Source organism: Ammospiza nelsoni, chromosome 10 (genome assembly GCF_027579445.1).
Source record: "Ammospiza nelsoni isolate bAmmNel1 chromosome 10, bAmmNel1.pri, whole genome shotgun sequence".
In the NCBI taxonomy this organism is placed as follows: Eukaryota; Metazoa; Chordata; class Aves; order Passeriformes; family Passerellidae; genus Ammospiza; species Ammospiza nelsoni.
Window position 1 is genome coordinate 18895500 of NC_080642.1, and position 142093 is coordinate 19037592.

General features: G+C 43.6%; 6 protein-coding genes and 2 non-coding genes across 20 annotated transcripts in view; 1 reads left to right on the forward strand and 7 right to left on the reverse strand.

Moving 5' to 3' along the window:
- Positions 1-244: 244 nt before the first annotated feature.
- Positions 245-16091, forward strand: IWS1 (interacts with SUPT6H, CTD assembly factor 1). 4 transcript variants are annotated; one of them, XM_059479248.1, is made up of 15 exons: positions 245-375; positions 687-802; positions 6773-7484; positions 8007-8199; positions 8448-8505; positions 8811-8911; positions 9174-9324; positions 10760-10842; positions 11127-11256; positions 11919-12036; positions 12758-12869; positions 13067-13123; positions 13312-13423; positions 13958-14115; positions 15660-16091. In XM_059479248.1, exons 1-14 carry the CDS (start codon positions 342-344, stop codon positions 14084-14086), a joined length of 2106 nt encoding a protein of 701 aa, XP_059335231.1. In that variant the 5' UTR covers positions 245-341; the 3' UTR covers positions 14087-14115; positions 15660-16091. The 4 variants fall into 4 exon arrangements, with proteins under 4 accessions (XP_059335231.1, XP_059335230.1, XP_059335232.1 ...); XM_059479250.1 differs by lacking the exon at positions 13958-14115 and adding an exon at positions 2802-2856 and having other exon boundaries at positions 255-375; XM_059479247.1 differs by lacking the exon at positions 13958-14115.
- A 5074-nt stretch (positions 16092-21165) lies between these two features.
- On the reverse strand, positions 21166-29526 carry PROC (protein C, inactivator of coagulation factors Va and VIIIa). The gene is made up of 9 exons (XM_059479301.1): positions 29475-29526; positions 29030-29113; positions 28494-28654; positions 27550-27574; positions 26922-27032; positions 26090-26230; positions 25628-25737; positions 24626-24743; positions 21166-21828 (listed from the first exon to the last, which is right to left on the reverse strand). The coding sequence occupies exons 2-9, from the start codon at positions 29094-29096 to the stop codon at positions 21266-21268; spliced, it is 1296 nt and encodes a 431-aa protein (XP_059335284.1). The 5' UTR covers positions 29097-29113; positions 29475-29526; the 3' UTR covers positions 21166-21265.
- Positions 29527-31447: 1921 nt separating this feature from the next.
- Positions 31448-91151, reverse strand: DGKD (diacylglycerol kinase delta). Of its 4 annotated transcripts, none has more exons than XM_059479104.1 (30): positions 90993-91151; positions 74077-74187; positions 73321-73401; positions 58856-58960; positions 57919-58051; positions 57256-57362; positions 56610-56735; positions 55457-55559; positions 54781-54943; positions 52647-52755; positions 51768-51907; positions 50929-51013; positions 50281-50375; positions 50093-50192; positions 49667-49940; positions 47685-47846; positions 47040-47168; positions 45984-46080; positions 45577-45687; positions 44768-44864; positions 43906-44013; positions 43204-43317; positions 42714-42848; positions 40181-40332; positions 39309-39420; positions 39054-39146; positions 38597-38716; positions 38153-38270; positions 36782-36912; positions 31448-35665 (listed from the first exon to the last, which is right to left on the reverse strand). In XM_059479104.1, the coding sequence occupies exons 2-30, from the start codon at positions 74167-74169 to the stop codon at positions 35576-35578; spliced, it is 3483 nt and encodes a 1160-aa protein (XP_059335087.1). In that variant the 5' UTR covers positions 74170-74187; positions 90993-91151; the 3' UTR covers positions 31448-35575. The 4 variants fall into 4 exon arrangements, with proteins under 4 accessions (XP_059335087.1, XP_059335084.1, XP_059335085.1 ...); XM_059479101.1 differs by lacking the exon at positions 90993-91151 and adding an exon at positions 89445-89592; XM_059479102.1 differs by lacking the exon at positions 90993-91151 and adding an exon at positions 77113-77333.
- Positions 91152-92690: 1539 nt separating this feature from the next.
- On the reverse strand, positions 92691-107925 carry SAG (S-antigen visual arrestin). Its single transcript, XM_059479144.1, has 16 exons — positions 107805-107925; positions 106451-106618; positions 105830-105890; positions 105699-105743; positions 105231-105424; positions 104469-104528; positions 103311-103378; positions 102991-103126; positions 102594-102678; positions 101670-101742; positions 100510-100647; positions 100142-100219; positions 99206-99229; positions 98723-98787; positions 93428-93437; positions 92691-92784 (listed from the first exon to the last, which is right to left on the reverse strand). Exons 2-16 carry the CDS (start codon positions 106547-106549, stop codon positions 92691-92693), a joined length of 1230 nt encoding a protein of 409 aa, XP_059335127.1. The 5' UTR covers positions 106550-106618; positions 107805-107925.
- Positions 107926-110436: 2511 nt separating this feature from the next.
- ATG16L1 (autophagy related 16 like 1) lies at positions 110437-131497 on the reverse strand. Of its 7 annotated transcripts, none has more exons than XM_059479327.1 (19): positions 131259-131497; positions 130145-130238; positions 127861-127966; positions 126376-126449; positions 125935-126186; positions 124987-125052; positions 122696-122782; positions 121874-121930; positions 121628-121675; positions 120827-120929; positions 118743-118848; positions 118553-118623; positions 116975-117046; positions 114942-115062; positions 114004-114109; positions 113239-113388; positions 112796-112843; positions 112328-112429; positions 110437-111925 (listed from the first exon to the last, which is right to left on the reverse strand). In XM_059479327.1, exons 1-19 carry the CDS (start codon positions 131371-131373, stop codon positions 111832-111834), a joined length of 1872 nt encoding a protein of 623 aa, XP_059335310.1. In that variant the 5' UTR covers positions 131374-131497; the 3' UTR covers positions 110437-111831. The 7 variants fall into 7 exon arrangements, with proteins under 7 accessions (XP_059335310.1, XP_059335309.1, XP_059335312.1 ...); XM_059479326.1 differs by having other exon boundaries at positions 122696-122785; XM_059479329.1 differs by lacking the exon at positions 121628-121675.
- On the reverse strand, positions 117909-118171 carry LOC132077898 (small Cajal body-specific RNA 6). Its single transcript, XR_009419159.1, has one exon. It is a non-coding gene; the product is annotated as a small Cajal body-specific RNA 6 (non-coding RNA).
- LOC132077899 (small Cajal body-specific RNA 6) lies at positions 120346-120615 on the reverse strand. Its single transcript, XR_009419160.1, has one exon. It is a non-coding gene; the product is annotated as a small Cajal body-specific RNA 6 (non-coding RNA).
- Positions 131498-139755: 8258 nt separating the features above from the next.
- Positions 139756-142093, reverse strand: part of INPP5D (inositol polyphosphate-5-phosphatase D) — a 49782-nt gene continuing 47444 nt past the window's right edge. The window contains exons 27-28 of the mRNA XM_059479579.1: positions 141461-142031; positions 139756-140762 (exon numbers count right to left, since the gene is read on the reverse strand). Coding sequence (XP_059335562.1) covers positions 140760-140762; positions 141461-142031 — 574 coding nt within the window. The 3' untranslated portion in view covers positions 139756-140759. The remainder of the gene's footprint in view (positions 140763-141460; positions 142032-142093) is intronic.

Consider the following 142093-nt stretch of genomic DNA (forward strand, 5'->3'; position numbering starts at 1 on the left):
CTCCTTCAGTTTCCCCAGGGTTTCAGCTGTCAAGCTGAAACCAATCTATATTCGCAGGATGGGGCTGTGGGGCGGGAGGGAAGCGAAGCGGAGAGGCCGAAACGTTCCCGGTTTGTTGCGGCCGAGCCCGAGCCCACCGGGCGGGGCCGGCCGGAGCGGCCAGCGCCCCCTGGCGGCCGCTGCCCCGGCGTTCTCGCGAGACCCAGCGCGCCGTGCGCGCGGGGCGGGGGCGCTGCTGGGCGGGGAGGCGCCATCTTGTTCCTGTGCGAGGCGGCGGGGCCGGGCCGGGCCGCGCTGAGGGAGCGCCCGGGGCAGCGCCCGCCGCCACCGCGGGGCGCGGCATGGACTCCCACTACTACGGCGGGGAGCAGTCAGGTAGCGGCGCGGCGCGCAGCACCCTCCGGGGAGGGCGTCGGGCACGGCAGGGCCCGCGGGTTCGGGGGCACAGCGGCGGGGCCCTGGCCCGAGGGCAACGCTGAGGGCGTTATTTGCAACAGTCCGGTGTCCGGGCATCGCAGCGGTCGCTCCCCGCTTGGTGCGGGAGGTTTTGTGCGCTCCCGGGGGTGGCCGGGGTGCTTTGTTCGGACACCCCCGATTCCATGCCCCGTTAGAGCGGGGGCCCGCCTGGTTCCCGTGCGGTTCCTTTAAACGCTGAGTTTTACTTTCTTTTTTAAATCTCGGTATAGATGATGGAGGAGCTACTCCAGTGCAAGACGAGCGAGACTCAGGATCTGATGTGGAAGATGAAGGAAACGAACAACATTCTGGATCGGAGAATGGGAGTGTAGGGCACCATTCAGAGGTACTAAGGGAACTTTATCTAGACAAAGTTTATTCTTTGAATTCTTTTTTGTTGTTGTTTAAAGCGGCATTCTCTCGTAACCGAGACACACCTGTTTATTGAGTTCCTCTTAAGAGTTCCATCGGGCAAAACTTTATTTCCATAAAAAAGCGTTGGACAGTCTCTTGACAAGTGCGTTGGCTAGGGTTTGTTTGGTTTTTTTCTTGTTGTGGTAGCACACATTGTTCTGAACTTTAGTAAGTTGTACTCGGTTAGCCTCGATTTCACAGAGATAAAATGTCGGGGTTATGAGGAATTTGTACCTGAAATTCTGCACAGTGCTGTAAAACCACGCGCTATGGAGGTAGTGATTTCCTTAACAGAGAATAAATGCTCTCCCAGTTTTCATGTCAGATGGGGACAGTGACTCTTGAGTCTGCCTTGTGCTGGTTTCCACCTTGTCATTCACAAAGGAGCAGGTTAAGGTGGGACGTGTTTTTCCTCTGAAGTGGTTCCCCCTTGGAGAAGTGTTCGGCACGGAAAGGTTTTGGTCCAGGGTGTTTTCTGGGGCAGAGTCACTTCATTTGTGGATTGACTGGTCTGAGAAGAGATTCTGGTAAAAGAGAAGGCTCCCTTTAGATTTCTAGGGCAGTTTGGGAAGTTGAGATTTAATTTTTAAGAATTGTTTGTGACTCACAATAGAGCTACGTCAGGTCTTTGTCGGAAGGAATAATTTTAGCCTGTGAATTCAGATCTTCTGCCAGCCAAGTTACAGAGAACTTTTTGATACTTATAAAAACTGTAGTCAAAGCCATTTCAGAGCATTCTGCTACTCTACTGTATTGAATGGAAAGATCAGGATTTACTGTGACTGGGTTTTCAGTGTTACACATGTTAAAAATTGCTTAAAATGCAACAAAGGCTGATGTGAGAGAAGGCTTGACTAAACTGGCATAATTTACAATCCTTTTTTTTAAATTATTTTTTCTTTTTTTTTGCCCTGCCTTAATTGAATTCATACTTCCCTCAGTGTTAGAAAGTAGATGAAAATTGTATTTTATAAAATGAAAGTTCTTCTCGTGTATTTGAACTTAATTGTAAAGCACATTTGGAATTTACTTTTTTTGATAGGTGTTGATATTTCCAAGGGAAGAGGCAGATTTGGTATGAGGCAGCATCTGCCACTGTGACAACTACAATTGCAGTGGCAGGAAACACATTTCTCAGGCTGGGAAAATAACTGTCTGTCTGGAGGAATTTAGTACTTCTGTTTTATGAAAGAAAAGTGTGATGAGTGTGTGAAAAGTCTCACTGCTGCTACAATGATATTAATCTTTTTCTTCTTTGTCATTGGTTTATGTTTGATTATTGGTTCTTACTTTTCTGAGCACTTCTCTGAGATTTTAATTTTAGTTACTGTGGCAAGGTAGCTGACTGTTGTTTACATCTGCAGCATGTCTTTTTCAGATTTAGGTGAGCAGAAGGTACCAGTTATCACTGTTAACTGGGCCTCTTCATGTGCTGAGGTGTCTGTATTTTAAAGACTTTGTTCTATGATGGTGATTGAATATTCCTCTGTAGGTAAAATACTTCACAAAGCCAATTAAAATAAAAGAGCCAAGCTAAGCCACCTTTTTGAGCAATGCTAAATTAGAGTTGTCAAGCCTTCATGCTTTATTTGATTCAGCTCAAATTAAAACTCAAATATTTTGTTTTGCTATGAAGTCTTAATTTTTCTTTCCCTCCGTTGAGTTCTCTTTGCACTCAAAAAGCAATAATGTGGAGCAGCCATCTCTGAAAGGAGTAGCTCTCAGTCATTTGTCATATTATTTACTCTAAATATTCTCTCATCCTCTTATATTCTTCATTTTTAGGAGTGTGTGGGAGAAGTGACACTCAAAGGTAATAAAATCTTTTTAGGCAGACTAATCAGTTAAGTCTATTTAATTACTTTTTTGCCTCTAATTTAGAACTCAGATGTAAAGAACTGAAGTTTTAAAATTTCAAACTTTTCTTTCAGGTTTTTAACTTTAAAGAAAAGGGGAATCCTGAGGAATTACTTATGTAGGTCTCAGGTATGTGGGTTTTTCTTTTCCACAATTCTTTTCTGGCTTTCCTTCCCCCAATCCCACTTTATCTATAAATGTTCTCCTTGATGTCCTTACTGATTCTGCTTTAGACAATTAGAATTAGTTTTAGTACAGTAATGAATCTGAAATCACGTTTACAGTGTTTGTCCAAGTTAGGCTCATACAGAAATCTGTAATAACTTCGTTTTTACACTTCCACCAAGTTGCTGCTGTTTCATGAACTAAGTTGTGGTTAGACTGTGACTGTTAACAAACACAAATATGTGATACCTGAAAATAAGGAGGAACTTGCTGATATGCCCATGATGCTTGTGTAGGTCTTAGTTTAATGCTCATCTCTCATGAAATTGTAGTGGATGGCTTCCATTTTGTTGAAGTTACTGAATTATCAAAGAAGTAGCTCTTAAAAGTGGCTGCATGTTGATCCAGTAAACTGCTTGGTAGCTGTAATTTTTATGTAGAAGTGTAACACTGTAAATTTGATTTTGATATATTCCTTATTTTATACTGTACTAAAGCCTCATGTTATAGAACTCTCATTAAACAAAAATCAAGGACATCTCAATTAAAATGTTTATAGATAAAGAGGAGGAAGAAAAGAAAGCAAAGGAATTAGAGAAAAATGCAGTAGCAATTACCTGAGACCTACTCTTGTTTGAGGATGTCTGATCTTTCAGTCAGTCATTTGAAAATGAAAACTAGAAAACTCAAAAATTACATACTTCATTTCTTTGAAAACAGTTTGTAGAGATGAACAAATAAAAAAGGGAAAGTGAAGACTATCAAGCATACCCAGCAGCATTTTGTCATTTTATTGGGAAGTTGGTCACTTTTTATATCAATTATATTCCAAAGCATGCGGATTCCTGAATTGTGTGCAGCAGCCTCTTGCAGTGTGGGCAGTGGGCAGGTCCTGCCCTGGGCAGGGTCTCAGCTGTGCTGCTGCTGGGGGCTCTGGGGCAGCACTGCCCTCACTGACAGTGCTGCTGCCTGGCCCAGCTCTCCTCAGCGGGCTCCAGGGCTGGTGCCCATGTGCCCCGAGTGAGCGTGCAGGGACAGCTGTGTGCCCCGAGTGAGCGTGCAGGGACAGCTGTGTGCCCCGAGTGAGCGTGCAGGGACAGCTGTGTGCCCCGAGCGTGCAGGGACAGCTGTGTGCCCAGAGTGAGCGTGCAGGGACAGGTGTGTTCCCGAGCGTGCAGGGACAGCTGTGTGCCCCGAGTGAGCGTGCAGGGACAGCCGTGTGCCCAGAGTGAGCGTGCAGGGACAGCTGTGTGCCCAGAGTGAGCGTGCAGGGACAGCCGAGTGTGCAGGGACACCCCTGTGCCCTGAGTGTGCAGGGACACCCACCCGTGTCACCTTGGGTGCTCACACTGCAGCAGCTGAGCTGCTCTGACCACTGGCTGAGTCTGACTGCTGGGTGTCTGCTCTCCCCCACCAAACATCTTCATTCTCAGCAGGGATTGTCACTTTGCAGTAACAGGTTAAAGATTCGGGATCCTGTGATAATCTCCAGTAATAAAGCTCTGTAATTACAGTGTCTTCTCCCCAAGGTTTTGCATGAGAAGTTCTTTGTAATTTAGTGATTAATTTTGAACAGGTGCATGTATAACCTGCAGCTACACTTCTGACCTTAGAAATATGAAGAATCATTGCTGATTCTTGTTGGTTCTTAATTTTGTTTATTTGCTCACCAAAGAATTCCTAAACTGGAAGCTGGGAATGTGATGGTCCTAATATCTTAAAGAGTACTATTTTTATTAATTTCCTTGGGTTTGTTTAGCAAAATCCTTTATTACCGCTGACATACTTATCAGTACTATTCAGCATTCACCATCTGACTTTGAGAGAAGACAGGCAAGCCCACACAAAATACAGTAACAAAAATTATTTAATTCTTGTTTTTCTACCATTTTAGATACCAGTTTGATTTCAGTGTTTCTCAATGACCTTACCTGTAACTGCTGTGCAATCTGCTTTCTGTTCTGTTCCAGCTGCAGTTTTCTTTAGTCTAAAGTAATACAGTCAGGGAAGATCTGTCACATACACCTGTGATAGGTTTATATGGGATATACTAGGCAGGAGAAGGGCAATCAAAGTGATTTTTTGGTAAGGGAATAAAATATTAACAAGCAGAGGGCAGGTGAGTGCATCCTAGATTCTGTCACTTCCTAATATTAATATTTCCTTAAAATTCCAGACACAGGTTTTAACGGAACCATGTTTCCTTTCTGTGACGAGAAATGAGAATTTCTGAATATGAAAGATACCAAAGATGCAGTGCTGTAGAGACAGGAACAAGCAGCAGAGAGAAAACAACTTTGATTGTCACAGCAGCTGTTTGTAGTTAGCATTAAATAACATGGAATTAGTGAAGTCGTATTTGTAGTGCATGTTTTAAAATTTCATGGTCCTGGGGTTTTTTTTTTTCATTGTTCAGTAACACTGTTATTCGTTCTGCAGTAATTTAGATGATCTTTATCAAGTGCTAGCCAAAGAAATAAGTATATGAAGTCCAAAGTCTTAAAAAGCAATGCTCTTTGCCACTTAACATAATTATGGAGGAAGTAGTTCCTAAAAGCAGTTGAAATTAATTTTATTTAAAATTCTTCCTGCATCATGCATTTTAAAGATCAGTAGTATTCTTTGTTGTAGGTGTAGGGCAGCTACACCTACATTTTTTTATGGGTCTGAATGTGGGAGTAGAACAACTGGAGAAAATAAAAATAGAAAGTCTGTTTCCAAAGAAATTGAATTGCAGGAAAAAAAGATTTGGAAACTTCAGGACATGTAGGTGTTAAAGCATCTCCTGTCACAATAAATACTCAGTTTGCAAGTAGAAAAAGTTTATAGCTGAGACAAAATGACTGAGGAAAGCCTGATTGAGGCTTTGAGTTGAGTATGCTAAAGAGAAGTTCCTTGTACAATGCTGTTGTTTTCAGCTGAAAACAGGATTATGGTGACAGTAGCTGTGGGAGCTGAATTAATGGAATGAGTTTTCAAGTCTAATTTCATATTCTCGGGTAAATGCAATTGAGATTTTTTTCCCAAGTAGATTTTGGATGTTGGAGGTAAACAATGATGCTGTAAGTAATTATACTTAGTAAGGTGGTTTCTGAGATGTTCTCTTAAAAATTGAGCACGTGCCTCAATATTTCTTGGTGTGTAGAAAAGTCAAAGGATTGTTTCAGTTCTGAAGTTGCCAGGTGGGTGTGTTTGTGTATGGATTATCTTGGGTGTCTGGATAAGCATGGGAGCTGTCAGCACAGGGGAGAGAGCTGTTGAATCAAACACAAAGACTGTTAACAGTTATACTCTGAAAGGTCTGACTAAAACTTTATTCTTGTCTTTTGCTAGGCTTTTGCTCTGAGTTGTTCTTAAATAGGTTTCCTCGACAAAGAAGGAACAGGCGTTAGCTTCATTTGGAGCATAATGCCTGTGCTGTTTCAGTAAGGTGTACTTCACACAGGAAACATCTGTTTGAGATCTTCAGGAAAATAAAATGACAAATGCAAGATACTCTTTCTTGCTTTGTTACTGGGAATTTCAACTAAACCACTTTGAAGGCCTGACCTATTAAAATAAAAGTACTAAGCCTTTACCCTTGAGCAGCTGGACCCTTCTTAGAAATGCTTATTTAAGTGTTCTGTGAATTCCGTTACCACTTTCAAAATACCATGGAGCTGCAGGATGGACATACTTCCACTGATAATACTTTTTTGATGTGAAGTATTTGATAGTATTTTGATGCAAATTGTCTAATTATTTTTACATAGACACTATTTCAGTTTGCAGCACCTTGGGTAATCACATTGGAGGAAGGACAAGCAAAAATACAGAACATTTTTTCTTTACTTTTTAAGGTGTTTTTGCTTAGTTGTCTGAGATTATTTTTCTGTTTCAGAATGAACACAGTGATGGAGAAGATGATGGGCAAGGCGGAGAGCCTCATATGACAGACTCTGAAAATGAAGATAACCCAAGGCAAAAAGAAAGTGACTCAGATAATGAGGAGCCCCCAAATCACAATGTGAGTGATTCAGAAAATGAAGCAGCTCATGGAGAGAAGGACAGTGACTCTGATACTGAGGACCGTCCAAACCGGCATTTAAGTGACTCTGAAAATGAAGAGACCTTAAATCATCGAGCGAGTGACTCTGACAATGGAGACCCTCCAAGGGATCACAGCAGTGATTTTGAAAATGAGGAATCACACAAGCAGGCAGCCAGCGACTCTGAGAGTGAGGAGCTCCAGAAGCAGGCAGCCAGCGACTCTGAGAGTGAGGAGCTCCTGAAGCAGCCAGCCAGTGACTCCGAGAGTGAAGAGCCTCAGAAGCAGCCAGCCAGCGACTCGGAGAGCGAGGATGTGTCCAGACACAAGCAGATAGAGTCTGAAGATAGCGATGGGGAGGACAGGAAGGAAAAGGTGCAGAATGACTCTCATCATTCAGATAATGAACATGTAAGGAAAGTATTTCAGGGCTCTGACAGTGAAGACGAAGCTCCTAAGAGACGTAAGATATCAGACAGTGATGAAGATGAAAAAGAGGAAGAAAAGACAGTGAAGAGGAAAACAGCCATCCTTTCTGATAGTGAGGATGACAATGAGAAAACATGTAAGAAACTATACTGTGCTGTGACAGGTAGTGATGTGAAAGTTAAATCATTGCTTTTGTGTGAATAAAGCATCTTAAGTTGAGAAACCATAAATCAGATTTAGTTTTGGAGCAGAACTGCATTAGCAGAGGCTGTTGTTCTGACTGCTTTGCTGTGTGAATGTGTATCTAACACTTCTGAGTAATAAGTAGGTCTAACAAAAGACCGTAAGGATCTAACTGGCATCTGGTGACATGATAATTTGTTATTTATTTACTTCATTGCTGGTTCTCTAGTAATTTTTTCCTGTGTGTTTTTTTCATATACTGGAGGTGAGAGATTTGAAATTGCAATTTTTTTTAATGAATAGATGTGGTGTATGGAAGCTCCATTTGCTGATTTAATAAAACACTTCAGAATTGATAAGCTTTTTAGGAAATGGCAATGGTCTGGTGTTGGAAGACTAGTCAGAGATTAATTTGAGAGTAACAGTTGTCCCCTCTGTTACTGGGACATGTAGTAATGCTCCTTTCTGCTGGCAGCTGCAAAAAAGGTACGAATCCTTTCTGATGCTGAAGAATCGGACAGTGACGCTGCTTCAGAGAAATCTGACAAAAGGAAGAAAAATGCTGTATCCGATAGTGAGGAGGAGGAAGAAGAAGGAAAAGAGGATGCTGGGAAGAAAAAAGGGAAAGATCTGTTTGGCAGTGACAGTGAATCTGGAAATGAACAAGAGTAAGTGGAAAAGAATATGAATTCTATTGGGGTTTTAGACAGGGGGAGTGATGGGGAATGGAAAACCATGGTAAATGGATAAATCCCAACCAGAGAATGACTGTTCACCTTCATTGGTGGCATGAAGAGAAAGGTCAGTAGAAGGAGATAGAACAAAAGGGAGATCTTCATACAGTCATTAGAGATTTTGCAGAAAAGGCACATCTTGTTGTAGTTGAAATAGATAAATGTGGCTGTTACCTTCACAGGAACCTGATTGCAGATATATTTGGAGAATCTGGTGATGAGGAAGAGGAGGAATTTACGGTAAGTGTTACTGTGGATGTCTCCTGTTGACTTGCTAGATCTGAAGAGAATGTATATGCTGCATCAGGTCAGTTTTGTATCTACCAGACTCACTGGGGTACTCTTTGGGTTAAATAACATTTACAGCTCATCTTCTCATCTTTTGGGAGAATTGTTGGTGTGACAGTAGTCACAGGGGGAATCAAAAAGACTGTTCATCTTTCTGGATCCTCTGAAGACTTACCTGAAGATTTTTTAGTGTCAGGTACCTGACTAGATGCTCAATACTGATCCATACACTGATTTGCACTCTCTGTACTCATCAGGGTTTTAACCAGGAGGATTTGGAGGAAGAGAAAGGTGATGGAGATATGAAGGAGACAGCAGATGAATCAGACTCTGATGATAACATCAAAAGAGGGAAGCAGTAAGTCATTGTGTTACATATTCCTTTGTTAATGCCAGATTTTGGTGAAAGGGCGTTATGGACCCTGGATATTGCAGGTGTGCACATGTTGGGTATTACAGCAAGGTCTGGAGCCATTGGAGCCCTTTGCTAGTTTTGCATTTTGCATACTGAGGATAATTAATTATCTCACTGGGACCTTGAGACACAGTGTTTGTGCACGAGAGAAACACAAAATTATTTCCTGCCAAGGCCCATCATTAACACTGTGGTTGTGTTTCAGCATGGACTTCATGTCAGATTTTGACATGATGCTGCAGAGGAAGAAGAGCATGAGCGGCAAGCGCAGGCGGAACCGTGACGGGGGCACTTTCATCAGTGATGCAGATGATGTGGTCAGTGCCATGATTGTGAAGATGAATGAAGCTGCTGAGGTCAGTTTTCCAGGCTCCAAACACACCTTGAAATTCAGTTCCCTTCTATGGGAAAACTGTGTGATTAATAAGATAGAAAAATCTGGCTTGTATTCAGCAGGAGTAATCTGTACACTATGGAAAGCTTCTAATATCTGTATAAGCCTAAATGTTATTTTGCTGTTCTAAATGAAAACACTGTTGAAATTTTGATAGAGTGCTAATTTTTAAATATTAAAATTAGGTAAATTGCTAAACTTCCATCCGCTGAGATCAACTTCTTTAAAAAGGGATATATAGGTGCTCTGTAAACCACCTGGTAGTATGTTAAATACTGAGAAAGGGACTATGCTTTAATTTCATTATGATGTTACTGGCATGTGTCATACTTGGGTATTTGTTTCTGAGAAGAGTCCTTTTCCAAATTGCTTGAATGACAGTGGTGTGGTAATGACATCAGAGTAAAGATTCATGGGACCTTCTGCCTTTTTCTAGGAGAAATGTTTAGTATCTTCCTGTGGAAGGTTATTTGGGATCTTGCTTTTTGTCAAGTGTCTTCTGTTTTGTTGGAGTAGCAATCAAATTAATAAACAGCAAAACACATTAAAACCAATTGAGAGATATACATGACTTTAGAAACTAGAGGAGCTTTACAAATAGCAACAACAAAAGCATCTGTCTGAGAACAAGATCTGGATAATGAGTTCAGAAAGATGGGAAGAGTAAGAAAGCAATCTGGAAGGCAACTGAAACTTCTTGGGCTTGACAGGAAAGCCTTTCTCAGACAAGATGACAGCCAGATGTTTCAAATGAGGTGTCAAAGTTGGAAGTACAGGGGCAGGAAGAGGGAAGGAGATGCATTAGGAGAATCTTCTCCCTTGAAATAAAACAAACATTGCACAGAGAGCCTTCAGTGGATTAGGACAAATAAAAAGGAATTACCAGAGCTGGACAGAAATCTGTTGATTGCTTTGGATGGTTTTGGTATGGGTTACAAGTTTTGAATAGATAGTGATAGTCAGGCCTTGGATGGAAGTAGTTTTGAAAAGACACAGGTGAAAATACATGTTCTCCCTTCCCATTGTTCTGCTTAGCTATTTTTCTGTTTTTCAGGTGAGGCTTTACTAAGAAAGTGTTATCTGTGCACAGTATAGAGAACCTCCAGTTATTGTAGTCAGTCTAAGTCATGAAGTGGAAAAAAAAAGTAAATTTAGGAGCACTTTCCTAATGTGATGCTTTATTGGGAAATACTGACTAAAGTGATGACCCTTTTTTCAGAGAAGTTGTTGCATAATTGTTGGTGAGCTGTGGAGCAGGGGACAAAATTAGTGTAATCCCTCCAAAGTTGCACTTCTAGTTTAATAGACTAGTCTTTTTCTTTGTAAGTGTTGCAAAGAATGGGAGTTGCTGATTTCTTTCTTTGATTAACTTGTGCTGATTCTTCAACTCTCTACAGGAGGATCGTCAGCTGAATACGCAAAAGAAACCAGCACTAAAGAAATTAACTTTGCTACCAACTGTAGTTATGCATCTTAAAAAGTGAGTTGTCATTCTAGTTAACTGCAACCCTGGGCAATAGTCAGAATTTGTAAGATTCCATGGAGTTATACTACAGCTATACTGAATATGCAGAAAAACACTATTTTTATTCCAAGTAAATGCTGAAGCTAGGTGACCTCAAAAACATAAAATTATACATAATTTTCCCTCTTAAATTTAACATGAAAGAAACTCAATTATGCTATTTTCCTGAGGGGACATCACAACTTGAGATGTTGCTATATTACATGACTTATGGGCTTCTCTTAATTTAAACCTGTTAGGCAGGATCTCAAAGAAACTTTCATCGATAGTGGTGTTATGTCTGCCATCAAAGAGTGGCTTTCTCCTCTACCAGACCGAAGTCTGCCAGCACTAAAGATAAGAGAGGAGCTTCTGAAGATCCTGCAAGAGGTTTGGACCTGACTTTCCACATTTGATTTGGAGTTTGTCCACAGTTTTACAGTCATGTGCTTTAAGGAAATGTGAGGTGATAAATGAACTGCAGCTCTGCCGATGGGCTGTGCAGTGAAACACGCAAGGAAGCAACCTGCACAACAGGTGTGCTTGTGCAAAAGAGTGTAGGTGATTTGGCCCTGCCTTCCTGTTTCAGGTTTATATCCAAATTTAGGTGAAGAGTTGCTTGCTATGCATCCCTGAATTTTTTCCCCTTCTGATCCCTTCTCTTTTCTGCTCTGTTACAGTGTGCAGTGCACACACTCAGTGTAGACTTTCAGTGTCTTTGGCTAAGCTGATTGCTTGAGTGTCTTTGCCATGTAAGTTTTTATTTATAGAATTAATGATTTGAAGGCAGTAGCATAGTTTTGGGGTAATTTAAACTAGAGAGCATTTCTAGAAAATTTCTAGAAAGCTACCTAATTTTGTGTATAAACCAAGAATGGTATGGCAGATTGCTAGATTTAGGTGTTTGATACTTTAAACAATTCCCAGTGGGACAACGAAAACCTTAAATTTTCTAAGCTGGTTGAAGTGAAAGGTATTTCTGCAAAGTTCAATGACCATTAATGTTCAGACATAATTTATTGCTGTTATCTGACTTTTCCTTTTGTCTGCAGCTGCCCAGTGTGAGCCAGGAGACTCTGAAGCACAGTGGCATTGGACGGGCTGTGATGTACCTGTACAAACACCCCAAGGAGTCGAGAACGAACAAGGACATGGCTGGGAAGTTGATCAGTATGTAAACCTGCCTGTGATCTCTGAGATCCCTCTGGTGATGAATGGAACTTCTGCTTTGGTTTCTGATGCACTGCTGTTGTCTGTAGAAAAGATTCTGCAGTGTAGGAACCTCACTGATGTGTTTCATAACTCTGTACAGCTCTTAAAAGTACTATTACATTGGCTTCTGCATGTGCCTGTTCCATTGTCTTAAACCAGAGGATGGCGTTTGTTTTGCTGGGTTCTCTCTTGGCTCGTGGTCCAGATCGTTTGTATATGCTGAAAAGGCAGGAAGGTGCTGCCAGAGGGCTGTTTATTCCATGGACTTCAGAGAGAACTGAGCTGACTGACATTTGTTTACTACTCAGTTGTACTCCATGTGGAGTGCATTCCATCCAGAATGGCTGCAGACTGATGATAAACTTACATTCTTTAGGACCTTTTCTGCATATTTCTAAAACAGCATTCCTGAGTTGTGCAGGAGGTCCTGACACTGAGTATTCTTTCTGAGAGCTTGGAGATGTTCTAGACGAGCAGGCAACAAAGAGACTTTGGGGATGAAAGCTCTTGTTTTCTGTTCACAAGGCTGGTTTTCCATTAAATACTAAGGGCTCAAAAATCATTTGGTTGAAAGGAAGCATAAATACTTGGCACAAACTTTCAAAGCTGTACTTGATCACCAGAGTGGTTTAAGAGAAACAAAAGCCTGGTCTTTGTTAACTAATAATTTTTTTAATAGATGAATGGTCTCGACCCATTTTTGGCCTTACCTCAAACTACAAAGGCATGACCAGAGAAGAGAGAGAACAGAGAGATTTGGAACAGATGCCTCATCGAAGGAAAATGAGCAGGTAGGAATAGCAGGCAGAAACATGGAATTCTTTAAGGCTCCCTCAAGAGAAACCAAGTGGTGTGTAAATACTAAAGGAAATAAAAAGGGTAAAAGGGTAGTCAGTTAAAGTCTCTCTTATCTTCTAACATACTTTATTGTCTTTTAAAATTTCTTTCTCTGTGTATAGATGCCTATAAATATTTATTTTTCTTGCAGCTCTGGTGGTCAGACTCCCCGTAGGGACCTGGAGAAAGTATTAACAGGAGAAGAAAAGTAAGTTGGATATATAGTTTGTTGGGGTTTTTTTAAGTGAAGTATTGTGGTGGCACTACTACTGTGGAATTTCTGTAGAGGTTTTAGAGGCAGTGGTATATAGTGTGTTTCAGAGGACAGCACACTGGGTGGCTTTACTTCTTTCTGGATAAGATTTGTCCATAACAGTCACATCCTTTTTTCCACAGGGCTCTCAGGCCCGGGGACCCTGGGTTCTGTGCCCGTGCCAGGGTCCCAATGCCCTCCAACAAAGACTACGTCGTCAGGCCCAAGTGGAACGTGGAGATGGAGTCCTCCAGGGTAAGCACTGCCAGTGGCCTGGTGACTGTTCCTAGGCCTGGGCATCTGTCACCATATCACCATGGTTACTGTACAGGAGGGTAGTTCTTTCAAGGGCCTCTTGTAGTGAGTATGGACAGTAAGCTCATCACGTGTTTTCACAGGAAAATATCTCTGACCAAAAAGAGATTTTTGAGTTAACTTTTCTAGAATTTCTCTCTCAGGTGAGAATGTGATTGCAGGCCTCTTGCTTTAAAGCATTTTGAGCTAAAGCTGTAGTTCAGTATCTGTGTCACTGCACTGATGTTTTTATACCTCTCCCAGCTTTTGTATCATGTTCTAATAATATTCGAGTTTGGAAAACTTTTGAGGTTTTGGTAAACATGAACAGCTTCGGTGGAGGCCTTTGTGTTGCTTTGTCTTCATCCATCTACTCATACAGTTTCATTTAAAGGGGTTTATGTGGTAGAATGTGTGTAAGTGGGAGAAGTAACAATTGCTGTGCTGTCTGCTGTTCTTTCTCCTTCTGTCCATTAATTGAGATGTTGTTTCTAGCCCGGGACTATTAAGAGAGGTATTAGTCGCTTGGAAAAGCACAAGAGACGGTTTGCTGAACAGAAACGACTCAGCAAAGTGCATCGGGCCATCAAGTTCAGCATTGAAGGCAACAGGATGCCCCTGTAGCCATACCACTGCCTTCCCAAGTTGGAGAGGTATCCCTCGAGGGAGGTGTGAACAGTGCATGTGCTCCAGCTGTTGGCAGTTTGCACATGCAGGACAGGAGTGTGTACACCCTAACTTTAACCTGGAAAAGTCTCCTTGAATTCTCTCATGTCTGTACTGTGACCTACAAGGGAACTTGTACAGGAGAAAACAGGCTCTAGCACATAACCTCTGCCATGGCTCCTGCCTGCACAGCTTCAGGGTACCCAAATGACAGGAGTTCAGCGAAAATACCTGTGCTCAAAACCAGCTTTGCACCACCTGTGGTTTTGAATGCTGCTCTGACACAATTAGGTTTTCCAGATTCACCTGAAGCAACACATGGGCATTCTTAGCCCTTGGTACAGGAGCTCGTGTCACTGCATGCAGTGTCTGTGGCTGACCTCTGACTGGGGCACAGTGAGGTGTTTTTCACACCTGCTCCTGAAAGGAAGTAGAATGATGGGAGCTACAGAATGAGACCAGGGGGAGAAGAATCCTCTGCTGTGAGTGTGGGTTAGGAGAACATGCATCAATGGGAATTGCTTTGACAGTTCCTGGTCTGCATTTCGGTGCTGTAAGCAGGGCTGCCACAAGCGAACAGTGACAGGAAGAGGTGAGCACAAGCCATAGATAACTGTTGACTTCATATTAAGCTTCATATTTATTTGTTTTTAAAAGGATATTTTCTTAAACATCACTGTGAAATTTTAGGTATAATTTCAATGAATAGTGAACAGATTTATGAGTAAACCTTATTTAAAATCAGCATGTCAGGAGCACCTTCCTTAGCCATGGGAACAAGTTTCTAATGGATGTGTTTTTCAGATCCTAAGTAGCATGTTTTGGATATCACTGTTTCTCCCAAACTTAAAAGTGTCACGTTTCCATCACTTCCTGTTTCTGTTGTCTAGTTAAGGAAAATTGCCTTCTGGGAAGCACTGGCTATGGCTTGGAAGGTCCTTGCTGTTTGTCTTCAGTGGTGTTTCAGCACACCATCACTGAATTAATCTGTGCAGAATAACTGTTACGCCACCTGGTTTTCATTTGCAGTTCAAACACAGAGATGAAATGCAGTGCTTGTATGGTCAGTTTAGGCATTTCTTTTTGCTACCCCCTACACTGCCTTTGTTCAGTAATCCCTTGCTTTCTCAATACTAATCCCTGACCTTTAAAATAAACGGCAGCCTGAAATTGATGTGTCAGCCTTAGTCACAGTGTATCTGTGTCTAACCCTCCTGCAAGAAGTCCAGAGTGGTGACACTGGTGCCCTGTGGTTCTGACAGCTGCAGCCAATAGATACAAAATTTCCACATGGTACCCAGCTCCGCAGTGACTGACCCTGCACTGTGATGGCCGTGAGTGCCACTGCCTCCAGCCGAGCCCTGCAGACACTGGGGGGCATTTTCCCCTTCTGGGAGGAGAACAGACAGAGCAGCTGGGCCCAGTGGCTCCCCCAGCTCCTTGCCAGGCGCAGCCTCGCATGTGCCACTTGCCTTGGACCTCTGGGGCCTCTGCTTTTTTTCAGTGGTAATTATTAGTTTTATTTTTTAAGTTCCAGGGGACCTCTAAGAAAGGGGTGAGTCGACTGGACAAACAGATGCGGAAATTCACAGATATCAGGAAAAAAAGCAGAACGGCCCATGCAGTGAAAATCAGCATTGAGGGCAATAAGATGCCATTGTGACCCTTCACAGAATGCCCCATGAGCTCTGCTGTAAGACAATACACCCACAGACTCTTTGGAGACCTTTAAATTTTTTAACTTGTTTGGGGTGGGTTTGGTTTTTTAGTTTGTTTTTTAAGTGAACCCTTAAAAATGTTGGTTCAGGTTCTGGTAGAAGATGTTGTCTGAGGACTGTGAATATGGGGACTCCTTTCTCCTGATTGTATTTAAACTGGCCCTGTTGTGTCCTTTGTACAGATCATGTATTTGTTGTATTGCAACACTTGAAAAAATAAAACATCTTCTGGGTTTTTTTTGGGAGGGGACTGCCTGTTCATTGCTCAGATGAAGGTATACACAGACCACCTGGGATGTGGAAAAACTGAGGGGTTATTTTTTTGTTCAACTTTGTCCATTTTCTTTTTATTCACTGCTTTATTAATCAGTTGTTATGTCTTTGGAGACCTGCATCTATTGCTTTTGATTTAGAAGTATTGATTGTGTTCCATGCAAAGGATTTTCTTTTCATGAAGACTAATGTAAAAAGAAAGCAAACAGATTGAGCACTAAAAATTCCAGCAGCTTCCAGCTAAAATGTCACTGTGGCTTACCAGTGAGTTTGCAAAAGTCTGTTTTACCAGTGGGAAGGAGAACATTCTTATGTTAGAGAGATTTATGCTGTTTCTTTGTTCCTGCTGCTACAGACTGACAGTAGAATAACATCTGGTACTCTGTGGCTTCTTTGCCTCTATCTCTGAAAATGGCTGTCTCTGCTGAGCTTCCCTCCAATAAGAGGAGTCTTGCACAGGTAATTGGCATTTGTCATTTTTTCATTAAGAAAAGTCACCTTTGTGCTGCAGGAGCAGAGTTTTGTAATGAGTAGTCTGTAATTCTGGGGATCCTGGCGTTGGCTGACTTACTGCTGGCACTGGTCATGGAGAGTTTGCAAGTTTGTGTCGGGGTCACATGTTGAATTTGCCCCTGTGAGAGTGGAGGGAATGACAGTAACAGAGCTGTGCTGGCTGGGGCACTAAGACCTCTGCTCCTGCTTTCTCCAGGTATGTGTATAATGCAGTAACCACCTCAGCTGTGTTTAGCATGCTGAGCCCTTCAGGGGCTTAGGGTTTGGGGGTTTTTTAGTTTTAATTAATTTCTGGATAGCCAGGACATTCTTTACTGCCATAGTGGCAGATGAAACACTGTGAAAAATAATTGAACTGTGTTGAGCCAGAGTCTGTTTGGCCTGGGAGGTTCAGGGGTTAAAAGTGATTCTTTTTTTCATCCCCCAGTTTTTTTGTAGCTCTGGTGCTACAGTCCAGTCCTACTGTTTATGAGGGTTACTTCTACATCCTAAGAGGGGTAAAACAGACTGAGGGTAACATGAGGGTTTTTTAGATGAGAATTTCTATGCACAATCCCCCACACAGCACTAGGACACTGACCAGCTACAACAGAGTAAAAATTAGTAACAAATACAGACATGCACAAAAAGTGCCCCAAACCACAATTTTAAAATCCAAAACAAGACAATGGAAACAAACACTTCAGTTGTCCTTGCTTGCCACATGCTCTTGCCTTCACCTTTGAGCCCTCAGTTTTACCTCCCTTACCTCAGTATTCTAAGGAACCTCAGGTGGCCCTGGAACTTGCCTTGTAAAAATTACCAGCCTTCCAAAAGGAGGCAAAGCCTGGCTTTCCCAGGGACGTGCAGACACAACCTGAAAGCACAGATGATCTGACAGACTTATTAACATTCCAATCCAAAAGCAAGATACGGGATGACTGATAAAGGTATTTAAGGTCCCTATTATCAAAAAGCCTGGCAGAAGACTGAGCAATACATGTGGTTCTATTGCTCCTGACCTGAAAAAATAACTTTATAATGGCTTGATGAACTCTGCTCCTCCTGACAGACCCAGTGATGATAAAGTAAGAAAGCATTCAGGTGTGTTTATGGTGAGACTGGAACTATTACCTGCCAGGGGCAATGTCCACAATGACACAGTGCTCCTCCTGTTACCCTGGAGTCACAGTGCTCCAAAGCAGAGCTGATGCTTGTCTGGGTGGCTTGAGGGGTGGGCTGAGGTGTGTCTAAACCACCTCCCCAGTCCCAGGTTGAACAGCCCCTGTTCCCTTCCGGCCAGAGCCCTCCCGTCACTGGTTTTCCCTGTTACATTTCCCCCATTTCCTTCCTGCCTGGCTGCAGGTGCTGTGGTCTCGTTCTGTCCTGCAGGGCCCTTGCCCTGCTCACCTTGGGCCTGCCAGGCCTGGTGTCTCCTCCATGGCCTCGGGGTGCTCGGGGACAGCCAGTTCTTGTCCTGCAGTGTTGTCATCTTATGGCAGGGGTTCCATACTGCTGTCTCCTATCACAAAGGTTTCATACCTTCTTGGTGTTTCTCATGGGCATCTCTTCAGAGCTCTGACTCTTTCTTCTTCACAAAGCAGCCACTGACTCCAGCTCCCTTCTCACCCAGCCACCCCACTCTTTTATAGCATCTTCTTCTCATTGCTTACAGCTGTGGCCTGTAAAAGCCAGGCCTGCTCCTAATCTTTGATAATTGGCCCAGCTGCAACTCCTTAGGGGTAAGATTACTTTCTACACCATCTTTGTTTTCTTATATTCTATCTCCCTACACTGCAGCACTGTCCCACAGTGGTTTCTGGGTCACAGAGCCCACCTGAGTTTTGTTCCAGCTGAAACCATCTCCTGCCATCCCCATTTGTCCAACTATCAACCTTTGTGCTCACACTCTGTCCAAAAGCATCCTTTAAAGTCTCCTTTTCCCCAGCATCACCAGGTTCCAGCTCTGTCTGTCTAACTGTGCCCTCTGTGCTCCCAATCCACTTGGGCACAACATCCCTGTGCTCCCATTGGCCTCTGCAGAGCCATTCCAGCCCCAGCTGCTGTTCATCCAGAGCCCACCTGCTTTGATCAGGCCACAGGGAAACGGTGCTGGAGGGAAGAATGACAGAAACAAAGACCTGAGCTTAGGATATGTGGTGTCACGTTGAACTCAACAGTGCTGTTCCTGTCCAAGGGTGGTATTGAACTTTCCAGTAAGAGCTCAGGAACAGCTCTGACATCGTGATGTTCAACATCAGGCTGTGGTGCAGGTCCTGAGCCAGAGTCCCTGTGGAAAAGCCAGGGGAGCACAGGAGTGCAGGGGCCAGACTCCAGGGGAGCAGGTGCCACTCCCAGCCACAGCCCAGTCACAGCTGTGCTGGCTCTTGTGCCAGGGGCAGATGCACAACCAGCCAGGAGCTCCAGCAGTCCCAGCAGGCACTGTGCAATTCCTGATGGTCTTGGCAAGTAAAATCATCCACACCAGGCACCAACCACCACGTACTTGGGAGTGACAGGCACAGAGAGAAGTTGGGATTTCTTGGCATTACCTTCCCACGCTGAATGATTTACCAGGATTCAGCAGCACGTACCCCTCTGCTTACTGCAGCATGTTTTCAAAAAAACAGGATCCAGAGTGAGTTCACCTACACAGAACCATGCAATTATACTCACTTTTTTTCTTTAGTTTTTTAGAGGAAGACAGAAAAGAGATTTGGATGCACAGCAGGAACAGCCATGAGGTCAAGAGCTTGATCATTAACCCATCACAAATATTGACAGAGGAGAGAGAACCTGGATTCTATGAAACACATTGGAAAATCAAAACCAGAAGAAAATTGCATGTGTGTTTCCACACATATACACAGGTGCATTAAAAAGAGAATCAAAAGGTCTTTAGAAATATCCTTCAGTAATAAAAGCCACCTTTTACAACAAATTTATTCAGGAAAATATGGAAATTTTGAGAGCATATTTCTGACATTCCATCACCTTCCAGCAAGTAAGACCAATCCATTTGGAAAATACACAAGCTGCTCTGTAAACCTCTGCTGAAATATGCAGATCTGGGAGTGTGCAGGAGGATTCGCAGCAATCACCTGCAGGCAGGCAAATATGGCCCTGTCACAGCCACTGCCACTCCAACATTACAATTTCTGCTGTTACTCAGATCTGTGTTTTACTGGCTTTGAACACATTTGTGCAAGTCAGTGTTACAGGTTCCCACTTCCCAGTGCAGGCCTGCTGGGAAGGCTGCTGTTTAAAGCATTATTCTTTAACATTTGTCCATCCCTAAATCGTGTCTCAAGGCAAAAAGAGGAGGAGAGGAGAGAGACAGAGCCAGCGACACAGAAGCCCTTGGCTAGACTGCTACTTCTTCAGTGCATGATTCAAAATCCTCACTTGGGTAATTAATACAGAGGCAGCTTCTGAAGGAACAAATTTAAGAGGTATTAAGCCTCCTTGCTGATATCATATTAAATTTCTTACAAAGTCTAACAAAATTTCATTATACCCGGGGGTTTTTGGTTTAACAATCTTGTCACAAGAGCAGACTGAAGTTCTTCACTGATCCAAACATGCATCCACGCCCATCGAGATGCTGGAAACACATCACTACAGCAGAGACAGTTTTCCTTTTTCTTTCTACAAGACTAATTATGTTTAACAAGTCTCAAGTACTAAGATTACAAACAAGTAGAAATTGTGATATTAAACCTCCTTGGACTATTGCTACTTCCTATGGACTAACTGGATACACACACAGAGGCACAAACAAACATGGATTTTTCAGTAAAAGCATCAGCAATGCTAACACAGCCTGCAGCCCATTGCATCCACCAGAAAAGGAATGAACAGAAGTGTTTGCTTACTTGTTAATTAGAAGAGAATTACAGACTTCATGATAAATAGAGCCTGCAAAAGCTTGGAATTAAAGTGGGGTTTGTTTTGTTTTGGGTTTTGTTTGTTTTTGTTTTGGTGTTTGTTTGGTGTTTTGGGAATAACACTAAAGAGAGTTCCCATTCTCTTTTAAAGAAGTTTGGGAGGGTAAAATCTGGCATCAAGTGTGAAAAGAATGGAAAACACAGGTAAGTTCCAGCTACCTGCTGACTCAACAATCTGTGAACACTGGAGTAAGGTGTGAAGAACTGGAGGATGTAATGATGTAATAAAAATTTCACTGGGTTGAAAGAAAAATCATACAAATACCAAGCAAACCAAAAGAGTTACTGTGGGTAATCCCTGCAGTACAGCTGAAATGACAGAACTGCATCTCTAGGGTTATTTGCAAAACACTTTTCTGTGTTCCCTCCTGTCTTCACCCCAACCACTTCAGACATTTTACACAGCTGATATTATGGAGTTGTCTGACCATGGACAACCTTATTTTCTACAATGTAGATGCTGTATGGACAGCATCTCGGCTAACAGAGCATATTTTCTTGCCTGTAAGGCTAAAGTAGGACCATGCCACAAATAAACAACACAACCTGCAACAAACCAATGTAAATGAGAAAAAAAAATAGATACCAAGGAAGACAGCACACAAGGTTAACACATACTCAATATTTAATACTGAAGATCTGACAGTACATTATAGTGTATACTGTCACTAGCACAGAGTCACAACATTCCAGACTCTGGATCAGAATTAACCCTTCAAAGGAGCTGACTTATCTATGTGGTGCTGGATCCACTCAAGGTACTGACTAACTTTGGTGTAGACTCCAAATTTCCCCTTTCTTCCACAGCCTTCACCCCAGCTGACCAGCCCTACCAAAAACCAAGTATCCTTGTACCTAGTGAACATGGGGCCGCCACTGTCCCCATGGCAGGAGTCCTTCCTGTCCCCCAGGCTCCCAGCACACAGCATGTTGTCAGAGAGCTGGGAGTGCATGGCCTGGGCGCACTCATTGCGGGGCACGATGGGGATCTGGATGTACCTGAGGAAAGTGGCGTAGGTGTGGTTAGGCTCGCTCATGGCGCCCCAGCCCGTCACCACCGCCTGCTTCCCGCTCCTCATCAGCTCCTGTTCCGCCAGGTTGCGGGTGGGAAGGCAGATGGGGAGGGCGTATTTGTAATACATCACGTGCTCAGCCAAGTGCAGCATGGCTATGTCATTATCTGAGGTCGTCTTGGTGTAATTTTCGTGGGTCACCCATTTATCAACCCAAATGGTTTGCTCATCTGCCTCAGGACGGAAACGGAATTTACCTGGAAGAGCAAACAAGATGGCAGATGCTGTCAAAGCTTCCTTTACTGTGAAGACCAAAGCATCTGGAATACACCGGGTATTAGGACTGCACTCCATGTTTTTACTTCTCTTGTAATACAACTATTTGTGTACTAAGTTAACAGTGTTCTTAACAGGTGGACAAATCTCTAAACTTTTCATATTTACAGAAATCATGAATACCTCTACAGCACTAAAGCTCTGGTCATCAGCTGAAAAACCAAATTGCCCTGTGGTGTTCATATTTCAGTACACTTGTGCAGTGTGAGTCAGGAGGAACACAACCACCTTGGAGCCTGCATTCAAAGCTGGGAGAGCAAGCACACCACAAAACAGGACATTAACAACAGGATATGAGCTTTACACCGCATAGCCAGGGCCTGAATGGCTGAATGTCAGCATTTGTAAGATAAAGTTGACTGACAGGAAAGATTATTCCTTTCTGAAATCTTACATCTGTATTTTAAGGAATTTTTCAGTGCTGAAGATTCCTCAGTTGCTATTTGTGCTACATGATCATGGCTACTTCATGGGCCAAGCAGTTATGGAACAGCAAGCAACAATCTACATTGAAAAGGGCCAGAAATGAAGGCATTTGTGATACACTGCAATAGGAAAGGCAGGGCTAGGTTTTCTGGCAGGCTGTCAAGGAGATCTTGCAAGTTTTTTACTGTAAGGAGAGTCTCCAACCACAGGGACTTACAAACCACAGTAGTTACAGAAATATATTCTCAAAAGATCTCTTAATCCCAGTTTTGGATCTTGGTCTTCCCGACCATTTATTTCTGAGTCTCTCTCCTTGCTCCTCTGCAGACAGACAATGGACAGTTCACATGTGGCCAGAGCAGACAGCTGAACCTGCTCTGATGTCTTGTGCTGAGTGGCACCAGCCCCTGATGGATTTGCTAGTACTGAGCAACAATCACAAATCAGTTTTTCTCTCCCATCACAATCTCTTTGCAGTGACAGTGTCCACGGCACCCTGAGGCAGCCTGAAGCCAGTGTGGCTGGGGGCTGGCTGGCAGGGCTTTATTCCTGCCTTCACAGATACAAACTCTGCTTTAGGCCTCAGAAATACCTCTGGACTCAAGCACTATCAGACCATCTCCTCTGAGGGAGGCAGAGTGGCTGTGCAGGAACACGCCTGCTGTGGGGCCACACACTCTGTACACCAGCACAGCCACCAGCTGTCTCCATCCTGAGGCACCCACCAACCACTGGGTGACACCTTCTGCCCTGCAGTGACAGACTCCCTCACCCCCAGGGGGACACTCTGACTTCTGGTCAGTTATCCACCCCCAGAGTTTTAAATTCCAAAAATCCTGGATGTACACCTGGAGGTACTGAACCCAGAGGCTGTGGAAATGCATCAAGTTCCTTCTACACAATAAGGACCATCATAATCTTGCTGCTGGCACAAAAGTATTAACTGTGAAGGCAGAAACATGATTTTGAATTTAATCATTACATCCACCTAACTGTTCAATCTTCTTGGAGTTCTGAACACACTTCTGGATGCTCTTAGGCTGGTGATGCAGGAACAAGAGTCACAAACAGGAACATTGTGTTACACTCAAATCCATCTTCCAAAACTTCAGCTACTCTGAGAACTAACTTTCTATTTCAGACACGAAAAAGCCACATGAGTGCTGCTACAAGACTTCTCCTCAAGCTAAGTGTAAACTCAGATGCAAGTTTCCCCTGCAGTTGCCCCTGTGGATGGCAAGCTGCAGTGAGACAAGTCCAGAAGGATGTGCAGTATCCCAGCCTGACAGACACAGGTTGAGTAGCACCTGTGCAGGCTCAGTACCAACACTTTCCTGGCTGTCCACATGCACAGGGCAATGTTTTCACCCAGAACTCTCCTCCTCATCGCTCACAGATGTCTCCAGAGTTTTCTGATGATAACTGTTTTTGTGGTGACAGATGTGTTTCTGTGAAAAGGTGAATATTCTGGCACTAAGAGGACCCAAGGCTACATCACACACTTTTCAATTCATTCTTTATGCTGGATGTACATAAACTTATTGTCTCTGCTCTCTAGCATCTGGCACATCCACAGTGTGTATGGAACATGCACACAGATACTAATTTTTAAGGCTATATACACAGACAATATATTGGCAGGACTCCACAAATACTGGGAATAATCTATCCTTTCACTAATGGAAAGCAAGCAGTTGAACTGTTATGCATCAGCACCAATGCTAGATAGAAAAAAATGTCAAAAAAATCTAAGTGTGAATGAAACACTAATTACCTTTGTTAATTCAGGAGAAGTGCTTACTTGACATAGTGACACTGTGTCATGCTCCAGGGCAGCAGAGCAGGTAAAGGCAGTGTTGTCATTCTGCAGCACCTCTCCAGTGAAACATTCTTAAGTAACAGTGTTTAAATACATTAAAAGGCAGGAAGAGACCCTGTGACATTCTCCTTCTGGGATCAAGACTTTTTTTCAATATTGGGATGGTCTTAAATATTTTCATCATCAGAAAAACACAGGTAGAAGAGACCAAGACTTTCTACTTTACAGACCAGCAGCAGTGCTCAGTAGACATCAGCTCGCTTCCAGAGTAAGGCTCAAATAGCTCAAATGAAATCAGATTTTTACTAAACTTTGTTTTAAGCTAAGGTGCATATTAAATAGTGCATAGACAGACCACTCCTACAGCCAAGGACTTTTGTCTTCAGAACTTGCCAGTCTTTTCCCTGAGATGACAAATGTTAAGAAATAAACAGTTATATTTAAAAAACACAGGGACAGGTGATTTTCCATACCAAGTTTAACTTTGAACCCCTTGTGTTCCTCAAGGCAGTGTGCTGCTGTTAGGACCCAAGATGGATGGATGAGAACACCCCCACACAGAAACATCCCTTTGGTATTTTGCAGCATAATCTGAAACAAGACAAGGGAAGTGTGACACTGCATGGAGCACAGCTCACAGTACTCATTCTTCTTGGGTGCTGCCAAATACCCAGACTTAGCAAGCACCAAAGCATGTCATATTCACTGAAGCCAAAGCTCTACAGGGGGACAAAAGCCCTATAAATAGAGTCTTTGTGAAATACCTACAAAAAAGTTCTGAATGTCCTTCCTGAATGAGGGCTGGCTTCATCCAAATCAGCATGGGGTGATGCTGGTCACTGCAAAGAAGCACTTTGTACCCAAAGCTTTAAAATACAGAGCACAAATGAGGGGTGTGTCCCACACCAGATACCATGCATCATCTCAGGCTGCAGCTCACATGGTGTAAAAGGCCCTTTAATACCAAAGGGAACCAGGCCCTAATTATTTGCATTCATTAGTTCCATGGTAAGATCTGTGAGGTCTCCCTTTTCTTTGTGACAAGCCAACCTGTCATGGCGTATTTTGCTGATTAAGCCTGCTAACTTGAATTTATGACAGACAAGGCTTATAAGAAAAGGCAGGAAGATCACCTCCCACTGGAAGGCTGTTGCACATATCACACACCATGAGTTCCCCAGGATGGAGCAACAGAGCAGTTGCTGTGAGTGCCATCGCCATCCTCTCTCTTGACGGTGTTGGCACAGTAAGGTCAAAAATTTAGCAACAGGAACAAGGTCAAGAATCCTCACAGATACTAAATTATTTTTTCCTGCTACTCCAACCTTTGGGATGCTTTTGAAAAAGCAAAGGGAATCTTAACTTCATACGACACCATCAGTAACAAGGCAAGAGCCCTTCTGGAGCAGAGAGGGAGGCAGAGCAGTTCAGGAAGAGCCTGAGCTATTTGTGGCAAAGAATCCCTTTCTCTTTACCTGCCAAGGGCTGCCTCCCCTTCTTCCAACTGTTCCATCAATGAGCCGAATATTGAAGTCTGCTTTGGCTTCAATGTAGTCTGACTTCACTCTTCCACAGGGGAACTCCACTGCAGGAGAGGCAGAGAATTCACTAGCAAAGTCCAGGTCACCCAATCCTCTTTTTAGAGGACTTCTTCTGTCTAACCTAGGCAATATTGTTCAGAGGCTTCATGGAAGTCCCTCAGTGCTTGGCAGAGGAGGCAGTCTCCTGATTCCCTTTTATGTCTCCCTGAGACACACATGGATAAATGGCCATAAAGTGGGTATGGAGCTGGGAAATGCAGGCAGAGTTACTCTTCAGGGAACAGATGTTTTGAAAATGAGTACAAAGTGCCCTGCAGACAAATCTCCCCTAAAACTCTTTTACATCAGTCTGAATAATCCTCTGCCAAAGCTGCACTACAAACACCCTGCTCTTACCTACAGGCTCACACGTGGTGTGGTCATCCTTGAGCTGATACCCCGATGCACAGCTGCACAAGCGATGCTGCTCAGCAGGGTCCTCCCTGCAGAAATGTTCACAGCCCCCGTTGTCCATGGAACAGTTGCTGTATTTGACCTCTGTGGGAAAACAAACAGCAAGAGAGAGATGGAGCTGGGAAGTCAGAGTCACAGAAAGGTAAGGTGGCAAAGTGACATCGTGCTTCAAGTGGGTAACAGCTGTCAATGGATTTGGAATGACAGTTGTGGGCTTCAATGACACACAGGGCTCTAGACAGCAAACAGACCTAGATCCAGAGTTAGGGAGAGGGGAGATGGAGGAAACAGATTACTGTAGACTGGAGAACAGAAAATGCCCTGTCACTATGTGCCAAGTCCCACAGTGAAAGCTGTTGATGATATGTGACATACAAAGCTCATCCCTAAATATGGTATCCAGCTTTTGTTCAAGGAAGGAACTGTCACAGTAATAAAATATTTGCAGTGGATTGGGTTTTCCCCTGTATTTAAAAACCCCACCATGATTCTCAATTCTAAAGCAAACCCCTGCTTCACAGAGTTATTTCCAATATTGTCCAAAATTTAGATATCTCATACCTTTAAAATTATCCTATGGCAATACAAAGTTAATTTTGCTTTAGATAAGCACAGATAAACTTCTTACCTCATCAAGAAGCAAGAGAGAAACCACTTTAGTAAAGAAAGTATAAAGAAAGAATATGCCATGCAATAACTGAAGTGTCCATCCCTATCACACAGAAATCCCTGTCACAAAGGATGTTATTTTATAGTGGATTAAATGCAGTGTTACCATAACTGCACAAAACCCCCTCCCAGCCTTTGTTACAGATGCAGGAAAATTTTCCAATACTGTCCTTGCAGGTCCCATTGGAACAAGGATTTGGTTTACACTGATCTCCATCTGAAACAGAGGTAGGAAAACTCAGTTGCTGAACCATACAGAGCTCACAGATCAAACAACAACATGAACAGACCCTCCCAAGACTTCCAAGTATCAGCCATGTTTCTGGCACTTAATGGTGACACCTCTGTGGCACTTGGCCAGAGGCAGGGCCATCTGTTTGGGTTCTCAATTACATCTGCAGAGTGAGTGGAGTGGGCAGAAGGGGAGCAAAGAGTAAAGCCTGAAGCAGGCAGGATAGCAGCAGGTTACTGCTGGACCACATCAGGCATGGTTAGAGCATCAAAGCAATTCACCAATTCCTTAACTCTGGGAAGATGACTGATGATAGGTACAGGTGCACCTCAAGTGTTTTAGGAAGGTTGCTTGTATGATAGAACAGGAAAACATCCTCTGCACATCCCTTATGAGAGAGAATGAGAATTTGAATCAGTATATGACACATGGCAGGAGGAAGGCTGAGTACTAGTAACTCCTGAGGAAGCATGGAGAAGTGATTAGCAAAGTCTTTACTTACCTACATACTTGCTCCAAAAATTTAGCTGTGGAGAAATAAAACTTGTATTACAGCAAGAAAACCATTTTTCACAAGTGAGGGATTTTAAGTGTTTTGTGGTCTTGGCCAACAGGACACAGCACTTGGGTCAGTAACATCGGTCTCATTCTTCTTGGCAGTGCAGTGACTGGCACTATAAACCAAGAAAACCAGCCAGTGATTCCCCTGTACTGTCTGTACTAAGCACAGGCTCCCCTGCTCTGCTTGCAGGCTATTTTCTTGGCACTTTCTACCAGGTAGGTCACCTGAGCTCACTTGAGCCCAGTTAGACAAAACATGGGCATTCCAAGGACAGCCCCTCTCTCCTCTGGGATCTGAGGGACAGCAAGGACTGGGTAATCCTATGCTTTGAGCCTACTCTGCTAAAAACAGCAACAGGGAGTACAACCCCACACAACAACGGAGTGTAGAAAGGGGCAGGAATCAGCAGACAGTAAATATAGTGTCCAACTCAAAATAGGAGTTTGGAGAAGGAGAGAAAGAACGTAGTGATAAGAGAAATGTTTGTCACGCATAACTGGGAGACCTGGGAGATACACTGAAAAGCAGCCAGGACTGATGAATGGACAACAAAGGGGAAAGACTGGAAAGACTGGGAAAAACTTAGTAGCAGCAAGAATAGGCAGTGGCGTCAAAGCAAGGATTGGAATTAACGGTCTAGGACCCAAACCTCACCAGGTGAGTCAGGTGGGACATGCTTGAGTAGCCAAACTTTGTGGCCCAGAGAGGGGTAACCTGACAATCACTGTAACACAGGGACACTCTAAACCTTGCCTACACCTGAGGAGTCAGGAAAGATCCGTGTTCAGAACTGACAGCATGATCTCCTGTGCCCTGGATTGCAATATTTTAAGAAAATCATTGATTGGCTAAGTTATCTTATCTTTAAAAACAAACCAACTTACTGTTTCTTCCTTGGTTTCAAATATCTCACTGGCCTCCTCAAAGTCACAGCGCTCTTCAACACACTCACGCTCCACAGAGCCTGCCTTGAGCTCCTCCAGGAAAGCGTTTGACCTCTTCTGGATTCTCAGGACTTGGTTTGCATCTTTACTGCTGTAAAATACTGCAAGCAAAAAGGTGAGAGCAGAAGCAGAGAAAAGAGCTGGCTGAAAACTCCTAGTGGTGCTTCCCAAAGGACACTTAGGAGAGCAAGAGCCTCTCCCCAGTACAGCAAGAGAGGCTGCCCTAGACACCATGGGCTGTCTGTGCTGTGCTGCAAGCTCCAGCCTCTGCCCTGTGGTATCTGACATCTCATGGGGCTCAGCAGGGCTCTGACCAGGCAGCTGCCATGGCCCCAGCACTGTCAACCTCTGCTAAAGGAAGTCAAACCCTCCTAACAGGAATGATTCCAGCTACTCCCTCTGACTAACAGAGGAGCAGGAAATGAAACTGCAGTGACTAGGAAAGGTTGAAGGACATCTCTGAAAAGAATGCTTACTTGAGGTGCAGCAGCCCCAGGAAGAGCAGGCAGCCAGCAGCAGCCCCACAGTGAGGAGCTTCCACATCCTGCAGTAGGAGTCACCTGAGGAGGAGAGGGCAGGCGTGAAGAAGAGCACATTGCTGAGTGACACAAGACCCTGCTGCAAATAGTTCCCACCCAGTCAGCTCAGCCAGCTCACTCACTGGCTCTTCAGAAAGCCACTTCTCTGCTGAATGCTCTGCTGTGCCCTGTCTCTGACTCCAGCTCTGGAGTGGCTGTTCACTAGGGTCCCTCCAGACTGCTTTGTTCGTTCCCTTTAATACATCAGCAGCTCTCCCAGAAAACTTCTGGCCTGTCCTGACACCCTCCCCTTGTCACTGGACATTTTTTACAAGTTTCATGCTCCATTAAAGCAAGCTGTACTTAGAAATCTCAAAGGATACAATACTTTTGAAGCACTTACTGCTTTATTCAGTGGGAATCAGTGTGATCTGTTCTTCCTCCATGAGCTCTGCTGGAACTTAGTTAATCCATAACTTCAGATATTTACTCTTTGGAGTGTCATGAAATGCTTTCTTTTTAGTTGTTAAACAAACAGTGCTCAGGGAGAGCTTGACCATTTACCGGCATACAGGGGAAAAGTAAAACAGCTGAGGCACCCACTCAGCCTTTCTCAAACCATTTTCTCCTTTTGATTCTCTGGTGAGTAAAAATGGTTATATATAATGTGCAAGTGTACATACCCAGTGCTGCAGTCTCTTGAGAGATCCTGCCCTCTTCTCACAGCACACAATCACCCAAAAGAGACACATATTGCAATTTATAAGAGTCCTCTCATTTCGCTTTCTCATCAAAGCTTCCACCACAAAATAGCAAAGGGAACTAAACCCACTGACAGCCCCAAGCAGATACCAGATGCTTGTACCAGCAAATTGCAGCTTATGGTGTCCTGGGTTAGCTCTCATCAGAACAAAGTATTCTATTGAATTCTGAACACTAAGCATTTAGAGAAAACCCCCAATCCTTTTCGGAAATTTTCTTGCATCGGAGGTGGTAGGAACCAGCATCTCCAAGTTCTCTGCAAACAGTGTCTGCAGTGGCACCTCTGTGAGCTGGGCAGAATTCCAGAATCACTGAGGTTGGAAAAAACCTCCAAGACCATTGAGTCTAACCTGTGACCAAATCCCCACCTTGTCACCCAGAGCACTGAGTGCCACATCCAGTCATTCCTTGAACACCTCCAGTAAGGGGAACTCCATATCTCTCTGGGCAGCCCCTTCCAATGCCTAATGACCCTCTGCAGGGTTGAAGATGTTGAAGATGATGTTGAAGATATGGCATCTTCATGCAAATTACCTGTGCACCCAGGAGTCCTCAGGGACACACTGAGTGGGGCAGACAGTTTTTTGCTATTAGCTTCTGCCACATTAATAAAAAAAAGACCAAAATTAATTCACCTGTATCAGAGGAATAAGAGTATCTTCTGTCTCTGCTGTTGCCTTCTTTCCATTTTTTCTGTAGTGCCACTTAAAGCAGAGCCTGACAGGGAATGATGCATGTGTGAATATACACAGTAGTTCTTATTTTCTCCTTATTCTGGCTCCAGGTAACCAATGAAAAATAGTAAAATGAAAATTTTACCACTTTCATCATGCAAGAGTATGTAACATCAGAATGATGTTCCTGTTCCATACACTACTCTCTCCATACTTCTGTTTAATTATCACATACAAAGACGTTTTTCACACAGAAAATATTCATGACCATTGTAACTTACTTTGCACCTACTTTGTGACAGTACTGTGGAACTCTACAACCATCCTGCCAATTTAAATAAATCTGCTGGAAGTTTCCTATCAGCATCTTATGAACACACCAATCTGCACAGACAGAAGAGAAAGCTTGTCACAATCCACTCTATGAACTGCTCACCCAAACACACCAAATTTTTTTGTTTCAAGTTTACAGGTGTCATTTATAACACTCAGTTCCTACATTTCACAAGAAAATTCACTTCTCCCACATTTCTGTAAATTATTCCAGTCACTGTACATACCACCTGCAATAAATGGAATACACAGCTGGAGGAGAGAACAACTGCTCCCATCTCATCCTGGCACTGCACCATGGCCAGGAACAGCACCTGAGGAGGGGTAACCAACACAGCCCTGCTGAGTCTGACAGTGTTCCCATTGAGCTGTGGGTTTGCTGTCAGCACAGCTTTGATCAGATGAGCACCAGTAGAAGCATCACATTTAAAATATCATTTGTTCACTACAAGACATAGCTAAAAAAATTAAACTGATGTCTTCTACTCCATGCCAATTAAAGCAACCCAAAAAACACTACAAAATTAGCCTACAACACTTACATTTACCATTTCATTCCTCTCTAAGGAAAAGCTCTGAACTTCTGATGCAAGCCAGGATAAAACCATTTGATCACAGCACAGGTTTTTATTAGCTGGTTCCCACTTGATGGGCACAGCAGCCCTCTCACAACAAAATCAGCAACAGAGAATCTTTACTGGAAGCTCGGAAACGTTTACTTTATATACAAGAAAAACATATTTACAACAAGTAAACTATGTACAAAAAACCCCAAGAGACATTTCCATGGTAATCACTGTATAAATTAACAAAATAAATAGGAGGGAAGCAGGTCCCATTGTTAAGGCACAAAACCTTCTTCCCAAGACTGTACAAGGATTCACTCGCTTCCCGATGCTTTCGACAGGATCACAGGAATGGTGGGGAGACCCCTGAGGAACAACGGTCGGTGGACAATGATACAGACATGCAGTCACTGCTGACAGTTGTAGAAAAACATAATTTTTCATACTTTCCTTTTTTTTTTTTTTACAGTACACACATCTTAAGATAGAAAATATGTCTTGTAAACAGTCTGTTTTATAAATCACATCGCTATTATGCACATTTTTAAATAACACTAAAACAATGATCGAAGCTTTCCATATGATATGGGGGCAGAAGCAGATTTAGCACTGACACAGAAGGCCTCAGCAGAGCTGGAGGTGCCAAGCCAGCACCTCCAGGCACCCAGCAGCACAGCTCCCCTTGGCCACTGTGCTGGCTCCTGCTGACATCCCACAAGGTACAGAAGAGAGGCTGTACCAGCCCTCCCGAGGGCAGCCAGGGCAGGGCACTGCCAAGAGCCAAACCTCCCTCCAGTCTCCACTGCACACAATCTCACTTAGCCCCAACCATCATTCCACAGAATCTGCCATTAAATATCCAGGATGGTGCCAGAATGTGAGAGAACAGACTGAGGCCTCTTCCAAGCAGAAGAAACCCTGTGCCCAGCTCACTGCAGCCACTGCCAGGGTGAGGGATGTGAACAGAAGGTGCTGTATGGCTTTCACAGGAGCTGTGTTTCTTCAGGGACTAAACACCTGTGTGATATGTGCAGTTCTACCTTCTCTCAGGCTGGTGCTCCTGAGACTGCTGGACAGTCTCTTTTTGGCAAAGCAGCATATTTTTTACTAACTGTTGCTCCTGAGTTTTTCTCCCACAAAAAATCATCAGATGTCAGAAGAGAAACTCAGAATAGGCAGTAGCCAGGAGTTCTGCCTGGCTCTCCACTTTGCAGATAGAGCTCACTGATATGCAACACAAATTGTCTTCATCTATTCACAAAAATCTTGCCAACAGAAATCTGCATTGTTCCCAGTGAGACATACAGAACTACAACCCTTTGGGGTTTCTTAGATCTAAACCTTAATAAATATCCAAAGGCACTCAGGTTAAATGTGGATCCCATTTTCTAGGTCTTAGAAGAAGGAAGAACTCCCTTCCTGCCTCTGATAAGTAAGACAGGAATATAGTGGCTGTTAACCCATTGACAGATGTGCATGTGCACAAAAAGGATCTGAAGGCATTGACACACAGATCAAAAAAGCAACAGAAATGAAGATGCATCTGTGCAGGCCTCATCACTCATGTAAATGACTAATGGCCATCAGGTCCTGATGGATATGGCATGGATTAAGGAATGCACCTGAATGTAAAAACTCTTTGGATTCCTCTGTTGCTCTGGGCAGGAAGAGTAGAGAGGAGCTGTTTCTATGGAAGCAAGAATTTAATCCCTCAAGGATTATGCAAGGCAAGAGCTTATTGTTTATGCATCTTTAACTATGAGGCTGCTGGGGAAAGTTCACAGAACAGCTCCTTCACTGCAGATAGGAACAAACAGAGATCTCACCTCTTCTCTGGGGTTATCATCTGCCTCAGCCCCTGCTACACTCTCCTGGAAGGCACATGGATGTCCCAGAAACAAACAGTTCTGGGATAGACAGTGGGATGCTCACACTGTGAGGTCACTGCACACCACCACTGGGGATGGCTGCATCCTGGGGCTCTCCTGAGACTTCTCCTCATTTCCATTCAGATGCTGCTCTGTGCCTCAACAAGCAAGTGGGGCAATACAGTATGCTTGCAATTCTTACCTACCTGATACCTCAGGAATTCAATATAGTTAGAGGGAGTCTGTACTGATAAATAACAAATACAGCTGTGGAAGCAATTGCCAACATATACATAGGAGAAATACATTCAGGGCAAGGCTGGACATATTTCCTGCTCAGGCCCCACAGTATTTATACTGTAAATGTCTCTAGCATGTTTAGTCTTCTTTTACCTTCTCATGAGTTTTAACACAAGCCCTGTCACTCACCAGGCTGTGAGGAGACACATGGGTGAATGTGTCTGGTTACAACAGACAGGCAGAGTCACAATAACCCTTGGTGAAATACTAGGGAATTCAATGGAGTTTGCCCAGCCAAAATAAAATCAGCCCAGAGCCTTTATAAACTGACAAATCATTACATAAATTGACTTGACTGATTGTTATTAGACTAGAGAAGTGATATCAATTTGATAAAAATCTTTACTTTAAAATCCTTTACTTAAAAAGTAAAAAAAAGAATTATGTCCTCAGCAAATTATCTTTTATGCCACTGTGCATGTGGACTTTTCTGTCTGCAGACACAGTCAGACAAATGCCACTCTGTAATAATAAAAAAAAAATACACAGAAAATGACTGAGTAATTAAAAATTTCTGCTGTCTCTCAATTTCACAGCACTGACTGTCGCCAAATTCCCTATGCAGTGATAAAGATGGTGATGTAACTATGCATGCTGGTCTTGGGCTTTAACAGCCACCCAACTGAGGTCAGCCATCTAGAAACTCTGATTCAGAGGCACTAATTTTTCCATGCTCCACTGTTGCTGGTACCAAAGGCAATTTATCTACATGTTCTAGTTTTCATTATAATGCTCATTTGCTTGGTAATAATCCTCCTCCTCTTAGTGCTCTTACAGAAGCCCCAATGTTTGACAGCATATGGAATCTTTTAGGGGTACAGCCCAGGAGAATTGAGCTACTCTAATCTTTTGTATCGCCCTGGAGTGAAAGAGCAAGGCAGCAAGAAACAGAAGCAAGGTGGAAAAGCTACTGAGACCTAGACAGGTGAAAAGATACAAGTACTAGACTTAAATCACATCTTTTGTGACAGAAATAGTTTTCTACACTGCAAGCTGAAGTAAAGAAACAGCTCTCATGTCTGTGGCCACAGAAGTGGTACTGAACAGGCAGGAAGCTACACCTGGCCATTGCCAGTCATGCTGCTCCATCCCTCAGGATGAAGCAAGCTGTCCTAAACCTCCCTTCTTGTGCAGGACAAACAGCTCATTAGCTCTACTCTCTTTTTTACCTGGTCCCCCAAAGATGAAATCAGAAGAAGGAATGTCAGAACTGATCTCCTGTAACTATTCTGCTCTCTGGAATTTTCTTTTCTTACTGCCACAAATTGTCTGTGATGACTCAGCAGCACATTTTTGGTGAAAACCTAAAGGTTGTCCCATTGCCCCTGGCTGGTAGAGGAGAGCAGGCCCAGCAGAAGGCCCTGCCAGCTGGTGCAAATCCTGTCTGAAGCACATGCACTGTTTGTTGCAAAAGCATGAGTGAATGAGAATCACTTGATATTCACTGGAAGAGGTCTGCACTGGCTTCGAATTTCAGATGCAAATTACACACAACTACAGATGCATTTAAAAGGGAATAGTAAGATGAAAGGAGAGGCTTTGTCCCACTTAAATATGCTAAATACAGGTGTGACACAGAGATGAGCAGGAAAGTTTTGGATCTGAAAGGACTGTCAGATGCTCCTGAATTAAGACTGGCCGATACATCTTTTGCCCTGAATGATTCTACTGTGATGAAGTTATCCAGTAAAGGTATCTGTGTTGCAGTTCTCAGGAGTCCTGCACTGTCCCTGGAACCAGAACTTCCCACGACACAGGACATGGCTCTTCAAACAGTGAGTGAGTTCTCTCCAGGAGGCTCTGCCAACCACAGAGGAAGTGCCTCTCAAATGGATGCAGCCATAACCCCACAGGAAAAAAGTAGCACCATGCTTGGTTGATATGAGCTCTGAACAGCTAAAATCTGGCTGTTCAGCAGAGATAGTTGTGAGCATATCTGCTTTGTGAGGTGACTGCTGTGCAGTTAGTGAGAATGGTAGACACAGGCTGTGAAAACAGAGGCTAAGCCTCGCTGGCAGGAGTACTCCGGCTCAGCTCCTTGATCCCGTGCAGTATCCTCTTCATGTGACCCACTTTGGTCACTCCCAGGTCCTGGAAGAAAAAAGAAAACCTTACACTAAGAGAAAGGCAGAAGGAAACTCCAGAAGGTGACCAAGCAACAGTTACAAACTAGCCAGCCAGTTACAAAGAGAGGAGGAAACCAACCAGAAAAATTCCAAACCTGAGGGTTATATACAGAGCCTCAAACCAACACGTCAAAAAGCTATTAAGGAATGCAGAGTGGGCACAGAGCAATGCAGAGACACAACTCTGGACTGTTAGCCAGAAACATAAATTGTTTGGGCTGTCAAAGGCTGTGAGAACAGGAAGAGCACATAGATGTCAAGGACCAAATCTAGAAGCCAAAACATGCAGGAGGAACTAACCAGTCACATGTGATAGCTGGGTACCATGCAACAAACACAGGCTGTAGGTGGATGACATGCAGAGGGGTCAGTTACACAGGTTACAGCAAACATCACCATGGGAAGATGGTAAAAATGATAAATAAAGGTTCAAGGGGCATTGAACAAATGCCACACACTACTTCAAAAAAACTGTTTTCCTGCTCTATGCAAGTCACCAGAATGAGACACGAGTCTCTTGCACATGCAAACCACCACTTCCAATTTCTCTCAGTAGAAACAATGTCTCCTGGTGAGGAGATGAAAAGCTGTGCAATGTGGCTACTAAGCCCTCTTAAAAAAGATTCTCTCCATCCATAAGGCTCATCAAAGTGCACAATCACTTCTTCTTGTAATAAAGAAGTATGATGATCCATTTGTCCAGTCACTGCATGGTAAGAACCAAATCTTCCCAATTACAGCACCTTTTGCAAAGATGGTACAGCAGTTGAGACAAACTTCCCTCATTAAAATCAGACACTCTCAAGAACACTATTGGCAATCTGTGTGCTGGACTGTATCACATCTCCAGGAAGCTGTGGCAGAACTGGACAGCTGGTCCCTCAACCAGCTCCTCTACCTCCCTGCCATTAAAAACCAGGTGACCCAAAACGGTGAGAAAATAAAACGAGGCTGTAGTGAACCTGTTCATCTTGCCAAGGCACCTGGAATGAACAGCAGGCAGACCACTTCCAAGCACATTCAGCACAGGAGGTCATGCAGATGCAGCTGGCTATTTCTCATGAGCCGACCGTGAAAGTACCTTGAGGTCCCTCCGTTCAAGGTGCAGGAGCTCAGAGCCCCGGACGTCATGGCGGATGAAGATATCCTTATACTCACAAAGACTGAGGTGCTCAAGCCACGCCGCAACCTCCTCCGTCCCCCAGAGGTGAACTGTTAGAGATGGAAAAGCAGGAGTGCATTGAGTACCCAGAATCCCAGGAGACAGGGAGAGATGAGGACACCACAGCACTCAGTGCCAGAGGAGGAGGGCAAGCAGGATCACAGCCTCTAAATAAGGGGAGGGCAGCACAACCTTTGATCTCAAATGAAGGAGGTAGGGCAAAAAAAGGTAAGAGATGTTCTCTTAAGAAGAGGCCTGCTGCAATACAGCCAGGAGGAAGTGCATATTTGTTTTGATGAGATGGCATATCTTTTGATAGGGATAACTTTCTTCAAGTTTACCCCCGTGTTTAAGAACAGTAAATTAATTGTCTAAATTCTGTGTACAAAACAACAGATTCATAAAATATATGATGGAGAATCACAGTGCATATTAATTTGCACATTACTATGTGCAACCACTTGCACTCAGTAAACAAAATGGCAACCTCTCTCCCCCTTGTCTGAGGGAGAGAGGAAGAGTTTCGACTTCCACCTTCTTGCAGTCTCTAAATAAGAGAATAATAGAATTTCCAAGTTTTGGGAGGCAGTGAATGAACATCAGCCTGTCAGACAGGAGATTGTATCCACAACTCCATGGCAGAGGACAGGACCCAGAGCCAACAGAACAGGTCATACTTCTGAATTTTGGAAGAAAGCCTTCATAAGGAGAGCATAAACCAAAAATCAACTAGACCAATTTAGAGAGAAAGTGTCTTGAATGGCAATTTGTTGATTCGTGGCCAGTTTTTATCTACTGACCAATAGGATTAAAGGTCAGGGAACACCTGTGGTGATGCTGATCCCCAGCCAATTAGACATGAAACTTGATTAAAGCCTGAAGGTGAATCAATGAGAAAAATATCATTTACTGTATCATAGAGAACAAGCAGTGAAAAGACTGGAGTTTTGCGGACTTGGGCCCCACAGTCATTTTTATACTTAAAATGCCGAAATCCTCAAATTCACTTCCCTAAGCACCCTCTGAAATATCCATGAAAATCTGCACAGTGTAGGGGAGAGTTCTTCAGAGGGCACCTCCTGTTCCTGCTCAGGAATGTTGGCATGGTACAGGTGGACCATGACTCAGAAGGGAGCAATAGGCTGTTTGCCACATGAAAAAGATTGACTAGACCTGCAAGAAGAGGCAGATGCAGGTGAAACAGAAGGAGAGGATGTGTGACAGAGAACAGGAAGTGGTGTGACCACACTGATGTGACAAAAAGACACAATGAATGAGCAGACTTGGTACCCGGCAATCCCATGCTACTGAGAGTCTCCTTATTTTTGTTGTTCTTCTCCTTTTTAAACTTGGTCACCAGGCGGAATTTGCCACTGCGGCTGCGTTTAGAATAATCCAGCATCTGGTTCTGCAAGAACAGAAGGGGAAAATCAAGCACACATAAACTGACTGGAATGGACTAAGAACAACAAGCTCAGCTCCATGATCTTGTAAAGAAAGGAAAAGAAAATCCTGAACTCATTCTGATCAAGACAGAAAAGGAAGCAGAGAAAGTTGATCCCATGTTACGCAAAGGATCTTGGCAGGAAATTACTTTCTTTAGCCCTAGGGAGTCAAGTTTCTTTCTTAATAATTTCTTCTCATATCAGTCATACAGTAACAGGAAGTCAAACACACAGAGGCAAATAGGGAAAAAGAGAACAGCTAGGGAAAAACAGCCTTGGTCCTCCTCACCTCCTCATCACAGGGCTCCATAAGCTGCCACAGCCAAGGGATGTCTGCCAGTTTCCTCAGCTGGAGATCCATGTCTGCCAGGGCTGCCTGGAGCTGCTCCTTCTGTGGAGGATCTAATTGCTGGATCAGGAATAGAAGAAAGGCAGAGTTAAAAGCTTCATGGTAAAACACACAGCCAGACCCTCGCCTTGAAATTCCCAGCTAACAAAGCAGTTCCTCTGAAAGGAAGTGCAGAGCAAGTACTCTGCCCAGACCAAGTTAACAATTCTTATATTTTCTGAGCTCCAAGCTCCACAGCACACCCATGTAACAAAATTTTCTGTAGCAAATGATTCCTGGATGATAACATCTAAACTGACTTACAGAGTCCAAGACCAGCAAAATGCTAGGGTAAGGCAATAGGAGGAAAGGAAAGGAAGTGAGAGGCTGCTTTTTCCTCCTGCTTTGTGCTCCTTACCAGTGCCATCTTGCCTGCCAGCAGCAGCTCTGTCTCATTGTGCAGGGCTTTGACATTATTCACCATCTCTACAACAAGGCTGCAGTTCAGACCCTGCAGGGAAGCAATTAATGTACAAGTTAAGCTTGGAAGTGCACAGGTCTGAGCAGTCAAAAGGAAGAAGTCTTAGACTAACAAAGCCTACTCTTGGTCAGAATGGAAAACCAAGAGCTCTGGAGCAAGGACAAAATGGGAGATGCCAAGTGAGTGCAGTACCTCTGTAGACTTGGATTTAGCGTAGACTTTGTCCATAGACTTGGAGCTGGCATTGACAGCATGGGCAAGCTCCTGTTCCATGTCCTGATAGGACTGAGCTATTTCCCGAATGCTAAAGAGAGAATTACAGACTGGATCAGCACATCAGACTGCATACGTTCAAATCAGGAGATCTCTCCTGACTGGGTATCCCATTTAAACACCACCCAAGTGATGAGCTGAGCTGGGATCACAGCAGGGGCACAGCCTGTGGCAAAGCAGGGCAGCTCTCCTGCCACACTGAGCATGCACAGGCAAGGAAATGAAGCTCTCTCACAGGCACAACATGTTCAGTTCTGCAGACAAACTGGGATCAGTTTGAAATACAACCCAGACATTTCAGTATGACCAGAGTGATGTGAAAGGCAGCTGCACTTACAGCAACCTTCTCTAATGACTCTGGGAGCTTTCTCTCAGAAGCCCAATGGAATGCCTGACTAAAGGATGAATAGGTAAGCATACATTCTGGGCATTGTACAAAAATTTCTGCTAGGCATAAAGGTTACAACAACCCAGCTGTCACCCGAGCTTCTTGAGAGGCTTTTGTTTCTCTTCTGAAAAAACTACTTTATATTCAAAGCCAACAGGTTCTTTCAGGATTAAAGGATCTGTGTTTGCTCATGAAAGTAAAATTTTTTGTTCAAAATGGCCTAAGAAAGTTTATCCAGCTTTAGTCCTTGTTTAGCTGGGACAGTGAACAATGAATGATGCTACTTCTCAGTAACATGAACCAGCAATGTAGCTGAACAGGAGCCTCTCCAGAAACAGGAAGCAGGACAAGAACTCCAGGCCCTAAAGGAGGCTCTATTCACCAACAGCAAGTTGAGTCACACCTGTGGATCAGAGCACCTGCAGCTTGACCAAACTGGATGATCTGGGTGGATTCTTCTTCAGACATGATCTCTGGTTGCAGAGAGAAAGAGGAGGGTCGTGACAACTCACACTTCTGTTTGTCCTCCCAAGACTTCAGGGTGCTCTCAAATGCCTAAAAACACAGCAAGCAAAATATAAGGTACCCTGTCAACTTCTATGAAAAACCCAGTGACTGTGCCTATGCCTGTAAAATATGTAGATCTGGTACAGGCACTTTTCACTGCAGAGCCCAGCAGTTAAGTTGCTTATAACTTTGCTAAGTAGCTGGCTGGGATGAAGTTTTCCATGCCATATGCTTGCCTTAGCTGAATTTCTGCTTACACGTAGTTTTTGTCAAAATTACTAGGCAGTTCTAAGGGCCAGACTAAAAAATCCAACAATTCTCTACTGGTGGCAGTCTTTTCTTTGAGCTGCTGTATCACCTCTACACCTCAGTATTACTGTGACACTTCAGGGCATGAAATTAAAAATGTTCAAGGCTCCTCCTTATCTGGAAGTAAACTGGGCTTCCCTAGGAACTGGTGAGCCAAGCATCTGAACTCAGAGCTAGGACCTGACACATCTGAAACCTTACTGATATTCCTGTGGGCAGCAGATAGTGGTGTGGGAAGAAGCAAAACAGATCCAGTGTAGAAGGATTGATATTGAATGTGGTGAGAATGAAAACTATGGAGCCCTGTGGTAAAGCAATCCCTTCCCCTACTGCCTCTGATCTCTGTCAGCTCAGAGCTACCTGCTGATCTCACTCTTGCTGATGGACTCTTTAGGGGGCCAGGTGAGGCCAAATAAAGGAATTTGAGTGTTTCCATCTTCAGTTTAGGAAACTATATATCACATTTGAAAAATGTTACCAAAGGTACAGGGTCACATGCATGAAATCCACTTCAACTGAACAGGACAGGTTTGCTCTGTGAAAGAAGGGATATGCAGTGACCTTTATAAGGACAGCAGGAAAAACAAGAGTAAGTTGAGACAAAGTTGAGTGTGCAACTGCAAAACTGGAACCTCTTCCTCAGTGGCGATCCCATGACTGCAAGACCAAGCTGGTAGGCAATTAGGCATGGGCTGGCACAATCACAGCTGTGGTTTCTGATGGCCCAACACATAGCACACTCACAAGGGACTACCCTGTCCTCTCTATCTCTTGTGCTTCATGTCACCTTTCCCACCATGCCCACACATAGGTTGCCTCTCCTTTTTCCTTCCCTTTACCTTTACAGCAGCAATCCTGTTCTCTCTTGCTCTCTGTGCTATCTCCTTCAGTCACTCTCCCTCCAAGTGTCAGTGTGTTGCTGCAGAAGCTCTCTTGCCCTTCACAAAAGATTGTGTGCACTATTCCTGTCTCTCCACCACAACATTCACATCAGAGCTGACAGGACATTCTTTGAACTCAAAAGAGGACAGATTCAGCTAGATACAAGGAAGGATTTCATACAATGAGGGGGATGAAACACTGGCACAGGTTGCCCAGACAAGTGGTGGATGCCCCATCTCTGGCAACATTTAGACCACAGACTGGATGGGGCTTTAAGCAACCTGGTGTAGTGGAAGGTGTCCCTCCCCAAGGCAGGGGCCTGGACTAGATGACCTTTGAAGTCCCTTTCAACCCAAACCAATCTGTGGTTCTATGATCAATACCCACTGCTCTCCCAGTTAAGAGGTCTCTGGTGCCCTGTCCTACCATGACAGGGGCTTTGTATGCCCACCTTTGCTTTCTTTTCATACTGTCATCTTTGTAACTCCCTTGTCAGGCAATGTGCCTCAGACCTGTGTCAGGCTGCTTTCCCTTTTCCCCTTTGTTGTACTCCTTCTTGTGATTCAGCAGGTGACTCCCTCTGCAGAGGACTTTGATTTGCTCTGGAAGCTGGGTAAAGGGGTGTTATGCTGGAAAGTATGAAGAGCTGCTCTCAACTGAACTGTTTATGCATAGACAGTCACAGAGCTGGGAGGACTCAAAGTGTGCCTGTGCCACAGCAGGGTCTTTATCCTTTCCTTTGTCTGACCACTGCTCAATCATACAGCAAAAGAGCAAGGAGGCTTCCTTATCTGCTGGTACTCATCAGATATATTTGAAAATGATGACACACACTTCTGAAGAAGGCATAAGACACTGTTTTACATGGTCAATGAAGCCAGACACTGAACAATAACGAAAAATTAAAACATTGACCGTCTGAATCTAGACAATCCACAGCACGTGGCACGTCAGGTATCCTGTGGAAAAAACAGTATGCAAGCATGTTAAGAAACACTGTCACAAGGCATCTAGAAAAGGAAGTAAAATAAGCTTGCATAAAAACCTTATTTATGACATTTCCCAAGTGGTGAATGCAAGTTTAATCACATTCTTTCCCAAAAGGTTTCTGGTGTGTAGTAAAATAGGCTTCTTGCATTCACAAAGATAATGTTCACATGTGGCCCTTTCCATGCTCTCCAGAAACATGGGACATCAAAACACATGTGTACTGCACAGGCAATTCAGGATGCTCTTACCCTGTCTCGGGTGAGGGTCTGTGCCCTGTTCTTATGAACAATCCAAATGTAACCTGGAGGCTGGATCCAGGCTTCTCCATCCACTTGCACGGGAACTCCCTCTTCTCCAAGGATTGCTATCTTTACTGTCCGGCACTGCAAGGAGTGATTGGGTCAGAAAAGCTCTAAAATGCTGATTTTCCAAAAGCATAAGCCATTCTCTGTCCTTCCAAAGCCCCTCCCCAGGTGCTGTAGCTTTGGTGCTACTTGAGGCACATAGGGCAGCAGGACACACCTGCTTTGTCTTTGGACTAATCTGTATTTGTTGGTCTGACTCCTACTAAAATGAACGCTAGCAAACAATTCCATACTCAAACTGCCCCAGAGCATGTCCATTTCCAGCCCTGGTGGATGCTCTTTCCATGGACCAGAGCAAGCAGAAAGAAGGGCTTTACAAAATCACCAGCTGGAGAGGGGGCAGGCAGGAAGAGCTTACAAAAGCAGCTGATACCTGTGCAATCCGGTGATGCTGCAGGTTTATCACACGTGACACTGCCATCTGCATGCTCCCAAACACGGCTACCACCTCCAAAATCTTGTCATCAAAGGAAGGGGCTGTAAATGTCTGCCACATACAAGGGAGAGAGAATTCAGCTGAGGCACAGCTCTCTTGGAGAGGTTTCCTTTAACCCCTATTGGTCCCAGCCTGGGGGTTGGCTTTTAATTGTGCTCTTTAATCTGTACAAAATTAAGAACAAGGCTAGAAGGTGAAGATCTGGAATGAGCTAGAAGAAAGAAAAACGAGGCATCCAATGGCTACAGAATAATTCAGACATGAAGGCTGTAGGCCACAAGGCAATAATTATTCTTTTGAGAGTAGGCACTCAAAAAAATTTCTAAAGAATACAATGTTTCTGAGTGAATCCAGCTGCCTTTGCTGTCAAGGGGCTTTATTTCTCTGTGGGGACAAGGTCAGCCTAACGAGCTTTCTGCAGATCCAAATGCTCTGGTGGTATTTCTTCTGAATCCTTAGAGACTGCCTGGGTATGAAAGCTGCTCAAGGCTGGATTTCAGTATCTCAGCCACATCCAACAGAAAGTGCATGCAGACAGGCCCCCATGCTCTATTCTTCCAAGCACTATTTTCAGAGGCTGTGACCTCAAAAGTAACAGTAAGTAGAAACATTTCCTGTATGGTCTTAGAGAATACTCACATCATCCTCCTTGGTTCCCCCCCAGAAGTTGGTGCCTCCTGCATAGCTGGGAATGTTGAGTACAGCAATCCCCTGGAGACTGGGCAGAGGGATTGGCCTCCCATCACACTGCACAGAAATGAAGCAACACTATCTCAGCCCAGCAGGAGAGAGACCCTCCTGCCAGAGCACATGCTCTGTAAACAGAAAACAGCCAGCACCATCTTAGTAATACATTAATTCAGGCTTCTTCCTGTTTTTAATTGGCCTACAAGAGTAGAAGGTATCCACTCAAGCCTCATGAGCCACACATCTTATGGCAGACATGGCTTTTAGAGAGATACTCTTGCTTCTTTTCCTCTAACAGGAACAGGGCACACCTGAGAGGCTTGGCAAAGCATCTTGATTTATTTCTCAAGAAAGCAGAATAAAACTCCTGAAACATCCATGTGAGGAGGGTCTTCTCCTGCAAGTCACCTGTTTATGCTGTACATGACCTATACAAAAATATTTCTTTTCCAGTTGGATGCACATTATAGCAGAGTTAAATTCAGAGCTTTCCACGCACCCATCATCTAAAATGATGAGTTCACGTGTACCACATGGAACATAACAATCTTATCCATGATGAACACTGCATTGGGAACAGCAAATACTTTCCAGCAGGATGATACTTCTTCCCTTATGGGCTTAGAATACAAGTTATGCTCCAGAACCAGGAAAAGCCACTTTTTGTTACCTCAGGGTGACACATAGCCAAGTACATTGTTTCAGGCAGGCAAATATCACCAAGCCAAATCACCATGCCAAAAATCACTGTGCCTAAAGGAGATGGAATTAGGCATCCCAATCTTAGGAACAGAAGAACATGCTAATTCCTTACCTCCAGCAAGACCTTCTGCTCCAGGTTTTTATATGTTCTGTGCAGCAGCTCCTTGGTCCCCAATACTCCATACCACATCATGTTCTTAGTACGACTTCTAAGGGGGCAAACAAAATGACAAAAAGTCAGCATAGACATTTACCCTTTCACTAAGAATAAAAACTTCACACTGAAATGGTACCTGCTACATCCTAAACAACAAAGGTGCTCTGCTTCCAAAAGGGCCAATTGCTCCAAATGTGCTAGGAAACTACTTCCCTTTAAATAAATGTCAGGTAGGAATCAAGCATGAGTAACAGACACTACCAGAAACACACACAGACTGCCCTGGCACAGAACTTGTCCATCTCACACACCAGGACTTCAACAGTGCTCAGCTGTATTACCTCATATACAGCATATATAGCCAATCCAAAGCTACACAAAGCATCCTGCAGTTGCTCAGGTATTCAAAAGGCCAAAGCTGTGGATTGTATTGAGGCAGGATCAAAACCAGCCTCTGGTGCATTTAGAATTGAGATGTGCTTCTCTCACAGCTAAATAGCAAGCCCAGGAGAAAAATCTGTGAGATGACATAAATAGAACCAACATGCTAAATCTGCACCAATGTAGCAACTTAAATACCTTATAGCATAATGAATGAGTAATAAATCAGTAACTTATCTCTTCCATCATGATTTCAAGCCTTGAAGGAGCATTATATAGACAACACACCTATTCAGCAGTGTACACAATCAGCTTCACCACAGAGAAGCATGAAGTGGTTCAGTCACTTTTGGCATCAATCCAAAGGTTTGATCCAAACCCACCTGCATTTCTCTGGGTGCTCATCACGTTTGTTGTTGAAGTCCAAAGAAATCTTTGCATCCAGTCCAATTCCAAAGTAATTATTCATGACACACTTCTCAGTGTAATATTCACTGCCAAAGAGAAGAACAAAACTTCCACTCATAAGTTTCAGTACCATTTGGTGCATATCTCACACAGAATCATTTAGATTGCAAAAGACCACCAAGCTCAGTTGTGTCAGTTGTGTGTCAGGGCATGTGTAACTCCATAAGCTGATCTTTAAGTTCTAGAATCCAGCATATGGATCCATTTATGTAACTCCAGGCTGCTGCAGTCCATTACTCTGGTCCATAAAGGAATCCCCCTCTCTGCTGAGGTCTGCTTGCAAACACCCACTCCCTCCCTTTCAGCTCCTGAGCATACTCACAGATTTTCAGGCTCAGAGTTAAAGGGATCAGCATGGATCAACAATCGGCTGATGACGGAGCTCCCAGGCAAAGAACCTGACATGCCAGCACGGATATCTGTAGGAAAATTGACCATGGAGAAGAGCATGACTAATAATAAGCAGAAAACAGCTAACTTCAATCTCAAAGACAAGATAATAAGAGTTGATATATTCTTCCCTGTCATTAATGAAGAAAGCAAATAGCATTAGTGCTTTCTGTCACTCTAGAGGTTAGTTCTTTTGACAAGGAGAAGGGTTTCTGGGGCTGCCTGGAGTGTTTCTGACTGACAGTCTACTGCCTAAGGCTAGCAGCACAGCTGTATAGAAACATGGAAAAGAGAAATAGGAGTTCATGGAAAAATAGCTTTTTTGTTCCAGGGTGAGACAAGAGATATCCCTGATACAGTGAACAGAGAGAAAGGAGCAGGACTGAAGCTATGATCCAATAATTACTGTCTCCTGCTTTTTAAATTATTAACTGGTGACCCACAACAGTAGGTTTGTCAGAGAGAAAGGACAATACCTGCTTCCAGAAGGAGTAATTTGAACAGGTAATTTGGGTGAGGAGATAAGAAAGATACTGCTACAGATGACAGAGTTGCTGCTCATCATGTGGGAGGTGGGAATTCTGCTGGGTCTGTGCATGTCCAGTCACTTCAGCCTTCACATAAAGGAACTGCTGCTCCCAACCCATGGCTGCCATTCTTCAGAAACCTTTCTCAACAGCATAATTTCTCCCTTCTCATGCTTACTTTGAGATAAGTATCTCCTTGCAACTGGCATCTAAATTCCGCCCCTTCATGGCATTAATAAAAAATCTGTGTCTAAGTCTTAGCTACAAACTGGAAACTACTACAGCTCATTCCAAGCCTTCACTTGCAGTTATCCACAAAGGGATTTCTCTCATGGTTGACCTTGCACAAAAGGGCATCTGGCAGGACAATTTCATGTTTTCACATGGAGACTGCAGCCTGTGCTGCAGTCACCCATGCTCCAGTTGGCTGCCTGGTGGGAAGTGGTGGGTGTTACACTTACTTGGGTAGAGGATTTTTGTGTTCAGCATTGGCAAGTTGTCCCGGCTTCCTGTCTGGGGAGGAAGAGATGCAGAGCTGCCCACTGACAAACTTCCTTTGTTTATTAGTCTTTCACAAGGAGACTTGGAGGCTGTAAAACACAACACAAACTTGGCTATTGACAAACATAGCACTGTGACTCAGACTGATGCAGGCCAAGCAGCAAGACTGGGTTAGGTAGTTCCAAATGTATCAGCAGTGATCAGGGACCTCTGACAAATTACTCACTTAACACAGTTATTAAAGCAAACTGGCTGCTGTTCTCTGCCATCTGCAAAGGATGACATGAAAAGTGCTCAAGACTATCCTTGTTCAAGCACTGAAAGCCAAGAGAACCCAGATTACTGGCTAAGGTGCAAGAAAATTTCTGAATCCCAGGCTTTCATATGCTAACATCATGGACCAGCCATGAGAGACGCAGCAAAAAATGGGGTGTATATAATGCATAGGCTAGAACACAGAAACGTGCAAGGCCTGAAGAGCAATCATGCAAAAATTTGAAAAGAACAGAACACAGAAAGTCATACACATAACATTCCCCTTTTTATAACTAACAGAATTGTAATACACAGGCAAGACCTGCATGGTGGCAGCCCCAGAGCAGTACCTTTCCTCTGGCTCCTCCCCTTGGACACTCCATAGCTGCTGCTGTGTGATGACTGCACAGAGATCTTATCCTCATTCCTCAGCTCCTTGCCCTCCTCAGAGGCAGAAAGACTAAGGAGGAAGCCCTCTTGCTCCTGGGTCTGGGCATTCTGCTCATCTACAGCTGTATGAAGAGATAAAGCAGGTGAGTGCCTCACAGCTCTTCTGGCAAGAAATATCTCCCACTCATGTAAATAGCAACAGGATGGGACTCTAAATGTCCTGATTCCTTAAAGGAAAGAACAGGAATAACACAAAGCTCTCCTTTATAATTTGTCTCAGCTCTGCTCTGGAGAGCTTTTGGATCCCGGTTGGTTTAGCCTCTTTGTTTACTTTGCTGAGCTCTTTAGCAGTGAGGCTCTAAATATAAGTGTCTATTTTTAATGCCACAGGTACTCAGACATCCTGAGATGTAAACTGTGCTAGAGGTGATAGGCTTCCATTTATTTGCACTTAGCTGTTGCCAGGAATTCTAACCAGACAGACATGAAATGATTAAAGAATTTCCTGTTTGTTTAATCTGTAGTGGTGCAATAACATAAGGCACTTGAAAAGGGGACTAGATAAATATAATCAAAAAGGAAGAAAAGAGCAGTCAGTGAAAACCAATATAATCAGAGGAAAGAATCAGATTGCACACTCTGGAAGAAGAAAAACAGTTTGGAAAAGCTGAACAAACACATCTGAAATGTAACTGGAGTTTGCTTGAGAGCTTGTAACGTTTAAACGCTAGCATGCTGCCTAAAGAAATCAAAAATTCCTCTGCAAGCAACCAACAGGTCTTTTCCTCCCCAGCAGCCCCTGCCAGGGCCCAGCTCTGAATGCCCTCAGCTGCTCTACCAGCTCCCTGCCTGCACAGCTCACCCCCTTCTTCCAGTCCCTCCCTTGTGCTGACCCTGTAGCTCACCGAACTGCCCATGAAGCAATCCAACTCACTTGTGCAGCAGAAACAGGAACACTTGTGGCTGAATTAAGCAAATTGCCTGGGCTCCAACAGAACTTCACAAACATCAAATTGCTGGTAAGCAGCAGCAAAGTGAGGGAGCTGTGAGGTCAAGGCCTCCTACTTCACCAGAAGCAGGCTGTTTGCTGGATTTTCACTATTCACTCAGCAAATGTTGTACACAATGCTGCAGTGCTGGAAATCCAAGCAACATTGCAATGACTTGTAACCACACAGTAGTTCAGAGTGTGCCCCTGGGTGTGCATGGATGTTACACCTGCAACTTCAATGCTTTTATCTCCAGTAACAATCTGTTAAGGACTTCCTTTGGTCTCAGTTAACCCCTGACTTTATGACTAACACTTGGAGTCTGATGCCTTTCAAAGGAAAAGAAACTTGGAGCATTGGGGGTGTGTGCCTGGAGACAGACAAGGGTCAAGACTTGGAGAAGAGGGTCACCTGCTTAAGAAGTTAACATCAGAACAGAACTGCCTTGCACCAAAGTACAGTACTGTAAGCTTTTCCCAGGGACAAAGCTCACTTAAGAAGTTCCTGCTCTCTCCTGCAGTTGTACTAGAGCAATATTTTCCTGGGCCCTGCTATAAAGAAATTAAAACAATGCTAAAATACTTAAAATCCCTTCTTCCTAAGTATTTTCAGATCTGTTTAACAGCAAGGCACACAAAGAGCTGCACTGACACAAATGTGGTATGGGTGGGGACAGGCAGGAAATGCAAATTAGCAGTGTGGGAGGGTAGGAACTTCCTAAATCAGCCCGCTGGAGAGAACATACCTTGAACTTCAGACTCATTTACCAAGCAATGTTTCCAGAAGGTGGGCTTGGCAGAGATAACACTGAAACTAAATGGCCAGAGTTACTGAACAGCTTCTCTAGCTCAGGAAAGCTGCTTTCAATGAAGAAGCCTGCTGCCCCAGAATAAAGGAAATTTATACTTGTTAATAGGCTGTAGGAAGTGACAAGCAGGACTCCTGACTGTTACCTTTCTCTGCATGCTCTATTATCTGGCGAATGGCTTTTTTCAGGCTGTTGGCTCTCAGCATGAGCTGCTCTCGGGGACGGAATATCTGGGGCCGTGCAGTGCAGGCCGAGCCCACCGAGAGCTCACTTGAAGAGTCACCAGCACTGCCCGACCCATCCCCATCCTCTGTCTCCTCTGCAATGGTGGGAGGAGGGTTGGGCAGAGAGGAAGATGCTTGAGATTCATCATTCAGTGTCTTCAGCAATGAGTCCAGCTTCTCCTTCAGGACAGAGCACTACGTGAAGAAGAACAACATTTCAGTAGAACTAACAGTTGCCTGGGTAGCTCATTTTTTAGTGCTAACTGAACTGCTGCTATCCCAGTACTCTGGAAACAGACCAATTTTACATTCAGAAGTAGAACCCCAAACATATTTTCAAATTTTACCTTCCTGGCCATAACCTCTGACTCCTCTGAGCTTTCTGTTGCCTTCTCATAGGCTTTCCCTACTCGAGCCACAAAATCCTTCACTGTCTCACAAAGCACTCTAGACAAAGGAGGAAAACAAAATCACACAAGGGTTGTTGCAGGATTTTCAGAATGTAATTTAGTGCAGTTGTCCTCTAAGTACTCACTTGGCTGAGGAGATCACCACTGAGTGTTGGTCAGAAGTCAAAATTTTGGACAAATGAGCAGCCACAGAATCTTCATAGCAGAGAATCTTCTGCACCTGTTGACCACGAGAAAGAAACACTGGGGTGCTGCTTCCCAATATTACAACACATGCTGTGAAATCCTGGCTCCTCTAAGAGTACCTGTAACTCTCTACAGATTCTTTTTGCCCTGAAAAAGTTCCACAGTCCAGTGCTCTGTTACTCACTGAAGACCTGAATTTGATGAAGAAACTAATTCTGAACCTGCAAATCATCAGCATTTCTCAGAGTCTCTGATGAACTGCAAATCTAAAAGCACCAGGGACGTTCATGACTGCTACGCAGTTTGCCACTATTTCAACAATTTGACATCATGAAGCAAATAAAAGCCAGTAATTTCCTTTCCATCCCATTCCAAAGTATCTTCTCCTCATCCCTCATGATGGTTGTTGACCCCGGTAACCCAACCTCCATCTTTCTCCATAATACTTCACTAACTTAAAGCCCCAGATCTTTGCAGCTCTGGCTACACCCATGGCTCAGCTCTGCTGCACTGGAACTCAGCCACTGCCTCCTATCTCGTGTGCTCCAAGTCTGGTGCTCCAGTCCCCTGCCCCTCCTGAGAGGTACCTCGGAATTCTCACTGCAATCTTCAGTGACTGTGGAAGTGGAAGCCTGGCGAGGGAGTTTGGTTTCATACACCATGATGCTCCACCTGTTGAAAATCATACTTGTCACTACAATGCAGATCATTTCCTCTGTTTTCCAAATGTAACAGGTTAGAACCCCAAAGCAGAACAAACTGCACTTTGTGGAGCCATCATTGATATAAAGAAACCAGAGGGTGGCAGGAGAAATATAGAAAGGCTGAACTGGGGAAGAAGGAAGGATGACATTATGAACAAGCACAGGGAACATCTCTACTTCTTCCCTCTCCACAAAAATTCCATTGGTATTACTTGATTCAACATAAGAGATGCCAAGATACAACTCTAAAGATATGAGACAGTCTTATGTATCATGTACAAAGATATATACAGCAGGTATCAATACCAAGGGTTGACATCCACTTCTGCATTTGGCTTTCATTTCTAAGCCAAGCTCAAGATAAATTGGTTTAGATTTACAAAGAAGAAATTGCTTAAAAAAAATTCATGACTTTAAGGCTGTCTTAGGTTACAACGTAAGTTTGTTTTCAAACTAGTACAAAGGCTGACAAATTCAATTGATGAGGACTCTGGGACAGAAGAGAGGACACTGGAACCCAGATAATTTAACCTGTTACTTTTCTGCAGCAGAGCATGGAAAGCCAGACCCTTTTCTCCTGTGAGAGAGTATCAATGACAAAATGTTATCTGGCATTAGTAAGATGTCCAGAAGCTTGGCAGAGTCAGGACTACCCTGTTCTCCTGGAAGGATATCTTCACACAACTCTTGAAGAGCAGATGATGTTAGTGATGGTTACTCACCTGTCCAGCATTTTGGTGCTGGCCCTCTCCAGCTTCTCCAGGATCTGCGGGAGCTGGGTATCATCATCACAAGCAGAACCCCAGCCTAAAACACGAGCAAGGTCATTCCCTGTTCCCAAGGGCAGCACTCCCAGCTGGCACTGCATCAGAGAAAAGTAAAACAAAAGCAATATTTAAATGGGGAAACACAAGTCAGGAACAGCCATGAGTAACATGACCGATTCCTTAACACACCAGTCACTAGGAAATAGCTAATCCCAGTGTGGGAGAAAGTAACTGGATGGGGAAAACAGCCAGAAGAGAATACAATTAAGGAAAACTTTCCTCTACTTTTGGTTGTGAATTGAGAGAGGAGCATTTTACAGCTACCAACTCAAGGAGAACCTTGCTATATAGTAAACCTCCTAGAGGTTTATATTTAGCCATCAGGTGGTGCCATTGTGTTTCTGTAAAATTAGCACAGACAGTTCCCAGGCAAAACACTGTATGATATCTCTACCCCAGTGAAGTTTCAGCCAATCCCTAAGACTCAGCTACTACACCACGAGAATTAAAGGGAACAGAGCATAACCCATGTGAAACTCCCAAGTTTCCTAACCACAGCCCTTTCAGAGCATGTTTCTGCTGGCAATAGAGCAGGAGTACTCAGAGCAACTCCAAAAGCTGGATCTTGTGGAGGAACACTGCAGACAGGCATAAAGAATTAATCCATTATGGATTCATTTCTTGAACAAAACTAGTGCAAGAGCACTGCTATGGTAAGCTTTCAGCAGCTTCAGTCCTGGGGCAAATGATGTCTGCATGACCAAGGAAAGTCTTCTTCAGCCCATGCTGTTGTTACTTCATTCCTTCTTCCAACCAAGCTCTTGAGGCAGGTACCTGCTTGTGGAGGTTGAGGCTATCAATTTCAGAGAGAACCCAGCCAACACTTCCGTCCCCACCACAAACTAAAATCCGGAAAGTGTCAAATTTCTGGAATAAGCGTAAACTACAGAGAAGAGAAAGAAAAAAGCAAGAGGGAAAAACAATCAGCTGTTACAGAAATAAATGATAATTCCAATCTAGGTAACAAACATGGCAATGCTGCTTAAAGTAGGCACTGATTTTGCAATGAATACAGGTCACTGCCAGATTACAGATGAATTTAAATGGTTGTACTTAAGGGATTATAAATACAGCTAAGCAACTTACCATAGCTATTCACTACAGAAATATCTCCCAAGACATACTAGTCTACTAAAGCAGGGCACTTTTGTCTCTGCAGCAGAGGAGACAAGCATGTGATAGCTGATTATCCATTGAATTAAATCCCTCTTGCAGCCCTGCTGCATCCAGCCTAATGCTAGCTATTCATCACAGTTCTAAGTGCTCTGATGTCACTGCCACACCAATTAAAGCAAAGCTTCAAGAGGGGAATTTTCATGCAGTCAATCAGCCATGAGACCACTGCAAGAGGATGTAAAACATCACAAGCTTTAGTCCTTCTGGGAAAGCAACATAAATCACTGCTCTAGTCCTTGTCTGTTCCACAGGAAGGCAAACAGCTCACCAGTGTGAATTTCTCCATTCACCCTTTCCAGAATAATAAAAACAACCTCTCCTGTTGGAAACTGTGCTTCCTACTGAACACTTTTGAGATCTGGTCCTGCTTTTATTTTGCCTTCATATAACTATTATTACCTAAACAGGATTTGCTGTGGTACACAAAAATCCTTATTTCATCAAATGTTCCTGACACACAAAAGATGACTACCAGAAATGACATCTTATGCTACAAGTCGGACTAGCATCAGCTGAAAATATTCAAATTATCAAGAAGCAGGCTTTACTCTGTACCATCACTTCCTTTTTAAGCAAATATATAAGAACAGCTGTTTTAGAAGTGTGCACCACAGCTCAAGAAAGCAACTGATTCCCTCCTTTCCATTCCTGCTTAAAAGCAAAATTCCTCATGACAGTCAGTCTGGCTGAGGAGGGGAACAAGAAAATACTCAATTTTACAAGTCTTTTATAAATTATTTTTCAGCCAAACACATCCCTTTGACAGAGCACTGCAGTTTTAAATGCCAGTGTTTTGCAATATGCTATGGCAAAGAACCACAACAGTTCTCAGGAGAGCAGAACCCAATGACCACTAATCCAGGAACAGACACTCCCAGATTAAGCCCCCTGCATCTACAGATCTAGTCAAAGAATTGGAGTCACTGTGAGGAAAAGATGAAGGAAATTCACCTTGTGTTGGCTCTTATTATAAGGAGCACCAATTACTGACAAAAGTTACTTAAATCTGATGCAACAGAAAAACATTTGAAAGTGGGCAAACTTAAGACCAAATTTTTCTTTTAAGTGAGAGTTGCAGAAATACACGAAAGAAGTTTATTTCATAGCACTCACTTTTTTCTATATCCACAGATATTCTAGCATAATTTAGCAAAAAGTCTGAAACATAACTTAGATCCAAGGGCAGAAGCAACTTTACCAAACACACTCATAAAAGTCTCTCCACAATATCACCACAAAGTCTTTGAGCGATGAAGTTTCACAGACTTCTCAGGTAAGTTATTTCTCAATAAATCTCATCTTGACAATATTAATTTGCTATCTATGACATCTGTCTGTTCACTGAGTTAACTGAAATTAACTCTTCTTAGAGTTAATTTCATCATCAGGATGCCTGTTAAAAGACACTTTGCTGACAAGTTTTCTTACGGATTCAAGCTTTCCATGCTTGGTGTTCTTCCAGGGGAGTGTTTCTAGAATTCCCCCAAAATGCCTCAAGCTGTCCTGCTATTACTGATGAATGGATATAATAACCTTTTTGACAACATTTTTTGTTTTAGCTAATCAATAACACTTAACACAGAGATAGGGAAACCCCTCCAAACCTCACATGTTTAGTTTTCTCTGAAGAAAAGGTTCCCTGTTATATCTGAGGATGAGCTCAACCAAGTAAATCCCTCATACTTTCTGGGTATTTACAAGGAATTTTTGTTTCCAAAAAATATCTGCCTACCCAAGGTGAGGTCCTCCATTCATGAGGTCAAAGACCTGGGCTGGATTCAGCAGCTGTTTGAATCTTCGTAGAAATTTCACACCTTGGTTGTCTCCACTTTTGGAGTTGACAAAGACCAACAAAGGGCTTGTGCAAGAAGGGGGACAAGTGGCTTTCCAGAAACCTGTTGGGGCAAGGGGAAGAGAGAGGGAGGAAAAGCCAAGACGTGAAGCTGCCCAGGGGGATGGATGGAGAGAAAAACCAACAGCCCACACCCCAGCCCAGCTATGAAGCAGCTAATATTTTCCTTGTGTTTATGGCACTCACTGGGTGAATGTGCACAGCCCTGAATCCAGCATCTACCACACCTCATGCTGCCAAATGTCACACTTATCTCCTAGCAGTATGCCAAAATTTTCAGCTTTCCCAACCTTCCCAAATTGCTTCTGCAATATAGTTATTGTCAATAAATGTAACCAGTTGCAGCTCAGAAAACACTGATATTAGAGGGAGATAAACTGAATGCAAAAGCGAAGCAAACAGTTCACTGCCACACTCAGCAATGGCTTCCAGTGGCAAGTTTTAGCAACAGCAAAAGCAGAATTTTCAGCTGACAGAACCTGGCATTAATAGTGCCAGCTGAAGTGACTGTGACTGAGAGGAAGAGAAAGCAGTGCTACTTACTAGGAATACTTACCATCTGAATCAATGCTGTTAAGAGCAGTAGGAGGAATGACAGACACTTTGCAGAGCCCAAGAGGGCACTTGTTTGGTAACAACTCTTTACATGCTGTGTGTACCTGGGAAAACCACCAAAAAAGAATAAATCAGACTCTTTTGGACATTGTGGTATAATTCCTAAAGCCACCCAAAAGAAGTTGTAAGAGGAAGAATGCAGAGGGGTGAAATCACCAAAAAGTGTCAATTGATACATTTATTGATAAAATTATTTTAAGAGTGATCTAATTAGAGCCTTGTATGAATTCTCTTCTTTCCATTGGAATGTACTTTTCCGCCATTTGAATTTATGAGACCAGCACTTTGAGTGCTGAGAGAACCAGACACCAGATTCTGTGGCTTTAGGAGCCTTCAGGCACTCTGCTTTCAAAATCCCAGCCTCAGCTGAGAGATCTGAAGTAGCAACAAAAGAAAAAGCTGGAAACTCAAGAAAATAAGAAAGCAAAAAACAAACCAGGAAGACATGAGTGGTATAAGAGGTAAAAGAAGAAGAGATTAATGAAGCCACTCAAAAAAGGAAACACAAAGTAGAGCAGGACTTTTCTGGTACACAAAGACTGCAAGATAGAGGGTTTGCTTGGCATTTGAGCCCCCCATTCTAAAAACATATTTTCTGATACTTCTCCTACTAGTATTATAGACAACTGAAAACACAGCAAGATCTGCATCACTTCAATGGTTAGGCAAGAGCAATCTATTGCAGTGGAAGGGAAATTGCTATTATTAAAATAGCGGAGTATTCTTTATAATTTGTTGCACCTTTTCAACCTGTAGAAATAACAAATAATGGTTCCTAAAATCCAATGTAGTCCATGACAGAAGTTTTGATTCATGTCTACTGTACTTAGATTCTTCTGTGAAAGCTCATTCTCAAAATAAAATGAGCTTGGCTAGAAGCAGGATACTTTTTTCAGGCCTTGCTTTAATGTATCACAGCAACACTTCTGAACACAAATTAAATTCCTATTTCTTGCAGAACAATAAAGTCCTTCATGGCAAACACTGACAGCATGGTTAGAGATTTTATTCTAAGCAAGTGTCATTAAAAGAACATATCACAGAGCTGATCAAAGGCTGCCTTTTACTGGAATGATCACAGTTTTTCAACTCACCATGGCTTTGCACCACAGACAGCGCCAGTCTTGCAAACGCAGGACACTGCCACAGGTTTTATCACACACAGTGCATTTGGCACTCACGGGCAGGTTTCCTTCCAGCCACTGATGTGGCATTGAGATCTGCAAAAGGTACAGAGAGACAGAAGCTTAAAGGTACAGGAGGTATCATGACTCTGAGATATATAGAGAAGCAAGTCTTCATATGCACTGTTGAAGGACAGCAAAGGCAATTTCTAGAAAATATCTGAGGACCAATTCTGGTATTTTACATCATGTTCAAGCACAGAGTCATGGTGACTCACCCCAGGTTACCCAGGAACACTGACTAGCATCAGATATCCCAATATGCTAAGGTGCTGTTCCAAACACTCATTTACTTTTCTTTTGCCAAAACTCAGATCAAGTTCCCCATGCCTTCGATTATTTAATCTCAGCTCCCCCAGTCCATAGCAGTTTATTCCTACTAAGGAGTTCCTTACCATCCTGGTTGACTTTTCACACAAAATCTCATGCTCTGACAGCAGAAATCTTTTCCATGCAAAGGCAGAATCTGCTATTTATGAAGTGAAAAAAAGCTACAGAACACAAGGCAGTGCTTCCATATCAAGGTAAGGCTGGAAAAGTTCAAACTAACACCTACCCCATCTTCATCCTCAATGATATCCTTCCCAATAGAGGCCAGAGTTGTCCACTTGCAATTGTTGGTTGCTCGCACAGCACAGCGCTTGTGGGCTTTAAACTTGCACACTAGGGAGGAGGAGATGAATACAATTAATCCTGCCTCAGGAAGTCTAATGTGACAGTGTGCATTTGGCTCCAGAAGAAAGCATGGGTACACTCTATCCTCTTTAGCACCACCAAAATGATCAGCTGTAAGTGTTCTGATCTAGGTATTAATTCTTGCCTTGTCATTTTTGCCAGTTGCTTGTACATAGTTCAGTGACCACCTTGTTAAATTTAACATGATTTACACAGTCTCACACTCCTCTGCCATTTTACACAGTGTAGGTGTCACCACATTCATGTTAGAAACATGAGCTGTGCCAGGCATTTCTGCTAAGCCAAAGCTGGGAAAAAATAACCTCCTGGCACTCAAACATTAAGCAAGGATGTTCTTACAAATACAATTATTCCCATGAAGAAGAGTTTTCTTATGAGTATTCTTTCAGATACCTCAGAAGTGTGTATCTGCTCATAGCAGACACATGACATAAATAAGAGATGGCAGTATCTGGGTATATGAGCAAAAATAAAAATAAAACAAAGCTGTTCCTCCCCAGGCAGAGGACGAGGGCACACCTACCTTCACAGGACAGCCCGTGTGACGTGACCCCAGACAGGGCCTCCCGACACACGTTGCAGTACGTTGGCCGGGCATGGGAGCAGGCGTACCAGTTATGCATCCCTGAGAAATGGTCCATGCTGTACTGGGTAGACTGACCATATAAATGTATTACAGCAAGGTCAAAAGCAGAGCAACAAGACTTTTATTTCTCAGAAGACTTGCATGAAGCAGTCAGAAAAGCAGAAAGAGAACACTTTTTCACTAGGAAAGAGTGCAGAGTGTATAAACATGCACTAGCTGAAACTCAAGGTCTCTAAGGCAAAAGAGACTACCTGAAAAAGCCACACCTTCATTACAGCTCCTGTAGCACCTCTCATCCTTGTCTTACTACAAGTGTGTCTAGGGAAATGAACTGGAGAATTTATCTGCTGGAGAATTTACCCCACTTTTTTGTCAGATTAAATTTTCAGAAAGATCAGTTCCCCAGCCTGGTTCATTGTGTAGCAGAGAAATGCTTATGCCAGCATAAGGGAGGCAAGCATCAGAGTGGGGAAAACATAAGACAGCTTTTTGTGGTGGCACTGCTGCTCTCACTCAGCCCCAGGAAGCAGGTAGATGCATTGAAGCTGGCAGAATATCAAGCAGGCAAGATGTGACTTCGGACAGGGAGGATAATTGAAAAATGAAAAGACAGTGGGAGGGGAACTTGGCTTCATAACCTGTCCATGCTCTGAAAATTCTCTCTGAATTCCCAAAGGGAGCATATACAAAGCCAAACATTTTTTGGAGAATCACTTCAATGTATCGGGCATAAATTTTACAGAAGGTCCTAACACTACTACCTATTCTAGTGAATAAAATTACTTCTATTGAGCTCACTAGAAGCTGACTCTCAAAACAAGCTGTGATCCAGCAGAGGAAGCACAGAACACAAAGGAACACATTTTCCTATTACCTCAAAATGTTCACGGTTTTGGACAGTCTTCAGTGCTGCAATCCAATCTTCCATCTCCTTTCTGTTATCAGCACAAAGGATGAGCTTCCGACATGGAGTGATAATCTGCAGAGAGAGAAAATGAGGAGTGGACACGGCAGTGAGAGACAGCAAGAGAATACCTTACCACCAGTGCAGCCTGTTGAAGCTGTTTCCAGAGCTGCACAATGAAAGTTATTTGCACCTCTGAACTGTGTTTCTCTTCCACCACAGCACACCTTAATTTCTTCCTAAATGTACAGAATCACCAAGATTTTAGCTGCCATTCCCAATATTGAATTGAGTAAAGAAATCTCTCATACCTAAATAAAATCACAACACAAATCAAGCACAAAGCAACAGGAGTAATTATGTGCAGACCTTGCATAAGTCTTTTTAAAGGACTTACTGTACTTTCAAAACTGGTAAGAACATTAAGACATTTTGTTAATAGCAAAGTATACCAGTTTCTAGCAATTAATGAATCAGATAACAAACTCTACAACATCATTCTAAAAATTTGGTTAGTCACGACAATTTGTTTAGTCTCCCTCATGGAGAGGGGAGAAATAAAACAAAATAAGCAATTTGAACCCTCATGTTTCCTGAGGGCTTGTTCTACATACCTAAAAGATATTCTAACAAATGTTCCCCTATCAGGCTGAAGCTGTGGTGAGTTTACCTCCCTCCAACAATCCTGTCCTCAGTGTGTCTGTGCCCTAGGCTAATTCCCATGCGTTAGTTGCCCTATGTTAACTCAACAATATTTTAACAAACCAGCAGAAGACACACAGGGTGGCAAAAGCTCCCCTTTGCCAAGGGAGGCACCAGGTCTCTGTGTCCTCTACCACCAAATCCCTCTCCTTCAGTCAGCTGGGGGCAGCAGAGAGAAATAAAAGCTCTGCTTTTCAGAAGACCATGTCTACTGTTCTCACCGTTGCCCATTCAGCTGGAGTCCAGACTTGAGTATACACCAACCCTTATTCTTCCTAAGACTGAAGTATTTGTTCCCCACAGTGCAGTTATCTCACTGCCTCTTTTTCCACACCTCTGTACTGATTTCCATCAAGCTGACTTAAATGAGATCAATACTGAAGTGTTTGCAAGACCTGGATTTAAGAAAAGCTGCATTAAGGTGGAGCAATGTTAACAAAAATCAAAGGGCTCCCTTTTATGTCAACTCTAAAAATTTCTAGCAGTCCAGACTCTCCTGCACTCCTGTACATATTGTATATGAAAAAAATTGTCTACATCATCTGTTTTCAAGCAAATTCTACCTAACATCTGAAAGAATGGACTAAACTAAACTAGGATTGTGTGAATCTCCTGAGACCCAATCATTCAGCCAAAGTTTTGTTAATGAACACTAAAACACCCACATATATCATCCCAATACCTGATATTCTGGTTTTCCAGTCTGTTTCTTACTTCTCTCATCATCATTCATAACACAGATTAAAAATAAAAGCCTCTGAAATTGAACACCAAACTTTTAGTTGATGTTGAAGTGCCTCAGAACGTCCGCCAAGAAATGTGGATGTAATGTCAACAAAAAAGATACACCTGGAAAGTTCTGCTTTATTTAAATGTCTTCGGTTTTCAAACTGTATTTCTTTTCATTCACAGACTGCAGATTCCCCTGCAATAACAGCACCTTACCCAGAGGCATGACCAATACCTAGAAACCGGTGCTAGAGACACACTGAGTAGGCAATGAAAAGAGCTAAATCCTTTTGTAAAGAAAGGACTGGCCATTCATATTAGAAACACAGTTTTAGCATTTGAAGCATTCTATCTTGGACAAAATGACCAGATCTGTATCAACTGTAGCACACAGAAGTAAATATTTACACTATTTTAAAAATAAAACTTTGAAGAACTCCTTCTCTTTTCCCTCACTTTTCTTTAAACATTTCCAGCTTTGAAAAAATTTATTTCCAAAGAAGGTAATCACAGGAATCTTTCTTCTTCCTTGGGAAAGCAGGCAAGTGTATATTATTTCCATCAAAAACTCTGCTATGTAAGAATGGCTGCCCTAGAGAAACTTTTTCCAGAGCATGAAACACTGATGCATAAATCAGTTTCAAGTTACAGAAGAACAAGGAACATGTCTGAGTCCTGCTAAGAGGAAGCAGATTTTTCCCTGGAAGTAAAATCAAGGTTAACTAATTTGTTCAGACACCACTGGGCCTCACTTTCTTCCTGGTAATAAGGCCAAGAACATCTATAGTAGCACACATACAACAGCAGCACATACAAAGTCCAAACATCCCAGGATGAAGCATCCAAGGACCTTTCATGGCTGTAAAACCAGCCACATTCTCTAAGGAACCACAAATTCATTTGAGTCACTGGCACGTCTGGAGCACTGGGGAAGAACAGCTTCAGAACACTCCTATCAGTGCTGTCTCTTTTCCTATTTTTCTGCCTTTTTGGGGGGACAGAAGGAAAATGCAAACTATAGCATAGTTTTTAATCACAGTGGAAGACTAGAAATTTAAAACACTGACATAAAATACAGAAATGCAGACGTTCCTTTGGTAAGAATTAATTTCTGAGGGTACTGACTTTCTGGATAATTGGATAGAACATCCAATATAGAAAGCAGCTAATTCCTTCTTAAGTCACCTACTGCATCATCTTAAAAATCCCCACATTCAGTGTTAGACAACCCTCTCTTCAAAGAACAAAGTCAAAGTTTATAAGACAAGAGGATAAATAAAGAGATCAACAGATTTTCATACATGAATCATCCAGATAAAGAGTCACAGAATTAAAATAAAGAGTCTACAAACTGCAAATAAAAATGTAACTGTGCAGGATAAACATATGAAGAGCATTCCCCATTAGTCAGTTCAAAAGCAACATTTGCACTTGGATTTATTGCTATCAGCAGAGATGGGAAATAAAAGAATAAACCTCTTTAAAAAGCTTGCTCCTAAGGAGAACAAACTGGGACAACTCAGACTTCACTATGAAGGATAGACAAGATTTTAATGTAGCTAGTGCAGCAATTATTTGGGGAAATGAGGAAACCATCCAAACCAGTTTTCCTGATCAATATGCAGCGGTACTAGAGTTAAAAATCTTAACAAGGAATCAGGAATCCAGAAACGTGTTAACAGCCCCCTTCCTCTGCCGTTCACACACTGCACATCCACCCCCAGCCCAACCCGGGTACCTGGTGAGCATCAGCCCCTCGTGCCTGCCCTGTAGTGCAGCAGCTGCGGCTCCTTCCTGCACAGGCAGCACGTGTGCTACTACACTCAGCTGAGCAACAGAAGCTCTCACACTCCTGCCACTGCTCCCTCCCTCTCCTTGAACCAGCTATTTCAGCTCCAGACATCCCTGTATTGAAGGATACGGACAGAGGGGCAAGGCTGTTACATACACTGCACTGTTCAGGCAAGAGCAATGATCAGTTTAACATCTCACACAAAAATTAAATCATTCTTGTCATCTCAAAAGAAACCCCACCAATCTTCCCCCTGGAATGCTGTCCTTTCCCAGCCAGGAGTCAAGGAGCTCACTCTCAGCTACAGCTGCAATGAGCCACCACTCTGGAACACAAGGCTTGGTTATCCCTGCTGGTGAACATGGCTACAAACGAGCATGGTCCAGCTATTTTTTAAGTTCCGGCTACAGCTTTTGACTAACATCCTGGAACAGTATATTCCACAGGATGACGACGCACTAGGTGAAGCACCATTTCCTTTTATTTGTTCTAAATTTACAAAGCAGTAATGTCATCCAGTGACCTCTTGTTCTCATAAATGGAGAGCACAAAAACAACAATCTGATTGCTTCTGAGTTAGGATGAGGGCTGCCTTACTAGGAGTTAAAAAAAAAAAAAAACAAAAAAAAAACCAACAAAAAGTCCTCAGATTTATTTTTAATCTCACAGATTTTTGGCCTGTTCCGGGATTGGCAGAACTCTGAGCATTCCTGCCCCAAAACAGCTCAGAACTGTATCTAGATATGAGCAATTATGCAAATTAAAAGTGCTTGTTCTGCCTAAAAAGTAAATATTAAAAACCTTCTTGATCCTAAATGTTACTGAACTTCTGGGTGTGATTCTTTAGATTTCACTCATTAGTAGAAACTGGGTGTGCAGTGCTCACTGCATGGTGATATGACTGACATCTAATCCTGACCAGAAAAAAAGAGCTCCACAGTCATGGGGGGAAAAAAGGCTGCCAGTCCCTCTAATCACTCCTGGAGAGCCACAAAAACACATGGGAATGGCAGGAAGGGCTAAAAACATTTCAAATGAGGATAAAGATTAATGATGAACTTCTCACTGCATGTGAAACCCCTGAAATACATTTTGCAGAAGGAGGGGTGGTAGTCAGGTCCCCAGCAAGTAGTTATGTGCCCTCCATGAGTCATTTCAAGTCTATTAGAGAAATTCCCAATTTTCAAGCTTGCCCACTCTAAATCTAAAAAAACCTGTATTTGAAAATAACCATGCCTTCATTGGCTGTCTGGTGCAAACACAGACACTTTTAACACTGAAAATTTAACTTTATCTCCTCTCTCTCTCACACATGGTCCATTCCCTCTTACCAGCTGTTAACCCCCACCTCTCATGTTGACCCACACTCCTCTGTCCAAAACTAATACCAGTTTACTGACATTTCAAATCCAGCCAGTTAACAAACAACAGAGCCAACCAAAGAAAACTCCTCATTTCATGTTCTAAAAATGGACTAATGTCCCTGGATGTCCTTCCCTGATGAACAGCTGTGAATAATCAGATCCAAAAGGCAGTCCAAAAAAGACTCCTATATTAGACCAAATTTTAAACAGAAATCTGATATACTTCACCCTTTGTTGTACTGAGCAACCTTCCCCTCCCCAACAGCTGCAGAATAAGCTTCATCCTCTTGTCTTGCTGCCACCCAAGACAACTTTATCATCTCTGCCCACCCGGGGCATTTTCTGGCTGCCCAGGAAGTTCTCAGCAATAAACTGACAGTGTAGTCAAGCATGGCCTGGGACTGTTATCAGAGTACATCTGGTGAGCTCAGTGACCACAAAAGATGGCAAAGCAAGTTAAGACCACACTGGCCCAATCACAGAGCTGACAGAAGAAATGCTGCCGGGGGAGATGGGGTGGGGGGACATTGAACATCGCTAAATATAATTTTCCTGATGTGTACATTTCTCAGAATGGCCAAATGTGGGGGTATGAGAACACCTGCTCATTCTGACTGCTTCCTTTTACTCATATCCTGTTGCAATATAGACTTACATTCAAAGGGGCCAGCCATAAACCCCCCCCAAGAGATCCTGCACTATTCCAAACAGTTGATGACTTGAGTACAGAGACAACAGGAATTTCTAGAGACCTAGAAACTAGAAAAACTTTAAAAAGCTGCAAATCTTCTGTTTGATCATATATGGCAAAGGTAAGGAAACCACTCCCCACCTGTAGCTAACTGCTATGTCTGCTCTGTATGCTGGAGAATGATCTTGTTATCCTGAGAGCCCAAGATGCAGGAAGGAAAACTGGTGAGACTGTAATGAGGACACAGCCATTTTTCCACTTCAGCTCCTGTTTCAGTGAGAGCAGTAGTGAAATGAACACTGGAATACAGTAAAACACCTCGCCTGTATTCATCAGCAAGGGTCACAAACCAGCAAATCCACTGTGTTTCAAACACAATTACTGAACCCACACAGGCAAAATGGATTAAGTGTGGATTAGCAAGTGCTACTCTCTCAGCAAATACACAAAAAAGAAGACTGTGAAAAAGGGAGAATAAAACACAAATTTGAGATTCAAACCAGCCTGTCTCAATTATGTCTATTTCTGAAACAATCTGGAGCTCAGCAGCAGGCCAGCAAAGCCTTAGGCAGTGAGTCGGTATGACTTTAGTGGGGCTCCACAGTTTGGAAGAGAGCAATAATATGAGTATCAAAGACTCATGAGGGTCCAAGCCTTGCCTTCTTCCACAGACTACAGCCCTATTCTATTTTGCAATTCAGCTTTCACCCTGTTTTGCCAACAAATTCAATCCCATTAACTCACTGCAGAGGTCAGGTAGAGCTCTCTAAACTGTACCAATTCTTTTCCCCCAAAACCTGGATATGGGAAAGAAAAAGTAGCTTTTTACATAACACTCGAGAAATGTACCAGTTTTGTGGGTTTTTATTAATGCAAGATCTTAATTTCCTGCTAAAATTACCATCTTCCACCTATGGAAATTCTCATTTCCACCAACTAAAACAAGTCATTACTGGCCTTACAGTTATGCCAAATTCCTTTCCCCCCCTTTTTTTAACAGCAGTAACAAGATTTTCCTCAAAACCCTAAGTGCCCAAATCTCTGTTCACAGTACATCAGTTATTTTATCCCTGCATGTGGCTGTTTTACCTTCATTTTCAATCTATAAAATCCAGGACAGCTCATTTCTATAGGAAAGCAGATCCAGCATGTGTTGTGGTTCTCTTTAGGACCATTTTTACATTATTAGGTTCACATACCTTGCAATCTGTCCCTCCTGAGCCAGGGCAGCAGTGCATCTTCTCTGAGCATTAGCACTGGCACATATTGCACTATGCTGTGTGCAGGTCAAGTTCAACTCGCACTGACCCTCCATCTGGGATTTCTCCAGTCCCTATCCTCCCCCATGCTGCAGCGGGAAACTAGACCAGTCCCAGCGTTATCCCTGGGAAAATTATCATCTCTCATACCAGGGTCACATTCCTACAGGCTTCTGGAAACTGTTCCTAAACAAGGCACATTCCTTTTCTTGCCAATTGGTAAGAGGAGCACAGACAAGAAGAGGATTTTAAGACTTTAACAACAACTTAACAGATGTCAAAAGCTAGAGCATGCCACTGTTAGCAGGTGAAAAAAGCAACTATCCTGGTAGTTCAGGCCTGTTAATCCCCAGAGATCTCCAAGGATGGAGCAGTACCTAGTGGGAATGGATAGAATGGCTGTACCAAGTGCCAAAGAATCCTAGCACAGCTCCATTACCCACACACCCTCCACCTCATGCAGCAGATGCACATGCACCTCTTTACCTGTTTTCCAAAGGACACAGTCCTGCCAGGAAGAGTTCCTAAACAGAACCACTCTGTTCAGAAAGGGCAGCCCATTTAGGAAGGTAAAGGATATTTCAGAGAAAGCTTCCTACTCACTCAAACTGAAGTAAACCCATGAAGAACAGAGCTGTTCTTCATGGGGCAGAGCTGCTGTCTCAGTGGGCTCACACATGGCAAGGCTGGCACCCAGTAAATCACAGCACTGGGCAATAAAAGATCCTACCAATGGTAGGAAAATAACCTATTACTGAGAGTTTATTGTTAGTAGCAGCTCCTCACAGCTCCGTAACTTCAGCAGTGTTGAACGGAAACTGGTAGCTAGCACAAAAGGAAATTAATAGCTTTCAACAGCTTGATGAACCCAGGAGCTTTCCACACTGGGCCACCAGGCTAAGACAAGTCCTGTTCACGCACCATCACAAGCACCTGAAATAGGGAGGCAGCATTTCTGCAAGGAATGCTAGCAAGCCTCTCCCTGCATAAAAAGGAATGTTTTCCTTCCAGAGCAGCTTCTATGTAAAGCTGAACATGTTCTTAAATGACCACACATTGTTCTGCCTTTGTGCCCTCACCTGGAAGGCGAGAAGCAGCTGAAATCTGCAGTCTTGCTCAGAAGGTAGGTGAAACCGCAATTCAGCATGACAGTTGCAAAGAGATTATCAAACAAAAGCTTCCAGTGTTCAGGCACAAGGGCAGACATTATTTCAAAGCTGTAAACTTCCCTCTATGAAAGCAAAAGCTCTTCAGTCTCCTTCACTTTTCAGCTCCCTGTCTATCCTGTCCCACAGTAAAACAGTTGAAGCTCAGTCTGACGATTTCTTACAGTGGTTTCATCTCTCTCAAAAACGCCCGCATATTTTTGAGTCGCTCTGTAACGTACAGTAGCAATTGCCAGATGTCTCCACCCACAGCAACATCTTCCAGACTCTCTAACTCTCCTTCCATGTTTATCTTCTTTTTGGTAATTTTTCTCCAGATTTTTCCTTCTTTTGTGACAGCAGACTAATAACCAGCTCCCACAGGAGGCTGGATTAAGAGTCCCAGAAATCCTTGACATGAAAAGATTTTAAAGTACGATTTTCACTGACTAACAGTGACTCAGAATGGTCTGTTTACCAAAGGGCCTTTTCTCAAGGAGAAAAAACTGAAGTCTGGATTACAAACTACTAAAATAGCAAAGTATTTTGAAACTGCAGCAGTTCTGACAGGAAATGGGGACTGAACTGCACTTAATGAACGAAGGTGAAAAACCAGCAGAGCAATTCTAGATACGGCAATACACCACTCTACTCATCTTTTCATTTGCTTATAAAGGAAATTCTGACAGCTGCCAATATAAACAGACTACAAGCACTAGCAAAGAGTGTACAATTCCTGAATGTGTACACACACGGGTGTGGAAAAGACAACAACCCCCAGCAAAAACTGAATTTCCAGCATGTGCTCCAATTTTGCCCAGTTCAGAGACAAGAGTTTAAAAACAAGGAAAAAAGAACCATCCTCTTTAGACGTCCCTCTTTTTTAATCTTCCCCTATTCCAAACATTAACAGGGCAATCCATGACTGTGTGAGAATTCAGGACACCTGGGACTGGCCTGTGTCACTATGCCTCCAGATCAATCACTCTTTTTGTCCAGCTGATGCCTTCTCTCTGGGTCCCTTTACCCTCTAGTTGAGGAAGCAGGGGAGGAAAATCCTCTCCCTTGCTAGAAAGCCCAGTGACTCCCTGGAGCACATATTCAACTCCATTTTTTTCAGAGGGCTAAAGCCACACAGGGAAGTTTTGGGAATCTGTGTCAAACTACGCAGATTTTCCTGATCTCTATCAGCCAAAGCTTAAAGTCCAACTATGACTTCCTGCAAACAGTTTGCAACAAAAGTTCTTATATTCTTTCTCCTCATAAAAATAAGTGACATGCTCTTTCTCAAAGTCTGTATTTCAAACCAGCACAACCACCCTCTGATCTGGGTTTCTCTTGTTCCAACAGTGCCTTACAGACACACAGCTCCTGTGCTAGGCAAACGTTCTGTAGCTTCAGCAGCTCTATTTTCCTTCAAAACTGAACTCTTCAGAGAAGACTTCACTGCTTCTCTACTGAAAGAATGTATTTTAATTTAAAAGCACCTACACAAATAATTCAGCTTGACACAAAATCATGAACTGGCATAGGCACTTTCACTTCACTGTGCATGAACTGCAACATCAACAACATACTCTTCTCATCAGGAAGGACTGTCAGCACCTCGATTTTTTACCCAAGCTCAAGCATTTTGCCCTCTGTTTATAGGAAAGTTTACTAACCCAGAAATGAAAATTTATGCTATTTCTCCACAGCATCAAGTAAGCCCTGGGACAATACAGCAAAAATACACATTCTAGAGGAGGTCAGTAAAGTAAAAGGTCACAAGGCAGAAACCACCAACTTTGCTGCTGAATAGAGTCAGTACTAAGTAACAAGGTTATAATATGAAAAAAAATGTAGCACACCTCAGGCTTCCATACAGCTGGAGAATGGCATCCATACTCCTTCTCAGAGATGACTGCACTCTCTCATTCAGGGACACCTGAATCCTGTTCCTCAGCCTACCAGAACCACTGCTGCCTCCAGTCATGCAAGTGCTCTGCAAGAAAGGTATTATTCTAACCTGAATACTTCCTCTCTCCTGGGACCTTGGTCAGGGTGAATCATCAGTTAATAAATAGTATTTCTTAACTGGGTGCAGTATTTCTAACAGCACCACAGGCACATTTCCCTTTACTCCTCTTCTAGAGAATACATCTACATGAATCCACTCAGGAGAGAACACCTGAACAGTAAGAGCTTGCAGCAAACATATGCCAAAGAACCTGAGCTTTTGATATCTGTTATGCTGGCACAGGTGCCATGTTTCCCAGTGCTCAGTCCAGAAAACTCACACTCCTGCTCTTACCTTTCACGTTCAATCTTCCTCTACACTAGTAATCCAGAGCAGCCTACTCCCTGAGAAAAAAACCTAAACAGATTGCTTGCCATGCAAGGATTAGTCTCGTCTGTGGTCAGTCTCTCTGAGCTACGTACCACTTGCCACAAGCTGATTAGCTGCCTGCTTAAGGAGGAGCTGGGATAAGTTTCCTTCTGACGGCAATGAAGCGGAGAGGCAGGCGCTGACTGTAATAATATGCTGCTTCCTGTCTGCGGCTGAGCTGAGAGGTACTTCCCAACAAAAAAGGGTTTACAGGAGCTCAGGAGCTCAAGCTCCACCTCTTCCAGTGAAGAGCCATTAACTATGGAGGAGGGGTCACTAGCATGGCTCCTGGCACTCAAAAACATGCACTGAACCAGCTTCCATTTCACCAAAGCATCAGAAAGAAGAAACCAAACGACACAAAATTCCCTGTCCACACAGAGGATATTTCTCCTACAGGATCTCAAAGCTCTGAATCAGATGGGATAAAAAGTAAATGCTGTAATTCATGTTACGTGAATGAGGGTGAAAGTCCACACCACCATTTGGTAGCAATAACTGGAAAACATTTACCAAACCACCATGTGAGAACCATATTGGAACACAAAATATGTACCTGGGAAGATATTATGTCCTGTCCAGGCCCTCTCCTGATGATCACAGGTGTTTTTGACTAGTATTAAAGAATACTTACCTTTATAAAAATCCTCCACAAAGCAAGAAAGGGTCAATGAACTGATAAGGAATCACTTCTTTTAACTCTACCAACTACACTAAAGGCAGCAGACTTAACTCAGTTGGTACCTTTTAAAAAAGAGCAGATTTTCAGCCCACACACCAGTCAGAGGAGGAAGAATTTATTCACCACATAAGCATTTACAAAACTGGGCAAAAGGAGACAATCCAAAGTGTTTTCAAAGACTTTTGAGGGGACAGCTCTGGTGGCAAAGTGTTGATCTGAGCAACAGGCAAGAGAGTGTTTGGTGTCCCCCAGACCTTTTAGGTATCACAGGGGAGAACAGGCATGATGGATGGCTCAGGTCCTTGACACAGGTAAAGCAGATCATTTTGTGGCAGAGATCAGTAAAACCTAGGCTTCCCAGCATCATCTTCAGAAAATGCTACTTCAGATTAAAGCATGGAACTCACCCTCATTGCAGATTTTGTTTTAATGCTGCTCACAAAACTGCAGGCTAGTTTACCATGAGGGCACCTTAACAAATCACATTACGGCAAAACTGCACTGTCCAAGAAAAAACTGCTCATGGAAAGAGCTAAAGTCTCACTGGGAAGACACAATGTACCCAGTGTGATCCCAAATAATCTATCAGCTTTTTAGAAAATCACAAGAGGTTTTGAGGATATGGCTAAAAAAGCACTGCTCAGAAATCAGGGCCAGGCTCTGACCTCACCCACCCAATGTTGGTGATTTCTATTTTGTTAGGAGTACAAAATAGCACACACTGTTTGAAATAAACACATTCTTTGAAATAAAGGGTCCTGAACTACCAGGACAACACATTAACACATTTATCATTGCATTTGTGCCACAGCAGATCTTCTCTAAGACCCTGTGCAAGACAGCAACCCTAGAAAAAGGCACTGGGGAGAGATCTATACACCACGTACCAAGGGATCATACATGGAAAGCACCTGTCACAGCCCAGACATCCCAGAAGAATTTACCTTGTAGACACCTGACTCTGAAGGACAGAGATGGCAGAGAAGTGACAGAACCAGCAAATACCACACCTAGAGGCCTAATGAGAGAAGAGAGCTCTGGCATGGGGCTGCTGTAAGATTTATTCCCAGAGGCCTCCTGTTAAATACCTCTGCAGCCACACTGCCAGACCTAAAGGAACAAAGCTAAACATAAAGCTTTTTGTTACACATCAGGGGATGGAGCAGTACAACACTGTAAGCTCAAAAATGCCCCATGGCATGTGCTTCCAGCCCATTCTATAGCCATCTATACATTAACTCTGGGTAGCAGTCCTGAAAACTGTCCCCACTGCAAACAGGATACACTTACTGAAGAAATCTATGCAAGATCAACCAAGCAAACCACAGTGGAATTTGTTATTACATACTTTCTTCAAAAGGAAGAGGTCCATGTCTTAAAACTCACTTTTCTTGCTCTCCTTCCTGCTGAGAGCAAACAAATTACCTGTCAGTCATGTCCTATGTAAAAGGTTTACTGGAAGCTATTTTTTAACCTTACTCCTCTCTCCATGCAGCACAACCTTTGCTGGCTTTATGCTCTGGTTTTCTCCTCTCAAGAGGCTGCCTCCCCATGCTCCTCAATGCACTTCCAACAGTGCTCTTCTGACTGGTCAGTCCTTATTACCTCTTTGTTTTGGATGAACATTGTTCCTCCAAGTGGTTTGTCTAATGTTTTTGTTGTTTGTCTTTATGTCAGGAACTTAGGGGTGTCATTCAGGCAACCTGACCTGCAGAATCTATACATTAGGCAGAACACACAGGACAGAGGCTGAGTTTTCTCAGAAAGAAACCATTCTTTTATAAATCCACAATTACCAGTTTCCACTGAAGAAAACAGAAACTCAAAAAGAAAACCAGAACATCTAAAACTCTGATTACCAAATGCTACATATTTTTACTTAAGGAGAAAAACCTCAGATCATATAACACACTGATTTGAAACAGAAAAAAAATGCATCAAAGAACTCTGAACTTTAGAAAGGAAGATACAGAGGGGAAGCAGAGTGGTCTCAAAGAAAACCAACAGAAAACTGCATGACTGCAACGAATCCAGAGCACTGAGAGCAATGATGTAACAGAGCAAACCACAGCAGGACTAGGCCACCTTCTGATTTCCTAAGTGGTTTTAAACTTCAAGGTAAATGAGTCAAGTGCCTCCAGAAGCCACGAGAGAAAGAGCAGATAGAAATAAGGAGGAAACATACTTTTCTTGAATTTACCTAAGCACCATGATACGCTGCTCAGCTGGAGACAGTGCAAACTGGACCTGCTTGAATTTCAAGGTACCTTTACCTTTTATCAGCTATGGAAGACAGGGACTGGCAGAGCCTGATACCAGAGTCTGGGAAATAACTCTTCACTATTTGACTCAAATGGGGCAATCTGAGAGAGCAAAGACACTGCTCCCTCCTGTCCCTAATGCAGTCTTCCTGATGGATATTGGATCTCTCCCAACTGCAACAGTAAGCAGCACAGTTTACAGTACCCCTACCTGAAAAAAAAATCAGTCTTTATTTATATTTGAGAAAATGGAAGCAAAGATCCAGGATAAAATGCTTTATTAAACAGGTAAATAACATCACAGTCTTGAAAACATATTCCCTACTCAAATCATTGCATAAACCTTCTCTCTGTACTCTCACCTGATATCAATATTTACTTACCATACCCAGATGTGCCTTCTACCTGTCCAACTATGAATATAGAAAGTGTTTTCAAACTTTGGAAGGTGTTGGAGTTTTATCTGAACACAGGCACTGCAAAGCTAAAACAGCTGCAAACAGAAAGGCCCTTTGGCAGCTGTTTAAAGCAGCACATCACTCCTGCTGCAGCACAAGGCACACTGCTCGATGTTGGTCGCCACCTTCAGGACCAGGAGGGATTCTTCCCTCCACCTGGACTGCTCCCTCCTTCACCTTGCCTTAGAGCAACACTTCCTTTCCACAGGCTCCTTCTCCTCTGTGTTGACCCGCTCAGCAGCTGTGTGGAGGTTTGCTGCTGTTCACCAGCTCAACACTCATCCTGCAGGGCTGATGTTACTGGCTTTTTTTTCTGCACACCAGGTGCTCCCCAAACTGGAGCTTGCAGAACACTTGCACCTTAGAAATACAATCATTTTTCCCCCTAGCTCCTGAGCCTGGAGAAAATGAAGCAGGGACACCATTGCATTTCCAGACTGCAACTACTTAGCACACATTCCACATCTGACGAGTATGTTGAACCAATCCCACAGTTATTTCTGTGCTATTTCTCTCTGTTCCTCCTTTTGCTTTTCCACTATATATAGCAGGCATATATAAACACACACACAGACACACACAAATAAAGTCAGAGAAAGAAGTTTACATATTTTAATGCCTATGGGAAAAACGAAATTCCTTTAGCAAGATCTCCAGCACGAACATCACCTCTAACTCCCCCAGCAGAACTGATTTTTCTGTCCCACTGTGCAAACAGGTTCTATCAAACACTCTTAGCTTACAGGGAAGCAAATCCCTGAATGCCAAGTCTTAGCACAATACACAGTAACCTAAGGTACTTCCCTGAGGTAATTTCCCATGTGCACAAATATGAGTTATCATATAGTAAAGAAAAGTAAGCTTATTATTTATTTTTCATGAAAGATGCTGTGAAGATTATTCAGGTGTTTTTCAGCTCTGCAAAAGAGATGGGATGTGGGGAAAAGATGGAAGAAGAACGGAAAATAATGCAAAAAGTCCTACCGTGAAGCTGTTGTTGACATTCTTTGTGCTGGATTCTGCCACACTGGCATCTGTCAGATCCACCTCATCAAAAATAATGGACTGTAAAGAAAAAAATCAAAATCTCAATAAATTATTGAGTCCAATGTATAAGCAAGCAGACTCAAAGGGAGTCTGCCTAGCACGCTCCATATCATAGCCTTTTATGACTTGAAGGAAAGACACAGCACCCCAACAACATCAAGGACCTGGAAGTCTAGTTCCACACACTGGAGATCACTCTGGCCTGTCTTCAGACAGTGAATACAATGGCTTTATTTTTATTAAAGGATAATTTTAAAAGAACACCAGATAACTGTAGGTTTTGTTCTTGTGAAAGGAGACAGTTTTATATCTAGTTGACTATCAGCATACTAAACCAGAGGCATAGCAGCTCTGATTTGATAAATTCTAGCCTTGCTTGTCTACTGCACCTTCTCTTTTCATTTGTATTCTCTTCCTTCTATTGATTTAGAGTCCATTCCCTAATAACATGCACCAAAGGGAGAAAAAATATGGAAAAATCAGTATCACAGGTCTGCATGATGCTGCACTTCAAAACCAAGTATTCCCAAGTGTGAGGCAAAATGCAGGGATCTTCTAGTAGCTACAAAGCCTGAAGACCAGTGCCTAAAGAGCTCATTTCTCTGCTGAGGGCTGCCTCCCCACTGACACCCATCTGCCTCCAAAGCCCCTCTACTGACTTCCTTGGCCTCACAGGTACTGTCAGGACCTTACCTTAGCAGTTTTTGCATAGTAGAGCGTTCGTCCTCGCAGTTTAAAGTATCGTCTCTTCCAGCGCTGGAAGGAGCTGGTCTGTTTCATCAGCATCCCCTCTTTTATGACAGTCTACAAAAGCATCAGAGAGAGCAGTGAACCATAGGTTTTACTGACAGGCACGTTTGCTGCTTCCCCAGCACACACGCGTAGGAACAACTGGAGCTGGAGACCAATAACCTCAGTGCCCTCTGCTGGAAGCGTTTCACTGATTCATTCAGCAAAACCGAGCAGCCTTCACAAGATAAAACTTTCATGAACAAACAACCCACACTGTGGTGAGGTTTCACCCTTGTCTCCAGCACTATCACGATACCAAAGAAGATAAATAACTTAAAACTGAATGAGCATTTCAAATCTAACAGTGATTTGGGGAGTGTAACAGTTAAACTCACCAAGGTCGGATTTCAATCACAGGTAATTGCACCTTTCATTTAATTGGAATCTGATTACCAGCACAAACACACCCAGGATATCTGTCTCTACCTCCAGCTTGTAACCAGCATCTACCTGGCACAGAGGGGGCAAGCTACAAGCCCAGGGGGTGAAGAGTGAAATCAGAGCAAAGAAGGAGCTATATCCAACATCAGCATTTGGTATTCTTCAGATAGTCTTGGCCCTGCTTCGGTACTCTCTGGCCAGCTGCCATTTCCCAGGGCCGTAGTGCCAAAACTGTCTATGCACACTGACTTTTTTTCTTTAACTGCTTTATAACTAGACTGACATACCAGCATACACAGGCTTGTATGCTCATTCATATACTGTGCATATGTGGGGGTATGGATTTAATCCACATGTATTTCATTCAGGTTTTAATACCAACAGCTACATGAAAATAATCTCAAAAACTGCAGCTCAGAGAGACTAAAGGCAAAAAAGTCAGGGCTGGATGTCCAATCCCAAATTCCTGATTGTAAATACTGCCTAGGAGCTACAAGCATTGCTATGTCATGCCTTGGTACCTCAAGAAACCTTCTTCTCTCCCCAGGAGAGTTGCAGGAACCTACTTCTTGCCAAGAGAGCCCAACGTGATAAATACCCAGTAAAGCACAGGACACAAATGGTGTGACAATCTTGTAAGACAGGTTACTCTGTATCTTGGTGCCAGGAAAATGACATAGCTTTAACATACCAGAGGTCTCAGTGGAATTCAGGTTTGTAACAGTCAGGTCGCTGATAAGAATCAATTCACAAACAGCACCAAATGGACACAGCCAAGCTACTACAGCACACAAAATAAATACTCTGATCCACAGGGTTTAGTTCATGTTAGAACTCCTTTCCAAGGCATTAAACTTGTTTTTAAAATGCTATATATATATTTCTAATGTGTGCCCTTTAGTTTTTGGAACAGCTGCAGATTTTGATATGTTCCACATACACTGGCCCTTGCCAAGCTCAAAGCTTCCTCAAAAACCACTTTGAAAAAAACACTGACTATAAGGAGAAACATCCGTCTGACAATGTATGCTTCTCTTTTGCTAGACTGAGCTATCCTCAAACTGGCCTGAGAGATCACAGGGTCTGGACCAGCATGGTGAAGCTTCTACTCACAAATCAGCTGGGAAAGAGCAGGCTGCACATTCCACCAGATCCTGAAGAGAGCTGTCGGATATAGAACCCACTACAATCTTACTCCACTGTGTTGGGAAATAGAAAGGGAGGAGAGCTGTCCTGTCTCCTAGAAGAACAGCATCTACCTTGAATGCTGGACCCTGGCCTGCTCCAAGGGTAGCAAATCCTAAGCCTCAATCCCCTCCCAGTGGTCTGTTTCACAAAGCCACCTGCACAGTGGAAGAAATATCTGCCAGTGCTCAGGCAAACACCAGATTAGTGTGCCTGAAGCAGGCACACCAGGAATTGCCAAACTCCACAGAACTTCCAGTAGAATGAAAAGATAAAACAAAAACACACAATTGAGGACTAAGCTCCTATAAAAAATGGCTGTTTCCCACACCAGCTCCCCACAGCTCTGAAGCAGTCACTGAAAGGCATCCTGGCACTCATTTTCACACATGAGGACACAGTAGCAGGAATACACTCCACGAAGCCATAAAGCATCTAGGATTGGCTTTAGGGTCTAAAAGTTGAACACAACATAGCAAAACCCAGAAACAAAATGCTAAACCACCTCTGAGCCGGTGTTATGCAAAGAATCCAAAATTCAGACATTATCTCAGCTGAAGCTTCAGCACAAGAGAAAACAGAGTGCAAAGACTGACCAAACAGCATCCCTCACTGAAACAACCCTGCAGGCAAGGCCAGAGCTGAAGGCACTCATCTGGAACCCAGAAAGATGCATTCATGCTCCTACTCTGCCATGGACTTTTTATGAGCTCCCAATAAAGCAATTTTCACTCTGTGTGTCTCCATCTGTCAAGTAGAACAAACACCATTCACCAGTTCTGTGGAAACCCACTAAAATATATATTTCTCTCACAAGTTATTTTAACCTCCAGCACCTGAGTATCAAAGAGAAATGTAAAGTACCAGCATCCAAATACCACACTAAAGAAATCACACATTTCTGCAGCTCATTTTTTTACAGGGAAGAAAATGGGAAAGTGGCAAGAGATTTTCCAGCTTAAGACAGAAACATGGAGTGACTTTTGCATTCCCTGGAAAAAAACACATATAAATAAAAAATGAGATGAAGAAAGCAGCTACTGAACTCTGCAAAGCCCTGAACCAAAATCAGAGAAGAACTAAAAATCCTGGGGAAGACTCCTTGGATGAAAAGCCCGAAGATATCATGTCAGCCAGGAGGCTGATCAAAAAACAGCAACTTGCAAGAGGAGATTTCAGAGCTCTGTTGCTATGCTTATTTACAGCTATGGTTAAACTGGGGTCAGCCAGAGCCCTTATGCACCCCAGGCTCAGCATCACAAACTCTTGCCCAGCCCACCAGCACAGCAACTCTCAGCAAAACAATGCCTCTGCTTTCCCTCTGCTCCCACAGCTCCCGCCTGCTCCCTCACCTCAGCTGGGCTCACTCACCTCTGCACGAGACGTGCATTCCTCCATTCCTCTTTTAAACCCTCTTTTTTTTTTTTTTTTACCAAAATGAAACACTTGCAGAGGTCACCTTGCCCCGCTGGAAGCGGCAGTTCCTGTCATAGCCGGGCTCTATCTATAGAAAACCTCAGAGCTCCCCAGCTCAGACATGAAAGGCCAGAGCAGGAGCACTCCTGCTCACACAAACACGCCTCTGCCTCAGCGCTGCCCATCTCTGCACGAGAGCAGCCCGGCTATTTATAGACACTCACTTCAGCACAGTTTGGTGGGTTTGGGCGGAAAGGGCCAGAGATAAGATCAAGATGACTTTATAAAATGATGTAGACATCACTGCCTTTCTCTTCCTCTATTCTGACTTTACAGCCAAAGGACTTGTTACTTGCAGAGGAATGCAGCTGCAGAAAATGAACTGGGGAAAGGACATGACTGCAAAGTGACACCAATGAAATTAAAGGGGGGAGGTGAACAGCTACTTCTGCTCCCCAGGCTCTCTGCAGATTTTTAATTGAAGATCTACTCTGATCAGATTACCGGGCAGGTAATTCATCAAGATAAAAGTGAAATTGCTTCTCCCATAATGAAAAGAGAGTGTTAAATCTATTTTTAGTATCATATATTGGATCCTACGGGAAAAGCTACTGCCCTGAAACACTATGAGGATGCACATATAATTATGTGCATCCTATCCAGGATAAATACTAAAATTGTTTGCAATGGAACTATGCAGACTATTTTCTATCCAGCTGAGTCCCTTTCCAGTGTGGTGTCCTGTAGCATGGCATTCCATGGGCAGATAACACTATGAAAAAATGAATTATCACTTTGGATCAAGCATAAAATGATGTGATACTGGTTTCAACACTGACCCCTTTTATCATATTGCAAGTCAGTGTCAAAACAGTTACCGAAGAAACTGACAATTTAAAACAACACTGCACATAGCAGAGTGTCTTAGGAAATCTGAAACGAACAAGATTAGATAACTGAAAGGCAAGGCCTAGGAAATTTCTAACATTTTAGTATTTATCTTTGGCCTTGAAGAACAGCAACTTCCTGCAGAAAAAAATTCAGTTTATGGCAAGCAATACACAACCCTTCCCCCAGCTCATCCCCTTTCAAAACTTGACATTTAGGAAGAGCAATAATATGTTCTCAGGTTTCTCCTGTCAAAATGGGTGCAGGGTGCAGGCCTAATCCTGAAATGACAAAAGAAAAGTTTTGCCACTGACCTCAACAGGAATGGTTTCAAACAACTCAGAGGACTTAAAAAAAGAACTAGAAAGAAAGAGAGCCTTGTGCTTCACTGTTTCCCCTTCCGGCCTTGCAAGAACAAGAAGCCAAAAGATTAACAGGAGCTGTTCAGAAAACCAACAAGACACAGTTGTGTTTTTGGCAGCACTGCTCATCTGAGGTGTCTCTGCACCCAGTAACCCTGTCAGGTGGTCAGAGACAGCCTACACAGATTAAGTGCTTTCTACGCTGACAAAATGAGTGATTCTACTAAAAGTTAGGAAGGACCACGTCAGATTTCAGCTCCTTTCAGATTACATCCCTTGTTCTCCTGCACATAGTAGCGCTCACCAAGTGAAATGCAGGAGCAGACAATCTCTTCCTGAAGCTTAAACCCATTGCCCCATTTGGAAGTAGGGCTCTTGATAAAACTGATTTCCTAATCTGGAAAACAAGCCCCATTAGCCAGACTGAGGGTGACTATCAAGCGTGTCCAGCTGTCAGGCTGGCAAGTGTCCCTCGGCATAGGGAGGCTCCAAACCATGTCTGATAGAGACAGAGGAACAATGCAACTCATTTCACTGCTGAGATCATAACATATTCTTAGGGGCAGTTACTCAGTGCAGCATATCAAAAACAAGAATTAGGCTTCAGTGACACATCTTTCCAATGCAGAAAAAGAACTATGTACAAGGTAACAGCACAAAGCTATCTAAATAGCAACTAAAGAATCCCAAACCTGAAGCCCCCAGCATGTGGATTTCTCTGTTTATCATGTATCTCCAGAATGTAAAAACTTTAGGACACACATTGTTTCTATTTGTATGCACCACAAAATACTGATGCCAAACAACAAATAATTGACTAAACAAAGCACTAAATGCAGGGAGGAAAAAAAACAAAATGCAAAAGTATATGCGGAACTGGGCTATCTTTATAGATGCTTACTAGGCAATTTTAGAGGCAGCTGAACCCCAGGGACCAAACAACCTCATCTAGTCACTGATTTTGAGTAAGTCATGGCAAAAACGATAGGAGTACGTCTGCAGGCACTTAAACATGGCCATGCCATGCTAGGGCAGTACATATCTGAGTGCTGTACCTTGTGGTTTTAGTAGATTGTGTAATAAAAAGCTCTCGGTGGTCATAAACATGAAACAAATTAATATTTAGAAATCAAATTAAACACAGTAAATCCAACAAAGAAACTACAGGAATAAATCTAACCAACCCCATAGAATAAGACATGAAATGTCAAAGGGTAGGGGTTAACAAGCTAATCTGAGAGCAACATCCTTCCACCAGACAGTGGTCACACCCTGGAAATGAACTCTAGGAAGCTTGGAGGGGGGGAAATCTGGATCAGTAAAGCAATTCTAACAATGGGACACACAGCTATACAGATCTATAGGGGAGCACAAGGTAATTACAGGTTGCATAGTCTTGTCTGGAAATTCTACTTGAAAAAGTGAAAATTGCATTCAGATTTCTTTCACTGGTATCAAAAGAGCAAGACATTATGAGAACTCACTGCAAAAAAAGGACTCCACAAGAGGAGAAAAAGAAAAATAAATCAGAGCTGGAATCAAATGTCAAAATAGAAGGTGGGGCAGTGAGTCAGAGGCCCACTAACAGAAGCTGAGCACTACAGCTGAGGAAGGGGTTACAGTACAGACCTTTGTAAAGCCACACGGGAAAGCCTAAGAAAACTCTCCTAACAACCATCCTCCCAATTCTCCTCTGTTGTAACCTCCAGCCCTGCTGAATGAGCTGAACTCAGCAGTGAGAGACTGAGGCAAGCACAGCTGACAGCCCTCCTACAGCCTCCCTGCAACTCCTGAGACAGCAGAATCCAGGGCACAGCAACCTGTCCATGGAGCAGCTGAGATGCCACTGAAAGAGGCAATGCAAGCTCATTCCCCAGATCCACAGTAAAATATAGAAGTTGGTATCAAATAAATACTGAAAAAGCTTTATATTGCCTTGGCACAGATAAATGGTCAAACACTTCATTCTTCATTAGTTAACACTGCAGCCAATAAACAAAGAACAGGTCTTTGAACCAGCTTCTTTCAATACAGGTTCAGCTGCTACTCTTATGAATGGCTCTCCTAAAAGGGATGCACAGTCACAGACCTAAAGTGAACAAATTACCAAATGAAAAACAATTTGAGAGCACACAAAAGTGTATATGGGGAAGGAAATACAACATATAGCAAATCAATTCACAGCTCCTTGGTAAAATGAGCTCTGTCAGAGAGCTCCAAGAAAATACTAAAACAGATGAATATTCTGGTCAGCTACCTAGAAGGGAGAATGAAAAACACACCAATACACTGATGCAGGATGAGTTAGGAGCTGGATAACTCCTGGCACACTAACTGCTTAAGCCTCAGGACGCTTTCCATAGGCTCCCAGCATCCTTCCCAAACACATTTATCACAAGAGGGAAACTGAGCACAAAATGCCAGTCAAACCATAGCAAAGATGGAAGATAAGGGCTCAAACCCATCCACAAGGATAACTAAAGTCAAAAAGGCAACAGTTTAATAGCTACCTGAATATTCTGGAATGGAATAAATTTGTAAATTTGTACTAATTAAATGTGAACTTTGTACATTTAAGGACAAACATGAAAAGTTTGACTGTTATTTTTTTCTACCATCTAAAATTATATATACATGACTACATCCCTTCCTTGGGCATTTCCCTATACACAAAGAATGTCAAAACTTGCTCCCTGCTGTAAAACTTTCTTAGACATGCCTGTCACAAGCTATGCACCAGCACCACAGAATCCCCTGCCTGAACTCAGAAGCAGGTGGCTCTTCTGCTGAGGCACAGCAATAGAACCTCATTTGGAATCACAGCTTGTACACAGAACCCTCTAATGCTGCACCTGTCCCCCCACAGCTTCAGTCACACTCTTACTCATTCAGAGAGACAAGTTACTACCAAAAAACCATGTCTAAGCCCCCCCATCCACTTCAGCAGTAGGAAGAGGAGCCAGGCACTCACCATAGCGGGCTGTCAGGGCCATTGGACATGCGAGTACCAGGCTGGGGAGTGCAACCAGAGCACACACACACAACCAGCATGAGCCCAGAGCAGTGAATGTATGGGAAAGCACATGCAGAATACAGCTGGGGATCTCATCCTACACTCACAACCACCCATCCTTCCCACAGCGCTCAACGTCATGGAGACCTTGGCTGAGTAGGAAGGAAAAGTCAGCAGAAAGTACCAGTAAGAGAACTTCAGGATATGGGAAAGTGAAAGTTATACCTTGATGAGGAAAACTGAGTTCTTTGCCCTCCTTGTGCTCAGGAGGCAGAAAGAAAGACAGCCTCCTCCCACTGTGTCTGGATTCCCATCACCTCTGCTACTGAATTCTGCTAGGAGCCTTGTTAGGGACTGGCAGATGCAGAGCCAAATCCTCATCCTTTTACTTCAACTGGTATTTAAATAGGATGACAGCAGAAAGCAGCTTTTGGCCATCAGCCATTTAATTAATACTTAGGTATCTTAGAATTTATTTTTATCTCATCTGTAACAACTGTCGTAATCAGATTTTCCATATTTATGTATTAAACAACCTATGCTTTTAAGTTTTTTTTTCCTCATCTATTTAACATAGTTTTTAAAGGATACTGCAAAGTTTTAATTTGTTTTTCCACTTCCCTTCCCCTGTTTTAATGTCCTGCAAATACCTCTGACCATGCCAAAGACTTCTTGATCAGCAGCAGCAACAACAAAAAAGATGAGCACAGCCCTGGGAACATCATTTTGCTAACTTTCAGCTGAACAGAACAGAAGGGGTTGGTGTGAGTTCCCAGAATACTGATTTTAATAAAACCTCAGTGATAGATCTACACATTCCAGACAGTGCTCTGCCCTGCCACAGCTGAGAGCAGTTCCAAGAGCAGGCAGCTCACCTTCCCTGTTCTATCAGACACATTTCTGTTGTTCAAAGACCACTGAAGGCAGCTGTCCCACAGAGTGAGACATTACCTGGAGCTTGCATCACCTGCCTAAGTCCCCAGGCCTGGGGATGCCCTGGGTGACTTCTTGCATTTGACACAACTATGTACCTACACTCTCCCTATAGGACACTGCAGGTGGCATCACCTTTCCTCACTAGAAAATTACATGGATAAATTTATTAAAGCGTACAAGTATCAAGTGCAATGTGCTCAATATAAGCATTATGTGATTAAGAGGGCATTTTCTTTCTCAAAAAAGGCAAACCACAACATCAGAACAGTGATCAGATGTAAAACTTTTCAACTTAACAACAAAATGGTGAGGAAACAAAAAGTTCTCCTATAAAACCAAATGAAGCAATCCTGTAACAATGAATTGCCTAATTGAAGTGGTAATGTTGCAGCCATCAAGCCAACCTTTTCCTCTTTGGATGAGAGGAGGGCAGCCAGCTTTAGACCGCCTCCTCCTCCTCCATGTAAGTGCTCTCATGTCCAGGAGTGGTCCAGGGCCTGCACACTGCAAGCTCCAGACCCCGTGGAAGCCCTGCCCTGCTGCTGCAAAGGTGCAGCACTACTGAACAGGGCATGCACTATAAGCTCATTACTTTCTGAAGTGTTTTATATAAAACGTGTGAGGAAGGACCACAAACCATAGGAGCTGCTGTGGAACAGTGCTGCTGCCCCAGCTACCCCTGGATGACCATTCCACAGGGCTGCAGTACCAACAGAAGCACCTGAATATAAATTGTTAATGAAACAAGAAGCAATAACCACTTAGTGAAGAAAAGGCAGGGAAGAAACTGTTTCAGTGGAGATTTAATAAAATATTCTTTAAATAATGGTTGGTGCATTTGAGATCTTGAAAAAACATGTTCCAAGAGGAACACATGTTCACTTGGGACGTAGTGTGCTGTGAAATTTCCAGTGGTGCTGTGCCAATATCTAGGGTAAACCTTAAGATTTCCAGGAAGAGGGAAAGACTCTCTATATCTCATTTGTGCTTTCTCTTACATATAGGTATAGCTGCTATTTCAGAAAGAATCAGACTGGATTTGTAATTAATGAAGGTAAAGTTATGCAGGGTCTCACATGGTATACTGGATTTCCTCAACAGATAATCTGGAGATAGACATTTCAGAGTTTTCCTTGATAATCCTGTACTCCTCCAAAGGAAAAACACAATAATTTTCCTGTAACGAAAGGTTTTAGGTAAGGGAAAATACTCTAAATGTTTTAATTAAGTTTTATTTTTAAAAACCAAGCAATCAAACCAAAATATTCAATACCTATGGGGTTTTTTTCTCCAATTTTATTAGAGAATAATTAGAAGGCTGGAAATGTTTTAGTGACGTGGTCTAAGTAAATGCATGCTCTCAAAACATGCAAAAGTTTAATGTTAGCTCTTTAGTTCTTGGAACCTGATCTAAAGTTAGAAGGAATGAGAAACGCTTCAAGTGCGTGTGGTTTTGTGCTTTGTTTTGTTGTGCAGTGGGTTTTTTTAGTTTGGGTTTGTTGGCTTTTGTTGGTTTTTTTTTTTTTTTTTTTTTAACAAGGAAGTAACAGCTGTTGCTTTCATACAACATCCAAAACTCTCCAGCAGCAAGGCAAACTTACAGCACACCACTGGAAACAGTGCTGGGAGGCTTCCCAAATTGTGTCAAAAGAAGTGCACACAAAACAAAATGTATATTAAGGGACAGAAACATTCATACAGCCTAAAATCCTACCTGTGTCTTGGTGCTCAGAGAAGAAAATAGTGTGTTCATGCTGTGAATCCAAGAAAATTCATGTCCTTAAACCTGTGCTCAAAATGTTCGGTTTCAGTTCAATCACAAAAACTCCTTTTCAACAGTTCTCACTCTCTTTAGGTGAAGAGTTCCCAGTTTCTACCTGGGTTAATGCATAAACCACCACAATTTTTGACACATGAAGATCCTAAAACGTCCTCTTTCAGACAGCCTTTCAGAAGGCAGCAAAAAAAACATACAGACATTTCAATATGTTTTAGTGGAAGATGCCACTAAACCAGACAGAATATTAATTAAGTAATGAATTCCAGAAAACTTCTTCCTCATTTCTTGCTTATTTCTTTTACAATATTGCTTTACTTCTTATCATAATACTTCTTCCAATACTTGTATTTCAAACTAATAAACTTCCCCTTTTCTTCATTTTAATCTCAGGAAACCTTAAAACATTTACCCTCCAGAAATAAAAATTCCACTTCTTTACCTATAAAATGGACATTTTATCTAATAAGCAATACAAGAAGAAACAAAATGAGCTTTCTTCAGTTGCCCATGCTGCCCACCATATGTCTGAGGACTCAGTGTAGCACACTCTGGAAACCTGCACAAAAACCTGGAGAAACATTTTGCTTCACCCTGTTTTTCTGCCTTGATCCTGCAGGGTGGCTCCAAGACCTCAAGGCTACTGGTCAGAGAGAGAATCACAACTCCCCATAGCGCAAAAGGCATCACCTATATCTGGTACACAGCACAGCAAATGGAGATGTGCTAGTTCAGTACTGAACAGTCTGTCCACTGCAGCACAAAGCTCAACACCAGTTCAGCTGTGCTGCTTTTCAGGATATAAATGAACTTGACAATTCTCTGCTACCAGAGCCAGACAGCTTCCCAGAAAGTTCAGAGAGCTGCTCACCTCTGTTTGCAACTCCAGTGAGATAAACACCGCAAACTTGTCTTAATAAGTTCAAGGCAATGATAAATGCTTGTAAAACTGAAAATATTACAGAGAAATTGAAAGTAAACAGAACTTAGACTGAACTAGTCTAAACAAGAAGTTCTCCTGATGCCACCCAAGGACGCTGCTGAAATCCTGTCTGGTAAACAAACTGAGAGCTCAACATACCAAAGCTAGTAGGCTGGAAATCCCACAGAACTGATGAATGAAATGGGAAAATGGCCTGTTCATCCGCCCTCCAGCTTTCTGAGGGTTGTAATGTGAGGCTGCAAATGAAAGGTCAAGTTCAAAGGAAGAAGTACATTTCACTGTCAGAGCTCATAAAAGGTTTTGTGCTCCTTGGTTTCACACCCTCAGCTCCCAGGACCACGTTGGATATTCCTGTGCCTTGGTCCATGCTGAGTGACAATGAGATGACATTACCACTTCAGCTGGCTCCAGCTGAGGTCTCAGCACTGCTCAGGAGTGGGAGAAAGGTCCTGCTGCTGCCTCTCCTCACACACATCTTCCTTCTCTTAGTTAATTTCATCTCCTTCCTAAATCCTCTCCATTCAAAAATACATAATCTTAGCTGGCCAACAGTTTCTGCAGCTGCACCAACAGCAGCCTGAGACCAGAGAGGAGCTAAAAGCAGAGCACTCTGAGGCCTTATGCTGGTGCAAGTCTGTCAGGTCTGTCTGTCAGGTGGCTGATCAAGCACACAATTCAGCCTCTGCTTCTCAGCCAGCTGAGCAAGACCACTCACACTACCTGCTATACCTGATTGTGTGAGGCTTTATTCTTTCCCCATACTACTACTACTACTACTAATAATAATAATAATAATAATAATAAAGACTGCTAAACATGCTTTCCTTATACCTTCTTCTCTGCCTCAAAAATTCTTTCTAGCTAAAGGCAAGTAAGTCTGTTAGAACACAGTACTTCACTTTCCAAACACTGAGCCTTCCACTTCTCCTTCTCCTGCCCACTGCCCCACAGGGGACAGGTTTTTTAGCTGAAGGGATGTTACCTGTGATTTTCCTTTAGATCCTGAACATTAACACCTTAGTCCTTAAACATCCAAATGATTCCCCTTGCCCCACTACTATCACACCAAGCTGCTTCAGTCAAACACAGCTGGACAATTGTGGGGCTTTGAGACAAATCCACTGAAGTTCTATGGTCTTGCAAGCAAGCAGCTCTACTTTACAGCATTTCTTAGGAAAACAGATGGTAGGACAAGAAGGAAAACATACCTTCAAAGTGCTTCAACTGTGACAAGTAAATTCTGAGGAGTTCCAGGGGCACAACAGATTTCACACTCAAATTGTGATAACAGTAAGCTGCCATGGTGATTTAGCTGTACTTACAGGCATGGTCTTAAGCTAACTGCAGCAAAAGATGTGGTCAGAAGAGATTTATGTCCTCAGGCCATAGTAAAAGTCTGCTTGCATCTCTTACTGTCACTGACAGACCTGTCCAACAGCTTCTACAGTTTACAGTAGTCAGCACTCTATCATTCAACAGACAAATTCAGAATTAGGTCTGCCTTTACAAAGGAGGCAAGCTCCTCAAAGTCCCATCAAAACCATGATTACCCACAAAGTTGTCTTTGCTTCTTGCCCTGAGGGCAAGGAAATAGTATACAAGCAGCAGCATGCAGAAAAGGCAATGACAAACCAAAATGACATCAACAAGCAAGAGAACAAATCAATCCTGAATACCATAATACCTGGGCTTACTTGAAAAATTTGACATGATTTAGTCAAAGGTTTTTGGCAGGTTAACACAAGAAGGCTTAACAGTTGTAGACAATATCTGTTTATAATCCTTGTTCTTAATATGCTTATGCTTGCATATAGAAGTGGCTGGTTTTGTCTTTTTCCACACATGCTGACACCAGAAGCGATGTAAAACAGGGAAAATTATTAAGTAGGGACAGGAGGACGTGTTCTGCTATAGCCAAACAAAAATACAACCCAATGCACCTTTCACCGCAGCATCTCTAACATCTTGCTATAAGCAAGAACTCCCATTCTAGCAAAGTCTTTGTGTTGCTCTCAACACAAACACCACCATGGAGACAGACTATAGCATCTTTCCTTCCTTTTCACATAAGACCCCTGTCACAAATGGTGTTAAAAAATCCCAAGGTTCATCCAACCTCCAGCAAGCCAAATTCTTAATATTTAGCACTCTGGATACAGGAAAATCTCAAAAAGCTTATATTTTTTTCACAGCAGATTATCAGACTAGCTTAAACCACGTGGTGCTACAGCACAGCTGAGATCTGCTTGCTACAGAACACCAGCAGGTTTAGAGGGCTCCAAGGTTTCCTGGCGTCATCAAAAGAACCATCTCACAGCCCAGCCCCACAGTGCCCAGCCCAAGAAGCCCAAGGGGCAGTGCCAGCAGCACCTCACAGATGGAGGAAGCAGCCCCGCGCAGTCCTCACGTGCCACTGCACTCTGTCACAGGGCTTCCATAACTGGGACCAATGCAGCCAAACAATGATGCACAGCACAATGATGGCAGGTCCTGTGCTTGAAAGCAGGGCAAACCAGCCAGCATGAAAAATAGCCCTTTGAACAATGCTTCAGACACTGCACCATGCAGAGACATTTACTCTCCTTTGCTATGAGTACCAGAGAAGCAACACTGAGCTGCAGCACCAGTGCTGAGCGAGCTTTTGCATCCCCACAGCTGCAACGTGCTTGTCCATGCTGCAGATACAAGGTAAGCACAAGGCAGGTGATGACACAGTAACTAACCTGGTACTTCTAAGCAGAAACACATGACACAACAGTCCAAGAGTTACACAGGAGCTTAGTGGCTACAAAGAAAAATCATGCTGCTATAATAAAAAGAGTACAGAAAAGGGAAATTCTCTATGCATGGTTCACAGCTTAAAGTTGAAAGAAAACTTCACATATTCTTTTACAGTAACAATGCAGAAGAACTACAGTTTTGGTTGTAGCTGCAGAATGTTGTTACTGCCCATAAAAATGGTGTTATTCTTCCAGGATGAGCCACAGAGGGATAAAATATGACTGGGCCAAGGGAACCTGGGTGGAAAGGACTGTTACCTTACCAGGAGGGCAAAGCAGGACAGACAAAGCTGGGAACAAAGACTAACCAGATCTAAGATCCCTGCTTGACCAGACAGAAAGCTAAACATTGCTATTTGGCTACAGCAAGGTAAAACAGCAGTGCGAGATGGGGAAAATTAGGATGCACAAAAAGGATGGGAAGATGCTGAGGGAGGCACCACTCAATGACTGCAGGGAATAATGAGGGCTGCACCTTCCAGAGCAGAGCTCTGAATATGAGACAGTGACTTGTGGCAAGTACAACAGGACCATGGAGGAGGGAGGTGCTAGAAAGTGATAACAGAACACTGTGACAGGGAGCTATGGCTGGGATGTGCAGAGGTTCTCAAGGCATGGGGATGTGAGGAAGGAGCCCATGGCAACTGTGACATGAGGAAAAAAGGGGAGATGCAGCTTCATGAGGTGAGGATGCTCCTGAGGATTCAAATACCAGGTAAATGGAGCAGCACCAGGGAGTAGGAGCCCAAATCTGACCTCAATGACTCCAATAAAATTACAGAGAAAGAGGGTAAGAAAGGAAAGAAGACAGACGGGGTCCTGCTTAGCCTGGGCACACTGCTCACTGAGCTGGGTAAAGCTCCCTGGGAGGTCTGAACCTGGGCCCTGGGAAGAAGGTGGCCTAAGCTGGGCTGCTGGGGACGGGAACTGGAGCGTTCAGAGAGGCACCGGGGGCAGCTCCAGGAGCCCCTGAGGGCAGTTTGTGGGGCACTGGCAGACTCTGAAGGGCATTTAGGGGGCAGCTGTTAACGGGCACCTGAGAAACAGTTCATTATGGGGATCCCTGAGGGGCAGTTCGGGGTTCACAGGTGCCTGGGAAGCTGTAGGGGCTGTTGTCAGGGGGTCTCTGCAGTGGGGGTTGAGGGTCGCCGGCAGAACCCGGAGGGATGGTTGGGCTGTCACCGAAAACGACGAAATAAACCTTTCTAACACAGACAATATTTGTTACAATTAAAGATTTTCCAGCCAACAGGGGGAAAGGGGGAAATGGCCCAGTCCCTGAGGGGCGCCTTGGCGGATGTGAGGTGGTCACAAGCAGACCCCTGAGGGGTCGTTGTGAGGGGAGAGGAGTGGGATGTGAGGGGGATCGCCGGCAGCTCCCTGAGGGACGGGCTCGGTGGCAGGCCCCAGGGGAAAGCTTCGGGGGTCTCTGGCAACTCCCAAAGCGGCGGCCCGGGCTGGCAGAGGCACGGACCGTGCCGGGCGGGAGGGAGAGGCGGCGGCACCGAGCGTAACGCGGAGGCAGCGCCGGCCGCAGCGCCGCCAGGACCCCGAGGCCCTGCCCGCGGCCCCCTCCCGCCGCACGCACCTTCTGGCGGATCTGCCCGGACGTCGAGACTTTGCGGATGAGCTTCTGCAGGGAGCCGGGCTCCTGCTCCGGCTCGCTGTCCGACGACTCCTCGGGCGCGGCGCCGGCGGCCGGCTCTGGCTGTGTCGGCTCAGCCCCCGCCGCCGCCATGCTGCACGGACCGGCGGCGCGCCCGGCGCCCCCTACCGGCCTCGCGCGCGCGGCGCCCCCCAGCGGCGGCCGCGTCACATGGCGCGGCCGAGGGGCGGGAGGGGCCGGGGCGGGGAAGGGCCGGGCCGCCGTAGCGGGACGGTCGCGGCCGCCCTGCCCCTCCGCGGCTCCCTGCGACCGCCCGAGCGCCGATCGCAAGGGCCCGGCCGTAGCTCCTTGAAGCCTGGACAAAGGTGTTCAGCCCAGCCCTCCCCGCTGAGGCGAGCCCGACAGCCAAGACCGCGGTCCCCATTCCTTCCCATTCTTCGTGGCTACTGCAGCACAGAATCACAGAGTTACTCGGGTTGGAAAAGACCTCTGACATCATCGAGTCCGACCCATAACCAAACACCATGTTATCAACCAGACCACAGGACTGGGTGCCACATTCCGTCATTCCTCGAACACACCACCACCTCCCTGCACAGCCCCTCCCAAAGCTCTTCCCGTGCCCCCGGGATTTCATGAAATGCTGCGAGCACACCCTGCTGCCCAGGCTCCACCTGCCCAGCAGCCCCCGTCCCGAAGGGCCCTTCAGGGGCGCTGAGGCCCGGCCGAGCTCGCAGCACCCCCGGCCCGGTCCGGCCCCACTCCATTGGCAGTGTCCAGGTAATTTCCTCCCACCTCTCCAACACCCATCAGCCATGGGCAGTGCACAGTGCTCCTGCTGGGATAACACGGAGATGTGTGAGGGGAAAGCGTCTGTCACGAAACCCGTCCTGTCATGTATCTGCTCTGAACTGTCTTCAAACACAGCGGGTCCAGAGATGCCATCGTTCCCGGAGCGCATCCCTCCTCTCCGGGAGCTGGCGAGCTCTTTGCAAACAGAGTCCCGCCACATCAATGCCGCGGAGTCAGGAAATTGGATCTGCTCTGCCCCAGCGGTAAACAGGAGGAGCAGGCCACAGGTCTGACTCGGTAGATCAACATAACACCAGAACCAGAAGAAAGGGAAGATAAAAGGCAAACAGTTCTGGCTAGAGACCGATTTTCTGCTGACAGAAGTCAGCATCTGCTGGCTGAAGGGCCAGAGAAAAGTCCAGCTTGTCCTGCAGGACAGGGAAAACTCCCCTTCTCTCTGAGTAAATGACCAGCATGAGCTGAACAAATAGCATCTCAAAGTGCTTTCCCAAGCCCGGACAAAAGAACAGATTTAATAACCATTAACAACCATTTCCTCCCCACTGCACAATAGAGTGCACTGTGATTTTGTCCCACTTAGCTTAGAGAAGTCATCACCACAGCTGAATTTAAGAGGAAGGCAGGCAGCAACAGAGGCCCCTCACAACGCTGACATATAATAAATTTTAAAAATAATAAAAATAATCAGATATCTGAGTTTACTGGTCCCATACTTACAGGTCTAGTAGCCAGAAACGCTGAAGGAAACACCTTTGTGGAGAAAGATACACTTTGAAGTAAGACCTGTTCCCCTCCTTCTCTTAGATCTTTAAAGGATTTTCTGAACTCCTGCTCTCCAAGACCAGCATATTCACAACAAGTGATTTCTTCAACCTTACTGTATCTTCTATGTGTTCTCGAGCCACCAACAAATTAGTAATAAAAATACCAGGGAAAATCCCCAGACATCCAGGTGCAAATGCCCGACCCTCCCCCAAAGCTGAAATCACACAGAAATTATCCTGATCACAAACACCTGGAACTGGCCGGGTTCTTTAGCAGCAAAGCACCCAGTGCAGAGCATACATTGTGCCTCTTGCAATTCAAGCCGAGGTGAGACACCTGTGACTAATGGACAGCACTGAGGAACAGGTGTGTTAGCGGAAAGCACTGATGGAACTCTGAAGTCAGCTGTGGTCTTAATTAACTGCTTCCAGCATCTTAATCAAGAGCAGTTTACAGAAGCAAACAGATATAAGTGTGAAGGTTTTAATTCTATTTTCCAGAGTGTAGGGTGGGTAACGTAAGTCTATATTAATAAATATGGGCCCTGCATTCAGACTTTCCAGGGAAATTTAAACCAGGGACACTGAAAAGCAGATTTAAAGCAAAAATGAGAAAAACAAAACACCAGTTGTTTTACACGCAAAATGTAATTAGCTGATGCAACTCACTTCAGCAAAAACTTACATGAGATTCAGGAAAATATGTGACATTTACACAGATAATGAGAATATCCAGATGAACAAGAAAAAACAAAGTTTGCAGAATGCAATCTCATTTCTTAGAGCATAAACCAACTGCTGGCAGATGGATGTTGGGAAAGGCTCCTCAGGGAAGGCTGCACCATAATTTCCTCCTTAATTTTCCTACCTTCTTTTGAAGCAGTTGCCTACAGGAAACTAGATTCAATACAGACTCTGTCTGGACTTGTACTTCTGTTTGGCATTCTATATAGGGAGCTTTAAGCAATTCATTGACAGTGCACATTTATCTCATCTTTAATAAGCTGGTTATTAAGCATATTGCTAGAAAGCTAATACTGTTTATCAGCATTGTCTGTGCTGTGGGAGACAACCTGTGAGACATTTAATGGTACAGAAAGTGAATGTAAAAGCCACATGGGGAGAGTGCAAGCACTGAAAAAACTCACTGGCTGAATTTGGTAAAGCATCAACGCAAAAGCAACCAAAAGGAAATAAAATGAGTTTTGCACAGTCTGCTGAGAAACTTTGATGAATCACCCATGGCTGCAAGCCAACCTTCCAGGCTAGGATTTCATTCACTGGCACTTCAAAGTCACAGACTCTGACACTGAGTAAGTCCAGGCAGGCTGCATAAACCCTCATTTAAGCTCTCACCAGTGATGAAAGCAACCAACCTTTTTATTAGGCAGCCCTGAAAGCAGAAGTCATGATATGGCAGATGTCCTGTCATCCTCTGGTAGCTTGAGTAAGAAGCAGGTGTTGTGTTTGCCCCATTCAAGGTGAATCTTGTAACAAGCAATAGAGACTCCTAATGTCATGTCCACTGACCTCAGGGCTGACCCTGGAGGACCATGTATGAACTGAGAACATGCAGATTACTAGAAACTTAGGTCCTACATTTGTAATTGAAGCCAGACAACACAGCTCCTTTGTCAGCCTGTTCTTTTAATCACTCATCAGTTGAGGGTGAATTCTTGTCCTCTTCATCAGGTGTATTCTTTAGCTTCTGACGAGCAAACTCCTCAAATACAAGCTCTGCTTCGCTGTAATGAAAGAAACACAGGTCTTTCAAAATGATGTTACTCTATTTTTACACCAGCAGACTGTAGGCAACACATAGGATGAAGAAGAGAAGCCCACAACAGACTGGTAATGTTTCCTTTGTCTCAAAGTGATTTGCATCACATTCCCACAGGCACCATCTTCACTGGTGCTATTCTAGCTAAAATGAAAAGCAGTTTATTGAGCAAGTCAAGGCACAAACTGAGGATGCTTTTCATCTGAACTGAATCGTGTCCATTCCAGATACATATTTATCAGCTAGTTGAACAGCCTAGAGCTTGCAAGGGGCTTTGTCCAGGAATAAAATGTAAAACATTTCACCCTTATTCCTTCTATACTAAAATAGAGACACATGGTCAAACCTAATAAGTTCCTTACACTTCCAGCTATAAAGCACAAACACATCCCTCCTGGGTGTGTTTGTGCTGTTAGGCAAAACACAATCTCTTAATCTAGCTTCACATGGCCAGTCACTGCTGATTAACTCAGAGCAGTCATTTGTCAGGCCACAGTAACTTGCTCACTTTGAATTTTAAGCTGGGGATTTCTGCACAGTTTTGAGGAGTTTAAAAAAGAGTCAATGCACAAGTGTAGCTAGAATGTGAAGTACTAAAAGAAACTTACCCATCCTTCCCTGCAGTCACAAGCATGCAGCAAAAGAGGAAAAGAGACACACTGGGTAGTCAGTACAGCAGATGGCTAAAACACTTGCAAAGTGTTTAATGCAAAAAACTTATAGACTGACAAGTCAGAGCAGTGACAAGAGCAGGATTTGCAGCAGTACAAGTAGAATTCCAGAAAGTCTCAAAATGTGCATAACTACACCTGATGAGGCAAATCTTGATCTCCCAAATGGAAAAGCATTCCAGCAATGCTGCCCAAGCTATCTGAAGGGCTGAGGAAGAAAGACAGATTTTCTCATCTACATTTGCTCATGGTCACAGCTGCAGGAGACATCTGTGCACACACTTGGACTCTGAGCTGACAGTGCTTGCATGACATGATGTCAGCTTTAGTTGCTCTATCACTGTGATTGAAGAAGTCAGCTTAGACTTAGATGAGAAGACAATGCTTTTGTTCAATAAACATGAAGGCATTAAAATTAGAGGTCAAAGTACAGAAACACCTCAGGGATCTCTCATCAGATGGGTTAAGGCTTTTGGAGCAACATTCCTGATTTCATATTGCCCTAAAAATGGTTTCAAGACTTTTGGCATTTGTGTTTCTTTAGTGGGATCTTTCCTAACCACACTATAACAAATCCTGCTTACTAGCAGAACTCCTTGAAAGTTGTTTCAGCACAGCCTAAAATAAACAGAAGACTGTATTTGCAGGGATTTTATTGTTCTCACAGTTATTTTAGGAAGGCATAGTCACTTAACTGGCTTACTTCTCATGGCTTTGGGTCAGGGAGCCAAGCACCCTTGTTCTACAGAAGCAAAAATCTGGGGCACTTCAGTGACTGGATAACTCACTACCTGGAGACTTCCCATCCACAACACACCACACACTGCTAGAAAAGTCAGCATTAAAAGTGTGCCAAAGGGGGCCACTCCAGCCAAAATGCCTCAAAGGATGGCTCGTGTAAAGACACTCCTGATGGAATCCCTCCAGACCAAGACAGAAGCCAAGATGAAGTCTGGAAAGTCTCAGGGCATGTATGCTTGATTGACATGGATTTAAAATGAAACATTTAGAACTTCTAAAATTTCCAACATATAAAGCATCATTCTCATTCCATTTTTTCTCCTTTAGTCGGCTCTCCTTCCCCTCTTGGAGGCACTTTCATTACTATGGGAACAGTGATATCAGTGATGTGGGTGAAGCTGAGCAAGATCCCCACCAGTGATCTGAAACTGATTTTACAAAATGGAGTGAGGGGGAAATAGCTATTGTTTCAATTTGGCACAGACTTAACTGTCAGGTAAATGATTACTGAGTCAATACACAGATAGTGTGGCAGCAGAGTAGTGCTTGTAATGTACCTCAGATGGAAGATTACATTCAAAAATGCACCACTGCACCTTCAGGCTGCAACACTAACTCCAACATGCTCCAATTGCATGCTAGCAGAAGTTAGACCCACTCCAGAGTTTCCTGGCTGTCCTGTGGCTTATTTAATATTATAATACTGAAAAATTCTCAGAAAATGGGTAACTTTTACTTTTTTAATTAGCATTCCAGCAATTGTTTTGAGGGTTGGGATAGGAGGGGATTGATGAGGGTCCAGAATACCATCGTCCTCTCAGGGGAGGGTTTTCTGGAAGCTTTTATTATGCAGCCACAGAAATTATTCCATATAGTTCAAGTCATAACATGTGGCAATTTTCAGTATAAACTTTCATTTAATCTCTCTTAACTTGATGGGGGAGAAAAGAAAAAGAGATTGGATTTTGTTATTTTCCAAGACATTCAATGCTTTAAAATGTCCTAATTTCTGAAAGTCACAATACCAAAACAGGGAAAGTATTGCTTTATTTCACTGTTAGAGGGATAAAGCATTCCTGGGTTTTTTGAAAACAGCCCTTTTGTGCAAGTTTAATCAGGGAGCAGATAAATGACCATTTGTTGAACAACAGCCAAAACAAAGGCCAGTGTCCAAGACATAAGCCCACAAAACATCAAACATCAGAAGATTGGCAGGAAAACCCCAGACCAAAGAATTCATGCTGAGACCACAGCCTTGAGGAAAACTCAGCAGGAACTTCTGAGCTAACTGCTGACCAGGAAAGGTTGGAAGCATGAAGAGACATAGCCCAGTTTGAATCTATCTTTAAAAGAAACAGATCCTTACACATTTTTTGTCAACAGGCGGAACAGACAGACTGCCAATGTGACAGGAGCTGCTTTGCCTAAAAATAACCACATGTGAACCACATGGGTCCAAAAACAGTCACAAAACCACCACACATGAAACATGCAAATCCTGGCCTAGCAGAAGATCAAGAGAAGGAAGTGATAAACACAGGGAGGCAAAGGTAGCAAGCTGCTTTTTTTCTGTCTCCTGCAGGCACAGGGAAGAAAGATCAAGCAATCTGCAATGGCCATGCACTGTGGCAGACCTGCTGTTTACTGAGTGATGAATGCTTCAGAGCTTGCTCACAGACAGCTAGAGAGGGCAAAGCCATCTGCTGTGAAACAGAGCACACAGCACTTGCTCACACTTGCCCTAGCTTGGCCCTGAAAATATTGCCTCATGTTCTTGGGAAGCTCTTATGTCTCTGAGGTTCCCTGTGCTCCAGTCAGCCCTGCATGATTAAATGCATTGATGCTACACGTTAGTTCTGCCATAAATCACCTTGGCTAGAGAAAAGGATATTCCCCACTGCAAAATAAATCACAATGTGTGGCATTTTTTAATCCCACTCCAGCTTTAACTCCATAAGATGGTTGCTCTGACTTCTTTCTGTTCTTCCAGCTGTGCCTTAAGACAGTCAAGTGAGCAGGAAGGTGCAGTAGGCAAATTGGTCACTACTGGCTCATCAATAAAAACAAAAGGGAATGGAAAAAGAAGATAAGGAGTGATCTCAAAACTTCCTGTGCATGCACCTCTGCCTACACTCACTGCAGAGGTTCTGAACAAGCCAACAAAGAAAAATTCCATCTTTTGGGACCTCTGAGATTCCAAACACTGTTTGTTGAAGCTCCATCTCTACAATTAAGCCTGGGTTTGCTTGATTCCAAATTAGATGGCATTTCACTAATGAAACACATTATGTTTCTCAGAGTTCCTGAGCTAAAGTGGTAGAAGAAAAAATTAAAAAGCCTGAACTCACAACTGGGAAAAGTGATAAAGCACAGTGCATGGAAAACTACCAACCAATAAAGCTGAAAAGTGTTTCAGTTTACCAGCTTCATATGTGAGACTGTTTTATTCCCTGTAATAAGCTCAGACACCACATTCCAGCACAGTTTTCAAGTTAGCTATTCAGGCTTCAGAGGAATTCTCTGTTGTGTTAGAGTATCTGTTTTTAAGAGAAAGCATTTACTTCCTGTGTTAACCATTTGCAGAGCTTTCCCATGGGAGAGCTCCTGAAATTACCTGCATTTTTTTCAGTTTATAAGAAACCTCGTATTTCCATCTGTAAAAAATGCAAGGAACATAGCTGACACTTCTGACAGCAGGCTTCTAGAAGACTTTGATGTAGCAAACAACATGTGGGCTGTGCCTCTGGTAAGAGGATGTGCTGGGGGAAGTGATCTGAGAAATGTTGCAGGTCTCCCTTTTCCTGGTAAAGTCTCTGCCCACATCCTTTTGAGTGTACTGTATAAAGGAGTACATCATCCCTCCTTTGAAATTATCTTAGAAGGGAGAATTGCCTGACTTCCATTTTTCCTCATATTACAAATGCTTCTGCCAAAAGTATAAAGTAATAAAAAGGGGTTGTTGGCATTTTTAACACCAAAAAAGCAATGCAAAAATTCACACCATTCTAAAAATGTAAAACTCCTTACAATTGCCTAAACCTTTGGATGAGCCTTGTTAGAAGCTTCCAAGCTTTCCTTGGTGTCCATGAAAGCTCCTGAGCTGCCCAGAGGCACTAGATGGCCCTCACCAGCCACACTCCTGGGATCACCAGTGCCATCCCACCCTCCACCACTTCTGTGCCAAGAGAATGTGCTGGCACTGCTCACAGCAGGGGCTTTCCCAGGGAAAATGAGTTTCCTGTAGTGCAACTGTTAGAGGAGAGATAAAAGCTACCTTTGCCCACTCCAGCACATCCATAATTAGCTGGGAATCAGGCTGATTCCCAGCCAGAGCATCTGAGTGTGGAGTGGATCACCAGCTCTCTTCTCATTGCTCACACTTGATTCCTCCAACAGCTTCACACAGTAAGGACTCAAGTCACCCCTTTCTAATGCTTCCAGTATAGACCAAAGCATTTATCTCAGGATAACTCTTCTCAAAGGTTCCACTGTCACTTTCATGTGAAAGTTTCATGTTCTTAGAAACAGCACTTTAGGTCAGTTTGGGCACAAAGAGAAAATGAAAGAAAGAAAAACGAGCACAAAAGCAGCCATGGCTTTTGTTTGAAGCCCACTGAACTTTGTCTCAGTATAGAGAGTAGGACAAAATGGCTCATCTGTAAAAGCCCCAGCAGGAAAGGGCTGGCCTGTCTGGTGGTCAGGAGAGACTTCAGATGCTGTACAGGAGCTTCTGATTTAATGTGAGCACCTTGCAATCTCTGGTGCTCACCATTGGTGAACTGAGCCAGCCAGGTCTGAGGAAGTGGGAGCATGGTCTGACAGCCTCTGGCATCTCATCCCAAGCCCAAGATGCCTGGGTAAGGCTTGCTCCTCACACTGTTACAGAGGTCCCTCACTTCCACACAGAGACCTAACACTGAAGAGATGTTGCTTTTGGATAACTACTGAACAAGAAGGCCACATCACAGACACCATGGCAAATGCCACATCAAGTAACAGGGACTCAAGAATCATCAGTGGTTTTATCATTTCTTCACTTTGCTTAAAAGTATTTGGCTTTGTACAATGCTGATGAATGTTAGGTATTTTCTGTGTCAGATTTTTTATTTTTTGCTTATACTGCAATCTGGCTGGGAATTGCTGACAGATTCATATGGGATCTTTTGCACTGCAGTCATAAGATTTAACTGTGCAGAGCTTCCTAAAACCCCTGTTCTCTGAGCTGTGATTCCATACATGAAAGATGAAAGGGAACATGACTCTTTTCCATTTTCTCCCATCTTTGCATCCCTGCTCTCTGTTATTTAGTGCCTGGAGGTTGCTACACACGCACACACACATATATAGACACACAACCACACAGAACAGTTCCATACTGGAGCCTTGTAGGCTCTGAAGGCTTCCTGTAGCACAAATCACTCTAAGCCTTACAATGGTGAGATGTCACCAGAGCCTGTTAATGAACAAAGGCAAAAACCAGGTGTAACTGACCTGCTGGGTTCTTTTCCTCAGGTTTGGGGTGCATGAGACGAAATGGCAGCTCTGTGCCCACTTCACTTTAGGGAGAAGAAAGAATGCATCAGATCCACAGCTCCACAAACATGCCTGGTTCAGCCTCCTTCCTTCTTAGACCAGCCTGAGCCCTCAGCTCCAGCTTCACCCATTCTTTCATATTTTTCTAATAATAATTTTCCTCTCAAAAAAATTTAAGCTCAAATTTCTCCATAAATATCCCAGGCATATTCACTTACATAGACTGGGTTTATTGTGTGTTGAATGTACTTGCATGTATATAAAATCAAAAGATATTTTTGTAATAGCTTCATTTTCACAGGAGAACCACAAACTACTTGCTTCTAACAGCTTAAGGGACAGTTGCTTTTTTAGGGAGGTGAGAACGGCAATAAATAAAGAGAATAAAGAGATGAACTAACAACTAGAACTGCACGATCTGAAAAGGAAGATGACATTTACCTGGAAGTGAGGTCTCCCAGTATGCTACAAAAGAAAAGAAGGAGAAAAACAAAGAATGTTTAATGTCTCTCTATTCTGGTGCTCCAACAAGTGCTGTTTAATTGGTGGACTACTGAAATAACTTTCCTCATGTACTGTTCTCTACTTGCACAAATTCAACTGAACTTGTTTCTAAAAAAGGTAGCCTTACTTTTTCATGTCATTCCCATGGACAAAGAGTTTAGTTTTTGAACTCCTGACCAAGTATTGGGTATGGCCCCTTTTCCAAGAGCCAAAAGGCAAGTGGATGACCACAGAAAGCAGCAGGTATTTTATCACAGATTAGACAAATCTTTGATGCATTTTTACAGTAGCATGAAGCATAGATAAATGAAATACAAAGGTAAATGGTGACTAGCATCAACTGAGAGTCACAATCCTGGTCCTTTTTTTGCACTGTATCCTGGATCTAACTCATGTTGATAACATCAGCTTTACCCAGAAACCCAGAAAGGTTCTGTACTGACTGAGTACAGAACCTGAGCTACAGTATTTATGACTCTCAGGCACATTCTGCTTCTCACCTTCTGCTCTGGGAGAACAGCCATGCCAACAGAAGAGGTTCACACCAAGTTTCCCCTCACTTCTCACAAAGTTTCAAAGCTAGGTTATAGCTTTGAAACAAAAATTGCGATGCAAACCAGAGGTTCCTACTTCAACCATGAAGTTATATGGTATCTAAGGAGAGTAACACAAACCATTTGGCTCAGGACAAGTGCTATGGAAAGGCCAAGACTGTTTTCCAGGCAATTTATGCTTTACAGGGAGCCTCATATCCTCTAACATGTGCCCTTTCTCTTGGGGTGGACTGTTCTGGTCTCTCCTCACCCATCAATGATAAACACATTCCCCTCCCTTAACTCCAGGCAGATGTAGCAAAAAGTGTGTTACACTTACCCTGGAACAGTGAGCTTCACTTTGATCTTGTAGGAAACCAGAATCCCCATCACTGTCTTGTCTATTCCATCCTTAATGCTGCCAGAGAAAACAGAGAGCAGGGTGAGGTGGCACAGCAGTATAGCAACAACACACACCTGGAGCAAGAACAAGGGGAACACCCTGGAAGTGGCAGGCAAGCCTCAGGCACAGCCAATAACTCTCCAGATCTGTGGTCCCTGTTCACCCTGAAGGAAAATCGCAGCATTAGTAATGGTGCCATATGTATCCATCTGGGCACAACAAAGTCCTGAGGGAAGTGTCTCCTCCATGCTCCCCTCCTCTCTCTAACTCTCCTACTACCTGGAACCATTTAAAACTCCACTCACATGGTACTAGAAGCCAAGTTGGTGTCCTCATCCTTCAGTTTTCCATCCAGAGCTATTTCCCGTGTCTCCCGGTTATTTGCAAGCAAGGGCAGAACTGTCAGTGTCTTGGTCAGGCTACTGTTTGGCAGCACCTTTTCACTGAAAATAAGAAGGGAAGTGATACACTGGTTTGTTACACACCCAACTAGGAGAATTTCCAAACAGGTTACAAAGCTGCCCAAAAGGAGAGGAATTTATCTCTGCAAATTCAGTTGTCAACAATACAGATGTCCACCTCTAATCTAGTCAGCAAAATTCCCTTTCTAATCAACAGAGAAAAACAAGCACTTATAGAAAATGCCTAATTTCACATTAAAGCAGAAAAGTAGGTTAAAACCACAGAATAATGGAATGGCTTAGGCTGGAAAAGCCCTTTAAGATTATCAAGTTCAACCACTAACCCAACACTGCCAAGGCCACCAGTGAACCATGTCCCTAAGTGCCACATTGTTTTTTCCTAATATCTAATCTACACCTCCCCAAGTGCCACACCCTCTGTGCTGCAAAGCTCTGAATTTGGACAAAATGAATCCTAGTTGAGAACACCAATACTGAATGGAAAACATGTCCCTAAGCTACAGAGCACAACACCAGACAAATATAAAGCACCTGGGTATGCCCCGCCCTCCTCACAGTGTGGGGTTCAGAGCTGCACTGCCAGTACAGTGAAGAGAAGCAAGTGGTTCTCCATAACATCTACAGACTCCAGGTTTCTGTGGGGTTTGTCAGGCCAGAAGAAATCAAATGAAATGCTCTTGCTCAAGCAAGAGTATCCATGACTCCAGTCAAACAGCAGCACCTTTCAGAAAAGTGTTGCATCTCTATTTAAAGATTCCCAGCAACTGGGAACCTTCTGCTGCCACCACTAAGTTTGTCCAGCAGGTAATTACTCTTCAAACCTCTTCTGCAACATCCCCATTTCCTGAAAAAACATGAGGATCTCTGCTGCTCTATGAAAGGGGACCAGCTGCATCTAAAGAGTATGAGTGGTGTGGCACACACAAGGTAAGAGGACAAAAAACTCTATCAGCAGGAGACTGACAGACTGTAAGTATGAGAACCTCTCATCACTGATGATGAGGGTAATTAAAAGGTGTGAAGGAGTAGGAGCATTCACTCACTGTGCTTCCTCAGCAGCCACCACTTTGGTGTAGAAGTCACTGGAGTACAGCACCACATTGGCCACCTGCTCCACTGAGGGAGAAAGAAGAAAGCAGACACTCAGGGGTGTGCATGCACCACAAACAACACAGTTGCCCCCACCCCAAGTCCCAGGAATGGGAAACATGGTGAAGAAAGCAGAAAACCCCATCCATTTAGAGCCTGAAGGGACCATCAGGACAGAAAGCCTGACTTGGACAGAGACCAACAGCACACCAATGGCCAAAGTCTGTCTTCCCTGAAAGGCACCTGGCCTTGATTTGGAGACAACAGAAGGAGCCTCAGCCATTTTGATCTCTCCCTGCCTTCTTTTCTCTTTCCCATCCTTTGTCTCTCAGACTGTGTTCTCCAGCTCTGCAGCTGGTGGGATGAAAACATGTAGTGTCACATATAAAACACTGGCACAGCAATGAAGCTCAGCCCCTGCCCTCAGCTTCCTCAGGAGCAATGACACTGTTGCTGGCAGAGTTTCTCACACTGCCAGAGGTTTCTGCAATGCCAGGCAAAGCTGTGTGTTATCTAGGCACATTCACAGTTAGCAGGAGCATCAGACTGACAGGAGCCCTTCCCACTGACCTCCCAATAAGGGTGCCTTTCCCCCACTTTTCCCACACCTGCACTGCTCACTGCAGGAGCCAGACCCCTTCTCTTTTTCTATAGGGGAAAATCTGGTGCCTGAAATTAGGACATACAAGTAACCACAGGAATCAGGAGAAAAGCTACAGCACTTCACTTGATGAATAGCAAAGAAACAGCAACAACACGGGGGAGGGACAAATTCCTGATATCCCCAGCTGCCTTCTTAAACTGTTACAAGCACTAAATTCTGTCTCTCTTTCAGACCTATTGCACTCAAAGAATCCCAAGCAACAGTAAAAACATACCCTGGACTTTTATCTTCTTCACAGTTTTGTCTGTGTTGTTGTTGATGGTGACAGTGACTGGAATGGGCTCACCATGGTAGTATACCTAGAAGGAATGTGATGCTCAGAAATCCAGCCAGGAGACTTCTTCTGAGCCTTAACCCCTCTAGTTCCCCTAGATCACACCTCACAGTGGCCAGACAGGGGAAATGACCCCTCCCAGCGATTCATGACTCCTCTTTCAATGACTTCAAATGTGTTTGGCAGGGCTTCAACCACCCCTAGCAGTAGCCACTGACAGAAATGACATTCGAGCCCTTGAGTGCTGGGACAAGTCAGTCTCAGCTGAGAAAGCAGCAAATGCCCATTGGCCTGCAGGTACCACGATGCCCCCAGCCCCAGGGCAAACCCCCCTCACCTCTTTACTGAGGCAGGCTTTCATGTGCAGGGGCTTGTTGGACATGAAGAACTGCCAGGTGGTCTCTGCACAAGGCTGGGGTCCTGGCTTCTCCGGAGCATACTGCACCTTACGGATCAGCAGACGTGCAGAGTTCCTGGGAAGGAGCAGAGGACACCATGGTGACACCCAGTGCTTGGCAGAGGCAGGAGCTCTGCATTCCCATGTGCTTACACCCAGGAAGTCACTGACAAGGGGGCAAAGCTGAACAAACAACCCAGGTGCATCACTGGACCACCCATCCCCTTAAGGCAAAGCTGAAGAGAGACACATCCTGTTACCTCCTATGAATTCTCTCTTCCACATTTTCTGTTGAGAAAGCTTTCACCTCAAAGTCCACCCCACAAGTCTGCCAGACAGAGAAAGGACAGCTGTGAAATCAGGATCAGAAGACAGGAACATCTGCAGATGTTTCAGTATCTTTCTGCACACCAGAAACTGGCAGACTCCTGCCAGCTGCAAATTATTCTGGCCTCCCACCACTGTCACAGACATCCCTGACAACTGGTGTTGGCACATTCACCTGTTCTACAGTGCTTCTGATAAATGAGACTTAATCCCAGCCTCTGGGAGATGCCATCCCTTCTCCTGAAAGGCTTCCTGTGAGACCAGTGCTGGAAAGGTCACACCATAAGACTGCCCAGTGTGCTGCACTGCCTGGCCCACCCTAGGTTTCTGAACTGAATTTTGAGTTGGCTTTGTAATGCCAAAACCAGCATCTAAGGAGTGGAAGTGATCATGCCAAGCTAACCTTTGCTTTATCAGGTTTATAGCATCATGGGGCACCTGTGTGAGTCCCAGCTAATTCTCTACAGAGACATTTTTGCTAGAGTATCATTCCCTGGCATAAAACACAGGTTATCCCTTTTGCACTAGGTTTGCACAACCCTCATCCCACTTTGCCTGGCTGATTGCCCAGTTCTGCTGTCCAGACAAGCATCTAGTCAAGTATAAAAGGAATATTTTTAACAGTATCAGAAATCCAGAACATATAATTATTTAGCAACTTTTACAACAGGTTTTTTGTTCTGTTTACTCATATGTACAAGCCAGGTCTTCTCTGCATTTAATTCAGGGCAGGTCTCAACACATGTTATTTATAGCAATCTGTGAGATTTTAGGCACTCGGTCTCTTTTTCTTTCATGTAGCCTCACAGCCACAATCATTTTATGTGCAGCCAAACCACAAATCATGTGATAGTCTTAAAGAAGCTACAACACTGCAGATTTTGTAGTCTTGCTGCTATTTGTTTGGATTCCCTTTCTTATTCTGAGAATTTCAACTCCAATTTGTGACACATAATTGTAGCCCTTAGTTCCTGACATTTGTAAAATCAGTATCACCTTCTCCTACTCTCAAGTTAAACAAATTCCCATGGGTTTTTTTCCCATCTGACTTTCCTTAACCCTTATAAGCACAAATGTCCCACTGGCCTCACCTTATCAACATCACGAGGTGCAGGCTGCAGACAGACTGAGCAAGGCAGGTAATCTGGAAACTGTGGGAGGAAGAAGAGGAAATGCCCCAAACCAATAGTACACAGATGTTTTAGGTAACATAGTGCTCACAAAAGCAGTCCTGAAGACAAGGGATCATTCATTGTAATGCTGTAACCCTTTGGAATTCTGGCTAGTATACTTGCCTTGTATGAACAAATCTCTTTCTTCCAAAAATAGTTTAAAAGTCAAGAAAAAAAAAAGTCCATGCACAATGTGAATCTTCCTCAGGAACACGAAGACAGACATATGAGTGACAGTACTGGAAGGATTTCCTGTTAGAATTTGGCAGTCAGCTGTCATTTGTCATCAGCTGTCAAAGACCTTTTCATCTCCTTATTTGATCCAAAGTTTTTAAAGGATTTGGCACTGGGGCAATGGTAAAAAATATTCCAGCTCCTCAGGAACAGGAAGGCAAGAATATATGGGCTGTTGCTAGCATAAAGCCATTGCAAATTCCCTTGCCTTTTTTAAGAAAGCACTTCTCACAGTGGTGTGATCACTGCTCAGTTAGATCTTCTTGCACTTTACCTCTCAGGATTGAAAGAAGTAAGAAAAACATTGGTAACACCATCTGTCACTCAAAATTGGAACTTGCAGAACATGAATTCACTATAAATTCCCATCTTCAGTTCATCACCAGGCCTCAGCAGCCTGGTAACTACAAACAAGAAGAGAATCAGAGGCTCTTCTGAAACACTTACTGTAAAGAAAAAGGGATAAGCATTTTTGCCCAGCTTCTTTAGCAGAGATTCCTGCAAGAGGGTGAGAGACTCTGGCTTGTCAGCAGGCGGGTACACCTGGACCCTGGAGAAGAAGAGGTCCCGGCGGAAGGCGAGGCCGATCACGTCGATGTCCTCCTGGCCGTAGCGGAACACGCACGTCAGCGACACAAACACTGGCAAGAAGCACAGCACAGGTGAAACAGGAAGCAGGAAAATGGTGGAGCCAGGCTGAGATGGGGACACCTTCTGCCTCAGGAAGACATGGGAACTCATTTCAACACTTGCATAACCCAGTGAGGACTCATCCCACGTGTAACAACAGACAACATTGATAAGAAGCCCATTTCACTGAGGCAGAGAGGTACATTTGTACCCTTCAAAGGTTCTACCTTAGCATCTCACTCAGAAAGACAATTTCTGAGAAATACATTGCATAAAACCTCAAACCTTTTTTCCCCTTGATAATAGCAGGATCCACCAATACAACACCATCTGAAAGAAAGGGGAAAAATGAAGATTAACATAGATAAAAGCAGGGTTGAGAGCAGGAAGAGCAGCACATAACCTCGTGGACTTACCTACAGGTTCTACATTCCCTATGTTGTCAATGTAGTCCCGCTTTCCCAGGTAGATGGTCAGCTGTGGGGACAGGATGACCACAGTTGAACAATAAAATGTTTGTGGTTGTTGAGGGAAGGGGGACACACATCACAGAGCTATAAATTTTGCAGAGATCAGAACAATTCCATTTTAAGTGGAATTTTTTTTTCCAGCAAACATGCCACCCCCACCAGACTCAACAGGATTATCCACCTGCAGGACATCAGAACTGAAGACCTGATCTAGACCAGCTCCCAAAAGTACAACACAAATACTTGTGCATGGAATAAAGAAGTGTAGATTTAAAGATTTTTGGTGCTGTCAGGTTGGAAAAACAATGAATCAGGTTTGTTTTGAACACTTATCAGTAGAAGTACAACCCAGGAGGAGAGTGAGGTAAGCTGCCTTGTCTTGTATTATAACACATGAAAAGTTTGCCCTAAAAACTGCTTACATCGTCTCCTCAAACTCAGTAGTAATACGGTCACGGTCCTTCTTCAGAACAAAATAAAGGGGGCAGGAAGGAGCTTTCTAATAAGTCTTCAGTCTGACTACAGGTAAAACTCAAACCTAAATAAGCCCATTATTACTGTACTCACAGCTTTGTCACGGGTGCTTTTTCTGAAGATAACTTGTTTTGGAGGAGAATCAGCATTCTTCCCACCAGTCCCAGTCTTTTGAGACTCAGGGCGGCTCATGGTGAAAGACAGGGATGTGACTCTGGGTGAATGAAGCTCTTCTGTCCCCAAATGTCCTGTGCCAGATGCCTGGGAAAAATAGGTGGATGAGATAAAAGCAGCAGGTAAAGCAGTGAACTCCTGGTGTTGTTTCAGACCCCCTCACACATCCAAATGGTGGCTCTGTCTAAAAGCTACCAAGGTGGTTTGTGTTGATAAGGAGTCAGGCCAATTCCCAAATAAGAACTCATCTGTGCTGTTGCATTTTCCTCAACCAGAACCCAGTGCAGCCCATTATGGGCAGAGCAGCAGTGAGCTCAAACCAGAATGCACCATAAGGATAGAACAGTCCAGCCACCTGCCCAGAAAGGCAACAATTATACTTAGAGGTAGGGAACAGCTTGCACCTGAGGGGTAGAAAACATAAGGAATAAAAAATATGGAATAAAAATTCTTCAGGAGAAGAAAAATAAGGAGGGAAAGAAAAGCGGTGGGGGGGGGGGGGGGGGGAAGAGAATGGGGGGGAAATAAGAGAAGCAGTGGAAAAAAGAAGGGAAGAAGAGAAAGGGCACAAGGGCACAAGAGATATCCAGAGAGAGAAGTGCAGAAAACCTAAGTGGTACAAAGCAGAGAGAGATTAACTTTTCATTCTGTTTTAAGACACAAAATAGCATCCAGTTAATGATCAGACAACAAATTTAAAATAAGGTGAAGCATTTCCCCAGTTAACAGAAGATTCAAGGTGGCTCTGGTAATCACCAATATGAATTGAATCACAGCATTACACACATTCACAGGGAAAAAGGCTTTTGGCAGCTTTTGGATGAGGATCCAGGAGCAACCTTAACCCTGTAAGATTATGAAGAAAAGGAGCAGCGTCAAGAAAGGATGATGCCACACAGGCACCATCCTGTCCTTACACTCCTCACCATCAGAGCTGTGTGAATGAGAGCACTGCTAGATAGACCCCAGCTCTGATGAGTATGACTGTCCTTGCAGTTTGCTCCAATTCTATTCCTCAGCTTGCTTTCCCATTTCAAAACTGCTTCGGGAGTAAAACAGTTTATAGGGCCTATTTGCAGACAACAAACCATAGAAAAAGTAAATACTTGGCTTCTTGGAAAGCTGAAAAATATCTAAGGCAGACATTAGAAACAGACCATACACATGTAAGCACTTCTATTTTCATTAAGTAGGTTTTTCAAGCCCAGATCAGTATTTGTTGCTGACTAGACATGCTGTAGACTCAAACACAACAGCAAATAACATCAAGTACCTTGCTGTGTTCAAAGTGGCACAGGAGCTTCCACAGACAGTGATGGGAACTTCTAAATTATTGAAGAAAGATGAATTTTCCAAGGCAGCCGTGTCCTATGCTTCTTTGCATCTAGCAGAGGGAATTACTGCCCTCTTCACAAGCAAGGAAGACAATTTGTAGGGGATTGGAAAGCTCGTCTCCAGTTGCGTCCATCCAGGATTTCAATAATTAATCCCTCTGCAAGAGCAAATATTGTACCTGGGCTGAGATTCAGCTGGGAAGTGGTTAAGTCAGCAACAACAAGGCATTAGCTAAGGACACTCAGCTAGTCAGTGAAGAGGTGTACAATGTCCTATTCACATGTTTTGCAAAGACTTATGAAGCACAGGCCAGCTACTGAAAGCAGTTTATTCTAAAGCTCTATCTCCTCCTTCCTAGGGCTGCAGGACATGCAGCCTAGTAAGAAACTGAACATACAAGAGCCATTTATGAAAAAGGGAGTTTATAAAACACTAAAATGCCATTTTGATGGCCTGTCAAACACTGAGAACAATGCACTATTCTCAGGATCACTAAGCAATTTATCTATTACTGCTTCACCAGCAGCCAACTGACATGCTGATGCAAAACAATAGACTGCTGGTTTGTACAATCTCCCCCTCAATTTACTTAAAAAACCACATCATCTCGGATTTAAGAAACACAGATATTTCAATTAACTTCAACTTTGCTGCTCCTTAATCTTCCAAGAGTAGCTTTCCCCACCCACCAGTGAATTTGGGCCTGGTATTTTGCACAACAGTATATGTTAACTTTTGGGTTGTGAGTTGTAGGAACAGCTGTAGCTTTCCTCTGGCTGCATCTGTTCATTTGATTAACAAAGATCACATGATATCCTGTCCACTTGCCAGCCTAAAAGCTCCCTCCAGCTCAAGCAAACTTGCAGTCACAGATCAAGCTTGCTTTTCACAATCAATCACTGACATTTGCCTGAATATAGTGGCCAGGGCTACAAAAATCACTCAAAAAAAAAAAAAATCAATGACAGAGCCAATGTTCCTCAGCTCTTTCAGGGTTCCAGCAACATTTTATTAACTGGAGGTGGATTATTTGGAGAGCCTAATCACTACTCTGTCTAATCAACTCTGGCAAACACAAACCAGCCAGGCTGGAACCACAGAAATTCACACGTGCCTGTGCTGCAGAAGGGAAGCCAGGTCCTTATTGTAGGAAGTAAGGAAGAAACCTCAGAGATGAAACTCAGTCACACTTTGCAAAAGCAAAAGGAAGGGAGCTGGTTTTGTACAAGTCTGTGCTGCAGCCACTGCAGGGTTATTAGTTCTCCAGGAGAGGATGAGCATTCCTGTTGGCACATGTACCATTGCAGACATCTTCAGAGGATCTTGGGAACAGCTTCTCTGTAACACAGGCTCCTAGTGCACCCTTAATCCAGAGAAGAAAGATGCCCAACCCACCCCCAAATCCACTTGAAGGGCAGCTCCACCTCTGGCAGCAAAACTGCTACAGCCACCTCTGCACTGCAGGTTCCTTCATTTGCTCTTCTCTCTGCAGGCTGGAGCAGGAAAGGAGGCAATGGAAGTAATCAAAATATAGGAAAAAAAGAAAAGCTAAAACTGCTCACTAGAATGTCTTACATACCTTGGTGCTAAGGAACCCTAATCTAAAATGCTTAAGGATTTAGCTAGCTGGCTTCTATCCTTCAGCATTATTAACCTGCTTCATAACAGCATCAATGCACCTAGCAAAGCCCTTTGAGTAAGATCTGTGTCCATGCTGTACAAAAACACAAGTGCAGCAGTCTAAATTATAAACATCCTAAACCCATTCTGATCCTCCTCAGCAGAGCCTGCAGTTTTTATTATGCTAATCTCCCAATAATCTTTCATCATGCTGACTTGCCACTTTGTGATCTGCTTTCCTGCAGTAACCAAGGTCACCTGGACTCGTGGCAGATGCCTTTTCAAGGACCATATGCCACTGCAACAGGCAGAAGAAAAAATACCTTGCCCTTAGAAACTGTTCAGAATGCCAACTTTCCATTTTTGCTAGTTCTCACATCCATGAGCTGAATAAAAGCTTATTTTCTGATGAGAAACAGAGGGTGGGCAAGTGACAGCTATTGGTTATGAAATTTGTACATTGAAGAGCTGAAGACTTTGCTTCATCACTCAAGCTGGAACCAGAGCAACATCTTCAAAAGGGTTTTTGTGTTTTTAAAGAAATGTGCAACTCCTATTCCTGCCTTAAAAACTTGACAAGCTAGCCGTCAAAGCCTCACAGCAGAAAAAGACATCTATTTTTAGCAGTGTTTGAAATACAGATCCTGATTTCCTCAGTTCACTAGTTTATCTAAAACATCCAACAATACATCAACCTTTCAAGGACAGAGACAGAGGCACTTGTTCAATGAGGCAAGACTTTCTTCAGTCTCAAGGCAGGACTACTGAGACAGTGCAAGCCCAGGCTGCACCTGCAGGACATCTAGCCCCAAGCTAAGATCATTATCCTTTTTCCCCCTTGACACCAAATTCCACAACTCACCAGGAAAATGGCATTTCAGATCCCCCTCTGCACTTATTCCAAACAAGATCTCGCACACAGATGCACAAATAAATAAATCAGAGCAGTGTGGGGTTTTAAAAGCAGAACACAAGTTTATTTACAATCAAGTTTTTATGGGCAGCTGAATAAATAAAAACTTTGCCCCATGTACTCTAATTCCCCTCTGCAGAAAGTGTCTGAGCGAAAGGCTGGGTTAGAGGGAGCCTGTCAGACCAGCTCCCCAAACCCAGCCCCTCCAAAGAACACACTTCCATTGTAAAACACTATCGGGAAAGAAGAAAATAAAGTGCAAATAAAAAGGCAATAAAACGCTGGTGGCTTGTCTTGAGGCCCAGATGATGTGGAAAGGTTTGGCTGGATAAGGATATGCCAGGTAGCTCACACTCAGACACATCATGGTTCAGGGTGCCAGAACAGGGACAGAGCTCAGACACCGCTCCGTACCACAGAGGGCTCCAGCGCAAACGGGAATATTGCACGTGTGCTCAGGAACGGGGCAAGTGGCCTGGAATTGCCAGCACCAAAACAATGCATTTGGGATTTGATGCCACTGCTCCCCTGTGTACTGACAGCCGCCAGGACAGGACGGATGAACAGAAAAAGGAACCAAACATCTGTATTCCAGGACTGAAGTCACAGGATTACTACATTCCTCATCACTGCAGCACAACTCCTAGAACAACCTCACCAAGCTTAGCTCTCTCCTCACACCAACTAATCAAACTGCCTGTGGTATAAGAAGATCAAAAAACCTCCTATTTTGTGATGCCCAAGCTGTTGAAGGGCATTTCAACACAAGGGTGCAGAAGTCCCAAAGAACAAACAAACCGTTGCCTCAAGAACCGATACACAGAGTTCACAGGATAGTGCTGGAGAGCCTGTGCCAGGATCAGAACAGATCTAAAATGAGCTGATGACTCAAAGGCAGAGCTGTCAGAGCCATGGGAGACCCTCTTTAAAAGCTGTTCCAACACTTCAAACTGTCTAGGACGTGTTTCAGGATCTTCTCACCCCATGCCTGAACTAGGCCACCAGAACAGAACACAGGAGACAGAACATGCTTTAAGTCAGCATACACAATGACTTCTTTCCAAAGTTTCCACCTCAGAAGTGCTGTAGATACATTTGTGTGACAGGATATTTGGCACAGCTGTCTGGTGAGGAATCCCGCTAGTATCTTCAGCTCCACGTGGTGCATAGATACTGCAAGTAAAGGCATGACTAAGTAGCATTCTCCATCTACAACAGCTAATCCCACTCTGAGTCCAAGTGCCACAGTGCAGTTTTGGCCATGAGAAGTCTCTGACTCAGGCTCCTTTCTCCATTGCTTTAGAACTTCCCTCTGGAAAGCAAAGCCCATGTGCTTGTCCATATCCTGACTCTGGATGGATGTGGGCTCGGGTCTCCATGCTGTGCAGGCACGGAGCAGCACCAGCACACTCAGCCTCTCACCCTCCGTCAGTCAGAACTCAGCCCACAGCACAGCCTTGTTTCCTTTGTCCACACTCACCACGTGGGCACCCGATGGTGACCACGTGACTGCATTGATAGAAGAACTGAAAGGGAAGGCAAGAGTCAGTTTAAAAAAAGCTGAATTCCACAACAGCACTTGGCACTGGAATGAAATACTGTAATATTCTTATTGCCAATTAAAAAACCCACTTTCTCACATCTCAAGAGACTTGGGCTTTTAATAAGTCTGAGGGAGGTACAATTTCTTCAAAACATATGGAATGCACTTTACTAGAATCATATATCAGTTTAACAAGATAACAACAAATCTAATCTAATCTAATTCAATCTAGAAAATACTGCCATGAATCCACAAAGACTTTGCATATTAATTATTCTTACATGCCAATAAAAGTTGTAAAGCTGTACAACTCCAACTTTTTGATAGCTCAGCAAGATCCACAACCCAGATCCCCAGCCTAAGCTGCATGTCCCACTTCCCTCACCTGTGATGCTTTGCAAGTGTCCTCTCCAATTTCCCAGTAAGCACATTCCAGATGTAGAGGGCCCCATCAGCTGAGCCAGCAGCCACATAGTTACCATCAGGGCTGTCACATCAGACCAGGTGCAAAAGGCAAAGAACAATTTGCAAGTCAGCAATTTTCAGCTCACATTATCATTCCACCCACAACTTCCTAAGCAAGCAACTTGGCATTAAATAGTCTTTTAGGAGTTATGTGTTATCACCTACTAAAACTAAGAGGTGAAAGCACTTTGAAATCAGAGCATTTCCAAGAAATTGGATCAATATTTACAGATACACTCTGGCTTGACCAAGAGGTAACCTGGGACAAATTACAAACTCTGCCCCGTTTTTCTAGCTGTAAATGGGGACCACTGCAGTCAAGCATCAGGAATCACTCAGTTTAGCTGGGGAAAGGTTTATCAGGTATCTTGTTTATGTCTGACCTTACCTGAACACAACTCTTGTCCAGTCGGAGCCACATTTGAATCCCTGGGCACTGGAAAGTTAGAATCACATAACTGTTAACTCATTTATGAGAAGAGATACTAAAGACAATGTTCAGGATTTCTGTATGGTTTAGAATAAACTCCAGCATCCCTTTATCCCAATTCATGTTTCTTATACACCCTTCTCTCAATGGCACCTGAAGAAATTCTTTCCTTTAGAACACAGACTTCTAAGCCTAGCTGCCTTCTTAAAAGAGAAACATGAGAAGATCCATCAGAGCAGATCTTTGCTGTTTCTAGACATTCTAGAGAACTTTGCCATGTAGAAAAGCAAAGTGAGGAGAACGCTGTCTTCACAGAGGTCCTGGAAACCACTCCAGCACTAAGGCTAACCCACAATACAAGGTCCAGAAATTCACAGTGCTCCTGTGAGGAATACACTCACCTGAAGGTCTGCTTGACAGCACTGACCCGCAGGTCAATGATCTTGAGCAGATCATCACGGGAACAGGTCAGAAGCTCTGTTCGCTCCGGGTTCAGGTCCAGAGCTGTGATTCTTCCAAACAGCTCCAGTTCTTTTACTATGCTTTCAGTCCTAAAGACAGAAAGAAAAAAAAAAAAAAAAAAAGACAGCTGTGAACTAGGGTCCAGAAGCCAAACCAGTGCATCAAAACTTTGACCTGTCTCAATATGGAAGAGAAGAAAAAGGATTACTGGTTTATTCTTACATTTTGTTTCTTTCCCAAGCTAGATCCCACCTTGTGGATAGCATTTCCAGCAAACAGTTAAGACACTACTTTCCTCACAACTCCACCCTAGAACAGCAAGTACTGAACAATGAAAAATACTTACCAGCAAGTATGCTGTCTTTCCAGAGAAGAAATGGCATCCCAAAAAACCAAAAAACCCCCAAAAAACAAAAAAACCCAAACAAACAACAAAAAAACCCCAAAAAAACAAAACAAAAAAAACCCAAAAAAACAAAACAAAAAAAACCCCAAAAAAACAAACAAACCAACAAAAAGCCCACAAACCTATAATACCAAACAGCCCAAAAGGAGTAACAAAAGTCTCTTTAATGGCTTTTTGCTGCTTTTATAACAGTCTCCCCAGCTAGCAAGCTCAGGAAAAAGAGTTCCCTACTTTAGATTAACCTGACAGTAAACCCATAACCACTAATACACCATAACCTCTGCTACAATAGTTTTACCTGATATCCCAGAAACGAATTTTCTTATCAAAATGTCCACTCATTACACACTGCTCAGTACACACGATGTCATTGCAGCTAGATCCTGCAAACACTGTTTTTATACCTAAAAAGGAGAAACCAATGGTGACATGCTTAAATTCACATTGTCCAAACTGAGGAAAACTGTGACAGAAAATAATCCCTAAACCCTCCCCCCGCCATACAGTGGCAACACAGAGCAGTGCCCAAGGAGTGGCACAGGACAAACTGTCTTAAAATAATCCTGATTAAGTCTTCAACCTCTCTGCCCTTTCTCAATCTCCTTTGCCAGGACTTGAAAGGTTCCCATGACAGCTGCTTCACTTCCACTTCATATTTAGCCAGCTATAATTTGCTACTATTAAACAACATGAATCTGTCTCCTTGACCTATGTTTGCAATTCAGGTATCAAGGTAACTTTGACTCTCAAATGCTCTCTCAGTGCAAGCAGGTTTAAGAGCCCCCAGTAGGAGAAAAAACAAGGAAAGAAGGTGTTGCTCCCAAAGAAAAACCTGGATCCTAGCAATTCCTTCATTTGAGATGTTGAAATTTTTGGTATGTTTCCAAGAGACACTTCCATCCACCCCAGTTAAAAACCTGGCCTGGCTCCAAGTTTTTAGTGGAAGACTAAAATACCCATTCCCAGACTGGTAAACAAAGACCATTCCCAAAACCAGCTGCTCTCAGTGTAATGGCATTAACAGTGCTTCCTGCACACACAGGATTTCTTATTCCAGGTAACAGGCAGAAAGAATTCACTTAAAGAATAACAGAAAATGGGATGACTCCTATCTTTTTCTATTTTTATACTAGCAAAAAGATTCAATAATTGATCTGACACCAGACTGCCAGGAGCATTCAGCAGAAGCACAAAACCTGAATTAAAGGATGAAAGGTAGAATTTAAGCTTCCTTACAAACTTTGCTGCGGAGGTCCCAGAGCTTGAGGGTCCGGTCGTGACTTCCCGAAACAATACGTGCATTGTCCAGCAGGAACTTGGCTGACAGAACTTTACCACTGTGACCTGTAAGGGTGTGCTGGGGACACACGATTGACATGGTCAAACTGAGGATTTCCACTTTCTCAAATTGTAATTTGCATGTCTCCTGCTTTGCTTGGCAGAAAAAACATCTATTACAGGTAAACAGAGATCACCATTGAGTAGGAGTGTTAATTATCAGAGTCCAGCCTGGAGCTGGGAAACACAGGTCACCTTTTGCTGCAGTTTCTCCAGTTACTCAGGAACCTGCCAGCTCCTTCCTCAACACTCTGTACACCTACATTTCCTGGACAGATGGCAACTGCAACACAGCCTTGCAGGACAATCCAGGGGTTAAAGCATGCTGAAAATGGAAATTGTGCCTTTCTGCTTTATATGGAGCTTCCCTCGAGGACACAACAGGGTATCAAGTCTCAATTGTTATTACATCTTAAAGCCTGAAAGCTGAGACAACCAGGGATTTCAGAAAAACTCCCTACAGCAGCTTCTTTAAGTGCAGAGGGAGGCTCTCACATGAACCACATTCACTTAGAATTGCTCAACATTTACATACTAAATCACCAAAAAAACAATGAATTACTAAAGTAGGAGTTATGAAAAACAAGACAGAAATCTTTGTAGATAGTTAAGATTTTTTTTTAAATATTCAACAGAATATCAAATTACACAAAGCAATCTGGATGTGGGGAAACACAAAATAAAAGCCCTTAAGAATGGAAAGAAATTGGAGCTAAGTTTGGGAAAAAAAACCCAAAACATCATCCAAAAAGACCACCTTGTCTTGAGAAAGGAACACAAACTCCAGCAAGAAGGATCTGTCTTCCACTCTGCATCTCCCTTCTGCCCTTGCTGCACAGACATCACATACAGCTATTATGTTTAGGCAGGGAGTTTTGGCAAAGTTTACAATGATTTCAGCTTTACTACCTCCTGCTTATGTGCAAGCCATGGAGAGTCCACAGTGCTCACAATTGAAACAGAGAGGACTATTTCATTTTGGAAACAATGAGTGCACTCCAAAGAATTACAGGAAGATTATGTGAATGTCTGCAGGTGTAACTAACCTTTTGCAGTGAGTAATCTGTCTGCTAAGCTTGTATTCACTATAATCCACATCCAATAGTAGGTTTTGCAGGCAAGGAGAAGGTGCAAAAGAACTGATACTCTTCACTTTCCTGAGACTTGACATGCCCACACTGAGAACTACCCAATGAATTACAGTGCATCTGCTGGTTATAACCAACACTGAAATGTCAGAAGATTTGAACATCAAAGTAGTACCTTACTAAAATAAGAAGTTGAGGGAAAGTGTACCTAGGAAATGACAATTTAAGAAGGCTCTTGGAAAGCTGTGAAACTTTTCTTTTGGTCTATCAAAGGATTATTTTCAAATCAGAGCCAACTGTTAGAGAAGAATACGAGTACAAAGTACTTGGGAGGAAAGGAGGAACCTTTCAAAAGACATTGAGGATGATGCCCAACATGTTGAGGCTTGCTGCCTTGGACAGACAGGCAGAGGGCTCCTTTTCAAGAATGCTGCTCCTGACTTAAAACAAAAGTCCCTCTTTGTCTTCTGCAAAGCCCTTTTCAGCAGCCTGTCCTTTGAGAGAGGCTGAAACATTGAGGTGGCTCTCCATAAATCATAAGAAGCATTTAAAGTTCCCCAGAGGGGTACAAAAAAGTGTACACACACTTTTTGCAGCAAGGTTTTTCTAGTGGGGGGTTGTGTTGGGAAAATACACAGTAACTGGAGCTTCCTGCAAGGCTGTGTGGAGATCAACACAGTATTTTAGGTCTTGCTGGGAAGACCTTCAAGAGATGAAGAACCTCTCAACAAAAGGAACTATTAAAAGTGTCTGTAAATGCCCAGCTTCCAAAACTGCCATGTCCCCATTAGACAAAACAGAGAATACAAGACAGAAAAAACTCCTCTGCCTAGCAAGACTCACCCGTAATCGATTGTCATCAACTGTCCAGATTCTGCTGGCAAAGTCATTTGAAGCAGCTAAGAGGTAAGAGCCCTGTAAACACAAGATTCCTTTCAAATTCCTTCTGCTAGTCGATATGCAAACCAAATTAAAATATTCCCAATAAACCATTAAAACCATATTAGTGCTATTTTGTCAAGGGAAAAAAGGAGTAAAACCAAAACCACAGTAGCAAATGCCACTATGGAAAAGTAACGTAACCCTCACCAAAGGGCTGTGGCACCTGCTTCTCCCCAAAATGGAAGGGTTTGTACATGGCTATATTAGATTATAAAAAGAATAATGTGTACTGATTATAACAATAACCAGACCAGAAAAAGGACATTCATCTTTCCCTTCTACAAGAAAATGCATTCTACCCTCATCTGTTGTGGGGTTGCTTTCCTCTTTTTTATTTGTTTTTTTTTTTTTTTAATTTTCTCAAAGGAAAAAAGCCCTGCATCATCTACCTCCACTGCTTAGAAAGGTCTAAGAGTGGAATTAGCCTGATTCTTGCCATTTTTGTTAAAATTCTAGCATTTTAAGTTAAGATCTCAAAAATTAAATCTGCCTGAGGAGAGAGAAATCGACTTGTTTGTGGTTTTAAGGCTTAGGGCTTTCACAAGTCACCCATGATGGAGAACGGCCACCACAAAATTTATACTTGCACTCCTGTCCATCACAAAATACTTTCCTGAATCCTTGTAATCCTTTGGTATCTCATCCAGGCAATTCTCACAGCAAGTGTGTTCAAGCAACTTGCCAAACCTCACGACTAGTTTCTCCTGCAGATTAACAGCACATCTCTAATGAGCTGGTCAGTGTCCAAAAGAAGGATCCTCTTGGGTGTGTATCATAATTTAGCACAGAGAATCACCAAATGGCAGAAATCATATCAGCTTTGTGCTATGGAAGAGGTCTCAGCAGAAAAGTCAGATCACATGTCCAGTTAGACCCATCCAAGACCCCAAACTCCTTCAAGCAGGACTGTTGGATGCTGATCTCAGTCATGTCTCCAATGCTCCAGATGAACATGACCTGAGCACATCTCACACTGTCAGCAAACACTCTGCCAGCCACACCATTGCTGTGCCATGGCTGGGGAGAAACTGCTGGGAGAAGAGGGCATGGAACTCCAAGTCTTGGGATAATCAGACCTTTTACTATTCATCACAGACCTCAGTAAAGCACTTATGGGAAAAAAAAAAAAACTTCACAGAAATAAAGCCTCAGTGTATTTGAGTGTATTTGCTGCTTCTGTGCTGTTCTGCCAGCTTCAGTGGAATGCTAATTTCTTACTTTAAACAAAAATCCATACCAGCCAATGTCTGAGCTGCATATCATCATCTGAATTGTAAGGCAAGGATCAGAATTACAGAATTATTGCATCTTTTCAAATACAGGTCTTTTGTACAATTTCAGCTACTTTCATGTTTTAACTCATTTCTTAGGTAACTTCAAATAGAATGGAAACAATAGTAGAAACACTAGCAGAGAACAACATAATTCCATTACTTTTTATTCCCAACTACAAAGAGTGGATATTGCACAGATACTCACAGCACTATCAAACTCTATGCTTGTAATCCCAGCGTTACTGCCAGAGAGGGAACCTTTGGGCTCACACCTATCTGCACAGAGAAAGATGAACAAAAACTTGAGCAATGGATTAGAGCAGAAGTTGCCACAAAATGACCCAAAATATGAATTCTTTTAGTATCCCACCATGCCCCAAAGCAAAAAGTTTTACCTCCCAAGACTTCCCAAAGCTTAACCCTCCGGTCCATGCCTCCTGTTGCTAGTAACCGGGAGCCAGGGCTGAACTGCACCGCGTTCACCTCCCCATCATGTGCATCCTGAGGAGGGCAAGGAACACAACAGGCACCCAAAAGGGAATTAGCACACACCCATAACCCACAGAGCAGAAAGCTACACAACTTGAAGGTTACACAGAATTACAGCTGTGAATCTTTCAGAGGAAATAAAGCCACAGACTGAAATTCTGCTGTGGCTGGTGGTGCACAGACAGCAAAAGGGCTGATCCATATCTAAAGAAAAAACAAAGGCACATAAAAAAAAAAACAGCAGCAAGGACTCAGCAGCAATAACAAACTACCAAAAGCCTTAGAATGCTTCCTAAGCTTAGGCTCTTAAGTCACACCAGAATACAGAAAATAAGGAAAGGACAGGACAAAAAACAGTAACAGTTGATGTGCTGTAGAAGGAAAGTAACTTTTCATTCCTCCATCTAGAGACAGCCATGGAACATGATCCAATCAGTTCATGCAACCATGGAACACTCAAGTCAGGCTTGAGTTAAGCAGGTCTGCTAGGAAACAGCACAGCAGATGCACTACGTTCACTGGGTGTGCTGGTGATTCTGCAGCACAAGTGTGACAGCACCTGCTTGCAGAGGACTTGGGCTTAAGCTGTGCCTCCTCTCTGCAGATGTACTGACCCCCCCAGCACTTCTGCTTCTCACAGCCTAATGTTCTGAATTCTTGAACTTTTAAAACCTATGCTAATTTTAATAATAATTCATTTTTTATTCCTCTGTTCATTTCACAGCTTTAGACTACTTACCTACACAGTATTGCCACCACAATTGTAATTAATTTTAAGTATTTTCAGGACGTGCTCTTTCAAAACCAGGTTTCCTGGAAACCTGTATTTTTATGGAATTTGTTGCTTGAATGTAGTCTTCCAGCTCATATTTAAGGCTAATCACACTTCAAATCTGATCTTTCTGCAAATGCAGAGGAGCCATTCACAGCAAAACTGGTGAAAGGCCTTGCCTACAAGCTACACCTGAAGTGACTGCCTCTTCCACCTCCTACTTGCCTCTCCAAAGGTGACCCCAGTCTGCTCCCTGCATTGGCCAAACCTCTGCCACAGAGCCCTTGCATTAATTCCTAGAATGCTCTGCCAGACCTAGACATGTCTTGACCCTCCACCTGGACTCAAAACACTGGAGCTAAAGCCTAACACCTCCTCACCTGATGTCCCCCATTCAAGCCAGCTCCAGCTGCCATTTCAGTCATGACCCTGCCCTCACCTGAGGTGACACTGCCACTCCCTCCATCCACAACTTCCACTAGAGAATATGGTAGCAGGGCAGACAAGACTACACATGCTTCCCTGCTGTAATGAGCCCCACTGATACTCTGGATGAAGAAAATCAGTCATTTAATATCCATGAAAAACCCACATCCAGCTCTGGAGTGCCTAAAAATGCTCCAGAGGCATATTCAAACCAGCAGCTGCATTACAAGACACCTTCCTTTCAGTCACAAGACAATGACTTGCACAGAAACTTAGGTTTGGCTTTGTGAGGCCAAGGAACACATAAAGGAGGTCTCAGCTTGAAAACCTTTGATCATGCACAGCCAGTGAGAACACCCCATCACCACGAGCTCCTCTTCACCAGGTTTGTTGGATTACATTTGGTGCCACAACTCCTTTTTCTGTGGAGAACTGGAACTGAATTAATCCCAAACTGTCAGCAATCTCTTCCTCCATCACTGCTCTACTATGGCATGATAGAATAGGGACTGCTGGGAGCCAAAGGGTAATGGGGTGGAATTTCCCTGTGCCCTCAGAAAACTTCTTTGTCATCATCGACCTCAGTAAGACAGACATTGAGCACACTGGCTCTGAGAAACATGTGGGGTAAGAGTAAAATGGAATGGAATGAATTCTACCAAACCAAGAATTGCTTCCTGTTTGGCAGTGCTAACAGAAAGAGTCTCAGGATATCAGTTCCCACATAGGGGATTCACTTCCTCCAAAACCAGAACAAAGAATGGCAGAGCAGAGAATTCCTTCTGTACTCACAAAGACACAAATGGCAGTGGTGGGCACTCTCACTTCTTTACTGGCACCTGGATGTGGCTCTGCATTGTCCTGGGGTGCAGGGAATGAGGACAGAGAACGCCTCCTGAGATGAAACAAAGCAAAAATATTTTAAAATGAGAAATGAACACTGTTTCTCTTGAATTCATCCTGCTGTCTACCTGTCAATTAACTACTCTGTACAGAAAGTAAAAAATGGGGGAAGGTGCTTTTAGCATCTTTTTTTTCATTCCATTTTTCAAAAATTACATTTGTCATGTAACACTATATTCACTTATAGCTTTAGATATTTCACAGTTCACCACATAAGTTATCTGAACTGATTACTGACCTCATTTTGGAGCAGTGTTTTAATGTTTTCAATAGGAAGGGAACATGGGACTGGCTGCAGCTCCATTGTTATGTCTAGGGAGACTCAACACCATTTCAGCACTACATCCCAGGCAGCAAAATGCTGTGTTCCAAAGCTTGGGCTGCTCCATTTAAGCAAAGACATCCACCTACTGCAGAGCTTAGCTTAGAAAGCCTGGCTCCACTCTGGATACAAAGCACAGAACTCAATGACTTATTTTAATTTACCCTACTAAAGGAGCAAAGTGCAGTGGAAAGTAAGAGCAAACCCCATGGATTCTCTCCACAGAGAGGGGCTCATTGCCTCTCTCACTGTTGATAGTTTCTAACCAGAGTTATCAACTGCAGAATCTAATCAGCACAATGCAGGGTTCCACGTTACTTCAATGGAATACAATCACATGCTGGACTAAGAGTGGATAATGTTTTCACCTGGCAGTATCAGAAGACTGATGTCCCAAAAGGGGAGACTCAGACAGACTGGAGGGAAAGGTCAGAGGTCAGCACACGGCAAGATGGAAGAAACAGGAAGTTGAGGAGAACAAAAAAGAAAAAATAAAGAAAGGCAGAAGCTAGAAGGAAGGCTGGAAATACTTGTTTGCATTCCCTGCATCACCAAGATTTGGTGTACATTGAAACCAATAAACAAAACAAGGAGGTGAAAGTGTTCTAACCTACCCAAAGATATTACTGATAGAGTCCAGAAGGCCTCCAGCTGGCTGGGAGAGTCGCTTACTGAAGGAGGGGAGGACAGGTTTAAACCTTGTGAATAGCTTCTCCACATAAAGATCAATACAAACACATTTCATAGCAACATGTCTCTGGAAAGACTCCCTCCCCTCAGACCCAGCCCAGAGACAGAACACCAAGGCAGGCATCAGTGCAAAAGTCATCACTAACTACAACTCAGAACACATTCTGTGGGTGAAGTTTCTTCAATGGCCCTCAAATTCAACCTGTGAATTGCTGGGTTTAAATAGAACAGTCTGCCAAGTCTGAAATTTCAATCAAATTAATCCATGATCTCATGTAACTACCTCTTACTTTCCACTCACTGCTATTTTAGAGAAAAAACAAGATGCATTTAATCTAGGTGAAGATTATTTTCAGCATTTCAGATAAACCTGGCTATTTGCCAATAGCTATTGCTATTGTGATATCAATATTCACATTGATATCTTGTAGAGTAATGGAGGCATAAAACAACAGGCATTGTAATAGCCACATCATTAACTATATAGTTTTTAAATATTTGTTTTCAAGATTAAACAAAGATTTCTCAGGCACTAGGGTAATTCAGTCAAAACAGCAAAGGAAAACCAGCACATCTAAAGCATGGCAACAGAGAGTACAGCACATGAGCTTCCTACTGCTCTGGTAGAACTGTGTTCCATCTACAGGCAACTAGAAACCTAAGCTACATTCCTAACACTGTTCCAGCTCTACTGTGCCCTGTGTTCTCCCTCAGTGACATGCTACAGGAATCCCTTGGTCACAAACCTGGACGTCCGGCTGACAGCTCGCACCGGAGAGGTTTCCTCAGCTGTGTCAGAGGTTTCATCTGCAAGCACTTCAATGTCATCATCCCTGCTGAAGTGAGAGAAAACACCTCCTTTTCCATCAGGCTCTGACAGCAGCAACTGACAGGATGGCACTGTTCCAGGGCCTGTCAGTTCCATGCCCAGCACACCCCAGGTTTCTGGAGCTGCAGCAACACACGGGTAGATCCAGATAACACACACTGATGCAACTGTCAGAGATATAATTCAACACACATTGTCTGAAAACAGATATAGACAGCAACTAAATTTCAGGATTTTTCCTTCCAGCTGCCAATTCCACTCACTGACAGCAGGGCTGGATTTCCACATCCCCTTTTTCTGTTTTCAGACCTCCTTTTCAGATTCTCTTTAATACAGGCATCCTGTTTCAGCCTGTAGTACTAACTACACACAGCATTGTAACAACCCACCACATGAGCAAGGCTTCACTACAGAGTGAATGATACTTGCTGGAGCAGTTACAGAACAACAAAAGCATGAGTTACTGCAACACCAAGTACAGGTGATATCAGCACCTTTTTTGCTGTTTCAAAACAAGCAAGTGTTAAAGAAAGCACAAGAGGTTAATTGAATTTTCCTACTTCACCTACACCAAGGACACCCTAATACTTTCTACACTTGTAATTCAGGTACAGCACTATTAAGTGTGAGAGCTGGTTTTGCTCACTCCATTGAAGTGTTGGTGGTCAGCTGAATACAATGTGAGATTCCAACCCATGTACAATAAATTAATTCAGCTAAATTACTCAGCTAGTGCTGAAGATTTCTCCCATTAGTCACCATGGGCTCTGACAGCCTAGTATTTTTCCCTTCATGACGATTTTTCCTCCACTGCTGATTTTGCAGGACAAACTATTTTTAAACACACTTTACTAATGCCATTTGACTGAAGAGAAGTTTAAATTCAGGATTTAAATAACCAAATTGTGCCATCAGATAACACTCAGCTGCAAAAGCATTTAAAAGGACAAAAACAACTAATCTATCATTTCAGAATATAGCTGCACTTTAAATTCTAAGATTTTGGAGGAGAGTATACATGAAAAGGCTATAGAAAATATATTCACTGATTGAACGTATCAAGCTTGTGGTTTAAGAAAATACTATCAAGTTCTGCTAATATTCATTTTTAAAAATACAAAGTTTCTGCTATTAAAACTATGTGTAGCAAAAGAACTTTCCAGGTTAACAATGTATTTTAAGTGAATATAAACACCAGGGCACACTCCCTGAAATGGTGCAGTTTTTCCCTTCAGCAAGCAGCCCATTTACACAACACAAACTCTCCAACTATAAAATCATCAAGAAGAAATCAAGGCCATCTCTGAAGTGGAGTTTGAGTAGTATACAGAAGCAATTATGCTATCAGGTGTCTCATATTCCCTTTCTACCTGCCCCTCCTTCCTCTCCCAGCCCTTTGCACAGCCTCCCTTCCAGAGGGATGCACTGCTTCTCTCCTTTGCAAGGGCTTGCAGCACAGCACTTAATGGGAGTCTGTGATGTGAACATAAAGAGAAAAGATCTGCAGAAAAGGCCTGCGGGCTGCTCTGGCACCACCCAGCAGGGCCCAGGCACAGCATCAGATGCAGCAGTTCTGGAGTGGGCAAACACAAACACCCTGATCAGCCCAGCTCGGAGCACCCACAGCTCCCACTGCTCCCTGCAGCCCCCTGATCCCACAGCAGAGAGCCAAACACAGCAGGACAAGAACAAGGGACTAGAGGGATTCTCTTCATCTTGCCAGGTAAAGTACTCCACTGTTTTTCTCTCAGACAATAAATCCCTGCCAGTATGGAAGCCAGGTATTTTCACCCAGGTTAATTCACTTAGTACCTGTTCCTACAGGAAATCCTTGAGCATGTTTATAGTCTAATATTTTCAAATCCAGGCATCTCCAAAGTAATTGTTTCATTACTTCACTGTTTCATGAAAAACTATCTTAAAGACCAAAGGCACATATCTCGATATGAAAACATTTTTGTAACAACATCTATTGACCATATGAACCATTCCTGGGACTTAAAGTCCAAGCATCTATTTTCAGTCCTAAAAGAGCTCCTTCTGTAAGTTCAGGTAGGGAGAGTTACTGCACTTTCTGACTTTACACAAGAAGTGCCAACACTCCTCTACATCACCCAATTTAGGAGTAACAAATATACCATTTATCATGCTTCAGCATAAACCTGAGGCACAAACTGATGAAAGAGACTGTAAACCAAGACTGCTTACGGTTCAACAGGCAAGGGTTCTTTGGCAGCTTCTGCCAGCTCCTTCTGCAGCCTGGCCTGGCGTCTCCTAAGAAAGAGAACCCAAGGTTATTAAAAAAGAAAAACATCAACATTTTCTTAATCCCATTCCAAAGGCTACCCTGCACAGTTTTGATGGGCCTCATAGGATTAAAAAAAAAAAAAATTAAAAAAAAAAAAAATCAGTCCCCTGCTCTAGTTTTATCCTGCTTTTCATGATACTCTGAGCAGGAGAGGCAGTTTTCTTATTGTGAGTAGCAAAAGACAAGATCACTCAAGTGAGGCAATGAGGCAAAGTGAACCTATAGCCCTTTATGATCCATATGAATACACACTACCTTGGAGGGTAAGAACTTGTCAAAGTAATACTTATGTTAGTGAAACTAAGACAAAACTGTCACTACTGTGAGGCTTGTAATATAGGTCAGTCTCCAGGTATCATTAGCTGGCAAGTAAGCTGAAACAATTCAGAAGAAAAATTATTTTGCAAGGAAAAAAAGCCTTTTTTTAAAAAAATTACTTTTGCAGTAAGTTTTACATCGCTCATGGCAGATGCTCATTCTAGAGGAATGCAAAAAACACTGGAGTTAGTCAAGTCAAAAAAGGATAAAACTAGGAGCAGGATAAGATGCAATATGAACAAGAGAAGTCCAAGCCTAATACCAGCAAAACCCCACAGTTTCTATCTGTTTTATGATCTTCAGCACACAGTTAAATGTTGCTGAAGAAACAAAAGAACATGTTTTATTCATTTAAAAGACAGGAATGTTTTAACGCAGTGTCAGTCTGTGTTGGCTGGAAAAAGTTCTGGACTCTCACTGTGTTGTGCAATAATAAAGATCTCAGAGGTCAAAACTAAATCTGCTTTTATCCTATGCACTCGTAACTGAAAAACATACCAGTTTTATCAAACAAAGATCATGGATCTCACCTTGAATCCTTTTCATTTTCTGCATTCAAACGATTGGCTTCTTGTGCTTTCTCTGCCATCCAACGTGAGACCAGCTCCTGGTTGTCCTCAGTAGTTTTCCTTAGTTTCTCCTCCAAGGCATTGAAGGTGATCTGGAGAGCATCATATTCATCTTTCAGTGTCTGATTAGCTCGCTCAAGATCTTGCAGTTTGCTACGCAATTCCTGACACTCTGTTTCCAGTTCAGAAATCTTTTGCAAATACTCTGCAATCCTGGAATGGAAACAAAACATACAAAACCATGAGGACCTCCTTTGGGACCTGTGCCATCTTCCTCTTGCTGTTTGCACAATGCCTCACAAAGGCATTTTTAGCCCTGGGCTAAGACTCCTAGAGAATATTATAACTCCAATAAAGAACTCCATCAGAAGTCTGGTCACTGACAAAACAGCTCTTACTCACTTGGCTTCATTCATCTGCATCTCTTTGTCCTTCTGCTGCATTTGGTTGTTTAAATCAATTACAGACTGGGCCAGCTGGAGAGAGGAGAAAATTTCATTACAAACTGCAGGGATGTCAGTGGATAACATACTGAGCAGCCTTCAGTGCAAGCACAGACTCATCTAGCATTAAAAGCATGGATCACACATTTCAGGTATTTTTTTACCCCAGCTTTCTATGCAGATCTGTTACACAGGTCATTAAATCAGAGAATCCACTTTCAAAAATAAATTGTCAAGAAGCTGCTGTCTTTTGCTGTCTCATTCTCTTCCCTCGAAAAGCTTCATTAACAGTCAGATCAAACCAAATGTATATTAGAAGAAATTTTAGTAGTGGAAAAATCAATACAGAATTTAAAAATTGTCAAGTAAGTAAACAAATGAGTACTGACAACCAAGAAACAAATCATCCTGTTAGGGCCAGAACAGCCATTCCAGGAGACACACAGCTCTCACTGTGAACACAGGTGCCACCAAGAGTTTCCTCACAGAGGAAGTAGCTGGTAGAGTGCCTGCAGAGCACAGAGGCAGAGGCCAATGCTGCCAAGCTGCAGCTGCCAGCTCACACCTTACCCAGCAGCATGGCCTCAGCTGCCCAGGAAGAAGGCAGACTGATTTCTGGGAAGAGTGCCTACCTGTGTAAGTGGTTTCAGGACACCAGGCTGGAAGCAAAGAAACCATTCTGAGTGCCCTAACCACTTGGTGCACACCTCCCAGAGAAAACAGTCTCCTCTTTGGAAAGCTCAGAATTGCTGACACTAGAGCTTCTCCACACCTCCAGTGGGGTGTGATCAAAGGAGCATTTTCCAGGCCATTCATACCTTTTCCCTATGAAAGTGTGCAGTCCCATTCAGGTTTCAGACTCATTCAGACCACTGCTGTGCTTTTATAAACCAAATTCTGCTGTTGAAATTCCCTATCTCCTAGCCAAAAAAAAACCCCAAAATAAAAATTCAAGAGGTCTGGCTTTTCCTCTCCTCCAGGCCCAAGTGAGAATGTTACAGAACTCCTGGGCTCTGAACCAGCACTCCCCTTCCAGCTTAGCACTGTGGCTCTTTCAGTCTTGGCTGGTGCTGCAAAGACCAGTGAAACCACACACAGCCCCTTTGCCCCACTCACTCTAAGTCTTTTCAGGTTACTAGTGTCATATACAGCTCTGTGGCCCAGATCAGTTCCTTCCTCCTCTAATACAGCTAAGAACCTATTAATGAAGCAGAAAATTCAGCACTTAATAATCATGATATGCTGACAATAGAAGCTCTTATCTCCTGGTGACAGCATTATAGACCAGCCTGTGTCTGGTTGGTTTTAATCATCAGAAATTGGGGAAGCTTAAAAAGACTCTAGATGAAAGGAGGAAAAAATGATGATTAATGAGCCTGGTAAAATCATGGTCAGGCTCCCAAAAGGCCACACATGGACCACAGAGAACATACGACTTTCCAACCTCGCCACGTTTCTTGTGCAGCTCAGTCAGCTCCTCCTGGTGCTTTATCTTCAGCTGGGCCAGTTCCTGCAGCTGAGCGTCGTTCCATGTGCTGTCGTGTCCTGGGCTGCAATTGGACAGAGAAGAACAAGACATGTCCCAAACTAGAACCCAGCTCCTTCTGTGCCTTTGCCAGGTCCAGACATTGCCTCCTTTGGAAGCTCTGTACACCGGGGACACAGGTGATTCATAACAAACCAAATCACACAGGACTGGAAAGTTACATCTCCTGAGCACTAGATTCACTTTTTGTACATTTCCAAACCAGTATTCAAACTCCAAGGGAAGATAACTAGCTTTGTTTAAATTTGCATGAAGATGACTGAGTCTTAGAAGTACAGTCTCTAAATTCTGGAAAAAATTACAAATATTTTACCACTCTGATTTGTTCTGGAGGGAGGTGGTAGAACTTGAAGATGCAAGATGGAGAGGGTACAGAACCAAAAGCCAGGAAACCAAGGGAGTATTCCCAGGCCCTTGGGTTTACAGTCTCAGGTGTGACAAGTCACTCCTCCATTGGCCTGACTATACTCTTTTTGTGCATAAGTTTTCAAGTGGTTACTAACTGTGTTTTTCAACACTATTACTGTGAGATAATCTCAAATTTTTACATATAAGAACATTTATATCACCCTCTGCCCCAAACAACTATGGAATGTAACATTTATCACTCGTGTCTCTGAAAACACAGAGGCAGGAGCAGAGAAAACCAAGTTTTTTTAAAGTATATACACACAGACTCTGAGCACATTATCAGCTGTATTTTGAATTACAGCTTCTTAAAAAATCACAATTTTAATTAAAACATCATTATATCAGACAAACAGAACAAGGTAATTGCATCCCTTTCTGCAGTCATTTTGTGTTGTAAAGTTCAGGGAGAAACAGATAATCCATCCAAATGTCTCACAGTGATATCAGTAACCTAACACTCTTCTAAAGAAACAATCAACCAACTCCTCACTGAACTAATGCTGCACTAACTGCATTTCCAAAAAATTGTGTGCAAACAGACAAGAAGCCAAGTCCTGTGGTAATATCCAATACATCCCATAGCTCCAGCCAAACATACCCCTACAGCCAGCACTAGATACTACTCCTTGACCCTGAGGGAAGTAAACACACCTTTCTTCAGCTATCTAGGATTAGAAAAGTAATTCTGTTTCAAAAACCTGTCATATACTGAGCACAGTACCAGAGTTCAGCTGACTATTTACTTTCAGATGCTGCTTCTGTGTCTTTCTTCTCATCCACATTTGGTCCAGCATCATCTTTTAAGACATGGCATTCAGCCAGAACACAATTCCCATAAACTGAAATGGTTCAAGACAGCTACAGCCATCAGAAAGCCTTTGGGAACTTTCACATGGGTGTTAAGTCCAGCCTGCTGGAGTTTTGCCTGCAATTCCTGTAAACCCAGGAGGAAACTTCTTCCCTCTCTGCTATACTGATTTGTTTTGTATCCAATTGTACATGCTCATACAGCTCCCTGCTCTAGAGGGGTTCTGGTTTCAGGACAAGAGCAAAAAGAACCTCATCAGAGGAAGCAATTTTTACAGAAGTAGGAATTCTGAGCTCCTTGGCCCCGCCTTCTCTTCAGGTACACTGAGGGCAGAGCTGGCCAGCCCTCACCTGGAACAGGCTGTCCAAGGGACACTTCTGGCACACAGGTTTGCTGTGCAAACACCAGCAGAACCAGCAGCACAACCCCTGCCTTCAGCACAAGTGCTACTCCAGCTTAGGGAGGACGCTTCCCAAGAAATCCTATTAAAAAGCAGGCACAAAACACCTCCCTTTTGGCATCTGGAGCTTACTTAGGACTGACACTTTGCAATTATAGTTTATTTCTGTTCTCCCCTTTCATGTGATGATACAGATTGAAAGAAATGAAGTCATTAAACCAGTCTATACTCAATAGGAAGAGCAGAAAACACAGTAAGTGTTACAAGGCAAACACACCAGGAGCAGCAGCTCATTGTGGTCCACCTCTGTCCCATGAGTTTGTGATAAATCAGCTTCCTTCCCAAACCTGGCCAAATCTCTCTGTGCCACATACTCTAAACCTATTGTAACTTCATCATAGGCTTAGACACAGCTATAAGTTATATTCAGTCCACCAGAATTTAAGTTTGTTGTGTGCCAAGTCACTGTAGGGATCTGGGAGTTGTTTGTGTGAGGCATCAAACAGGTTTAGGTTACAAGGTGTACAACAAACAGCAGCTGACAAAAAAGGAGTGTTACATACCTGATCTCATGTCTGCTCTGTATGTCATATTTTTCTGCTTGAAGTTTATCAGCCAGCACTGCATGAAGGTCTGACTTCTCCAGCAGCTTGTTATCTGCAGGAGCAAAAAGTGCACTTAAGACAACCAGAAAGCAAATCCAGAGTCCCATCTTCTCCTGCCTAGATCACTAGCTGTGATCTAGACCCTTTAATTACTGTGACACAGCCAAATGCTACATGAGCCTCCACCACATCACTGTGTTCTCCCTCCTCTTTGATCTTAACAGGTTAAGGCACCATCCACCTACAACCCCAGGAACTCCTCATTAATCCAGGTACTGTGTGGGACTGGTTTTACAAAAGCTTAATAGAGAAAGAGAGAGCAACTTCTCAGGTGCATGGCTATCTGCTAAAACAGAGTAGTTCAAAGTTCACACTCTGCAGATGCCCAAAGGACAGCAACCAGGAGAACAGGCCTGGCAGAGAGGCCAAACCCAGCTCTGCCGTTTGTTTTCTCCCACAGTGTGTGGGACCCCTCTGCCATCCTGACACAGCTGAGGCAGGAGAGGGGAGGGCAGGAAAGCCCTGAACAGAGAGTGCTGGCCCCTGGATGGCTCCAAATTTTACAAAAGACCATGAGCAGGGTCAATAGCACTATTGTTCTCGGTTCCACAAGCAACTGGGCGGGAATTGTGCAGACAATTCAGACATTCAATCACTGTCCAGAGCGCAAAGCGCTCCAGCCCCTCAGAGAACTGAAACAACTACTTATTTCCCCGATAAAGCAGAAACTCCAGCTTTCCTGTTATTACAGACATGTCCCAAACAATCCCGTGAAAATGGCTCGGCCGAGGCCCCTGGGACCCTGTCCCAACACGGCTTTCCCACTTTTGAAGAAGAGGAGAAATCCCAGAATGATTCGGGCTGGAAGGATGCACGGCGGGTCCCCAGGTCCCAGCTCAAGCAGAGTCATGCCATAGCACGGAGCACCAGTGAATCACGTTATGGAAAACCTCTAGAGAGGAAGACTCCACACCCTCCCCACTGAGCAGAGTCTCCCTGCACATACTGATGGGCATCGGTGAGGGAGAAGAGAAGCGCTACTTCGGCCGCGCCCCCGCCGGGCCCCGCTTACACTGGGCGATGATCTCCTCGAACGCCTGGCGCTGCAGCCGGTCCCGCCGCCGCAGCTCCTCCGCGATGTGCCGCTTCCAGGGGGGGAACCCGGCGGCGCGCAGCCCCGACGCCATCTCGGCGGCAGGCCGGGGCGGAGCGGGCTGGGGCGGGCAGATCGGGCGGCGCGGGGGTCAGAGAGGCGGCGGGAGCCCCCTCAGAGCCAGGCCCGGGCCCGCGGCCGCGCCCCCACGCCCGCCATGGCGCCGCGCTACGTCAGGGGCCCTCGCGTCTGTGCGGCGCGCCGCGACCGCGACACAGGCTGCCCTGCCACTGCCTGACGCCGCCCGCCCGCCTCCGGCGCCGCCGAGCCCAGCAGCGGTGTCCCCAGGCCGGATGGCGCCGCGCGAGATCGCGCTGCGAACGCGGAGGCGGGGTCAGCCTCAGGCGGGACAACAGGCACTTTCTGAGGCGAGGAGGCCCCGCGCCGCGCCATTTTGTGCCCTTCGTGCAGGTGCCATCTTGAGAGCGGCCCTGCGGCCACGTTGAGCACGGCAATGCCGCCATCTTGAGAGTGGCCAATCCGCCATGTTGAAGCAGCGCATGCGCACAGACTGCCCGCTGTGGCTGGCGATGGCCGCGCCGGGTCACAGAGCCCGAGCCTTCCGCGGGGACAGCGCTCGCAGCTCCGTGTCCCCGCAGGGCCGGCAGCACTGTGTCGTGCCAGTGGCACCGGCGGGGCTTTGGTGAGGTGAAGGGCTGGTGCCCGTGTGACAGCGGGACTGTCCGGCCGCCACGCCTCTGCCTGCCGCTGTTAAAGCACGGGTGTTACTGTGAGCGAACATTAGACATTTATTAAGGGAGAGCAAGAGAGCAGAGAGCATGTTGTACTACACTACGCAAATATCACTTGTGCAGTGCCATTTGTTGAGTGTCTTTGTGCTCTTTCCCCCCTTTACAGACACCACGCTCATCGCCTGCCCGGGAAAGCACAGAATAACGGGACGGGGTCAGGCTGGGCGGGCCCACAGTGGCTCGTCTGGTCCCACCTCCCTGCTCCAGCAGGGCCGTCCCAGAGCACAGGGCCTTGGATTGTATCCAGAGGATTCTGTATTATCCCCTGTAAGGACAGTCCAGATCCTTTCTGGGCGCTCTGTTCAGGGCTGGGGCAATGCCCTAGGAAGTTCTGTGTAGGGGGAATTTGTTGGGATCAGTCCCTGCCCGTTTCTCTGATGCCATTGCTGAGCCCCCAGGGCAGAGCTTGGGCTCTGCTTGGAGCTCTCCCTGTTGACAGGGGCAGACAGGGATGAGGGCCCCTCTCGAGGCTGAACAGCCCCAGCTCAGCCTTCAGGGAGGAGGGTGGTGAAATGAAATGGAGCATGAGGCTTTCTAGGAAAAAAAACCCTAATTTGGAACACAGTAGAAGCTACTATGCAACCCTCCCTGCAGTCCCACCTTCCGGCCAGCCTCGTGAAAAAGCCACATGTTCTCTGGCAAATGTAAAAATCCATAACAACTCACTCCACTGCTCTACTTTCAACTGCTTAATGAGCGGAAAGATGTGTGCTTATGTCTTCACAATCTGATGGCTGAAGAAATGGGTATTAATGTCTTTGGAATGGCTGATGATGTCTCTACTGACTTCGGGGAGCAGGTTCTTTACCAGGCCCAGACAGTTCGGGCTCCAGTCTGCACAAGGCTGAACTTTGGGGTAAAATGGCCAGGTTCAAGGGGGGAACATGGGGTAAGCGGTTTGGGAAGGCTGAACCTCCCTAGCAGCTCAGCCAATGGGGAAGGGAAGAGGAGCACACACTGGGGGTTCAGGATAAAAGGAAGGCTGTGCCTCTGAAGCCTTGAGAGAGAAAAGCCTGCAGGTGCGTGGCCCGGTGGACTCTCTCCCTTTATTTGAATAAAGTTGAAGGACTCCTTTGCCTCCTTTTAGACATAAGCCTCTGGTGTTTGTGGATTTTCCTGACATTAACTTCCTAAGTAATGTGTTAGGTAACCATATTATTGTAATTTAATTAGAAGCAGGCAGAACTCATAATGCTTTTTGTCTTGGACTGCCTAAATTGCTTTGTTTTTCTTTTGAGTAAGTAAATGAAGATGCAATTATGAAATTGTAACAGCGTGAAATAGATGATTCACTACATTATTAGACAGGAGGAGAGTGTGCTGCTGGTTGAGTTAATAATAGTTCATGCTCTGTCTTACAAAGTACACAATGCACGAGGTTGTGTGCATTCTCTGTAAAGTTGATTTGGCAAAGTGTAATCACATAGCCTATTTCATTCTACTATACATCATAAAATCAAATTAGTTGTTTAAAAACTTAAAATTACCTGTACCTATGTGAGAAACAAGTTAATGGGAATACCCTTTCACAGGGTATTATATGAATTGATATTAAATATTATGTTTAATATTAATGATATAAAGTGGTTGATGTTGTTACAATGGCCTAGTTGTGAGGATGGTTTTGTATGTTTTAATGTGGATTTATGAGTTCGCATTGGACAGACTGTTGCTAGCCAAACCTTTGAGACACGTCCTTAAGAGGAGTAGAACTCCATCCAATGATAACCTTGATGACCACAGTGACAAAGCTCTGTCAGTGCCAAAAAGAGTGCCATGGGGTGGGACAGTGTAAAATCAAAATAAATATGCATAAAGCTGATACAAAACTGGTGTATAAAAGGCGGAGCTGCCATTTTGTGCACGAGCCTCTGGCATTTGGTCCACACTCCCAGCGCTGTCCCTTTTGTTTTGTGAATTTTTTTATTGTTCTCAATAAAACTTTTGTAACTCTTTGCCACTCAGGGTCTGGATCGTTTATAATAACCGTAAGATTAAGTCCTAATTCTACAGCTATATTACTGAACTCCTGAAGGGCAGTGCTGAGAGCAATTCATCCTGTCAAATCTTCTTCTCTGTCTTCATCCTTTGCAGGGAAAGAGGAAAGCAACCAAAGCATGAGGAAAAGGGAAAGTCAAAGATACAGAAATACAAGGATCAGACTGAATAACTACTCTCCTGAGGCTTCTACCTTGGCTTTAATATATAATCAGCCCCAAAGTTCCTCACTGAGTTTGAACTGCCAACCCTCTGCTTTTTTTTTAGCCCCTCCAGAAAAAAATCCTTCAGCTCATTATTGAGAGCAGGCTTTTCTCACTAAGACTGGGAGGGAAAATAATTGTCCTCTATTTCTTTCAGCAGGGCAGGAAAAATAATCAGTGTGAGTAGAAAAGACATGGGGGAGAAAAAAGTGTGTCCTCAAGCATTGGATAAATGAATTATATCAAACATTACACATTTTACTGTTTACAGCAGCAGCTAGAATGTTCCAAGGGAAGGACTTAAATTGTCATCTGTATATGTTTGAATTTATAAAAATCACACTACATTACAGATGTCTACCTTTCTGTAGTCTGTGATTTCTGTAGTGGGCAGGACATTCTGATTTTCTTTACAGTACCTGCTAACAATGCTTTTCCCACTCCAATACAATATTCTTAAATATATCTGAGGTTTCTGGAAGTCATTCCAATAGCACATCCCTGCTCCATGTTATCATCTGTCATCCTGCTCTCCTCTTATATCCCCAAGAACTGTAAGAACGTGTGACAAAACAGCTTGTTCTGGCTGAAAGTGGCTTTTTCACTTGAAGCACCTTTCTGCCACCAGCAGCATCCAAATCTGGCAATTTGTTCAACACTTTAATTCAAAAGTAAAAATTTTAGACGACCAAATTAGCCTGCTTGTCAGAAAGCTCCTTCTGCAGTGAAGAAACAAAAACTGTGCCTTCAAGGAATTTGGCACTCCACATCCATAGAGGGAAAAGCAGGACTTCTGGTGGAGACGTGTCCAGCTTTAGCCAGCACATTTCAGGAAGAACTGAGAATATCAAAGTAGCCCAGCAGGAATGACAAATGTATATAGGAGATTTGATCCAGAAGAAAGACTTGGACAGTTGGAATTGTTTACCCTAACAAGGATAAGACATATGGGAAACATGACAGTACTATGTAAATATGCATGTCAGAAGATTGAGACAATGCCCTGATCTGCTTGTTCATATAGGACAGGATTACATTGAAAGGGCCTTAAGTTAACCCAAAAAATGGCCACTAGAGATGAGGAAGGGCTGGTAAAAGCTGGTAAAGCTCGGAACAGGTTCCCTGAGGCAGATGAGAATCTCTGCTGCTGGAGGATTATAAGGCCACTTGAAAAGATGGTGAAGGGTTTTGTAGTGAGTCTGATCTCTGTATTTTACTCTTTGATGGTGTGATGAATGGACTGCAGCGTCCCATCAGAGCCCCCTCCTGCCCAGTTCTGATTCTGAGCTGGCTGTGTTGTAAATGACACTCAGGTGACAGAACAGATCTCTGCTCTGAGGTGAGTGGAGCAGGTTCTGATGGGATGTTTCCCTGAAACTTGGTGCTCAGATTAACCTACATCCTTTACTGCTTCCTGACTGGGAACCAGAAATGCTAATTTTCCAGGAAGATACTAGATAGTGTTCTTCCCAAAGTGAGGCTCAATTTTCAAATTCAGCTTTGTTTTGGATCTTCAGTTTACCTTTGAAAAGGGGGAACATGTCCCACACCTGGTCATTTTCTTTGTATTTCAAGTCATAATGTCAAGATGCAAATTACTGTGAAGTAGACCTAAATTCTGTGCTAACTCCTCATCCTTTCTGTTGCCAAGGTGTCTTTTTATTTTCCAGTCTCTTTGCTACCTTTACTTTCTTCCCTTGTCTGACCTATTTCTTTGAGAGAGAGCTTTTACATCCCTTCTGCTGGGTTCCCTCTCCTTCCACAAGGTCTTTGTTGCTTTTCTGTAACCTTTCTGCATGTTGCTGGACACCTTCATCCCTTTCCATCCATGCATTCTCTCTCCAGCCCAACATTCACTAGCCCGTTCTGTGCCATCTTTATTAGTTATGATGTAATCTAATACTTCATGATAAGAGAGACTAATTTGTTTTCTATGTAATCTAGACCAGACCTTGGGAAAAAATGCAGTAAAGTGTTAATAATAACTGTAATGTGTAGCAGATTACCATCCCTGGCACAGAATAGTCTCAGTTAAAGAGAACCACACAAGTATGGAATAGCTGAGTCTGGATGGGCCTCTGGAAATTCTCCAGTCCAAGCATCACATTCAGCAGACCCTGTTGTGTGGTTTTTGTGATGCAATACTGGGGTTATAAAACAGTTCTGATCACAGTTTTCTGAGAGCTACAGAAGAATGTCAGTTAGTTTTTATCTAAAAGGGTACACTGAAGTATCCTTTAGTTTAGCTGACTTGGGAGCTAGAACAAAGATTATCTGCAAATAAAATTAATGAAACTGAATAATGGTAATGAACTGAGAACAGAAGTTCAGGGAAATTTGGTGATGCATAATGAGATAATGCTTTGTGATGATGCATAATAAGATAATGCAGAAAAAATATAGCAAATTACAGTAGGCAAAAAGAAATCTCACTCTTCTGTCAACCAGGGATTCAACTGTGAAAGAATTTCTGAGAAAATTCAGTAGTTTAACACAAATGCAATCTTAAAATACTTCTTATTAGAATCCTCATTTGAAACAACACCATGCACACACTGTAGAGTTAGGAGGATCTTTTTCATATTCATGTGAGTAATAACTTGATGTTTGCTTACATATATATTTAGAAAGAACATCTCGTACCTCTGCAGCTAACACCTTTCCTGCACATTGAAAGGAGTATTTGGCTTATTCTGTAGCACTTGCATAATGAATCCTTCCCTGGGCCTTGCAGGAATGCACTGGGGACTGCAGCAGCCTTTTGGTGGCAGGTGTGACCAGCATGTGAGACAGTGCCTGCTGGGCACAGAGAGGCAAAGCCATTGACCCTGTCCTTAATTACTTCAGCCTCAACCGCATGAGCACCGCACCAATGAAGTGGATGTAGCTGATGATGGAGAGGCTTTGCAGCACCCATCACTTCCCCAAGCCCAGCCCACTGGCTGCACCTTTGATCTGTATCATCAGCAAGAAACATCACAAATGACAGCAGGGACAGAGCCTTGTTGGAAGATGTCCCACAGAGGAAAGTGTCAATTTCTCTCTGGAAGAGATTACAGAAATAAAAGCGAAATATCTGGCTATTGTCTATTTCCAATCCATCTGCTGATACTGGTGAGGAGGTCTCTGGGAACTGTCCTGCGTCACCTTGGTCAGTTAGTCCTGACACCCACAGTTCATTAACACATAAACATCTGAGCCTCCACAATGTTATAAAAATAAGGAGCTTGGTCTGGGGGTGAATCAGTAAATTTCTGGACAATGCATCCCTTCAATCACATGGACTATTATTGTATTATCACAAGGACAACAGAAAAACATAGTAAAATTTTAGCAAAGCTTTCATTTTAAAAACAAATGGGAGGATACTGACTAAAGGGTTTGTCTTAAGCTGTACAGAAAAAGGCTGCTTCGTCCCAGTAGATTACAGGCTTAAGCAACATAATTTCTAACATTAAAATTATCCCCTTGCTATTTTGGAGTGAGTAACTCACCTTAATTTGGTTTTCCTTCTGTTTTTCCTCTTCCTTGAGCCATTTTCTCTGAGACATACCTTTATCAGGAAGAAAACATCTCAGGAAAAGGCTTAAAGGTGCCCTGTAGTGGTTGTGCACTGAGAGGACAAGGAAACTGGTGTTAGGTGCAACAGGTGCAGGCAGGAAATGGGGGGTTTAAGACTTACTGTGTTCTGCAACATAATATCCTGTAGCTGGGAACTTCCAAGCATTTTTGACAGCTGGGTCTCCATGGAAATAAGTACAAAAAGACTCCAGCTATTTTAAGAACTTAAAATAAAGGATGCCGGAAGGTTATGGATAGATAATACATCTGGGGAAAATCAGTACATTTTTGGACAATTCATATCCTTCAGTTTATGTCTTTTGCTCATACTGCCTGTACCAACTCAACTGGACAACAGCAGAGAGGTTAGAGAAATGTGCCTAGTTGGGCAAGAGGGAGTCAGGCTCAGGGACATCAGAAAAAGTAGCAGCTTGTGTTCAGTTCTGCTTTCATGTTGTTCAAGACATGGGCAGTAAAACCAATAGATGTCATCTTAGAGGCTTTGTGACAGAAATTAAAAATTAAATATAACAAACAGAAGCACCAGACTTATTTGTTCAATTCAATTTTATGATATTAACATCTGCCAAGCTCCCACAGCTGTGGTTATCACTTCTACCATCCCAAGGCACAGCTAGTCTGGGCACACAGACAAACACTGTGTAGTGTCTCACCACTTATCCCACTTCTCCACTCCGTGTCTAAGCTGCTCACCTGAGAAGACTCTCATCCAGAGAGGCTTCAGAAAGCTCTTTACAGAGCCTTCTTTTGAACACTGTCCACTTGCACAAAGTCTGGTGGTATTTGCCACCATTCCATCAGACTGTCTTTGGAACCCCAAGTGGGTAGGCAACCCATTTTTAGCATAGGAATAGGAATGTATTTTTTTTCTGCTGGAAACTTGGAAGAGAGCTGCTTTTCTTCCCCAGCAACATGCCTTTCTAAAGGACAGACCAAATTAAGTACCTGGATAGATTTTTATGCCTTAGCAAGTCCAGTGTTCTCAAAATCTGTTCATCTGCAAATCTGTGCACAATTTAAGCAGCATTCTCAATCAGGAGAATGTTTACACAAGAAGCTATATTTGTATTATATCCAGCTTTTAGTTTCTAGACTTCGGGGATTTAATTTTTTATAGTTTAGGGAGTTAGGGATAAAACAAAAAAATCTGAGCTTGTCTCATTGTTGAGAAGATTTTTTTTTAAATAGAAAGCTCATCCCATTTCCATCTCCACACATAGAAGAACACAGCCCAGAATTACTGAGAGCTGATCTAACTCTCTGTATTGGACAGAAAGCTCACCTGCTCCAGGTGGCCACAGAAGTTCTTCTGCAACCTGGAAAAGTGAAATGCTCCTCAGGGCCAGCAAAATACACAGAATTATGGTGATTACACAGAGAGAATTCTACTGAATAAAGCAAGAGGAGTGTAAGCTCATGGTCTCTCTTGCTGATTTGTAGGTTGTAGACCCAGGTGCTTCAGTATTGATGCCTTGAAACTCCAACCTGCAAAGCAAAAAATCATCTCTTCTTGAAAGGTTTCTACCTGCAGGTTGTCCTTTTCCACCCATTCTCACAAGCCTGTGCTTGGCCCCTTCTCCTCCAGTAAAATTACTGCACCTTGTCTACACTCACACCATTAGTAACTGTACCTGCTCACAGGTCCTGTAGTTTTCAAAGCAGCTATATCCACAGAAGGTCTGTGCAGACAGATGGATGCATTCTCAGTCCGTGTCGTGCCTTCCCTGCTCTCCTTGGTGCCTTTGGTGTTTTCTCTGGGCAGGGACTACTCTCACTGAGCAAGCTGGTGTAACACCCACCTAAAGCTGAATCTTGTGACAGGTAGTTCTGAATTTTCAATAAAGAATGACCAGAAGGGTGACTATTTTATTATTTTTAAGGTAATCAACATGGAAACAATAACAGTGATTAAGTCACAATAGGCTTAGTCTAATAGTAACCATAGCATTAATACTTAACACGAATATAACAGAAATTAAAAGTATGTTAACATTATTCATTCTCAGTGAACAAAAGTGTACAGTAAGGTCAGCATTAGTCTATTAAGAATGCTCCAAAACCAGCTGGCCAGTGTCCTCCAAAGCAGAGTGCTTGCTGCCAGGCAGGCTGGGGTGCTGCTATCTGCCCCTGCAGGCAGTTTTACTCCTGGGCTCCCATGGGCCCTTCTCCTTCCCCTGTTTCTGCCTGTGGTTCTGGTGTTTCCCTCTGTTTGTTGGGCTATCAAAGCAGGGCCTGCTTGAAGGAAAAGGAGCTGCAGTGCCATGGGCTGGCCCTCACTTGCTGTGTCCCCTGGATGGTGCAGGGATGCAGCCCTGAGCTCCAGGCAAGGCTGGCTCCACTGAGGGTGTGTGACCTGCACCAGTATCTGCTATTCAGACTCTTTCCCCACCCTCCCTGACCTCCTTGCTGCATGGATAGGACATGCTTTTGGAGCTGTACCGCTTTTAAGATGCTTTCTTTTACATATCACTCTTTAATAGGAATCCTGTAACACAAAATAGAAACCTTGCTTTTGTGGGAAGGGTATTTTTTTCAATGCACCCTTTCCATCTCCTAGTCCTTGTACCGTACTGTCCTCTTTTCCAAAACATTTACTAATGCATGAACTTGGCCACCCACCTTTACATGGAAGTACCAAAGTGACATTCAAAAGAATAACTTGCATTTGGTATTGTGGTCCCGGCCCCTCTTGGTCTGAGCAACATAGGATAAGCTTCTCAGCTAGAACATTTTCATAATCACAGGGAGGGCTGCACCCTCAAAAATAAAATTCCTCAGTCTTTTTTAGAACCAGACTAGAGGACATCAGTGTGAACAAAGCAGTAGACTCCATTGTTCTTCCCATCAGGATTCCTCCTAGAGTACCACCAGCCGCTGTGTCATGTTCACTGTAGAGACAAGAAAAGACATCAGCTTGTATATTGTCAATCTTACAAGTTTTGATGCAGATGGAAAAGAAAAAACCCTACAGCCTGCTCAAGTGGGCTTTTTCTCCCAAATGCACTTGCTAAGGCCTCCCCTACTCCTCATACAGCTCTTGTGTTCTGTTGAAAAAAACCCAAAAAACAACACAAAACTAAACCAAACCACAACAAATAAACCCACCAGCCCAGGAAAGTATATGTCTGATTATTTCTGTACAGGGTTCAGTACTGGTTTTGGACACGCTGTTCTAAGTTGCTAAGTGTTTACCACTAACTACTAACTACTTTTAATCATCTGTTTATTACTTACAGCAAAGCCCATTGCCCAATACTACAGATTTGTGCTGTCTGGCCAGGATCAACCACTTTCAGGAACAGCACAGTATGCCCAAAACAAGACATAGCAACATACTGACTTTTTGCATTCCTCTTGTGGACCACCAGGCTTAAACAGTCCAAGGCCATAGTTTCACAACATGCCATCCTCTGCAGCAATACTGCTAAAGGATATTCCCTGGCACCCCTTGCTCTGCAAGCCCTGTAGGTTTGTGGGACAGCACTGAGCTTGGATAGGAACCATGGAGTGAGGAGTTAGTGACTGAGCCAATAGCACTCCAGTGGCAGTGCCATCTCCCACCCCACTCATGCCCCCAGTAACGCACCGGTGTCGTTGTCCTGCTGACCGGGCCCTCCTCCAGCCGGTGCTTCCCGGAGTGCGGCAGCTCTGAACTGTCCCGGTAATCGCGGCCCTTGGAGTTCTGCATGTCCAGCACTGCCCGGCTCTTGGAGGGAAGGGGTGGCTTGTTCTGCTGTCCCTGGATGCTGACTTCAGGCCTTGATGGCTTCACGAGTTTTTTGAGCGGTGCCGAGTTTTCCAATGGTGTCGTCATCTTTGGTTTGCCTTGACTCTTTTCCCCCATATTCTTTTCTTCCAACTGGCAGGATGAAGTGTAGGACCGGAATCGCTGTGTGGGCACCAGGAAAGGTGGGGATGGCTGTTTGCCAGAGGTCTTGCTGCACTCAGGCTCCTGTGGCTTTGTGAGATGACAGATCTGCTCAGGCAGTGGCGGCTGCTCTTTCCGCAAGGCCTTGGGATATTCCTGCTCTTTCTTGGGGGTCACCTTGCCCTTGGAGCCCATGGAGCCATACAGGGGGTTCTCAAACATCTCTGGCCTTTGCTGCCCCTCCTCCTGCAGCACAGGCTCTGGTGTGGATTTCCCCACTTCAGGCAGCCTACAGTCGTGGAAAGAGGGTGAAAAGGAGACTTGTGAAGAGCAGGCAAGCGAGTCACTGAC

Excerpts from the sequence above, each read along its gene's own strand:
- DGKD (XM_059479102.1), bottom strand. The coding sequence starts at position 77,139 with ATGGAGGAATGCACGTCTCGTGCAGAG. Across the intron at positions 47,847-49,666 it reads AATAGAGCATGCAGAGAAAG|CTGTAGATGAGCAGAATGCC; the intron begins GTAACAGTCAGG and ends CTCTTCATACAG. Across the intron at positions 44,014-44,767 it reads AGCAGAAGGTCTTGCTGGAG|TGTGATGGGAGGCCAATCCC; the intron begins GTAAGGAATTAG and ends ATTTCTGTGCAG.
- IWS1 (XM_059479247.1), top strand. The coding sequence starts at position 342 with ATGGACTCCCACTACTACGGCGGGGAGCAGTCAG. Across the intron at positions 376-686 it reads CTACGGCGGGGAGCAGTCAG|ATGATGGAGGAGCTACTCCA; the intron begins GTAGCGGCGCGG and ends ATCTCGGTATAG. Across the intron at positions 8,912-9,173 it reads AACATCAAAAGAGGGAAGCA|CATGGACTTCATGTCAGATT; the intron begins GTAAGTCATTGT and ends GTTGTGTTTCAG.
- ATG16L1 (XM_059479326.1), bottom strand. The coding sequence starts at position 131,373 with ATGGCGTCGGGGCTGCGCGCCGCCGGGTTCCCCCCCTGGAAGCGGCAC. Across the intron at positions 125,053-125,934 it reads GAAAATGAAAAGGATTCAAG|GAGACGCCAGGCCAGGCTGC; the intron begins GTGAGATCCATG and ends TCTCTTTCTTAG. Across the intron at positions 115,063-116,974 it reads TTGATGACAATCGATTACGG|CACACCCTTACAGGTCACAG; the intron begins GTGAGTCTTGCT and ends GTGTGTCCCCAG.
- SAG (XM_059479144.1), bottom strand. The coding sequence starts at position 106,549 with ATGAGCCGCCCTGAGTCTCAAAAGACTGGGACTGGTGGGAAGAATGCT. Across the intron at positions 105,425-105,698 it reads TATTATCAAGGGGAAAAAAG|TGTTTGTGTCGCTGACGTGC; the intron begins GTTTGAGGTTTT and ends GCTTCTTGCCAG. Across the intron at positions 102,679-102,990 it reads AAGCCTGCCTCAGTAAAGAG|GTATACTACCATGGTGAGCC; the intron begins GTGAGGGGGGTT and ends CATTCCTTCTAG.
- PROC (XM_059479301.1), bottom strand. The coding sequence starts at position 29,096 with ATGTGGAAGCTCCTCACTGTGGGGCTGCTGCTGGCTGCCTGCTCTTCC. Across the intron at positions 28,655-29,029 it reads CTGGGGCTGCTGCACCTCAA|TATTTTACAGCAGTAAAGAT; the intron begins GTAAGCATTCTT and ends TTTTGCTTGCAG. Across the intron at positions 27,033-27,549 it reads TTTTTGGAGCAAGTATGTAG|ATGGAGATCAGTGTAAACCA; the intron begins GTAAGTAAAGAC and ends CCTCTGTTTCAG.